Below are 144,179 nucleotides of genomic sequence, written 5' to 3'. Positions count from 1 at the left end.
ATGGTTCATATTTGAAGGTTCTTTTCTCTTATTAGAATTAGAAGATGAGTTATAAATTTCCATGTTTTGCTTTGTGGAAGAAATTGGATTTAAAGTATACAAATTGCCAACTAATGCACGAGCAGATAATCACTTTATTTCTTTTAATAACTACATCGTTACTAAAAGAAACTGAATATCCATCTAAAAGCAGTTTAGAAACTGAAATTAAATTCTTTCTAAAACTGGGTACATAAAGACAATTTCTTAAAACCAAATTCCTATTTCTACTAAAAGATAAGTAGACGTCTCCCAGTTGCCACCTTAGTAGCATTGCCCATGTAGACGGTAATTTCTCCTTCAGATAGTCGTCGGGTTTCTGGAACCCCTGCAAGGAATCAGACATGATCAGTGGCTCCCGTATCTACACACCAGGTCTTGTAGATAACACCGCTAAACATGTTTCAACAACTAGAGTATGAGACATACCTTTGTTTTGGTTCCTACGAGGACGATCCGCCTTCCAATGTCCTGCCTATTACAGATGAAGCACTTGCTCTTCATTCGACTTTAAATCACGTACTGGATTTATTCACTTTCTTCTTGAACCGACTTGTTTCTTCTTCTTCTTTCCTTCGGTTTAGAAGTAGAACCATTTTCGGCATAGTGAATTTGAGCATTGTGACGAAATAATCCTTCTGCTGTTATGTCAGTAGTTCCGCTAATGAATAAACCCTCTTATTCATATTATAGTTGAGGCGACCGCTCAAAACTTCTAGGTAGCGTTTGGAGGATCATATCGATCTGGGTTTCCCATCAATTTCTCCTCCAAGGATCTGTATCTCGTTCGGATAAGCCATCATCTTTAGGATATGATCCCTTACAGGAGTACCCTCTTGCATGGTGCGTCATTATCTTTCTCATGGCTTCTTGCCTAGAAGCCCTATCCTGATGACTAAAGAGTTCCTTGATCATTATATCATAAGCAGTTGGTAAATCTTGATGCCGATATTGCAATACATTTGACATTGAAGCCAAAATGTAACACCGCGCCATCTCATCCGCTTTTACCCATTTCCTATGATATTCAATCTCCTCTTGAGTAGATTCACCATGGGTGCATCAGGCACTGCTCAACAAGACATATTTATAGCTTTCAGCAGTAAGAACAATGTCCGGGTTTCTTTTCCAATCTATGTAGTTTGGTCCAGTAAGTCTATTCTTGAAGTATGATGGACAATGGGTTGAAAGACATCCTAAGAATCACAAATAACTTTTGGTCGAACTCTAAATTTAGAATAATATTGATTCCTCAAACAATACTATTTTAAATTAACACCCTCATAACACCGTGAATTTTGTATGCCACGTTAGTGTGGACGTATACAAATTCAACATTTGTAAAGGAGGTTTAACCCATTAATTTTATTATCTTGTCAACCTAACTTTTGACAAATAAAATAATAGTTGGTATCATTTGGTCACTGAGATAATAGCTGACTCCGTTGGGGATGATACTATTAGATGTGTCAAGTGTATACCATTACTTGACACTAAGTCCATTAATAAGATTATACCCCTTCGTTGGGAAGATCACACGCTCTTAATTAACTTCCTATAGTCATCCAAAATAGAAGTTTGTTCTAGTGATTCGCAAACAAGCTCATCCGATATGGAGGAAGGCACTCGAGCCAACGCGCAAGCTTGTTTGCATCACTTACAAACCAGTAATGGAGACCATGGGATTTATTTAAAATTCCTCTCCCACTTAGTTATTTATAAATGAGGAATTTTAACTATGCTAGCCTACTTAAACTTGTAACTAACATGCACACACAGACAATATAAAAGCAATAAATAGAAAATTTAATTTTCAACTATTATGGCTTTTATCTCTAATTGTCCTCCGTGTGTTGTCATCCCAAGCTGCTGCCATATTTGGCCACCGCCATCCATCTTGCTCCTAGTTCCGCTGCGCCTCTGGTCCTTAGAAGGTTCCACGCTTTGCAAGATTCGATCCATGACATAAATAAAATTTTACATTTTGATCATATATTCCATAAAAGGAATGTACGTATCTAGATCAAAATAAAATCCTAATAAAACTAAATCAACTCCTGCTGTATTTTAATACAATCATGCACACACATTAAATGCCCTTGACATGTCCAGGTCCAATCACACACATAATAACTAAAAGTCATAATAGTTGGATCCTGCGTCCAAGTTAGCACATCCTACTATTATCCCGCCTAAATTATGTATGACATGCATAATTAAACTAAATACTAAATACACAGAGGCAAACCTAGCTCCGATACCAATTGTTGGTTGCTACTCGGAAAACCTATAGGTTCCACTGTACAAAAATTTTGTACAAAGGTCTGAACCTTTTCCTAGCTACCATGTGTTCTTTTAAATTAAATTTTGGATCGCCTGCGGAACTTAACACGTTTGATCCAAAACTTAATCTATTTGTTCTTTTAGGTTTTGACTTGGATCTCCTGCGAAACTTAACACGTTCGACCCAAGTCTCCTTAAGTTATTAATTCCATTAAATATTAATTTCCATAAAAGGTTCCCAGTACTGACGTGGCGAGGCACATGGCCTTCTTGGATATGGGAGCAACCACCACCGACTAGACAAAACCTTTAATAGAAAGCTAATATTTAATTTCCTAAAATAACTTTAGGTTAACCAAAGAGAACAATCAAATCACAAGGAAAAGAAAAAACAAAAGAACACAACTTCGAAAAAACATATTCGAAATTCTAGAACGTAAGCCTCTTGTATTTGGTATTATTTCCATAAATAACTAGCATGATGCGGAAATAGAAATTACTAGTTATACCTTGTAGAAAAACCTCTTGATCTTCTACCGTATTCCTCTTCTAACCTCGGACGTTGTGTGGGCAACGATCTACCGAGATGAGAAATCACCAACCACCTTCTTCTCCCCCAAGCAAGGTTCGGCCACAAAAGAAAAGCTTCACCAAGGAGAAAAACCAAAATACTAACCAAGCTCCAAGAGATACTAGCTTTCTCTCCTTCTTCTTCTTCTTCTCCAAGTAGTATCCGGCCACCACAAGAGCTCCAAGGAAGGGAGAGAGGTTCGGCCACCACAAGAGGAAGAGAGGGAGAGGATGGCCGGCCACACCAAGGAACAAGAGAGGTAGAGGAATAATAGATGTTGTGTCTCTTGAAGGCACCCTCACCCCTTCTTTTATATTCCTTGGCCTAGGCAAATTAGGAAATTTAATTACAATAAAATTTCCTTAATTTTTCTTGACATGAATTAATTGAGAAAAATAAAACAAAATTTCCCAATTAACTTGAGATGGCCGGCCACATCATTGGAAAACAAAAGAGGACAAGTTTTAATCAACAATTAAAACTTCCTAATTTATTTTCGGAAATTTAAAAAAATAAAATTTCTCTTTAAAATCTCTTCATGGTTGATAAAAGGAAATTTATATAATTTTAATTTTATCAACATGTGAATAATTTTTAAAGAAAAAATAAAACATCTCTCCAATCTACAAATAAGGAAAGAGATCTAATCTCTTTCTTTAATCTTTGATCTTTTACAAGAGATATTTTAATTTTAATTATCTTTAAAATATATCTTCCACATAATAATAAAATTAAAATTAAATTTCTTTTTAATTTTATTTGGCGCCCTACTAGCTTGGGTTCAAGCTAGGGCGGCCACCCATGAGCTGGCCCTAGCTTGTTCCCAAGCTAGCTTGGCCAGCCCCATTAGTGGGTATAGAAGGTGGGTATAGGTGGGTATAGAACTCTATAAATAAGAGGCTACGATAGGGACCGAGAGGAGGAATTGGTTTTGGTCTAAAGCATCCCGTGTTCGCCCCGAACACACAACTTAATTTTATCAATGATAATTCATTCCACTAGAGAACTATCATTGAACTACCGCACCAATCCCAAATTACATTTTGGGCTCCTTCTTATTATGAGTGTGTTAGTCTCTGTGTTTAAGATATCGAATGTCCACTGATTAAGTGAGTTATCGACAACTCATTTAATTAATGTCTAAGTCCAAGAGTAGTACCACTCAACCTTATCGCCATGTAAGTCCACCTGCAGGGTTTAACATGACAATCCTTATGAGCTCCTCTTGGGGACATTATCAACCTAGTATCTCTAGGACACAGTTTCCTTCTATAATCAACAACACACACTATAAGTGATACCATTTCCCAACTTATCGGGTTTATTGATTCATCGAACTAAATCTCACCCATTGATAAATTAAAGAAATAAATATCAAACATATGTGCTTGTTATTATATTAGGATTAAGAGCACACACTTCCATAATAACTGAGGTCTTTGTTCCTTTATAAAGTCAGTATAAAAGAAACGACCTCAAATAGTCCTACTCAATACACTCTGAGTGTACTAGTGTAATTATATAGTCAAGATAAACTAATACCTAATTACACTACGACCTTCTAATGGTTTGTTCCTTTCCATTCTGGTCGTGAGCTACTGTTTATAATTTATAAGGTACTGATAACATCATCTTCTGTATGTGACACCACATACTATGTTATCTACAATATAAATTAAATGAACAACTACAAACAAATGTAGATAATTAGACCAAATGTGATTCTTTATTCATAATGAATGTTTACAAAGCTTAGGCTTTCAGTATACACTCCAACAACTGTAACACCCACGAAATATTTAAGCTATACATATGGGTAATCTCTTTTAGAAAAAAAAGGGGAAATGGAAATAGAACCAAAAAAAGAAATAAAAAGAAAGGGGAGTTAAGGCTTGAACCATGAACCCCTCACAATAGATAAAGCTAAATGGGTATGATAACCACTAGAGTCATGAATGATATATGATTAACAAAGAATGGAAATTATAGTTAAAGGTAAGAGTATGATTAAGTAAGGGAGCAAGAGAATGTCAAGTAGCTTTCCTCCTCTTCCTCTTGGTTAAGAGAAGAAGCAAGTAAAAGACAAAAGGCAAGTTGCATTTTTCTTCTTCTTCTTTCTATTTTCGTGGGAATGAAGAGGGTGAGAGAATAGAAGAGTTAAGAGGATGAATTGGAACATTCTTTCCTTTTTCCTCATTGAGAATAAATAGGAATGAGAAAAGAGAAGAGAAAGAAAGTTTGGCTACTTCTTCCTCCTTCTTCTTCCTCCTTCTTCCTTCTCCACCGAAACCTAGAGCTCTTTCCTCTCCCATTTTCGAATCCAAGCTAAGTTTTCTCCCTAAGTAAACTAATTCACAAGAAGGATCATCAAGATCTACTCCCTACAAGCAAGAGAAGCAAAAGGGAAAACTAGAAGGAGAAGCTTTCTTCTTCCTCTTCACAATGGTACCTTCTTTTAAGAAAAACCAAGCAAGCGGATGTAAGTATCCCCTCACCTGTGGTACAAGTAGTTCATATGTCCTTCCATGAGTTTAGATTGCTAAAAAAATATAGGGTTGCCTCTTGAAACTTTCGGCCACCAAAGTATAAAATCTTAAGGAAGCTTAAGATCTAAACCAAATATACTCACCATGTTCCTTATGATATGTACCCTATGATAGAAGATTAGTTTAATGTTCTTATGCTTGTATGTTGCTTAGAACTTATATTCATGTTCCTTAAACATTCAGCCATGATAAGATTAAAAGACCTAGGAAAGCTTAAGACCCAACTAAACATGCTCACAATATTCCTTATGATAGGTAGCTTAGGATATGAGCTTTGTTTAAAATTCTCATGTATTTATTTATGTTGCTTGTGGTCTAGACCTAGGCCTAGAAGGTTTCGGCCATGATGAGATTAAAGGCCTAAGAAAGCTTTTAAAAAAAAAAGAAACCAAATCTAATATGCTCATGGTTTTCCTTAATTATGAGATGATATGAAGTTAGCTTGATATTCTTATGCTTGTATGTTTCTTAAACTTAGTTTCATGTTCCTTGAACTTTCGGCCATAACAAGACCAAAGACCAAGGAAACTTAGAATCTAAACTAAACATGTTCATGATGTTCTTTATGGTATATGATATGAAATTGGTTTAGGGTTCATATGCTTTTATGTTACTTGTAACCTAGGGTTAGGCTTAGCAACTTTCGGCCATAACAAGACCAAAGACCTAGGAAGCTTAGAAACTAAACTAAACATGCTCATGATGTTCTTTATGGTATATGATATGAAATTGGTTTAGGATTCATATGCTTTTATGTTACTTGTAACCTAGGGTTAGGCTTGGCAACTTTCGGCCATAACAAGACTAAAGACCTAGGAAGCTTAGAAACTAAACTAAGCATGCTCATGATGTTCTTTATGGTAAATGTTACGAAGTTGGTTTAGGGTTCATATGCTTTTATGTTACTTGTAACTTAGATTCAATACCTTGAAAGTTTCGGCCACTTCATGGAATTAGGGTTAGAGATCCAATTATGATTTACTACGTGTCTCACATGCTATGATATGAATTAGGAGATGCTAGTTAATGATTTCCATGCATGATTATATTTCCCTATGATATGTCATATGCTCATTTATGTATGCTTATGAATCATGCATGATAATGACTCTTATGATGGGTTAGATGTTCAAGTATGCATGCTTTATGATATGACAAGTAAAGACCTAAGAGTTGCTTCCCTATTAGTTGGGACTAAGAGCACTCTTTATGATATGATAAGTAAAGGACTAAGAGTTGCTTCCCTTTTTTTGTGGACTAAGAGCACTCTTCATGATATGATAAGTAAATATGACATGCTACTTTACTTTTTTTATGTGGCTTGTACCGGACCTTAGTGTCCAAGGGATGGGCTCCTTAGTTCGCCCCTAGGTCGACGGACGTAGTACGGACCTAGTATCCCTAGTAGGTTCGGGATTAGCTACCCCGTCCTAGGGATTGCGCGCATTTATGTTATGTGGTACATAGCCGGGCCCTCATGTTGAGATTATATTTAAGTATTATATGATATTATTTTTAAAGACATCTTGCACATGACATGACGTATGTTTTTGAAAGACATCTTGCATATACCTTTATGATATGATAGGTTATGATATGATATGATATAACATGATGCTCTTTTATGATATGATATGATATGACATGATGTTCTTTTATGATATGATATGATATGACATGATGCTCTTTTGTGATACGATATGATATGACATGATGCTTTTATATAGAATGATATGCTAGGATATGTTGTGATACTCTTTTACATAATATGATGTTTTAGATGATTATGTCTCCATGTTATATGTTTATGTGATTATGCTATGATACAGGTTTTTGTGAATATGAAAGAATCTTACTAAGCCCGTGTGCTTATAGCTTACTTTCCTTGTACCGCAGATAAAGGTAAAGGATGGATAAACTAAGGGAGCAGCAGGAGGGGCAAGAGATGTGTGTGGTAGTGGCTCGGCTAAGGAAAAGACCTGCTTATGTTACTTTATGCTTGATATGAACGATGTCTATCTTATGTTAAGGTTTTGCATGATTACTTAATACTCATTCATGCTTATGTTGGGAATTGATATCATGACTATTTAAATATGAAATTATGATTAACATGCTCATATGATTATAAATGTTTAGATAATTAGTTATTGGTGTTTAAAAACAAAAGTAAATTAAAAACATAAAAGAATATAGAAATAAATACTTCCTCTGCTTAGAAATAGATTAATATGCATGTATGTTTCCAGTAACCCCGCCCTACCAGAGGGGCGGGCGTTACAGGTCCGAGCGGCCCGGGCTGGTCCGGGCGCCCCAGACAGTTCCGGGCGCCCCGGATGCTGAGTCAACTCTGGTTGACTTTCGGCCGGGTCCTCTGCTCCGGATCCGCTTGATTGGGTGATCTCTTCTATCCAGAATAGGGCTCACCCGGACCCAAGTTCCGGTCTTCTTGAGTGGGCTTCCCTCCGGCTTCTCGTCCCTCGGAATCGCTGCGTGTTTTCTACTCGTCCGCCGGCGTACTCATCCGCAGTCTTCGTCCCTCGGACGCACCGCGTGCCATCCTTCTCGTTAGCTGCGTCTCTTGCTCCCCGAGCAATCTTCCGCTCCGGCTTTCGTCCCTCGGAACCACCGCACGCATCCTTCTCGTCCGCCAGTGTACTCTTCCGCAGCACCTCGTCCCTCGGACTGCCGTCCTTCACGTTAGCTGCGTCTTCCACTCGACTACCTTTGCTCCTAAGCTCCTGCACACTTAGACACAAGGTTAGAAACACACAGGACCTAACTTAACTTGTTGATCACATCAAAATAACCTTAGGGTTCCAATAATCTCCCCCTTTTTGGTGTGATCAATCCAAGTTAAGCTAGGGTTAAAATAGACATTAAATAAAATTAAGTAAATTAACTTAATTTGTAATTTAAGTGCAAAAATAAAATAAGTTAATATTTTGGTCTACCTCCCCCTAGACTTACTAATCCTTCTCCCCTTTGATCACAAAAAAAATGGGGTTTAAAGAAAAAAAATCTAAGGATAGAAAAAAAATTTTTTTGAAGTACTTAAAGTTGAGATTTCTAGTTTCAAGAAAAAGTATTTAACTTAGGAAAAAATGATTTTTTGAAAAAAAATTTTCCAAGTTAACAAAAATTATTTTTGAGAAAAAAGATTTAAGTCTTTACAAAAATTATTTTAAAAAAATTCTAACTTAAGGTTTTATGAGTAAGAATTTCAGGTAAAAGTATTTTTCTAAGCATAAAAATATTTTGAAAAAAAATGTTTGAAAAATTTTGAAAGCATTAAGTAATTCTAATTTTAATGCTTTGACAGAAAGTTAATTAAACATTTATTTCAATATTTTGGCTTCCAGGTCGTGGCGAGGCACTAGGCCTTCTTCGTTATTGGAGCAACAACTACTTCCTGAGACAAAGCCTCATAGAGAAATTTATTGTTTAATTTTCTCACTTAAAGCGCTAATTTTAATTTTAAAATTAATTTAAGCATGACTTCAGAACGCAATATAGGTTCCAGCCTACTGGATTAACCAAAAAAATTTTAGGGACATATTTTCTTGAAATATTCTTAATTTATCCCAGGTGATATTTAAAGTACCAATTTAAATTATTAAATCTTCTAAAATTGGTTTTAGATGAACATGCATAGTTTTTCAAGTTATCTACTTGAATTTTCAAATCATCATTTTCAAGTTTCAATTTTTCATTTGCTAGTTTTAATTTATCTAATTCTTCTAAGGGACAAGACTTAGCTAGAATTACTTTTAAATTTTTTATTTCTTTTTCTAATTTACAGCAGTCTTTAGTTAATAACTTAACAAATTTAAAAAGTTTATCGGGAGCAAGAGAACGTACCTGACTTACCTTGTCGAGTTCGTTGTCCGTGTCTCCCCCTGAACTGCTGCCTTCTTCTAACGAAACTCCCCCTTCATTGATGCTCTCGATGCTCATCTCGGAAGAGCTTGACTCGCAGTCGTTGTCTTGATGACTCGCCATCAGTGCGAGTCCGGAGAATGCCTCGACTTCCGATTCGGACGACGTATCGTCCCACGTCGCCTTTAGGGTCTTTCACTTTTGGATAGGCTTCTTACCTTTCTGCTTGTCCTTGTTCTTCAGCTTGGGGCAATTGTCCTTGACGTGCCCTTCTTCGTCGCAATGGTAGCAGCGGATTGTCCTTTTCTTCTTCCCCTGCGGATGATTAGTAGATCTGAATTTACAAAGTTTCTTAAATCTTCTTACCATCATTACCATTTCCTCGTCGTCGAGAGAAGGTTCTGACTCAGGTTCATCTCTCGAGGCTTTGAGGGCAACGTTGTTCTTGGGCTCCTTCGTACCTGCACATCTTGATTCGTGCACTTCAAAAGTCGAGAAAAATTCTTCTAATAAAATTTTTTCTAAATCTTTTGAAATGTAAAAGGCATCTACTAGTGATGCCCATTTCGAATTTCTTGGAAACGAATTTAACGCGTACCTGAGCGAATCTCGGTTACTTACCTTTTCTCCGAGATTCGTGAGTCCGGTGATTATTTCTTTTATTCTGGAGTGTAGATGTGCGACTATCTCGTCTTCCCAAGTCGTAGGCTGGTGAGCTGATTGCGAAGCAGATCTCGTCTAGCGAGCTTGGCTTCGGACGTACCTTCGTGCAGCTCGAGGAACTTCTCCCAAAGTTCCTTTGCCGAGTCGTAGCGCCCGATCCTGTTGACTTCTTGAGGTGGAAGAACGCTTAGCAGATGGTATTCTGCTTTGCCGTTCACCACGAATTCAGCCTGCTCCTTTTTTGTCCATTGACATTTTTCCTTACCTTCTGGAGCTACATAGCCAGATTCCATTGTTAAGGTTAATTCAAAGTCTGTAGTAAAAAAATACCTGCATCAGATTCTTCCAGGAGGCGAAATCTCCTTCGTATTTAGGCGGGTGGATGCTTGGTCCGGCCATCTCGTTGCTTCGTTCGGCGGTTAGTCCTCCTAAAGCGCCTCGGCTCTGATACCACTTGTAGAACCGCTGGGCCGGCTAGAAGGAGGGGGGGGGTTGAGTAGCCTGTTAAAACAAAGACCCTTCCCGACTTTTCAAACTAACACTTGTAAAATAATTAAATTAGCAGTAAATAAAAAGCAGAAAGAAGAGGCTCACAACTTGACTTGGTTACAACCAAGGAGGTTGTTAATCCAAGGAATGAACGTGCACTAAAATATCTCCTTCAGGCGGAGAAGCCTCTTACAGCAGTGAAAGCACAAAAGATAGAAGCTAAACTAGAACAGAAGCGCACAAGTGTTTGGAATGTAAATTTCTGAAAGCTTCCGGACCAAGGCTATATTTATAGCCTTGGTCGGGCGCTGGAAGGGTTCGGCGCCACAGGATACATTTATCCTCAATGTTCGGAATCAGTCAGCTTGATCCGTCAGTCCGACTCCCGGCGCCGGAAGGGTTTCGGGCGCCGGAGGTCGACTGTTGACTTTCATCCCGGTCCTCTGCCCGGATCCTCTTGATTGGGTGATCTCGCTATCCGAAATAGGGCTCACCGAACCTAAGTTCCGGTCAGCGGGCTTCTTCCTCGGCTTCTCGTCCCTCGAAATCACCGCGTGTTTCCTTCTCGTCCGCCGGCGTACTCATCCGCAGTCTTCGTCCCTCGGATGCACCGCGTGCCGTCCTTCTCGCTAGCTGCATCTCTTGCTCCCCGAGCAATCTTCCGCTCCGGCTTTCGTCCCTCGGAACCACCACACGCATCCTTCTCGTCCGCCGGTGTACTCTTCCGCAGCACCTCGTCCCTCGGACTACCGTCCTTCATGCTAGCTGCGTCTTCCACTCGACTACCTGTGCTCATAAGCTCCTGCACACTTTAGGAGGACCTAACTTAACTTGTTGATCACACCAAAATAACCTTAGGGCTCCAACAATTTGTGTTCCCTTTGCCCTGCAAAATGTATTAGTCCAACATAAAATAATTTAACATGTAAAACAAGGTTAGCATAATAATGATATGATTAAATTATGACTTAGACCATGATCTAGCCAGGGTCTCAATTTAGATTTTTAAAATAGACCTAAATTAAATCGACGCTTACTGTCCCTTCAATCGGAACGCGACCTCACTGAGTCACTCTCCTCTAGTAACTTACCTCCACTAACCTGCCAAACATATAATCCTTTAGACCTATTTGGATTTTCTCTAGCCTTTCTTAGTATATGATCAAGTTGATCTATTAAAACTTACCTGCAATACTGAGTTAGCACAATAGATATAAAACGGTAAAGAAAAAACAGTATTAGCATTATTAATAATTCATTGGTTCGGTCGACCCCCGTCGATCACGCATGCTTGGAGTTTACTCCTCCGAGACTTCTCATTACCTAAGATTACCTCCCCCTATGGTTGCCCAGCTTTACTCACTAAGACTTCAATTGTCTCGCTTCACTCACCAAGACTTACACCACTTAGCTTCACTAGCTAGGACCCGGCTTCACTCATCAGGACTTTCACAACCTAGTTTTACTCACTAAGACCCAGTTTTACTCACTAGAACTTCCACTATCTAGCTTCACTCACTAAGGTCTGGCTTCACTCACCAGAACTTCCACTACCTAGCTTCACTCACTAGGGTCTGGCTTCACTCACCAGGACTTCCACTTGTCTAACTTCCAGTTAGCACTAGTCACTCAGTAGACTTCTCACATGTCTATCCTTCGGTTAGGACTTCCTCTTACTAGTTATCTAGTCCTGACTAGACTTCTCTCTTCCAAATATCAAGTCATGTTTGGATCAACCCTTGGTTAAACTGACCAGACTTAGGTACATTGTCAAACATCAAAACTCTAAAGGTCGATTACACCAATGCACGACCCCCTTGTGTTCTCTGCTAGACGGTTGACCGTGGTGTGAATGACCTTGGATGGAAAGGCACGGCTGTGCCAATTGGCACGACCGAACCCTGAATCGGCTCTAGAAGAGGGCACAGCCATGTGATTTAACACGGCCACCCTTGGAATAGCCTATGGTGAAAGCGCACAGTCGTGGTCTTCTTATTCTCGGGTGAGGGGACATGGTCGTGCCAAGGGGCATGGTCGGACTTTGTTCTTCTTGGATTACTCTGAAGCACACCTTAGCTCCATTTTCACTTTAATTTGCGTCCTGTCAATAAAAACATGCAAAGAGTAAATCTCCGTATAAAATAGAATCAAAGTATGACATAACAATGAAATAGGGTGCAATAAACATAAATTGTACTCATGAAATACGAATAGATGTGTGTCAAAGAATGCCTAAAAATATATATAAGCTACGCACATCAGTCATGCTCGGGGTTAGCATATCATCACTTTAATTGGTCTGATCAAGATTTAAATTAATCATATCATCACTTTGATTGATCCAATCAAGGTGTTCGTTGAATCGACCGAGATTTTGATTGATCTAATCCAGATTTGTATAAACTTATTAGTCTATATTAACTCAATCATAGTCTGGATTAAATATATTATTTAATTTAGGTTTTGATTAAATTGATTGTTATGAGTTATCTAATTATGTAAATTACTTAAATTATTATTATGATTTATAATAAAATTTAAATTAATTGATTTTTAGTAACAATATTATATTATTAATTAAATTATTACAGTTATCATTATCTGATTTGTCAAGAACATCTAAACTAGAATAATAATAATTAATTACTTTGTTTCTACTAGCATATACAAAAATAAAAATTTTAGCCTCGATGTAACTATACAGTGGTAGGACGTTTTTTAAATTTTTTAGATATCTAAGGATCAAGTCCAACTTCGATGAATTAACAGATAAATTTTTCTTAATTGATGATTGACCTAAAAATACTTGGTTGATATGTCGTCCGCCATGAGCACTTTCCGATTTACTCTGGTGACTGTTGAAAAATTTTTGTGGGACCGAACCAGTCACCCCTAGGATTAATCGACATAAGCTAAATACCTAGTACCAATTAAATTAAATTTTTATAAACTTTAAAATTACTTATCTTGAACACATCCCTGGATCCTTGGATCTCTTCTTCGGGAATCAATTTTTGTAGTGTCTGATTTGTTTCACTTGAAGCACCCCACATGTTCCTTTCTTTTTCGGATACCTGACATTGGTTCCTCCTTTCCTTCATTTAGGTCGATTCTTTAAAGTAGGGCACCTATTTTTATAGTATTCTCTTTCCCTTTAAAGTAGGACATCTATTTTTATAGTATTCTCTTTCCCTTTAAAGTAGGGCATCTATTTTTATAGTATTTTCTTTCCCTGTATTTAAAATATGTTAAGTGTAATTTAAACTTTAAATTAAAATACTTACCTTGTAAACCATGACTATGATTCTCCCCCTTAATCGTTGAGGACTTGGACTCGAGTTCAACTTGATCTTCTAGCTTTGACGGATCCTCATGAAATTCGATTAGCTAAGTCCAAAGCTCGTGGGCATTCTTATAATTTTCTAATATATAAACAATTTTATTAGGTAAAATACTTAAAATTAATTTTATTACATTGGTGTTTGTTTTCGAATCTTGAGAGGACTTATTCTATGTCACCCAACATGTCATCCATTAGCACGAAGCTTTTCATTTTCGACCTCTATAAATTGAATTCGCTTGTCTCCTATGGTGGAGGGTTTGTCTCATATGGTGGAGATTTGTAGATGTTTCAACTGAGCTTTTCTTTACGCTCCATTTTCTATATCTTAAAAAAAATAATGACAAAGAAAATAATAAAATTTTAAAATTACCTCTAGTTTGCTCCTAAATGATTAGTCCAGAGAAAAATCTGTTTGGCTCTGATATCAAATGTAGGACCAGAAAAATGTGATACCAATTATAGGACCAAAAAGATGCATTAGAGATGGGTGAATAACATTCACGCTTTCTTATTTGCTTTCATGTCATTTTCTTTCTTATCTATCAGTAGACAGCGGATAAAATAAAAACAAAGAAGACAAGAAAGAGATTTACTTAGTTCACACCCCAAGGTGCTACTCCAAGGCATGTGTACTCAGCTGAGTCCACTATTTTTTTCTCCTTTTCAGAAACATTACGAATGCGGAGAAACGTCTTACAAATTAAACGAATATTAAATAATACAAACAAAGTTTTGTCAATCTAGTCTGAAAGTCCTAAGTGCGACACTTCTCCTGATGCTTCCTAGATCACACAAGTAAAATGTTGAAAGTCTTTTTTGTTGACCCCCGGGTAGCTTCTGCAGTATGCAAACTGATCGTCGAGGCTAGTGTTCGACACTATCTCCGTAAACGATATTGCTCCGCTACGGTGCTTAACGGATTGTTGCAATTCGTTCCCAAGATACAACGACGAACGTCTCGGAATCGTAGCACTCCGACTTCCAAGACCAGCGAACCTTTTAGTAGACTTCTTGGACTCTTGTATGCACAAGATGAGATGAATGCTTGAGGAAGAGAAGAGAGGATTGAGTGAGTATTCCATCATCTGGAGGGTTCTATTTATACTATAAGAAGAGGTTGAGTGTCCTTTGGGTGAGTGGATGTGTTCCTTGGGCTGGATCGATCTAGATCATCTATTCTGAAGGGTTGTAACCCTTCACCAAGCCCACTTCAATCTCATCCATCAGATCTGAGGAGTTGTGACCCTCAGATCTCGTTGTCATCGGCCATCGGATCTTGATCCATTGATTCGATACTTCAGATCAAGTCTCATCCCAGGCCGTCAGATCGTTACTCTTTGCGATCCAACGCTCTAGATCGCATCACAAGCGATCCATCATACCTATTTGATCAACGGTAGCCATTCATTCCCTAAGTCAACTGTCCAGTCATCTCCCTTTGCCCACGAGGATGCCGTATAGGTACTGCCACGTGAGGTACGAGCCTACAAAGCACCCCTACAAAGCGCCCATTGCGCACGTGCGCACGTGGCGGGTGACGGGCTCACAGGTGCGAGCACCTGCTCACCCTGGGCTAAGGGGTCACCTGTCCTTTTATTTTTTTGTGTTAACTCCATTAACACATCTTCATTAATAAGTAGAGAATACACATCGAGAATTTCCGATGTGGGACTATTCTCCCATGCACTTTATTAATGAATAATAAATGTTATTTTGGGCTGACTTTAAACATTAATTTCTCATTCACCCTTAATCGGTTTTGAGCAAATTAATAGTCTAAATCTATCTACGCGAATCGTAGATTTCAATTTTGAAGTCAATTACGACTTTCAACAAATGATGGCTTCCTTCCTCTAAATCGTTTTGGTCCATTTAAGGCCCCAATATCCAACAATCCCCCACATGAATGGAAATTAATGCAATGCGTGTATGCATGCTGACATTTTACAAGAGTCCAATCGATAAGTCACTGCATCGGGAGAGGTAGCTTGTGGCTTTGAACCTTCCGTAGTGAAATGCTATCGAGTATACTAGGCTGCGCAGTGAACGTGATGTCTTGAACTGCTCAGCTGTTGGTGTATACTTAGACAATAACACCCACACAGAGATCTATCTCACCTACTTTAGGTTCTCATGGTTGGTTCCGTTTCGGCCATGGATACCATCTTAGATTCATGAGTATTTCATTGAAGCGGCCTGTCTTCACACTCACATAGGTGACACTTCTATCAAGAGTATCATACCATACTCCACCTTATCAGGTATAGAAGTCACTAAAAGCATAAGCTTAACCTCACTACATGAGGTAGGACAGCACAAATTCATCCTAGGATTGGGATAGAGATAAACTATCTAATGTGCTGGACCACAACTTCTGTAACTTCGTTGTCCCATTGAACCAAGATCTTGGGATCTCCAGTCAACAAGGTTGGGTTACCGCTACAGTCGTTTTAGTTGTAGATTTTTAATCTCATTCCTCTTGATGAGCAGTATACTTGATCTCGACTCAACCCCTTCGTTAGAGGATCTGCCAAATTATCTTTGGACTTAACATAGTTGATTGCAATCACTCCATTCGAGATCAACTGCCTAATGGTATAATGTCTACGACGTATATGTCGTGACTTCCCATTATACATATTACTCTGTGCCCTTCCAATCGCCGATTGACTATCACAGTGGATTAGTACGACAGACATAGGTTTCACCCAGCTAGGAATATCTTCCAAGAAATTCCGCAGCCATTCAGCTTCCTCAGCTGCTTTGTCTAGTGCTATAAACTCGGATTCCATAGTTGACCGAGCAATGCAAATCTGCTTAGTGGATTTCCAAGATACTGCTCCCCCACCGATCATGAATACATATCCACTAGTGGATTTGGAGTCTTTTGTATCTGATATCCAATTAGCATCACAATATCCTTCCAACACAGCGGGATATTTTCCATAATGTAATTCATAGTTCATAGTATATTTCAAATATCTGAGAACTCGCATCAATGCTTTCCAATGAGTGTCGTTTGGATTACTCGTAAAATGACTCAGTTTGTTGACCGTACAGGCAATATCCGGACGTGTGCAGTTTGTGAGATACATCAAACTGCCTATTATCCGAGAATATTCCAACTGCAATATGGTCTCACCATGGTTTTTCGCTAAGTGTTGACTTAGATCCATAGGTGTTTTCACTGAAGAGAGATCGTACGCATTGAATTTTTTCAATACAGATTCTCATAATGGGATTGTGTTAAAACTATCCCTTCTGATGTCCTGAGAATTTTAATTCCCAATATAACATCTGCTTGACCCATATCTTTCATATCAAAATTTCTGGTCAACATTTTCTTTGTAGTCATGATTACATCATGATTACTGCCCATTATTAGCATGTCGTCTACGTATAGACAGACAATTACATAGCCTTCAGGTGTGTTTTTGACATAAATGCATTTGTCACATTCATTTATTCTGAATTCGTTTGACAGCATTACTTTGTCAAATTTTTCGTGTCATTGTTTAGGCGCTTGCTTAAGTCCGTACAACGACTTAACAAGTCGACACACCTTTTTCTCATTTCCAGGAGCCATGAACCCTTCGGGTTGCTCCATATAAATTTCTTCTTCCAACTCACCATTTAAGAACGCAGTCTTAACATCCATTTGATGTATTTCAAGGTCATACAGTGCTGCAATGGCTATTAGCACTCGTATGGATGTAATCCTTGTCACCGGTGAGTATGTATCGAAGTAATTAAGGCCTTCCTCTTGCTTGTACCCCTTGGCTACAAGTTTGGCCTTATACTTGTCAATTGATCCATCAGCTTTATACTTACGTTTTAGTATCCACTTACAACCTAATGGTTTATTATCAGAAGGAAGGTCTACTAATTCCCAAGTATGATTATTCATGATAGACTCAATTTCACTATTGACAGCTTCTTTCCACATTGGAGCATCGGGTCTAGAGAGAGCTTCACTTAATGTTCTTGGTTCCATTTCTGACATGAAAGTCATGAAATCTGGCCCGAACGATTTCTCAACTCTAGCCCGTTTGCTACGACGTGGCTCTTCACTTTGATCGTCAATAGTCCTTTTATAATAGCTAAGTTCGGTAACGTCATTTTTGTTTGAACTTCCGTTGTTATCACTTTCAACGTTTCCCTTTTTATTTGGGAATACGTTTTCAAAGAATATCGCATTTCGAGATTCTATGGTTGTTCCCACATGTATATCAGGAATGTCTGATTTGTGAACTAGGAAACGATATGCACTACTATTATGGGCATATCCGACAAATATCGCATCGAACGTTTTAGGTCCGATCTTTACTTGCTTTGGTTTAGGTACTTCGACCTTTGCCAAGCACCCCCACACTTTCAGGTATTTGTACGATGGCTCGCGGCCTTTCCATAGTTCATATGGAGTTTTATCATTTTTCTTATGAGGGATTCTGTTGAGAATGTGATTTGCCGATAATATTGCTTCCCCCCACAAGTTTTGAGGTAAGCCTGAATTTATCAACAAGGCATTCATCATTCCTTTTAGTGTCCGATTTTTACGTTCGGCAACACCGTTTGATTGAGGTGAGTAAGGCGCCGTTGTTTGATGGATAATGCCAGATTCTGTACAAAATTCATCAAACGGTGCACCATATTCTCCACCTCTATCGCTTCGAATTATTTTAATTCGTTTGTCAAGTTGGTTTTCAACTTCTGTTTTATAGGTTCTGAACGCCTCTAGGGCTTCGCCTTTACTTCTTAAAAGAAAGACATAACAGAACTTTGTGCAGTCATCGATAAAAGTAATAAAATATTTTTTACCTCCTCTAGTTTGCACAAATTTCAAGTCACATAGATCACTATGTATCAAGTCTAGAGGAGTTGTTATCCTTTCCACCGAATGAAAAGGTAGTTTCGTCATTTTCGCTTCCACGCACACTTCACATTTGTGTGTTCCGTCAACATTGACGTTTGGTAATAAATTTAATTTGACGAGACGTTTGAGAGTATTATTATGCACATGTCCGAGTCGATCATGCCATAAATTAAAACACTCAACAACATAGCTGGAAGCATTTATTTTATTACCATCAAAATTTCGGAGTACAGGCATTACAACCATTTTGAATAGACCCTTTTCTAGGTACCCCTTTCCTACGAAGACACCATTCTTCGTAAGTACAAAGTTGTCTAACTGGAACACTAGCCTAAATCTGTCCTTAACCAATGCCGCTCCAGAAACTAGGTTCTTATTGATGTCGGGAACATGGAGTACATCAATGAGTGTTAGCTCCTTTCCGGACGTCATCTTCAGAACAACCTTTCCGAGTCCAACAATTGCCGACGTCGTGGAATTACCCATATAGAGCTTCCTGCCATTTATCGGAGTATACTTGGAGAACATCGCCTTATCGGAACAGATATGACGAGTTGCTCCAGTATCAATGAACCACTGCTTCGGGTTGGTATCCACCAAGTTGGCTTCAAATACAACCGCAGTGAGATCCAAGTCCTCAAGAGAGGTTGCGACATGATTCGCAGCATCCTTTGGCCCCTTGGTTGGCTTCTTTGGGCGTCTGCAGTCCTTGGATAGGTGTCCTGCCTTTCCACAGTTGTAGCAGGAGCCTTTGAACTTCTTTGCTTGAGCCTTCTTTTTGAACTGCTTCGGCTTTTTGGCGTTCGGCTCGACCAGGTTGGATATTTCCTCTGGAGTCGGATAACTTTCGATTATCCTCCTCTATTCGTAGCCTCAGGATCAGGTCTTGCAGCCCTATTTCCTTTTGCTTATGCTTTAGGTAATTCTTGAAATCCTTCCATGACGGAGGGAGCTTCTCAATTACCGCAGCAACTGCGAATGTCTCGTTCAGCTTCATGCCTTCGGCGTCCAGATCATGCAGTATTAATTGCATATCTTGGACTTGAGATGAGACGCTTTTTGAGTCCACCATCTTGAAATCCAGAAACCGACCGACGATGAATTTCTTCAATCCAGCATTTTCGGTCTTGTATTTCTTCTCAAGGGATTCCCACAAAGATTTTGCCGTCTCTAGAGAACAATATACGTTATATAACGTGTTGTCCAAGGCATTGAGTATATAATTGCGGCACAGAAAATCTCCATGAGACCACGCATCGCTAGCAGCCTTACTACCTTCCGTAGCGACTGGCGTGTCTTCGTGCAAAAATCGTACAAGGTTTAGCGTTGTTAGATAAAACAACATCTTCTGCTGCCATCTTTTGAAGTCGGTTCCGGTGAATTTCTCTGGCTTTTCTCCGTGCGGAATGGTTGTCGGAATGGCGGTCGGAACGATGGTCGGAACGGCCGTCGGAATGTCGTTGGTAGCCATATCAGTTTGCAGGAAATATCGTTTACGACTGTTGACCCCCGGGTAGCTTCTGGAGTATGCAAACTGATCGTCGATGCTAGTGTTCGACACTATCTCCATAAACGATATTGCTCCGCTACGGTGCTTAACGGATTGTTGCAATTCGTTCCCAAGATACAACGACGAACGTCTCGGAATCGTAGCACTCCGACTTCCGAGACCAGCGAACCTTTTAGTAGACTTCTTGGACTCTTGTATGCACAAGATGAGATGAATGCTTGAGGAAGAGAAGAGAGGATTGAGTGAGTATTTCATCATCTGGAGGGTTCTATTTATACTGTAAGAAGAGGTTGAGTGTCCTTTGGGTGAGTGGATGTGTTCCTTGGGGCGAAGTGCAAAGTGCGCCTACAAAGCGCCCATTGCGCACGTGCGCACGTGCGCACGTGGCGCGTGGCGGGCTCACAGGTGCGAGCACCTGCTCGCCCTGGGCTAAGGGGTCACCTGTCCTTTTATTTTTTTGTGTTAACTCCATTAACACATCTTCATTAATAAGTAGAGAATACACATCGAGAATTTCCGTTGTGGGACTATTCTCCCATGCACTTTATTAATGAATAATAAATGTTATTTTGGGCTGACTTTAAACATTAATTTCTCATTCACCCTTAATCGGTTTTGAGCAAATTAATAGTCTAAATCTATCTACGCGAATCGTAGATTTCAATTTTGAAGTCAATTACGACTTTCAACAATTGATGACTTCCTTCCTCTAAATCGTTTTGGTCCATTTAAGGCCCCAATATCCAACATTTTTCGAGCATAAAGCAAGAGGATTGAATGAGAATTTTTGTCCTCTGAGTCTTGAAGTTGATATGTTTTTAATAGGCTTTTTCCGATCGACCGAATAAGTCTATCTAGTCGACTGATCCACAACTTGTCCCTTCTCGTCGATCGATCAATTTTTCGATCGATCGATCTATAGTTTCGATCGACCAAACATCTTCTATGCCAGCTTCCCATCAAGATCCATTTGCTGACTAGATCCGTTCAACCTTTGCTAGATATGTTCTTACCTTATCTGGATCTAGTTATCTATTCATACCTTATATGGGTCCAATTTTATCCGGATATGTTCTTACCTTATGTAGATCCTGCATTATCTAGATCTATTCTTACCTTATCTTCTATAACACTAGCTTCCTGATGATTCTCCTTGGCCACATCAAATTTTTTAAAGCTTATCTAGCACAATCTTAGCATCTTTCTACCAACTTAGCTATTCAGTGACTGACCATACTGGTCCCATCGACCAAAAGATCCAGCCAACTAAAATCTTTTTTGGTCATTCGATCCTCTTCACTTAGAGTCTATTCTTCCAAGACTTCTCATTGCCAAATATCTTGTCACCCTTGACCTGTTTGAACTTTTCCTTAACCAAACATTTGATCAATCTTGACATGTCTGGTCTTTTCCCTTACTAAGCATTTGATCATTCTTGACTTTCTTGGCCTTTCACTACCAAACGTTCGGTTAACCTTGATCTATTTTGATTTTTCTTTTACCAATCATCCGATCAAACTTGACCTAGCTAGACTTTTTCCTTGCCTAGGTCAACCTTAACCCTTCAAGACTTCTCACTTGACTTGACTATCAAACATTCGATCAACATTAACCTATTTAAACTTATCACCAACTCACTTCCAAACATCAGATCAATCTTGACTTGCTGGAATTCTCTCACTAATTTGGTTAACCTTGACCAACTCCCTTTAAACAAATTGCTTAAACAAATATCAAAATCCTAGAAATTGATTATACCAACAGTTCACCTTCAGAGTTACCTCAAGAGAAGATTTGGAAAATAGACGAGTTAACTAAAAAGGCTAACAGCCTTGCCCACTAATCTGAGGAAGAAATTGTAGTCCAAAGATAGTTGGTAAGCCTAGATTGACATGCATCCGACTTGTGAAGCAACCAACGCCAAGTTGGGCAATTAGAGGGATGAGATACTCAGGCTTCTCGCAAACCAAGGACAAGCATTGTAAAATACCGAAAAAGGACAGATAATAATAAGGAGAATTTTTCATAATTTTTAGAAATTTTTCGAGAGCTCGCATGCACGAGTTTACGGGGATAAAAGTGGGTCCCGAAAAGATCTGTTTAGGCTACCCATTTAAGCGAGGAAATATTTATATTTATAATTCCTTTTCCGTTTCTTTTTATTTCTATTTCTCCGTTTCCCTTCCTCGCCGAACCCCGCGTGCCCGACACCCCACCCGCACCCGATCCTTGCCCTAACCGCACGCGCACGCGGCGGTTTTCTCCTCGCCGAGCATACAAATCCCTCGGCCACTTCATCTCCTTCCCTTTCTCTCTTTTTCGACGCTTCTGCCCTAGATTTGTCACCGCACGGAGCAGCGCCGAGACCCCCTTCTCTTCCTCCTCGCCGAGCGACGGCACCGATCGTCGGCCGCCCCTTATTGTGTCGTTCCCTAGATTTTGGGTTCACAGTCGCCGCCGGCCTATCTCCTACTAATTCCTCTTCTCTGTGAAGCCGAGCCACCGCCTAGCGTCGATCGCTCCTAAGCCCAAGCGCCGGCCGATTTCTCTTTTTGCCCTCGCCGACCACCACTATGTTTGGCTGACGCCACCGCTTCTTCCTCTTATTCTATGATCAGTAGTGTCGTCAATTTCCTCGTGCCCTAATCACTGCTGCCGCCCCCACCGTGCCTGCGACTTATGATCTGCATCCTTGTCAAGCACTGGCACAAGGATTTCCCACCGGCACCGACTGCCCAGGTCTAATTCGGCCGTCGTCCGTTCATTCTTGGCTGTGATCACTTGCCAGAAGCCAAGCACACGAATTTCCTAGTTTCGGTTGTGCCCTAGCTTCCGGCCAATTTCCCCACTCACTGGAGCAGGCCACGGTGCCCAATCAGGTGCTACACTGATCCTACTTTTCCCTTGATTTCCTTTGAGTTGGTTACCCTAGTGTCGTTGATCTTATCTGCCATGGCACACTACCATAGTGACACTCTTCATCCGAGAGTAACCTACCAATTTAGTTTAGGGGTATTCGAGTGGAGATTTTGACCCCACCTTGCTGCAATCACTGGATTCGGCAGCAACCTCCGCTAACAGTGGGTAAGAACAGGTTGAGGATTATGGTTTAGGGTTTTACCCTAATTTAACCTTAAGGATTTTTATTTTAGCTATTCGTTGTGTAGCTAAATAAAAATATGTTTCTATTTGTGACACAGGACTTTAACGCGAGACGAGTAATCTCGACGTCGTATTTGGACCAGATTTAGACTTTTCGATTGGAGGCAGATACTTTGACTTTATGTCATTTGATATGCATAGTAATGTTATTAACAAATAACAATGATTGTGTTTCTTATTTGCTTCGGTTGATCACTACCCGATCTGTTACATGCTTGTATGTTTATTTTTATGCACATCATGTTAGTATTTACCTGATCATACATGCTTATAGAGGTAGTGACACAACCATGTTATATATTATGTTCATGACCTAGGGTTTATTTGATACCCTATCTGATCTGTGTACCTTTGATTTGATTCATTGTCTTGTGGTAGACATTTTATATTTATATATATGGTTATAGCTATGCTGTTCAGGATATTGCCATATTTAGTGTCATGCATCATCTCGCATGATTGCATGCTGTGCGATAGTCTGCTCCATTATTGTCGAGCACATCGCCAGTTACATGTATCTGTACACATCACCACTCATGGGTTAGTGGTATATCAGACAGGTGTGTGGCGGTTCTGCTGTTTGGCTCCGTTGGTCTGGTGACTCAGCGTGGTAGCCGGCAGACAGTTCTGCTCTGTTTGGCTCCGCTGGTTTAGTATAGCAGCGTGGTAGCCGGCAGGCGGTTGGACTTGTTTGGCTCCGTTGGTCCGCCCATGGGTAGTGTGACGCAGCATGGTAGCCGGCAGAGATTCCTCCTCGTCATCGTGTACCGGGAGATGAGAGCATTGAGCTCCCCCATTTATGATTTGGGGTAGGAGGATAGGTGTACTCCGACAGCTTCCCGTCCACTCAGTCACTCATCAAGGGCAGTGACGGCAGAGTGCACGGTTGTCACAGCCCTACCCACTCGGTCTCACCATTGTGTGTGAGATGGCTAACTGGCGTCAGGGGTGACCATGACATTAGCATCATATGCATGATGCATTTATTGCTTGTGTTTGCTGCATTTATTTGCTGCATTTATATGAATGCATATGATTGACATGCATATAGGATTTTGATACTTCTTGGTCTGACGACTCTGTGATATTTATACCTTAGTCCTGGTTAGTACAGTTTTCTCCTGTTTTATTTAGTTGCATTTATCCTTCTTGTATCAGGAGACTGTACGCATGATTAGTATTCGTTGTTATTTTCTTTATTATGCATATCAGTTGATACCCGCTGAGTGTGGACTCACCCCCTCGTCCGTTGTTATTTTTCAGGTTGATACTGTCCGGAGAGTTCCAGTTGCTAGTCCCCTACAGTCCACGAGGACGTGTTGATCTTTTGGTTTTTATTGTTTGGACTATATTTAGACTTGTGCTGTTTTGATACATCTGGACTTGTATCAGTTTACTATATGAATATTGTTGATGACTTTCATTCGGGTTTGTTTTTACTGCATGCCTGCCTAGACGGCAGAAGAGGTGAGTGGATTTATTCCGTCGGATTTGTGCTTTATGGGTGTAGTGGAGTAGGAAATATATTTTGAGCTTTATGGGTGTAGTTGAGTAGGGTTATTTTTGAGTCTTCTTATTACTATTCTAGTTTGTCAACTATTATACTGCGTGGATGACTCTGTGTTATATTTTTATTACTGTTATTGTTCCGGTCGTGTTGGCCGAGGTATATGTGGCCCAGAGGGCATTGTAGAAAGTTTCAAATTGTCACCCGTACAGGGGAGGTGCTGCCAAAATTTCTTCGGACAGGGACTTCGCCGGGGGATGACAATTTATTTGGTATCATAGCACAGTTATACGATCCTTTGTTTTCGTATTTTGGGATATTTGGGATAACCTTATACTAATTTATTTGGTATCAGAGCGCCAGGTTTGGCGATACTTGTTTTGATTTTTCGTGTTATGGATTTTCGAGATTTATCTTATACCAATTTATTGGTATCAGAGAGGATTATGATACCTGCTTTTGGGTGTTCTGGATTTTTGGAGTTAGCCCGAGTTTACTAGTAAACTTGGGTATTTATTTCGGATTAGCACGGATTTCCATTATGTTATGTTTCGGACTTTCATTTCGGATTTATATGGATTTCCGGCGATTTTCTTGCACGGAATTCCGAGGTAATATGGGGATTGGACAGCGACGGAACATCTCCAGACGGCAAATAGGTATGATGTTTATTTTATGATTGTTATACTTGTAGTAATATCTGTTATATAACTTAACATATATAAGGAGATCTACACGTATTGCTGCGAGACGTGGTGCTGGACGGCCACGAGGACCTTGGGATCTCTGGACTTGCCAGAGATGCCTACTGGGGTTGAGCCTGTCAGTCAGGGATAGACTCAGGATACTTCGGGCGCGTCGGACTCTCAGATCCCGATGGCTCCTATAGAGGTACCTACCTCGGCTGTACCGAGTGTACCCATCCCTACTGTATTTACGGTACCACCAGGGGTACTACCGGCATACCCCACACCTGCTCCGGCCCAGCCTACGGTGTACCCGGCACCACCGCCACCTGGACCTATGGTGTACCCGACACCAGTGGCACCTGTGCCCCCAGTACCTGTTGGTGCAACATTACTCAGGTCAAGGTTGACCTGGTTGACCAAGCTGAGTCTTGGTTTGAGTTTAGATGTTTGACAATAAGAAATTGATTGAAGAAGAGTCAAGTAGGTCAAGGTTGACCGGATACTTGACTGGGAAGTCCTAACTAGGATGTTAGGTAGAATGGAAGTCCTGGTGAGTGAAGCCAGGCAGAAGAAAAGTCCTAGTGAGTGAAGCTAGGCAGATTGAAAACCCTAGTGAGTGAAGCTAGGTGAAAGACCTAGTGAGTGAAGCTAGGTGAAAGTCCTGGTGAGTGAAGCCAGGCAAGGAAAAATCCAGATGGATCAAGGATGATCGGACATCTAGTGTTGGGAAGTCCAAGTAGGTCAAAGGATTGACTGGATACTTGGCACGAGGAAATCTGATGGAAGTCCAAGTAGGTCAAGGGAGTGACCAGATACTTGGCATGAATAGAAAAGTCTAAGTGGGTCAAAGGGATTGACCAGACACTTGGTGGGAAGTCCTAGCAGGTCAAAGGAGTGACCAGATGCTAGGCATGATGTACCAACAGGTCAAGGTTGACCGGATGTTGGTTTGAGAGGCTTGGGACTTGGTTTTGGGCAAAAACCAAGTGCTGGATCGATCAGTGGATCGATCCAGGAGATGGATCGATCAGTGGATCGATCCAGGAGATGGATCGATCAGTGGATCGATCCAGGCCTTTCCTAAGCGAACAGAGAGCCTCTGGATCGATCCGTGGATCGATCCAGATGTCCCAATCGATCAGTGGATCGATTGGGACGCGGCTGCTTCGCGCGATAAGCGCTGGATCGATCCATGGATCGATCCAGGCGTTTTTCCCAGAGCACAGAGGCGCTTTGGATCGATCCGTGGATCGATCCAAAGCCTCCCCGATCGATTGGGAACATTTGAATCGATCGGGATCCGACCGTTGGCGTCGATAAAGGCCGCAGGCGCACGATTCCTTCGGCATCTCTTCACCGATTCACTCCAGATACTCTCCAGCACATCCATAGCTCTCTCCAAGCTCCAGATCGCCAGTTCTTGAAGATTCTTGGAGACTTTTCCAAGTCAAGAGGTGGATCTATTGCAAGAGGAAGAAGTTAGGGTTAGGGTTTTTATTGCACATCTTGTAAGCTTTTGCTTATCTTGTATTTCCCTTTCTTCTTCTTGTATTGAGAGTGTTGTAGGGCTTCTCCGCCTTTGGTAGTTACCATAAAGGAGTGTTATTCATAGTGGAGGGTGTGTGTGTGTTGGTGTGGATCCTTGGATTAGTCACCTCTTGTGAGGTGGATACCAAGTAAACCAACCGTGTTAGCGTTGTGTGATTGTTTTTTTGTATTTCCGCTGCACATCTTTGAAGGAACAAGCAACGCCGACCACCGAGCGAACGCGACGAGCTATTCACCCCCCCCCCCCCTCTAGCTACTTTTGGTCCTAACAAGTGGTATCAGAGCGAGGCCGCTCTTCACCGGAATCATCGCCGGAAGGGTCAAGCATAACAAGAAAAGCTAGAGGGTGAAGAAGTTGGAGCAAATTCTTCAAGTTCAAGACTTTATCAAGCTCAACTTCAAGATGCAATTCCAAGATGAACTTGGATTTGACACAAGGGTGGCTCCACCATATACTTCTACGAGTTTCGATTTTTGGAAATCAAGAATCGAAAATTTTCTTATGATGGAGATAGAGCAATGGTTTGCTCTAATGGAAGGCTTCAAGGCTCCAAGAAATTCAAAGGGCAAAGTTCTCAAGAGGAGCAAGTGGAGCCAAGAGCAAACCCAAAGGTGCGAGGCCAATGACAAAGTGACCAAGCTCTTGGTCAATTTATTGCCAAGCACCATCCTTTGCAAAATTGGAGATTTTGAAGATGCAAAGGAACTATGGAGCAAATTGGCCAAGCTTCATGAAGAGATCCCCTCCACTGTACAAGAGCAAGAAGAATCCAGAGAGGGTGACTCTTTGGAGCAAGACCAAGAGGAGGACTCCGAGGTTGAGAGATGCTCAACCTCCGAAGAAGAGGAAATCCAAGAAGCTTCATCCTCGAGGGAATGCACCGAAGGGAACAAGGAGGGAGCATACTCCTTGTTTCATATTCAAGATGATGAAGCCTCCACCTCTAGGATTGAGGGAGAGCACTCCTTGGTGATGCCGGATCAAGAAGAAGGAGAAGCTTCTACATCCGGGTCGAGAGAAGAAGAGGAGGAAGAAGCAACTACCTCCACAAGTCAAGAAAAATCAAATGGAGGAGAATCAAATTCATACCAAGAGGAAGCTTCTACCTCCGGATCAAAAGGGGAAGATGCCACCCCTACAAGCAAAGGTATAAATATTTCAATTGATAATAAAAATCATATTATATGCTTTGAATGTAGGGAAAAAGGGCATTACAAAAGTAAATGCCCTAAATTGGTCAAGAAGAAAGGCCAAGTGGCATTAAAGGACAAGGAGAAGTCCAAGGAGACCACCCCCGGGACAAAGAAGAGCAAAGAGCACATTGTGTGCTTCTTGTGTCAACAAAAAGGGCATTATCGAAGTCAATGCCTCAAGGGGAAGAAGATGGTCAAGGCTCAAGGAGGCATTAGTCAAGGGAGAGCCTCCAAGGTAAAGAAGAAGGTAACATTTATTGAGCCTACTCCTTTACATTATGGTAAAAAGCATGATAGTTCTAATTTTTATCATTTTAATGCGATTTACCATAAGAATAGGAAGCATGAGGGCTTTAAGGAAAAGCATGTGGCCCTACATGCCAAAACTACCCAACCTAAGGTTAGGAAGGTAGATGGACACTTGGGCAAGAACACTAAGGATAATAGATACAAGCCCAAAAACAAAAATGCTCATGGGTGTAATGAAAAATCAAAATCTAAGGATTTAATGATAGAAAATCAAGTCTTGAGATCAATACTTGATAAAATGGAAAAGACCCTAAAAAGGATGGAAAATATCCTAAAAGGGCAAAATGAGCATAACCTAGGTTTAGGGGTACAAAAGTCATCCAATGGCCATAGAGGTTTGGGATACAAACCCAAAGCTAAAAAGGATGTGCCTAGTTATCATAGGGTTCCATATAGCTATGGAACAAACCCTAAGTCTAGAGGTCAAGTCAAAGATACAAGGGAAGATATCCCTAGAAGTATCTTTGCAACCAAAGTGACTAAGACTTCTAAGAAGTCTAAGAAAGTCACTAACAAGGTCACAAGGGAGGCTATCCCTAGAGTTGACCTAGAAAATGTGACCAAGGCTTCTAAGAAGCCCAACAAAGTCACTAGAAAGGTATCTAGGGAAGTTATCCCTAGTGAGTACCTAGAGCATCCAAGGAGCACCAATAGGTGTTGGGTTCCTAGGAGCATTTTCTCTACCCCATAAATGGGTTAGAGAGTGTCAACTCCGATTAGAAGGGTAGTTAACCCAACTTTGAGGAAATTGACACTCAAGGAACATTTTCAAGGTTTTGCTAACCTTTGAAAATGAAATGGAATTATTATTTACTCCTTGAAAGAGTAAAATGTGCCTAATAGTGGAAGAATTGATTTTAATCTTAAATGGCACATATTGGGAAATTCATAAGAACTACCAAGTTGGGATTTTGGTATGTTCTTAGGAAATTTAAGGCGATCCGGGCCTTAATTTAAAGGTGCTACTCTTGTGGAAAAATGAAATATGCCAACATTTGAGGATATGCTTATTTTCAATTGGCATACATTAATCAAGGGAATTAGAAATGCCAATTTAGGCTTTGGCATTTTCTTGAAGCACTTTAGGGCAATCTAGGTTTAAGTTGTAAGTTTAGCTAAGATTTTAAGGATACTTAGATAGTTAATCTAGGTATATTTTATTTATGCTAAATCTTGCCATGATTGTTTGCCCATCATATGCCATGACATCATGTCTATTTTTTCATTCATGTTTTATTATGAAAAATCCAAAAATACCATGTCATGACATTCATACATCATGTAGTTATAGGAATCTTTCTTTTGAAAGTTATTTTATTTTGATGTATGCCATAACATTATCATGCATTAGTTTAATTCCTTGTAATTAAGGACAAATGACATTTAACAACACTTATTAACAAGTGACATCCTAGGTGGATGTCTAATATCTCTAAAATGCCTAGATAGATATGCATGATCCCTAGATTAGGGCAAAACCAAAATCTACATCTCACAAAGACTATAAGGTGACTTGTATGTGTTTTAGTGCACATTAGATACAAGTGAGATGTTAGGATGATGAACAAAGCTCAAGATGTTGATTTAGTCATTCTTTTGAGTTATTAGGTTCATCAAAACACATAGTTATGTGTTTTTCCATCATTGGAAAAGCTAATGTACAAGTCATGTGCATTATGCCCAAGGAACATGATGGGATATTGGTTTTGAAAATGTTTTTAAAAATACTTTTGGAAAACCATGGTGAAGGCTATCTTTTGATAGTAATCACCATTGAATAGTTAGACACAAACTTGAAGAAAACGCTAAAGTTTTAGCAAGTTTTCAAGCTTGTGTCAATCTTTGAAAATATGATGTATTTTCATAGAAAACTATTTTTCCATGATTAAGTATGCCCTAAATAATGTCTACACGAAATTTCATGATTTTTGAATTTTTGTAGAATTTTCTAGGGGTTTCTGAAGTTGACTGAAATGGAATTTCAGCAACTATCAGAGCTCCGATCGATCCATGGATCGATTGGAGTGCCTGAATCGATCCGTGGATCGATTCAGAAGGCAAGTCTCCCGCGAGTAGAAGCTCGCTAGATCGATCAGCCGATCGATCCAGGTAGTCTGAATCGATCAGTGGATCGATTCAGATAGGTTCAATCGATTGGAACCCAACTCCAATCGATTGAAGATGCTGATTTTGGCTGGGAAAGTTTATTTTCAGTATTTTGAACCTATTTTAGTCTAGGTAACCATTCCTAACCCCTCAAAATACATTTGTATACATAAAAAGGGTGTTTTCATGTGGAAAACAAGGATGGATTGGTTAAGGAAGGCTAAGTTGAAGTTTAGGTTGAGGTTTGTTTCAAATTTTGAGTATTTGAACCTCAAAACTTCTAAATTTGGGTTTCCTAAAGGTTTAGGGATTCCAAGTCATTGTTGGTGCAATGACAGAAGTCACCACCATGTCTTTAGGGGGAGGGACTCTTTAAAGACATGAAAAATTATTTTTCATGAACCTTGGAAGATGGTTAACCTTCTTTAAAGAAAATGCTCATGTATGAGCTTTTTGAACTTGAAATGGGGAGTGGATATCCTCATTATTTCAAGTGGGAACTCAAGTGGTTAGAAAATACTCAAGGTTGGGTATTTGTCTACATTGAAGGAGAAGTTAAGGATAAATGAAGGGTATGGGACCTTCATTATCGTGTTGATCACAACGAGTGATGTTGTGAACAACGAGGAGCAACTCTTCAGGGGGAGAGTCGTCAACAAATGGATTTGTTGATGTGTACCCAAAATTGGGGCAAGGGTTGATGTGTGCCCAAAGATGGGTTGATGTGTGCCAATAGGGGGAGAATGAAAGGACCTGTGAATGGGTGTAAGTTAGGCTTTCATTACCTAGAGTGAGTGTGCCCTCTTAGGGGGGGAATGAAGAGCTTAATTTATGTGTTCATTACCTAGTGGCATGAAGATTGAGGCTATAGGATTAGCCTAACTTACATGTGGTATTGTAAGTGTTATTGTGTTATTGTCAAACATCAAAAAGGGGGAGATTGTTGGTGCAACATTCCTCAGGTCAAGGTTGACCTGGTTGACCAAGCTGAGTCTTGGTTTGAGTTTAGATGTTTGACAATAAGAAATTGATTGAAGAAGAGTCAAGTAGGTCAAGGTTGACCGGATACTTGACTGGGAAGTCCTAACTGGGATGTTAGGTAGAATGGAAGTCCTGGTGAGTGAAGCCAGGCAGAAGAAAAGTCCTAGTGAGTGAAGCTAGGAAGATTGAAAACCCTAGTGAGTGAAGCTAGGTGAAAGACCTAGTGAGTGAAGCTAGGTGAAAGTCCTGGTGAGTGAAGCCAGGCAAGGGAAAATCCAGATGGATCAAGGATGATCGGACATCTAGTGTTGGGAAGTCCAAGTAGGTCAAAGGATTGACTGGATACTTGGCACGAAATCTGAGATGGGTCAAAGGGATTGACCAGACATCTGATGAAAGTCCAAGTAGGTCAAGGGAGTGACCGGATACTTGGCATGAATAGAAAAGTCCAAGTGGGTCAAAGGGATTGACCAGACACTCGGTGGGAAGTCCTAGCAGGTCAAAGGAGTGACCAGATGCTAGGCATGATGTACCAACGGGTCAAGGTTGACCGGATGTTGGTTTGAGAGGCTCGGGACTTAGTTTTGGGCAAAAACCAAGTGCTGGATCGATCAGTGGATCGATCCAGGAGATGGATCGATCAGTGGATCGATCTAGGCCTTTCCTAAGCGAACAGAGAGCCTCTGGATCGATCCGTGGATCGATCCAGATGTCCCAATCGATCAGTGGATCGATTGGGACGCGGCTGCTCCATGGATCGATCCAGGCGTTTTTCCCAGAGCACAGAGGCGCTTTGGATCGATCCGTGGATCGATCCAAAGCCCCCCCCATCGATTGGGAACATTCGAATCGATCGGCCCCCCCCCCCCCCCCCCCCCCCGACTAGCTACTTTTGGTCCTAACAGTACCTACAGTATACCCAGCAGCACTTGCACCAGCGGTATCGATTGCTCCACATCCGGTACCACTACCTACTGTACATCCAGCCACGATCACCTATGCTGACCCTGCAGTGCCACCGGCGGCATATGCTCCAGTTTATACAGCAGCACCAGGAGTACCTCCCCCGGTCTATTCAGCGGTATCACCTGTAGCATCAGCTCCAGTGTTTCCGCCAGTTCCTACAGCCGTCTCGATACATCTCACTGGCATTGTCGCGGCACGAGCTCGGATCCCAGCATTAGCAGAGTCGATGAAGAGTCGATTTACACTCTTCCGAGGAGACCTTGATCTGAGTGTGGCCCTGTCATGGATAGAAACTATGGAACGCACTTTCTTCTATATGGCTTGCTCCGAGTGGGAGAAAGCAGAGCTGGCTGCTTTTCACTTACGGGACGAGGCCGACACTTGATGGGTTACTCAGCGTTCCATCATCGATGAGCAGAACATCACTTGGGCCAGATTCAGAGAGGCTTTTGAGATACGTTTCTTTCCACAAGCATATCAGATGGCTCGCCGGCAGGATTTCCTGAGTCTGCGACTGAACAACCGGTCGGTGACAGAGTATAATGCAGAGTTTGACAGATTGGCCAGGTTTTGTCCAGAGCTAGTTGCTGAGGACAGTTCACGTATGCAGCAGTTTATTCAGGGGCTGGATGGACATTTGCAAGTAAGGGTTGCCGGTTTGGGTAGCGCATCTTATTTAGAAACGTTGGACAGAACCCTCATGATTGAGTCAGCTCAGCAGAGAGCGTATCCGGACAAGAAAAGGAAGCGGACTGAGCAGACATCAGAACAGCACAGTCAATCAGGGACTCATCGAGGAGGTCGAAGAGCCCAGCCTTCGCATGGCCAGCAGCGGATTGCTCCCCCTGTAGCAGCTGCATTTGGAATGCTCGGACAGGAGTACCCCCGTACTCCCATAGTACCCCAGAGTTCCGTTCCGAGACCTCATTATCTGACTCAGGGGCAGTATCAGCTGCAGCCACAGGCTCAGTATCATACGCAGTCCCAGCCATCGGTACGGTATCAGTCGTCGCCCTCTCAGACTTCTCTGGCACAGTATCCAGCACCGCCTCAGTGGCAGGCTCCTGCCCAGACACAACAGTCGCAGGCAGCGTTACCACCTCTTCCTTCGCCAGAGACTGGGCGTATTCATGCGGTCACTAGAGAGGATGCGCAGCGAGTCGACGGATCCATTTTTCGCGGTACGATTTCTATTTATACATTATCTGCTGATATGCTGATAGATACTGGTAGCTCGCATTCATTTATATCTCATACCTTTATGCGGGAGATTGGTAGATTACCCACTTTCAAATCCCAGCGATTGATCGTCTCCCTACCGTCCGATGATATATTGGACATCACTAGGAAATCAGAGTTGCCGTTAGATTTTGGCAACATGATACTTACGGTAGATTTGTTAGTATTGAAAATGGTCGACTTTGATATTATTCTTAGCATGGATTGTTTGTCCGCATATCATGCCACTGTTGATTGCTAGACGAGGGTAGTCACATTCCAGCCATTATGAGTTTTTGGTAATGTCATTTGGACTTACCAATGCTCTAGCGGTATTTAAGGATTGTTGTGGTGGAGCATTGCTCCCACATGTTATGGATTATTGTGGTGGAGTGTTGCTCCCACATATGTGGTATTTCCTGTGATGGAGCGTTGCTCTCACTCTGGAGGATCTACTCTTTGGTGATTTATATTGTTGGTGATTAGATTTCAGATTTATTGTCAGAGATCTTATGGTTAGGAATGTCTTTGGTACGGACATTATGAGTTCTAGGTTTTACTATTTAGGCTTACAAAGCCCTAGATGTTTTCATGGACTCGATGATTTCGGTATTCCTAGGTTGTTTGGATCGGTTTCCATTGTCTTTGTTGACAATGTTGTAATCTATTTTTGATCCGAGTTCGATACCCCCATCTTTTCACTTGAGGTATGTGATTTAATTTATCATTCAGCATTTATACTCTTTACCTGTTGTTAGTATTTGCTGATTGTAGATAATGAAATTTGGGGACCAAATTTCTATCAGTGGGGGAGAATGTAAAATACCGAAAAAGGGCAGATAATAATAAGGAGAATTTTCCAAAATTTTAAGAAATTTTTCAAGAATTTTTCGGAGCTCGTATGCACAAGTTTACGGGGATAAAAGTGGGTCCCGAAAAGGTCTGTTTAGGCTACCCATTTAAGCGAGGAAATGTTTATATTTATAATTCCTTTTCCGTTTCTTTTTATTTCCATTTCTCCGTTTCCCTTCCTCGCCGAACCCCGCGTGCCCGACACCCCACCCGCGCCCGATCTCTACCCTAACCGCACGCGCACGCGACGGTTTTCTCATCGCCGAGCATACAAATCCCTCGGCCACTTCATCTCCTTCCCTTTCTCTCTTTTGCGACGCTTCTGCCCTAGATTTGTCGCCGCACGGAGCAGCGCCGAGACCCCCTTCTCTTCCTCCTCGCCGAGCGACGGCGCCAATCGCCGGCCGCCCCTTACTGTGTCGTGCCCTAGATTTTGGGTTCACAGTCGCCACCGGCCTATCTCCTATTAATTCCTCTTCTCTATGAAGTCGAGCCACCGCCTAGCGCCGATCTCTCCTCAGCCCAAGCGCCAGCCGATTTCTCTTTTTGCCCTAGCCGACCACCACTGTGCTTGGTTGACGTCACCGCTTCTTCCTCTTATTCTATGATCAGCAGTGTCGTCGATTTCCTCGTGCCCTAATCACTGCTGCCGCCCCCACCGTGCTTGCAACTTATGATCTGCATCCTCGTCGAGCATTGGCGCAAGGATTTCCCACCGGCACCGACTGCCCAGGTCTGATTCGGCCGTCGTCTGTTCATTCTTGGCTGTGATCACTTGCCAGAAGCCAGGCATACTAATTTCCTAGTTTCGGCTGTGCCCTAGCTCCCGGCCGATTTCCCCACTCACTGGAGCAGGCCACGGTGCCCAATCAGGTGCTACACTGATCCTACTTTTCCCCTGATTTCCTTTGAGTTGGTTACCCTAGTGTCGTTGATCTTATCTGCCATGGCACACTACCATAGTGACACTCTTCATCCGAGAGTAACCTGCCAATTTAGTTTAGGGGTATTCGAGTGGAGATTTTGACCCCACCTTGCTGCAATCACTAGATTCGACAGCAACCTCCGCTAACAGTGGATAAGAACAGGTTGAGGATTATGGTTTAGGGTTTTACCCTAATTTAACCTTAAGGATTTTTATTTTAGCTATTCGTATTGTAGCTAAATAAAAATATGTTTCTATTTGTGACATAGGACTTTGACGCGAGACGAGTAATCTCGACGTCGTATTTGGACCAGATTTGGATTTTTCGATTGGAGACGGGTACTTTGACTTTATGTCATTTGATATGCATAGTAATGTTATTAACAAATAACAATGATTGTGTTTCTTATTTGCTTCGGTTGATCACTACCCGATCTGTTACATGCTTGTTTGTTTATTTTTATGCACATCATGTTAATATTTACCTCATCTTACATGCTTATAAGGGTAGTGACACAACCATGTTATATATTATGTTCAGGACCTAGGGTTTATTTGATACCCTATCTGATCTGTGTACCTTTGATTTGATTCATTGTCCTGTGGTACACATTTTATATTTATATATATGGTTATAGCTATGCTGTTCAGGATATTGCCATATTTAGTGTCATGCATCATCTCGCATGATTGCATGCTATGCGATAGTCTGCTCCATTATTGTTGAGCACATTGCCAGTTACATGTATCTGTACACACCACCACTCATGGGTTAGTGGTATATCAGACAGGTGTGTGGCGGTTCTGTTGTTTGGCTCCGTTGGTCTGGTGACTCAGCGTGTAGCCGGCAGACAGTTCTGCTCTGTTTGGCTCCATTGGTTTAGTATAGCAACGTGGTAGCCGGCAGGCGGTTGGACTTTGTTTGGCTCCGTTGGTCCGCTCATGAGCCGGCAGAGATTCCTCCCCATCATCGTGTACCGGGAGATGAGAGCATTAAGCTCCCCCATTTATGATTTGGGTTAGGAGGATAGGTGTACTCCGACAGCATCCCGTTCACTCGGTCACTCATCAGGGGCAGTGATGGCAGAGTGCACGGTTGTCACAACCCTACCCACTCGGTCTCACCATTGTGTGTGAGATGGCTGACTGGCGTCAGGGGTGACCATGACATTGGCATCATATGCATGATGCATTTATTGCTTGTGTTTGCTGCATTTACTTGCTGCATTTATATGGATGCATATGATTGACATGCATACAGGATTTTGATACTTCTTGGTCTGACGACTCTGTGATATTTATACCTTAGTCCTGGTTAGTACAGTTTTCTCCTATTTTATTCAGTTGCATTTATCCTTCTTGTATCAGGAGACTGTACGCATGATTAGTGCTGGTTGTTATTTTCTTTATTATGCATATCAGTTGATACCCGCTGAGTGTGAACTCACCCTCTCCTCCGTTGTTATTTTTCAGGTCGATGCTGTCCGGAGAATTCCAGACGCTAGTCCCCTGCAGTCCACGAGGACGTGTTGATCTTTTGGTTTTTATTGTTTGGACTATGTTTAGACTTGTGCTGTTTTGATACATCTGTACTTGTATCAGTTTACTATATGAATATTGTCGATGACTTTCATTCGGGTTTGTTTTTACTGCATGCCTGTCTAGACGGCAGAAGATGTGAGTGGATTTATTCCGTCGGATTTGTGCTTTATGGGTGTAGTGGAGTAGGAAATATGTTTTGAGCTTTATGGGTGTAGTTGAGTAGGGTTGTTTTTTATTCTTCTTATTACTATTCTAGTTTGTCAACTATTATACTGCATGGATGACTCTGTGTTATATTTTTATTACTGTTATTGTTCCGACCGTATTGGCCGAGGTATATGTGACCCAGAGGGCATTGTAGAAAGTTTCAGATTGTCACTCGTACAGGGGAGGTGCTGCCGAAATTTCTTCGGACAAGGACTTTCCCGGAGCGTGACAAACGTAAAGGCCAAGGAGAAGAGCGACATATTTTACTTTGGTTGGGGATGTCCTCAACAAAAGAGCCATCTCCCATCCGTTAATGCCGGGTTTATATAATAAGGAAGATCATTATGAAAGTCATGTAAGAAGGAGAACCTAGCTTAAAAAGTGCTGCTAACATGTACTTCTAGCCAACCCTAGAACAAGATGTAGCTTCAATGGTCACTGTCTACATCAGTTGCCAAAAAAATCACTCACTCCCATGACAACTTGCCGAATTCCTAAAAACCCGACGTACTCATACACCCCTTTGACAAGTGGAGACTTGACATAGTGGATCCCTTTTTAGTGGGACTCTCACAAAAGAAGTTCCTTCTCATGGCCATTGACAAAAATATCATTTGTAGATTCAAAGTGTCAAGATAGGTAGTGTCTAATAACTGCCGACAATTCAAAAGTAATTTATATCATTTCAATCAAATCATAGTTCACATGTATAAATTATATTGCTCCAAAGATAACCGAATAACCGTGCATTTTAACAAATCTGATAGTTCACTTGTATAAATTATATTGCTCCAAAGATAACCGAATAACCGTGCATTTTAACAAATCTCGGCTACGATGTGTTATAAAAGATTTTTTCCTCTAATGAATAATAAACCTGAGAATATTATTTATTATAATGGGTTTCCACACGTACTTCCCAATTTATCATATAACCGATGAAAAATTTATGTGAAACCGAACTAGTCACACCAAGATACGTACATTGCGCCAATTAAAAATAAATAAATAACTTGTATAAATTATATTATTAATTTTACTATTGGTATCATAGAAATGAGTAAATATAGATTACACAATAATATTCATGATATAGCAACACTGTATTTGAAAAAGATAATTTGATAGGATAACTTGGACCGCAGACACATTCTGCTCAGATCCAAGCTAGGAGCCACCTAAATGAACACATGCTTAATATACCACACTTTAGACTTGCATGTTGTTACTATCCAAGTCCCTCACAATTACCAACATACAATAAACAAATAAAAAAAAAACAGCATAATCGCGTAAGCACGTAGATTCAAATTTTTGGAAGACAATCAATTCAGAACATGTTTGTCATTTTCCTTTCCGTGGCATAGAAAGGAGAACTATCAATTCCGTTAAGCAAAATGCATGATAGTGAGTGCTGCAAAACCACAAAGCAACCCTGCTATGGTAGGCGCACATAAATATATGTAAAATTTAAGAATCCAAATCTTCTTTTTCACATGGGGGAGGAGAGTGGTTGACCTTTAGTACTTGTAAATTGCAAATCGGACATAATTGAACCAAATTCTTCCTAACATGACTTGCATGCACAAACCAATAACCAACCAATTTTATCACTTACAAATTCAAGAAATCTTCTCTTGCAGTTTTTTTTTTGTTTTTTCACTGTGTGGCTAAGTGAACAAAGTATGACCAGACTGATGTTCTAGACTACAACGGCCCATCAGTGTCATCCCCCATCATGGACAGGGAGAATGCGGCTATCACAACATTGAAGGTAGGCGAACCCAACTTATCAATGTGCTTCATTTCGTATTCACCCTCCTGAACCAACGTTAAATCTTAGAAGGGAGAAAAAAAATTCTGTGATATTATTTAGAGAAAATTCTTAAAATAAAAAACAAAAAAATCTGCAGTGATGACTAAAAAGAAAATAAGTAAAAAATTTAGAGTCACATATCAATATTTGTTAGTTGAACCAAAAGTCAGATTTGTATCCGATTGAAAAACATTTTCTAGATACATTGATCTTGTAGATTGTGAACAAAAGCATCATAAAAATATCAAGGTGTTATAGACATAGACTGGTCTTATCTCATTGCATCTTTTTTAGTGATTTATTTACTCCGATATATATTTATTTTTAAATGAATTGTAATAGCTTACCATTCTCCCAGTTGGGGTGCTTAGTGGACAAGCAGAGGAATACTCAAATCCAGTTCGAGGAAGTATGACAGGTTGCTCACCAATTACACCAACTCCCCTGAATAAAGAGACAAGGAATAATTCAAGTGATTCTAGAATGAAATAATAATAATAATAATAATAACTGTCAAAATTTAAAAATAGAAGAATTAAACTGACCAAAAATTCTCAGTTCGGCCGTTAGCATCAGTAATGATCCAATGCCTTCTTAGAAGTTGAACAGGGTACTGAGAATTATTGGTAATTCGTATTCTATAGGCAAAAAAGAATTGCCCTTTAGATGGATGGCTTCGGCTCTCAATATACAGACTCCTGACTTGTACTCGTATACCCTGTAAAAGTTATTTAATACAACATTTCTTAGACACATGTAAACAACCATAAAACACAGAAAAAAAATGTCACTATAGATACTCCATACTTTCAATTAAAAATATAATGCATTGAAATTATCTAAGGCCATTAATACATGAAGGATGATTGCTTCATAAACAGTCTCCACGGGTTGACGCAGTTGGTTCATCCAAGGGTGTTTCTACCAATAGAACTGGGTTGATTCTCAGCGGGTGTGGAATGTCCCGTTGGTTGCCTCAACACCTCCTTACATGCGATGTTGTTGCTGGACGAAGCCCCCTGATTTACCTCCTTTCCAGATAGTGGGGGCCGCCCTGGAGAGGCCGCCGAGGTGACAGTTTCACCTTTTGTTGAAAATGATTGCTTCATAAATAGCCCCCGTAGTTGGTACCTGCATAGGTGGTTGCTCCAACAGGTCTGAGGTCAATTTTCAACAGATAAAAAATGCCTCACTAGGTGCCGACCTACCTCATGCAAAGAGCCGCTATGATAGGACAAATGTGTAGGATCGTTGAACTAAAGGGAGGGTGAATAGCGCTCGTGATTTTCATGTTCGTTTGAAAACGTCCGAGTAAAACGCAGCGGAATAAGAAAGACAAGACAGAAAGAAAGCAATTGCGAACACCAAGAGTTACTTGGTTCGGAGCCTGTGGCAACTCCTACTCCAAGGTCCGCACGTGAGAGTGCTTTCGATGTGCAATCCACTAATCAATCGAAAGTTACAAAGAGATTTACAATTGTAGTACAAGTAACTTTTAAATAAAATAATACTAATGACTTGAAGAAATAAATCTTCAGTGTAGTCATCGTCGGAGTAGCTTTTGGGCGTCGAGAGGCTTTATCAGAGCAGCGCGCAAGTGCAGAAGTCGCTCTGAATGTTGTTGTTTAGCCCCTGGTCGAATGCTACTTATATAGGCTGTTCCGGGCGCCTAGACCACGTGTCTCGGCCAATCGACGCGCTCCACGTAGTCTTATGGATGATTTTTCGAGTCCGGGTGCTTGGACAAAGTTTGGGCACCCGGACCGCCTGCCCGCTCGCCCTGGGCGAGGCTTGTCCGAGTGCTCGGACCAACTTTTTCAACCTCCCTTTTTTATGCAAAACAAAGTTAGTACAGACAATAAACAATATATATAATATAAATTTGACAGCCTCTAACTATCCGGTTCTGACTTTGAGTTTCGTTGAAACTCTAAATCGAACCGACGCTTACTGTTCCCTCTTCAGGGGAACGCGTCCTCACCTACTCCTGTAGAGTTTACCTTTTGCCACATCGGTCCTCCACGACCGTCTGGACTTTTGCTCAGCATCCGAGACTTCAGGTCTTCATATTGAACGTCCACTCCATGGCCTATTCAGACTTCCACCTGGTCCGCGACCACCAGGATTTTCACCTAGAGTCCCCGACTCTAGGATTTTGCTCAAAGTGCTCGACTCGCCAAGACTTCTCCTTGCCTAACCGCAGCTAAGACTTTCCACCACCTAGGGTTACTTTCCCCTAGGATTTTTCACCTGCCTATAATTCACTAGGACTTTTACCTAAGAATACTTGGGACTTTCCTGCAAGCTCATTCAACCTTGTTAGACAACAAGTAACCTTAACTTTGCACCCTTTGCCATAATCAAAACTTAGGTTTGATCATCTGCTCCCTGCACCAATTATGACAATCTGGTTCAAAGTTAAGTATAATATAACAATAATGTAAAAAACTTAAGCATCAGCATAAATGAAACAATTAAAAGAACTTATGCATAAGTAAAATAATTTGACAAAAAAATCTCTCTTATGCTCCCTCTTAATCAAAAGTTATATGTTTAACTTAACAAAGTTATATGTTTAACTTAACTTTAACCTTTCTCTCCCCCTTTGACATACATCAAAAAGATACTAAGTGAGAGAGAAAAATTGATTTGTAAAGATAGTTAAAAAAATACTAACCCCTAAAACAAATTTTAATTTGAAACTACCTTTAAATTTATCACGGTAAACACTTAGCTTAAAAAGAATTTAAAATACTTAACTTTTGAAAGGTTTTCTTAAAAAAAAATTTAACTAAATACTTAGCTTTAGAAAGATTTTTTTAAAAAAAAAATTAGCTAAGCACTTAGGGTGCGTTTGGTTTGTTTACATTTTCATTTCATTTTTCAGAAAATCGTATTTTCTTGTTTTTCAGAAAATGACTTTTCTGTATTTTTGAATTTCTTAAAAAATGCTCTCTTTTTCTTGAAAATGAATGTGGAAATGCAAACCAAACGCGTTTTTAATTTTCTCAGAAAATGAAAATAGAGAACAATATGGGAAATGCAAACCAAACGCCTCCTTAGTTTTTTCTAAAAACATAGATAAATTTAAGTTTTGAAAATTCCTTAGCTTTTAAAAAAAATCCTTGTAAAAATACATAGCTAAGAAAATGATTTCAAATACTTAAAACTTAGTTAAAAACTTAGTTAAGTACATAAAAACTTAGTTAAAGGTACGTTTTAAAAACTTATTTTTTCAAATAAAAATATTTGAACTTCCTTTTTCAAATAAAATGTTCAGAGTTTGCTTTTAAAAAATAGTTAAACTCTTTTTTAAAAATAGTTAAACAACAAAAACTAAACCCTTTTTAAAGAACTTTACTTTGTAATTTTGAAAAAAAAAACTTTTAACTTAAAAGAGATTTAATTTAGATATTTTGAAAAGTAACACAAAAACATATTTAACTGAACTTAAGTCTTTCACTCCCCCTTGAATAATGCACCAAAAAAATAATTAAATGTTTTAATTTTTAGGATCCTAGAGTCCAAATATGAGAGTTCAAAGGAAAAAATCTTCAAAACAGATATTTACTTTCCTTAAACAAGTGTCTAACCTTTAGCTACTAGCTGTTTACCATGAGATAAAGTTTTTACTTGGTTAGTCAAGTTAAGTAAGCATTCAGTTAGATTGACTAAAATGGATAACTTAACTTGATCAATTTAACTTGATATTTATTGACCAAACTTATGTTGATGCACAAACATAAGCATTCTGAAGTCCAGGCAGTATCCTATACATCTCACTCCATTCTAAATATTTTTCATACACAAGAAAGGTATTCCTAGTGTGCTTATAAGATTCTCTGGCTAAAACCTATGGGTATATACTTTCTAAGGGATAAATACCTAGGCTAAGGAGCCAGGATCCTCTGGACCGCAATTTGCGGTCCAAAGGATGGACCACACAAGTTGATTGGTTGATGGGGATGGATCCCACCTATTTAATAGGTGGGATCTATCTCCATCAACCAATAGATGTAGTGGTCCATCCTCTAGACAGAGGATCTGTGCTCTAGGCTAAGTCCAATCTTTTGAAAATACTAGTTGAAATTGGGAATTTTGAATAAGGTAATTTTTCCTAGAATTTTAAAACCAAGATAATAAAAAGCATCATAACTTTTTGAAAAAGTAATACTATAAAGAAATAATTTTGACAGTTTAGTACCTATTCTACTAGGCACATACCTAATTGTTTTCTAAGTGCACTGAACTCAAGTTCAGATAAAGGTTTTGTGAAAATGTCAATTAGGTTCGACTTGGACTCAACATAGTCAAGTACAATGTCACCCTTAGCTATATGATCCCTTACAAAGTGATGCTTGACTTCTATGTGTTTAGTCCTTGAGTGGTGGATTGGATTTTTAGTTAAATTAATTGAGCTTTTGTTATCAATTGAAATTTTTGTATTTTTATATTCTAATTGATAATCTTTTAAAGTGTGCATCATCCATAATAATTGAAATACACATTCTCCCATGGGTATGTACTCTGCTTCAATAGTGGATAAGGCAACACAGTGTTGCTTTCTACTTGACCAGCTTACTAAGCATTGACCTAGAAATTGACAACTTCTACTTGTACTTTTTCTATCTAGTTTTCACCCAGCATAGTCTGAGTCAAAGTACCCAACTACCAAAGGCCTACAGTTAGGGTTCCCTTAATGTATCTAAGTATTCTTTTTAGATTAGATAAATGTGATTCTTTTGCACAAAATTGGTACCTAGCATACATACCTACTGCAAATAAAATATCAGGTCGACTTACAGTTAGGTATTGTAGACTTTCTATTGCACTTCTATAATATTTTAAGTCTACTAGTTTTCCTTCTAAGTCAAAGTCAATTTTAACATTAGTTGTTATTGGGTATTTATATTTTTAGAATTTTCTATTCTAAACTTCTTAATTAATTCCTTAGCATATTTGGTTTGAAAAATATAAATTCCTTCCTTTGTTTATTTTATTTGTAAGCCTAAGAAAAAATTAAGTTTTCCTACTAGGCTCATTTCAAATTCACTTTCCATTATTTTAGTAATTTCTTTTAAAAATTTAGTATTGGTTGAACTAAAAATTATGTCATCTACATAAATTTGAGCTATAAAAATATATTTTTCTAATGTGTTAACAAATAATGTTTGATCTATTTGACCTTACCCTTTGAATATTAGGTAGGTTGACAGTCGTTTATACCAGGCCCTAAGTTCTTGTTTTAGTCCATATAAAGCTTTATTTAACCTAAAGACATGGTTTAGATGGTCTAAATCCTCAAGCCTGGAGTTGATTTACATAAACTTCTTTTTTATTGAATCCATTTAAAAATGCGGATTGTACATCTATTTGGTAGTAAAAATAAACTTCTTTTATGTGCTACATAGGCTAGTAGCATCCTGATGGATTCAAGTCTAGCCACAGGTGCATATGTTTCATCATAATCTAACCCTTCTATTTGGCTGAACCCCTTTGCTACTAGTCTAGCCTTGTTTCTTACTATTTCGCCTTTATCATCTAGTTTGTTTCTAAACACCCACTTAGTGTCAATTATGGATTACTTGTGGGGGTTAGGTACAAGTTCCTAGACTTGGTTTCTTTCAAATTGAACTAGTTCCTCTTGCATTGTAATTATCCAGTCTGGGTCAAGTAGGGCTTCTTCTATAGTCTTGGAGTTCAATTTTGGAAATTAGAGCTATTTAACTTAGATTTCTATATGATGATCGAGTTCGAACTTCTAGGGTTGGATCATCCAAAATTTGATCAGATGGGTGATGGAACTTATTTTAGGTCTTAAGTTAGGGTCAACAATTAGTTCTTGTGATTCTTTTGGTTCAGGTCTAATTTCATCATCTTCTGTATTTCTTATAATTTGACTATTTTCTTTGATTAAGTCAGGTAGGTTGTTTTCTTCATCAAAAATTACGTTCATTGTTTCTTCAACTTGTAAAGTATTTTTGTTATAAACTCTATAAGCCTTACTAGTTGTAGAGTACCCTAAAAAGATTCCTATTGTTGATTTTGATATAAATTTACCTAAATAATCTTTAGTGTTTAGTATGTGGACTTTACACCCAAATACTTTTAGATAATTTAAGTTAGGAATTTTATTATAGTATATTTCATATGGAGTTTTATTTTGAAATTTATTGATTAATATTCTATTTTGAATATAACATGTCGTATTTATTGCTTCAGCCTAGAATTGGTTACTTAGGTTATATTCGTTTAACATGATTCTAGCGGCCTCTTGTAATGTTCTATTTTTTCATTCAACTAGACCATTTTGTTGGGGGTTCTAGGACATGAAAATTCATGATTCTATCCGTTAGTTTGACAAAATTCATTAAACCTATGATTTTCAAATTCCCTTCCATGATCATTTCTAATTCTTTTGATTTTGCTGTCTTTTTCATTTTCTATTAACTTGCAAAAGGTCTTAAAGATCTCAAGGGTTTCATCTGTTGGTGCGGGAAGCATCCGACGATCAAACCTTAGTTTTGATAATGGCAAAGGATTCAAAGTTAAGTTAGTGTGTGATCTAACATGTTTGAATGAGTGTTTCAGGAAAGTCCTAGCTGCGGTTAGGCAGGTGAAAAACCCTAAGGGGTGGTAACCTTAGGTCCTAGGGGGCGGTAACCCTAGGTGAGGGAAAAGCCTAAGGGGCGGCAACCTTAGGTCCTAGGGGGTGGTAACCCTAGGTGGAGAAAAATCCTAGGGGGCGGGAACCCTAGGTCCTAGAGGGTGGTAACCCTAGGCAGAAAGTCCAGTCGGTCTGGAGGACCGGACTGGCATCAGGTAATCTCTCCTGAGGGGAGTAGGTGAGGACGCGTTCCCCGTAGAGGGAACAGTAGGCGTCGGGTCGACCTAGGATTTCCGGTTGGAAATCCGAAGTCAGACTCGGACAGTCCGAAGACTGTCATCATATTCTATTATCATATCTATAATATTTTGCTGACTAACTTTGTTTTGGGGTGAGGAACCCGGAAAAAGGTGGTCCGGCGCGGACAAACTTTATCCTGCGACTTCGCGTGGGCATCTGGTTGGTTGGCGCGTCGCACTCGAGCGCCGGAAGGGATCGAGCGCCGGAATGTCATATAAAAAGAGGGTCGAGGGTGCAGCCAAAGGAGAACACATTCTAAGCTTTCTTTTGTGAAGTGCTGCCAACGAGACGACCTTGAAGTGCTACTACTCGACGTCGACAACCCGAAGCTCAGACTCTTCGATCTTTTGTTGTCGGTATTAGTTTACTTATTGCATTAATTGTAATTCAAATTGTAATCTTTCCGATATATAGTTGTTGCCCACCGAAAGCGGTCAAGGACCGCGGGCCTTCGAGTAGGAGTCGCCATAGGCTCCGAACGAAGTAAAACACCTGTGTCTCTGTGTGTTTGTGTTTACTTTCCGCTGCGTTTCTATTCTGTGTTTTAAATCGCTAAAATAGCCACAAGCGCTATTCACCCCCCCTCTAGCGCTTTCGATCCATCATCATCTTTGTTTTTTAAAAAATTTACCAAGTAAATCTTGAGTAATCATCAATTATGACTAAGTAGTATTGGTTTCTGCTTAGTGACTTGGCTCTATGTGAATCAAATAAGTCTAAGTGTAGGAGCTCAAGTATTGAGTTAGTTCGATTCAGGTTTGTTGATTTTTGGGTTGACTTAGTTTGTTTAGCTTGTTGACAAACATTACAGATTGTATTTTCTAAATTTTTTAATTTGGGTAGACCTCTAACTAAGCCATTTTGACTCATTTTTTAAATGAGTCTGATATGAGTGTGACCCAATCTTCTGTACCACAACTTACTTTCCTATTGTTGTGTCAAAAGACACTTGAGTGAGGAGATTGGTAGGTTAATTGTGTGGATATTTTTTTTCTTAATTCACTTAAGTGTGATTTCAGGATTTTCGGCATTCGTAATTAAGCATTCAGAGTTTGAAAACGTTACTAAGTATCTAAAGTCACACAGTTGACTTATGCTAAGTAAGTTAAAATTCAATTTATCAATAAAACTTTTCGAATAACAAAATCGGAATTCAGTTTGATATTACCTGTTCCGATTACCCTAAGTGTTCCATCGTTGCCGAACGCAACTGACCCTAGGTTTTTGAATTTTAGCTTGGTGAACTTCAATCGGTCTCCAATCATATGTCTGGAGCATCCACTATCCAACATCCATTGGTCCAAATCATTATGTTTCTACACATAAAGTATTTGATTTGGATCCAATTTAAAAAGATTGTAAGATGATTGATTGAGTTCAACCCCTTATTCTCCATCTCACCTAGTCTAGGTTATCAATCATGTTATACCGAGTGATAGTGAGATGGTTGATTGAGTTTCACTTAAGTTCGATTTAATTTTAATTTTAATTAATTTTGAGTTTGATTTAGTTTTATTGATTAATTTTACGTTAATTGATTAATTGATTAGGTTTGAATTAAGTTAATTGATTAAGTTAATTGATTAGGGTAGACTAATTTTTACCTATCTCACCTTTTTCTAGATTGATAATCAGGAACCTTATAGGTTTTTGTGAGATGATTAATTTTATCTTTTAATTTAGATTAACATCTAAGGATTGATTTACGAGTTAGACTAAGGTTTAACAGTCAGTCAATTAAATATTTATTTTAAGAATTGGCTTTCAGGCTGTGGCGAGGCACTAGGTATTCTTGGGTATTAGATCATCAACCACTTTTAGACAAAGTCTTTTAAAGAAATTGAAAATTTTCCTCTCTGAAAATCCTAGGTCTAGCTAGTCAAGTGTGAATCGAGTCTAAGTCCTTATCTACCCTAATCTAAGCATGTATAATAAAAGCAGTAAAGCAAGCATCAAGCAAGTCTATTTAATGATAAAAATGATCTTTCTATTGGCTCCTCCTGGATCATAGCCTCGATAGGATCAATCAAGGTAGTGGATTTGATCCTTGGGGATCTAATATTGACCAAGTCCATCTTGATTAATCAAGTTAGACTTGAGGACCCATGCTTGGACTATTCCTCTATTGGTACGATTAACAAGAGATAAATACGATTTAAATTTGTGTTTAGCCTTGTCCAAGTTCGGATCGATTGTGTACGGCTCTTTGTTTTCCAAGAATCAAATCAAGATTCTTGGAACCCAAGGTGAACCGTTCTAATATTTCTTTTAATTCCTTGACTTAACTTTTCATGATGGAATTTTCTTCCTCAAGTTGTTGGACTTGAGTTGAAGTTCCAGTCTAACCACGTTCAGTCAAGCAGTCAAGAGCTTGGATTAGTCACTTCCTTAAAGGCTATTACCTCCTTTTGGAGTGACTTGACCCGGACATTGGACTTGGCTAACTTGCGCATGAGATAATTTACTAAGTTATGTAGTTTATCTATTTGAGAAGAACTTACAGTGGGGCTAGGCCCATTTAGAAAAGGATACGAATCCGTGGTTTCTCTCGGACTCTGTTTCCGACTCGCTCTCGGTTTCAAATTCGTCGACTTGTTCTCGGGCCTTAAGTGCGAGGAAGCTCGTCTGTTAGACATCTTCATCAGAATCTTCTAAAAAGGATTCATCTCATGTTGCCTGCAGTGCTTTCTTCTTCCGTTGTTTCTTTATTTCCTTCTGATTTGGACAGTTGGCTTTAATGTGTCCCTTTTTATTACAGCCGTAATAGGTTACTTTGGACTTGACTTTGAACTCGGTTGCACTGCTTTTGACTGGATCGCCTTCTTGATCTCCTTTTTGGTGAATCCTTTCTTCTTCTTGTAGAGTTTTCGTACAAGGTTGACAAGCTCGGCAATGATCTCGTCGTCGTCATCTTCTGAGTCCGATTCATCATCAGACTCGGGTTCAGTCCGGTGCTTTGCTTTTGGTTCCCGTGTTTTAGTTGTACCTACGACCAAAGCAATACCTTTCTCGACCAGCAGTGCATTAGTCTGTTCGTGAAGTTCGAATTCGAAAAATAACTCGTCTAATTTAATTTGCGAAAGATCCTTAGACATTTTGTAAGCATCTACCATGGATGCCCACAAAATATTCCTCAAAAATGCATGGAGTGCATACCTGATGACGTCGCGATTTTCCACCTTTTGTCCAATTGCGTGGAGACCGTTGAGGAGGTCTTGGATGCGCGCGTGAAGTTGGCTTGCCAATTCACCTTCTTGCATTTTTATATTATAAAGTTTATTTAATATCAAATCACGTTTGCTTACCTTCATGTCGGAAGTTCCTTCATGCAGCTCGATCAACTTTTCCCACAATTCCTTTGCGCTTGAGAACGGGTTGACTCGGTTCAGCTCTTCTTTTATTAGGTCGCATTGTAGAGTCTGAGTAGCTTTAGCATCAGCCTCGATCTTCTTTCTAGTTGGTGCATCTCATTTGTCGCACGGGACGAGGACTCCATCTTCGGTGGGATATGCGAATCCCGTCTGGATGATTATCCATATTTCGACTTGTGTCTTGAGGTGGTACTTCATTCGACTCTTCGAGTAGCCGAAATCTTCGTCCGAAAAAAGGGGAGGGCGTGCAGTGATATACCCTTCTTGATGGGCCATTTGAAAAGAAATCCTTGCACAAAAGAAAAAAAATAGAACTTGTCCCAAGACTAGATCTTGGCTTAGTAGTGCGAAAAAAAAAATATTAATCAAATAAACGAACTCGAGTGGTGTATCTTTATAATCAAGAGTCACATCAGGGTTTGTCGTCTAAGTGTCTTATAGATATTCATATGATATTGATATAGATTTATGCCCCATCTAAGAACAGGGATTTCCGAAAAAACACTAAAATGTGTTAGCAATGGAGAACAGCTAGTCGCCTGATGTAATATTAGAAAACCATTGAGCCAAAGAAGAAATGGTTGTAAAACGAGTATAATGGAGTAAAATAAATTAAGAAAAACAAACTGCTCATAGTATGTTACCAAAGTTGTTGTGTCACTTGAACATGTAAGGAGGGAGTGTGGAGATAAACTCTTTAACTCGTCCCTGTATTTTGCTGCATCCTGGAAACATCACATAACGTCATTAGGGTAGAGAGAGAGAGACAGAGAGAGAGAGAGAGAGACTATAGAATGACATAAGACAGACAGTTGCTTATTCAGATGAGCACTTCTATGTGAATGTGTAAACCTCAAGCAGAAAAAAAAGAGAAGAACAAGTACACAAGCATATCATGTATTACAAAAACCCTGGCTTCTTGCACAAATCATGATCTGCAAAAGTGTATATCTGAAAAACCACCATATATATAGAGAGAGAAAGCATCTCAAAAAGCGAAAGCTCACCTTTTCCAAGAAAAAAAGGGCAAAAAGAATTTTGAGAAAAATAATACAGCCACCACAATTCATAACGTAAACTAAATAGGGCATCATCATACTCCACCTATATGAATCTCCATAGGTCTTCATAGAAAAAGTTATAATTATTTTGTATAGGACTATTTGCTTTCAGATCAATTATTTAAAACCACACAGTGAAGGATAATCAACAACCAATTTTTCAGTTTTTACTGATTAGAAAGGGGAAAATTCCCTTGCAATTCATTTCAAATGTTCGGCCTGGGTTCTTACAGCTCTTAGGATCATACCCCACCTTTGTTACTTGGGTTTACACCATTCTTGTATTCAAAAGAATTAGTTTACAAATTTCTGAACTAATGACAAGCAAAAGAGGAAGAAAAGTAGGAAAAGAAAGAATTTGATTCCACAATTATCACATTATGCATTCACCAAGGAGAAAATCATGTCAGTCATAGATAAATTGTCAGTGTTGTTTGATTAGAGAAATTCAGTTAGATGATTAAAAATCACCCAACAGCAAGCTTAAAGATTTTTCCTTGACAAGAAAACAGCAGATTTACCATGTAATAATCAGTTGCTTAAGAACTTGGTCATACTCAGATGCCCACAAAATCTTTCACTAGAGAAGCATTTCATATTCCTTTGACACTCTATAGGCATATATGCATAATTACTTCAGACTAATTTTTTAGAAATCATTTTAGCAAACAAAATGTGTTGATTATATGAAGACTTTTGGTTTTCTTGAAAGACCATAGTGGTTTGTCCCACTAGTTATTAGTGCAATTTTTGTGGATAATTCACTGGAGTTGATCATGAAGTAGGAGTGAAGATCTCCCAACCATATTTAACCAAGTGTGCTAGCACTGTTTTTATGTGTGTTTATTCTTATTTCCCTCACATATATTTTTAACAAGAACAAACACAAGCACCTTATGCAATAGTTTGAAATCTCATATCATCCTGGTGCTATGGCCTAAACATATCATTTTAATAAATTATGACTTTATACTAGTCAACAATCAGCACACGTAAAGTTTCTTGTGTCATTGTGTCAACCATGTCAATGAAGTGTTATGTCATGCCAACACTCAATACCCCTTGACATTCTACAACACAAGACAAAATCAATAGATGTTATTATTTATTTCTTTTTGTAGTTTGTATCCATACAAATAATGTCAAAAAGTATATCATTACAAATGAAAGGCAAAGTTAAAACTTAAGTAGTATAATTGTTTTATCTTCTCCTTTTCTTCATCTCCTTCCTCCTTTTACCTCCAATTCGCCTCTCATGACAAACTCCAAAATGACTCAATATTTAGAACCTTGCCTTGCGGTATTAACATTTTAATTGTTTGTCTTGCAAGAGAGAAATTTTGTATTTAGAGGGATTGACTCTTCACCCCGCCCCTCTATCCAAGCTAACTCATATCTGGACTACTAACATTTATTCTTAACAAGTGTATTATAGCACATCGCTTATTAAACAAAATTAGCATCTCGGATGATAGTGAGAACTATTTTTGCAATTCCGAAGTATGATAGGGAAAATCTTGAGACTTGGGAAATAAAGATAGAATGCTACTTGAGAACCCATTTTAGAGTAGCATTGCAATGGAGGAAGGATTTGAAGATCCAAAAGACAAAAATAGGAAAATTATCAAGAGAAGCAAATGGACTAGGAGCAAGTTGAATTGCTCAAGCTGAATGAAAAAACCATGAACCATACAATAATATAATGGATGTATTGCCCAACTATATTTTAGAGTAAGGTAATATAGAAGAACAAGAAGCACAAGAAAAGAGTTCATCATCATAGAGATGCTCATCATAATCATCTTCATGAGAGAGCAATGAAGAATCACAATGGCTTACATGGTGAGAAGAGTCCTTAAGAAAGTTGAAGACTAGGGAAATCATAAAGATAAGTAGCGGGAAGAAGAAACAAAGTGTTGAAGATCAAATTCATGATACCAAGGATCCACAACTTGAAGAAAGCAATGCAAATCATGAGTCTATGGATTGGAGGGTAAATACTAAAGATGAAAGACATCTTCATCAGAAGCCTTTGAGAATAAAGAGTAAAAATTAACAAGAGATGGATCTAAACCAAAGCAAATTGAGGAAGATGTGACTGGCACTCCTTCAAATCCTTCAAGTTGCAAAAAAAAAAAAAGGGATCACATGGCATGTTATGAATGCAATTAGGATCACTAAAAAACAAGTCATTATAATTATAAGGAAAGGAGAAAGGAAAAGTAATTGTGTAGGGATCTTTTGCGAAAAATAATATTTAAACGCAGTGAAAAAACTAATCCCCCCAGAAATTCATCTGAATACAGTATACAAAGTTTGATCAAGTTGTTACCTTTGTCGCAAGAACGGTACAATCCTGACAACTTCGATTCGGTAGATCTCAACACGATCAGATTGGTCGTGCCTCTACGGTATCCACACGAACACGTTCCACGTTCGTCGCACGAACTTATATTCGGAGAAGAGCAACATTCGTTGTGCTAGCAACTACACAAGGTTGGTTTTTACGAGAGAAGAAGAGGAAGAAGAGCAAAAAACTAAAAGATGACAATTACCTAAAAGGTTACTTCACTAAAGGTTACTTCGATTTTTGGAATTTATCCATGAAATACCAAAGAGAAGCCTTTTTGGTCTTCTTCTACCAATGCTTATTAATCTCCATCACTATTAATCTTCTTTAATGAGTTGGATGTTAATATATTGAATTAATCATTAACCCAATAAGTCATTAACCCAATAAGCTAATAAATCTAATCCATTAATCCAATTAGTCTAATCCAAATTCATTTGGATTAACCCACTTATCTTAAGGTACATAGTATTTTAGTCAAATTAAAATAAACCTATCTCCAAATCAACATACTCTCTATGTGTGTGACCCAATAGGTTCTCGTAATGTTGGCAATGCCTCTAAAGCAACATTTTAGATACATAAGCAATGAGTGGTATCTAGCAATGCATCATTGTTATCCAACTAACGAGAATGTCAAGATCCGACCTAACCTTTCTATGTCTATTATCTGTATAACATAGTCCTTCTATCTTCAATATCTAGATTAATCCATGAGGCATAAACCGTATTATCCTTTTATCAATCTTTATGTTTCTTGATCTCCAAGTAGACTCACTTAACCAAATGAGCTTAATATCTCATATTGACTTATTTGATAATGGTCATGTATTTTAGTAGTCTTACTTAATCAAGGGACCTACAGATATCACTTCCGTCATATGGAAGGAATAAATCTCATCTACATCACTCATATCCCTCCGCATAACTTATTGCATACCCAGTAATTGACTTTATAGTCCATCTTATTACAGGTGACGTTTGTCGATACAAATCCTTATGTAGGGAACCGCAGTGACTTAAGGTCTAAGAACTATTCATACCAATAGTCACTATGAGAATATTTATGACACTCATATAATGATCCATGAAACATTCTCATGACGGGTCAATTCAATACATATTCTCTAATATATATCCATATATCAACTTGATATTTTATATCCATGACTTGTGAGATTAAATCATCAATTAACCTACATGCTAGTCTCAATGCATGAATATTGTCGTTGTATATTAATGTTTGACTAGGAATAGTTAAGAGTAGTGTTCTATATATATTTACAGCCTCTCACTATCAACTCAACCAATTGATATGTTGTAGATTAGAACCTACTACCCTATGACATTATTATACTTATTCATCTAGCACATATCTGAAATAAATATAATAACCATAAACTTTGCCTTTATTAATAAATATGATACATAAGTCAATCAACTCATGATTGACTCTTAGGGCTTATTCTAACAATCTCTCATTAGCACTAGTGTCAATCACTGAAATATATCTAATATCCAGTAACCTAGTATGACCATCATGCTTCCTCTGTACTAAAGCCTAGGTCAAAGGATCTGCAATGTTATCGATCGGTACTCTGTATATCCTCACATCTCCTCTATCGATGATCTTTTGAATGAGATAGAATTGTCGTAGTGGGTTTGGGTCGCTGATGAGAGAGGATCCTTAGCCTGTGCAATAGCCCCATTGTTATAACAATAGAGGTCTATTGGGTTCGCTATGTTAAGAACTACACCAAGCTCTGTAATAAATTTTGTGATCCAAACAGCCTCTTTTGCTACATCAGAAGCAGTAATATACTCTGTCTCTGTAGTAGAATAAGCAACTGTGTCTTGCTTTAAACTCTTTCAGCTCATAGCACCATCATTTAAGCAACATACATACTCAGACTGTGATCTGGAATCATCCTTGTCCGTTTGGAAGCTTGCATCACTGCAACCTTTTACAGCGAGCTCGTCATCACTTCCAAATATCAAGAAATATTTTTTCGTTCTTCTCAAATATTTAAGAATATTCTTGACAGTTGCCAAGTGATCTTCACCTGGATCAGACTAGTATCTGCTCGTCATGCTTAACGCATATGAGACATCAAGACGAGTACAAAGCATAACGTACATAATAGACCCTATAACAGATGCATAAGGAATCTGATCCATGCGATCCCTTTCTTCTTTAGAAGAGGGGCTTTGAGTGTTTGAAAGGCTCACACCGTGTGACATCGACAGGAATCCCTTTTTGAAATTCTGCATGGCAAAACAATTAAGCACCTTGTTAATATATGTATTCTGACTTAGGCTAAGCAATCTCTTAGATCTATCTCTATAGATCTTGATGCCTAAAATACAAGTTGCTTCATCTGTGTCTTTCATTGAGAAACAATTTCCAAACCAAGTCTTCACATATTGTACTATAGCCATATCATTTCTAATGAGAAGTATGTCATCTACATATAAGATGAGAAACATGACTATGCTCACTAACTCTTTTGTAGACACGAGGTTCATCTTCGTTCTTTATGAAACCAAATGTTTTGATCGTATCATCGAATCGAAGGTTCCAGATTCTAGAAGCTTGTTTTAAACCATAAATAGACCTTTACAACTTACATACCTTTCCAGCATCCTTTGAATTTACAAACCCTCACGTTGTGTCATATACACATCCTCGAGTAGATTTCTATTCAGAAATACAGTTTTGACATCCATCTGTCAGATCTCATAATTATAGTAAACTGCAATAGCAAGCATAATCCGAATACACTTAAACATCGCAACTGGTGAAAAGATTTTATCATAGTATATATCATGAATCTACTCGAATACTTTAGCTACCAATTATGATCCCTATAGGATGCGGTCAGCGAGAATTAATTATTGGGGACAGACAAACCGGCAAAACAGCAGTAGCCACAGATACAATTCTCAATCAAAAAGGCCAAAATGTAATATGTGTTTATGTAGCTATTGGTCAAAAAGCATCTTCTGTGGCTCAGGTAGCACCCTTTATAGGTATGCATATGACCATTCATGTTAGTCTTTCTCTTAAAGACTCACTTACACTCAATGAGTTTGATCCCTGTAGGTGGATCAACCAAAGTTCATACTTGGTTAGTGTACATAGATTCCATTTCGGACCTCATGGCTCTAGCCATTTCTCATAATCTAGGCTCATTAAGCTTCTTGGTAGGATGTAGGCTCGTTGAAATCCACAAACATTATATCATCATGGTCAGACAAGAGAAAAGAACATCTCTCAGGTTGACGATGTGTCCTATCAGATCTGCATAGAACTTGTTCTACTCAAACAAGTTGTTGTTCCATAATTTCTTGTGGTGTAACAAATTCATAATCCACAACACTATGTGGTGTCTGCTCAATTTCCATCAACGCCTCAATGCTAAGTTGTGTATCTCGAATTTCTTCAAAATTGATTTTATTCCCACTAGCTCTTCTAAAAATAAATTCCCATAAAAACATCATTTCTAGCAACAAACACTTTGATGTGAGATTATAAAAGTAATATCCTTTCGTTTCTTTGAGACATCCTACAAAATAGCACTTATCTGATTTGGGTCCTAGTTTCTCCGAGACTTAACATCAAACGTAAACCTCACAACCCCAAATCTTTATGAAAAACATCTTGGGATTCTTCTAAGTTCATATCGTATATAGTGTCTTTATGACTACCTTAGACGAAACACGGCAGCCATCTTTAGAGCATGTCCCCAGAAAAAAAAAAAAAGGAAGATCTGTTTGACTCATCATTGATCATACCATATCTAATAAAGTATGATTTCTCCCCTCTGATACATCAATCGTGGTGTTTTAAGTGGAGTGAGTTGAGATAGGATCCCAAACTCAATGAAATGATCACGAAACTCTTGGCTAAGGTATTCCCTACCTCTATCTGATCGAAGCATCTTAATACGCTTTCCAAGTTGATTTTGAATTTCATTCTTATATTCTTTGAACTTTTCAAATGATTCAGACTTATGTTTCATAAGATACACATAGCTATATATACTGAAATCATCAGTAGAAGTAATGAAGTATTGATAGCTTCCCATAACTGCTATATGAAAGGGACACAAATATTAGTATGTATGAGTCCTAACAAATCATTAGGCTCTTTCGCAGTGTCCATTAAAATGAGTCTTTATAATCTTACCTAGTAGACAAGATTCGCATACCTCATATGATTCAAAATTAAATGAGTCCAAAAGTCCATCTTTATAGAGTTGTGATATGCAATTCTCATTTATATGACCCAAACGACAATATATGTTTCGTTTAAATCATTAGATTTAAACTGTTTTGTATTTATGTTATAGATTGTGTTTTCAAAATCTAGAGCATAGAGTTCATTCAAAAGATGTGCACTACGATAGAACATTTCATTTAAATAAACAGAACAACATTTGTATTTTATTGTAAATGAAAAAATCTTTCTTGTCCAAACAAAAAATAGAGATAATGTTCTTAGTTAAAGCAGACACATAATAGCACTCTTCAAGTTCTAAAATAAGCCGGCAAAGATAAGGAATATGTTCCTACAACTATAGCAGCAACTCTTGCACCATTACCTATTCGTAGGTCTACTTCTCCCTTTGTCAATGATCTAATCTTTCTTAAGGCCTATACATTCGTATAAATGTGAGATGCACATCCGGTATCTAATACCCATGAAGAAGAAATAGATAGATTAACTTCTATAATATATATACTTGAGGCAGAAGTCTCACTTCTCTTCCTTATTACTTCCTCTAGGCACAACTTATAGTTTCTCTTCCGGTGTCCGGTCTCGCCACAGTAGAAGTAGGTTCCTTCCTTAGCCACCCTACCTTGAGGTTTCAATGCATGAGACTTAGTCTTGCCTTTAGCTGGGGTCTTACCCTTACCTTTGTGTTGTCGTTTGCCTTTGCCTTGTTGCACCATCAAATGGTACTAGACTTTGTCTCTTGAGAATGAGTTCAGCAGTTCTCAACATGTTTAACATCTCAGACAACGGCTTGTCAATTTCATTCATATTATAGTTCATGACAAATTGACTATATCCTTCAGGCAACGATTGCAGAACAAGGTTAGTGGTCAACTGGCCCAATGGAAATCCCAATCTTTCAAGGTTTTCAACGTACTCAATCATTTTAAGTACATAAGTTCCTACGGAACTTAGTTAAGTCACACCCAAAGTTCAATAGTCGGACATCACAATTATCCTATCACACTCTATCAAGATAAATCGAGTCACTTTGCTTTGGTAAACATGTCTACAATTGATCAAGGTAGTAGTAAGTATCAAAATTTGGTATGTATATGAAAAATTACCTAATTATCATACTACTAATTAAACATGCATCATATACAAGCATGACATACATCAACATATATACATAATAAGAAGTGTGACATGGTTATAGCTCGTATACTACGATCTTCTCAAGCTAATGAGAAGATCGAAAGGTCAACTTAGGGAATTGCATCTTCTCTTCGTGTGTCGTTGGCCTTCTCCTTTTCCATCGTCATCCAGTAGACTAGTATTATTCTTAATTGTACATTACAATGAAAAGAAACCTTGAGTTACATTCGGGGGTAGTCTAATTTTATAACTAGAAGTATAAAGGTGAAAGGCACGACTCATAGGCCATATTATGAATTACAACATGCACACACACAATCATCCAATCATATTAGGGTAAGGGGTCATAACCATGCACCATGGCATACATCATTGATAATAGATCTATGACATCATTTTATTATGATTGTAAACAAAGATTTACGAGCTGTAACCTTACGACGGTCCCGCTAACAAATTGATGCATACTTGGACAAATACTATACAATTTGTTCACAACAGTTCATCAGTTATTTCACAATGGTTCTCAACAGCTTGACGCAACCGTATCAACCATTATGAAAGTCATAAGTTATGTAACATTTGTCAAATGAAATTGAACTATAGCACGCATTCATATTATGTATGAAGATGCTACAATCCTTTAGTTTGATCAACATACACTGTTTCATGCACGACAAAAACACTCATACAATCATGCATATCATAGTAAACACATGTTCTTCATCTATATCACATATAAAATAGACTTAAAACGATATATATGCATTCGCAAGTATTTAAATGCAGCAGAAAAATTGATCCCTCTAGAGATCCATGCAAATACAGTATACAAAGTTTGATCAAGTTGCTACCGTTATTATGTGAACGATACAATCCTGACAGGAACTTCGATTTGGCAGATCTATCAAATTGGTCACGCCTCTACGGTATCCACACAAGCACATTCCACATTCGTCGAATGAACTCAGATTCGGAGAAGAACAACCTTCGTCCTGCTAGCAACTACACAAGGTTGCTTTTTTCCGAGAAAAGAGGAAGAAGAGCAAAAAACCAAAGGATGACAATCACCTAAAAGGTTATTTCACCATAGGTTACTTTAATTTTTGGTATTCATCCATGAAATACCAAAGAGAAGCCTTTTTGGTCTTCTTCCACCAATGTTCATTAATCTCCATTGATCACCAGTAATCTTCTTTAATGGGTTGGATGTTAATATATTTGATTAGTCATTAACTCAATAAGTCAATGAATCTAACCCATTAATCCAATAAGTCCAATCTAAATTCATTTGGATTAACCCACTTATCTTAAGGTCCGTACTATTTTAGTCAAACTAAAATAAACTTATCTCCAAATCAACATGATTTTTATGTGTGTGACCCAATAGGTTCTCGTAACATTGGCAATGCCTCTAAAGCAACATTTTAAATACAAAGCAATGAGTGGCATCTAGCAATGCATCATTGCTACCCAAGTGACAAAATGTCAAGATTCGACCTTTTTGTGTTTATTATCCTGTATATTTTAGTCCTTTTATCTTCGATATCTAGATTGATCCATAAGGCATAGACCATGTCATCTTCTTATTAATCTTTATGTTTCTTGATTTCTAAGTAGATTCACTTAACCAAATGAGCTCAATATCTCATATTAACTTATTTGAGCATGGTCATGTATTTTAGTAGTCCTATTTAATTATATTACTTCCGTCATTTGGAAGGGATATATTTCATCTACATCGCTCACATCCCTCCGTATAACTTATTGCATACTTAGTGATTGACGGTATAGTCCACCTTGTTACAAGTGAAGTTTGTCGATACCAAAGTACACAACTTCTTATCTAGGGAACCATAGGAACTTAGGGTCTAAGAACTATTCATACCAATAGTCACTATAAGAATGTTTATGACAATCATATAACGATCTATGAAACATTCTCATAGCGGGTCACTTCAATACATATTTTCTAATATATACTCATGTGTCAAATTGATATCTTATACCTATGACTTGTAAGATTAAATCATCAATTGACTTACGTACTAGTCTCAACGCATTAATATTGTCGTTGTATATTAATGTTTGATTAAGAATAATTAAGAGTAGTGTTCTATATATATTTATAGCCTCCCATTATCAACTCAACCAATTAATATACTGTAGACTAAAACCTACTATCCTAGGACATTATTATGCTTATTCATTTGACACAGATATGAAATAAATATAATAATCATAAACTTTGCCTTTATTAGTAAATATGATACAATATGTCCTAAGTCAATCAACTCATGATTGACTCTTAGGACTTACATTAACAAAATGATACAGAAACAAAAATCGAAGGTGAAAGAAAAAGGAACAAAGAAGAAGCTCAATTGCTATAAGGGCAATAAGGCTAAGCACTTCAAGGTTGATTGACAAGCAAGGGTTGATTGACAAGCAAGAAAACAATCTAAGTGTTTTGGGTGCAATCAAGGATCAAAATCTCAAGTCATGTCAAAATTTCAAACTTTGACCTAAATGTTATTGTTGGTATCATGTCAATGTTCCAATATATGGTGAAGAATTGGAAGTTGAAGGAAGGAGATTAAATAAAAAAAAAGATAATAAAACTATATAGTTAAATTCAATTTTTTTCACCTAGAATGGTATGATTTTGACATTATATTGTATGAAAACAATTTACAAAAAAAATAAAATCATGATTGCAATTTATCTTGACTTGCATTGTAGCATATCAAGAGTTGTCAAGTGTTGGCATAAGTCAATACTAATAATATAATAAACACTGACACATGAGACGTTGCCTATCAAAATGATACATTTTAACCTTTTATCGAACATGGTATGAGATTTTAAATCATGGATGCAATAAAAAATTGTCCAAAGATCAAGAAAAAAAAAAGTGAAAAACAAGAAGTCAAGAAGGTAACTAAGGAAACAATCATAGTGTTTTGGTTTTCAAGTGTAATGAAAAAGGGCCTTACAAGAGATGATGAGTCTAAAAATGAAAAAGAGGAAGGGAAATCCAAGACAAGGAATTGCATTACAAATACAAAGAGGAAATTTCCAATATAGGGGAATTAAAAAGATCAACAATGGGGTAACGAATTCCTCACTTATCATCAATTGTATAATTTAATCTATAATATTACTTTACAATTAGATGAGTCTAGGAGAATGACTAAGTTCTCAAAGCCATAACTTTAAGACCATGGATAACTTATGCCACATACTAGGTAGGCATAAAACCCTCAAGATTAGACTAAAGATTAGATATGTTGGGTTAGGGTTTAGGGTTGATAAGTTTTAAAATAAAACTTGATAAGCTTGATGACATGAGAAAAAATTAGAAAGATTCACTAATGGCTCTAGGAACTTAAACATGATTATACTGAGGCAGAGGCCTAATCAGGACAACAATGGTTTGAATTATAAGCTAATGTCTAAGAAGAAGCTTGATGCACCATTTTACCATATGGTTTCATTTAATGATAATGCTAGAGCATTTCAACTCATTAGGCTAGTCTATGGATGTTTGCAAGACAAATGGACCTAGGAAGATGCCTAGGGAAATTAACCTTAGTGAATACCAAGTTAACCCAATCAAGACCAATAGATTTTGGATCCTAAAGGATGTAACTTTATCATTTAAGAGTTAGAGTATGGCAATATATTAGGGAAAAATGGTGAGTTCACCTAGTAAATTGGCACATCCACTAGAACTCATTTATGCCAAGTGTTATTCTTTACTAATTATGTTTGTAATTGTATGAAATGAGAAATTAGGATAGTTTAATACAAAATTATTTGTAATTGATTTATCTATCATGTTGAATGCAATATAATTGATTGATTTTAAATGCATATATATATATATGAAATTGGCATGATTAGGGAAAATTTGACACTTAACTATGATTAGGATGATTGAATCATTAAAATTGCATATTATGAGTGTTGAAAGATATGATAGTATATACAGAATATTTCACAATATTTTGTATGATTGTATGTATCTTTTTTAATTGTTTTTTGATTGATTTAGTTTTCTAGAATCACACCATTGATTTAGTTTCCTAGAATAGCTCCAGTGATTTAGTTTCCTAGAATCGCACCATTAATTTAGTTTCCTAGAATAGTTCCACTGCATTGGTATATAATTGTACATTGTATTCTTTCTTCAATAAGTTGAGAATAAAATTTTCTCACATGGTATCAGAGCCGCAATAAAAAAACATAGTTGTGCTGCACTAATTTTCAGCAGCGTCGCCCTAAGTTACTGCTCTTACAACCGCACAAAATCAGCATCTTTCCACCATGTCTGAAACAGTTTCTGAGAAATCCAATGATACCAAGAAATTGGTAAACGTTGCTATAGCCCTGCTACCTACTTCAGAATCTCACTCCATTCAAATTACCACCATAAAATTGAATGGAGAAAACTTTTTGCGCTGATCTCAAACTGTGCGAATGTATATTCGTGGAAGAGGTAAAATTGGCTACTTGACAGGGAAAAAAGGGAGCCTGAGATCGAGGATCCAACCTACCTAACGTGGGATGCTGAAAATTATATGGTGATGACTTGGTTGGTGAATTCAATGGAGGAAGATATGAGCTCTAACTACATGTGCTATGACACGACTAAGGAGCTTTGGGATAACGTTAATCAAATGTATTCTGACATGGGTAATCAATCTCAGGTATATGAATTAACGTTGAAACTTGGAGAAATCCTCCAAGGTGAGGATAGTGTTACCAAGTATTTTAACTTATTGAAATATCTTTGGCAAGATTGGATTTATTCAATGATTATGAGTGGAAATCACCAGATGATTGCAAACATTATAAAAAGGTGATGGAAGATAATAGAATTTTTAAATTCCTTATTGGTCAAGTTAAAGGCAGGATAATAGGCAGGCAACCCCTTCCTTCCATTGGGGAAGTTTTTTCTGAAGTTTGTCGTGAGGAAAGTCGCCGCCTTGTTATGCTTGGCAAGAAAAATTCCAACTACATGATTGAAAATTTTGCTTTTGTTGCTCAAAGCAAAACTGTTAGGAACTCTTCAAAAAGGATTGAGGGAAAGACACGTGTGTGGTGTGAACATTGTAATAAGCCGCGACATACAATGGAGACCTGCTGGAAAATTCATGTTAAACCAGAAAACTAGAAGGGATCACATGAGGGCAGATTCAATCGTTCACGCGCTGCCCATGAAGCTAAACATGTTCCCTTTAACAAGGAGCAGATGAATCACCTTCTAAAGCTGTTGAAATCCAACTCTGGATTTGTAGGTACTCCTAATGCTTCCATTGCGCAAACAGGTAGTAATTCAATAGCTCTCACATGTAACTTTTCAACCCCTTGGATTATCGATTCAGGCGCTTTCGATCATATAACCAGTTTGTCTCATTTATTTCAAACTTACACTCCTTGTTCTAGTCATGAAAAAAATCCGTATAGCAGATGACTCATATTCTCCTATAGCTGGTAAAGGTTTGGTTAATTTTTCTAAAACCATCTCTCTCAAATCTATTCTTCATGTCCCTAAACTTGCATGTAACCTTCTATCAGTTAGTAAATTATCCAAAGATTCTAATTGCAGTGTTGTCTTCTTTGAATCCCACAGTATTTTCCAGGAACAGAGCTCGAGGAAGAAGATTGGAAGTGCTAAACTAATAGATGGCCTCTACTATTTTGAAGATTCAACTCCAAAAAGTAAAGACACTCAAGGTCACACTAGTACTAATTCGATCTCTATTAAGGATCAAATTATGCTTTGGCATTATAGACTAGAACATCCTAGTTTTCCTTATCTTAAAAAGTTATTTCCTAGTTTGTTTCATGGTTTGGATGATTATAAATTTTATTGTGAAAACCGCATTTTATCAAAAAGTCATAAAGTTGTTTATCCTTCAAGACCTTATCACCCTTCAAGACCGTTTTATTTAATCCATAGTGATGTTTGGAGTCCATCAAAAATCAATACTTTGTCTGAAAAAAGGTGATTTGTGACTTTTATAGATGAGCATACTCGTCTATGTTGGATCTATTTGATGAGCAAAAAATTTAAAGTTGAAAATTTATTTAAAAATTTTACTACATGATTGAAATTCAATTTCAAAGTAAAATTGGAATACTTCATATTGAAAATAGAACAGAATATTTTAATCAAATCCTTGGAAATTTCTTGAAAGAAAATACCATTCATCATTCATCTACTTGTGTTAATACACCTCAACAAAATGGCATTGCTGAGCGAAAAAATAAGCACTTACTGGAAGTAACACGTACAATTATGTTTTCTATGAATGTTCCCACATATCTTTAGGGAGAAGCTATTTTAACTACATCATACTTGATAAATAGAATGCCTACTCGTGTTTTAAACCATACTACACTCCTAAATTGCCTTAAGCAATTTTTCCCAGAAACACATCTTATATCTACTCTCCCTCCTAAAGTATTTGGATGCGCAGTTTATGTCTACTTATCTAGTAAAGGACTGTCCAAATTAGATCCAAGGGCTGAAAAATGTGTTTTGATTGGTTATGCTCCAAACATGAAAGGGTTATAAGTGCTTTAATCCAAACACTAGGAAGACTAAAGTAACTATGGATGTTACTTTTATTGAACATCAACCTTATTTCCACAAAATTTCTCGTTTGGGGGAGAACCAACGAGAAGAAAATTTTTGGGATATTATTCCCGCTACTTTACCTCTACCAAAACCTATACATTGTGAGAATAGATATGAGACTACTATCCCTAGCTCCATTATGCCTAGCATTTATGATTCTACCACAGGGGGAGAAGTACTATATAAGGTTCCAAAGGAACATAATACAGAGTTCCATGTCCATACGAGGAGAAAGAAACATCAAAAGAGTAGAGAGGCTACTACTCCTTTAGCACAGGATCAATCTAACACCTTGGGCGATGAACCTAGAGAATATTCAGGTACTCTAAACACTTCCTCTTTAACAAATATTCCTAGTCAAGATAAATTATCTATTTCTGATAATGTTTCTAGTCCTAATAACTTGTCTATCGATCTTGATATTCCCATAGCTAATCGGAAAGGAAAACACTTGTGTACTAACTATCTAATTTCTAAATATTTATCCTATGGTTGTTAGTTAGATCCCTAGAGCCAATCATTTGATGATTGTATGGACTCATTGTATCATATTCTTGTATATTAATAAAGGCATTTAGATTTTGGTTATTATACTTATTTGTATTAGTGCCAAATAGACTAAGTATAATAGCGTCCTTGAGTAGAAGGTTCATACCTATATCAATCGATTAGTTGAATCGATAGTGAAATGATATAAGGAACACTACTCTAAATCATTCCTAGTCGAGTATTAACATTCAGGGACAATGTTAATGCAATAAGACTAGCATGTAGGTCAGCTCGATGACTTGATCTCACAAGTCATGGATATAGAGATATCAAGTTGACACATGGGTATGCATTGGAGAATGTATACTGAATGACCCGCCATGAGAAAGTATCATGGATCGTTATATGAGTGTCATATACTTTCTCATGTGGCTATTAGTATGACTATTAGTCCTTAGACCTGAAGTCACCATGGGATCCCTACATAAGGAGTTATGTACTTTGGTTTCGTCAAACGTCACCCGTAACTGGGTGGACTATAAAGGCGATTACTGGGTATGTAATGAATTATGCAGAGGGATGTGAGTGATGTAGATGGGATTTATCCCTCCCATATGACGGGAGCGACATCGGTATTCTTGATAGAGAGACCACGAAGTGCATGGCCATGCCCAAATGAGTCAATATGGGATATTGAGCTCATTTGATTTAGTGTGTCTACTTGGAGTTCAAGATTTAGATTGATTAGAGGATGACACGGTCTATGCCTCATATTGATCAATCTAGATGTCTAGGATAGAAGGACATTGTCACATATTATGAGGAGTCACAATTAGTAGTCACAAGGTGATGTTGGATCTCGACATTTCTTGTAACTTGGGTAGTAATGATGTGTTGCTAGATACCGCTCATTACTTATGCTACTAAATGGGTTTAGGGCATTGCCAACGTTACAAGAACCTATAGGATCACACACTTAGGACATTTAGATGGAGATTTGGTTCATATGATGAACCAAGAGGATTAGATTCATTTGATGAATCAAATTGGATTAAGAGTAATCCAAATTGGGCTAATTGAGTTAGACTCAAGTTGATTCATGTATTTAATGAGTCTAATTTAGATTATGACTCATTAGATCAATTTAATTTAATGAATTAGATTCATTATATTAAGTTGGCTTGAATCAAATGGTTAGATTAGATCAACCATGAGAGAGATTGAGTCAAGTTTGACTTGACTAGAGAGGAAGAGGTAGAATCAAGTTTGACTTGACTCTTTGCCACATCATGAGTGAGGTGGCGAGATGTGGACCAATGGTGTTGCTCCACATCATCATGGTTTGCCACCTCATGGAGGTTACAAGCCTCCATTGCATTTAATGTGACCGGCCACATTAAATGAGTGTAGGTTACTCATTTGCGACATCATTAGTGAGGTGGCAAGAGGTGGACCAATGGTAATGGTCCACATCTTCATGGTGTGGCACCTCATGGGAGTTACAAGACACCTTTTAATGGCCTCCACTTAATTGTAATTAAGTGGAAATGGGGGTTACACAACCAAATGTGGCCGGCCACTTTAGTGAGGGGAAGAAAATGAATTTTTGATTTTTAACTCCTCATTTACTCCTTTCTTCTTCCTCAAGCTCTCCCTCTCCCTCTTCTTTTTGCTTGGCCGAATCTCACCAAGGTGCTAGCACACCTTTTGTGTGAGGTTTCTCCACCTACGTGTCCGTGTGGATACTTCTAGAGGACCGACGCTTGACGGTCTTGAGATCCGGCAACTCCTTGGAAGAGCGGGAACGCGAAAGGGCACGCAACAAGGGTAAAGTTCTCAACACATAGATCTAGGAGTAGATCTAAAGATTTTGAAACTCGTACTCGTATTTTTCGTTCGGTTTTCCTTGCACGGATCTACGGCTTTGGGTGATTCGGGGTTTCCGCGACGCGAAAAACGATGGTATCAAAGCCACGTGCAAGGCGAGTACGGGTTTGTTTTTTTGGTTTTATGAAAACTAAAGTTTCTGTAATTTTCTGTAAAATTATGATTTTTGGGATTTTATGAGTATTTTTCTCGAGTAATCGAAGCACAAGTGTTTAGTCTCTTGTAGGCTTCGGCTACCGGAAAGATTTTTCGCCCCAAAATTTTTTGGGACAGCGGGCTTGGGTGTCATTAGATCACTTAGGAGCAACTCGCGATGGTTAGATCGCGTGCAGGGGTACTGCCCCTAACCCCGCAAGGGGATTTGCTCCGCGATTGCACCCGAAATCGCTAAAAACGAACCCGCCAGGAAGGCTAGGGCGCTGTTGGATCGCAAAGGAACCCTCGCGATGGTTAGATCGCGGGTAGGGGCGCTGCCCCTGGCCCCGCAAGGGGATCCGTTCCGCGATTGCGCCCGAAACCGTTAAACGGGTCCGCCGGGAAATTTTACTCGTAAAATTGTAAAAATTAATTTTGAAATTACAAAAAATTATGAAAATATAGAATTTTGAATTATATATTAATTTTGTGATAGTCATGGCCCAAAAACCCAATGTGATTGGATTATGTTGTAATTCATAATACGACCTGCGTGCCGTTATGTGTTTGCAAGTGTTGTATTATATTCGAGATCTGCGCGTCGTGCCTTCTCTTATATTCTTGTTGTAAATTAGATTTAGACTCGAATGTAACTCGAGTTTCAAATTGTAATGTACAAATTGGAGCGGTGGAGGGTCCACACGAGACGGAGTTCCGAGGCGGGCACGAGCAACACAAGGTGGTCAAAGGGAGGAGCTTGGAGAAGCTGTTGACCATTCGATCTTCTCATTGGCTTGAGAAGATCGTAGTAGGACCATGACTAAATCACAAATAGATTAATTAATTAATTGTTATGTATCGATGCATGTTTAATAATTAATTAATTAATTAGTTTAACGATTAGATTAGATCTAAGTCGTGCACACCTTGCGATTAGATTAGATCTAAGTGGTGCACAAGATGCATCCTTCTCGATTAGATTAGATCTAGATCGAACCAACTCTAAATGCCTAAGCCATGATACCTATCACTACCTCGATCACGTGTATTGTTGAATCTGCCGCGAACAATACATATTATCTTGGTAGATGCGGAGGGACAATCTTGGTCCCGCCTATCAACGCGTGGGTGAATACGAACTCAATTAGATTGAGTATTCCTAGTTACTCGGTTGGATCGAGTCAACTATAGACATTATTCCAACGGTTGGAAAAGATAGGTCAAAATCACATCTATATTAGCCAAAGCTAACTCGAGTTTTAATATAAATGCGGATATTGATTCTATAAACAAGAGTTGCGTAGAGATGTAATTAGTAATCGTTACCTACCGATCATGCTTAGCCTTGGGCGTATTAGCCAAGGATTAGTATGATGTGGATCTTGTCCCACAAGAATTATAGAATTCAGTGGGAGAATCATTTAATTAAAGGCCTAATTAAATGATTTTAAGAATATGATATTTATTTCTGTAAATTTTTCTGTTGTAGATAACCATGATGTCGAATACGAACTCTTTCTCCCTGCGTTCTGTCCTTAAGAAGACAAGCTCAACGAGCAAATTTCCTGGATGGTAAAGGAACTTGAGAATAGTTCTCACTCAAAGAACGTAAGCATTCGGAGCGGCCCATTCAGGCTCCTCCTACCATCGCCACGGTGGCCGGATGCTTCAAGAAGCATCGAGATGGCGTTAGATGTGTCTGTCTAATGCTCATGACCATGAACTCGAGCTTGAGCAACATGAGTTGATGTGTGCTACGATATGGTTGAACATCTTCGTCAACTATATCAAGGACAAGCAGGGAACTGGAAGTCCACAGATGGAATGGTGTATCGAAAGGAGGAATCGTACTTATTAGATATGGTACGATCTATGATGAGTCACGCAGATCTTCCTATATCCTTCTGGGCAGCTTTCATTCTCAACCGAGTTCCATCCAAGGCAGGTTACGACGTCGAGTCTCGACAAATTAGGACCCAATCCGACAAGTGTTATTTCATTGGATATCCCAAGAAAACTAAGGGATATTATTTCTACATTCCCATAGTTGTGGTAAGATAGGGTCTTTCTAGAAAGGGACTTTGTTTCTAGAAAGACTAGTGGGGCTTCGATCTTGAAGAAGTTCAAGATGCGAACAATATGATGCCTCGATGGAAATTGAGCTGGAACCACAAAGTGTTGTGGATGATCTTTGTTCCACAAGGAGTTGAGGAACAACAACCGGTTCAGTAGACATACCTCTTCGCAGTCGATAGGGTGCGTCGTCGGCCGAGAGATACTCATTCTCTTGTCGACCGTGATGACGTTATGCTCATAGAGGATGAGCCTACCACCCATCAGGAAGATTCCGAGAAATGGCTAGAGGCCGTGAGATCCGAAATGGAATCCATGTACACCGACCAAGTATGGACTTTGGTTGATCCACCAAGGGTAAAACCCATTGGGTGTAAGTGGGTCTTTAAGAGAAAGGCGTGGATGGACTTATTTATAAGGGTCGCTTGGTAGCTAAAGGTTTCAAACAGTTCAAGGTATTGACTATGATGAAACCTTTTCTCCGATGGCGATGTTTAAGTCCATTCGGATCATGCTTGCTATTGCAGCCTACCATTACTATGAGATATGGCGGATGGATGTCAAAACCGCGTTTACGAATGGAAACCTCGAGGATGTGTACATGACACAACCCGAGGGTTTTGTAGATCCACAAGATACTAGCAGAGTATGCTGCATAGGTCCATTTATGGACTAAAGCAAGCTTCTCGGTGGAATCTTGATTCGATGATGCAATCAAACAGTTTGGTTTCATCAAGAGCGAAGATGAGCCTTGTGTCTGAAGGTTGTAGGGGATATAGTTGTCTTCCTCATATTGTATGTGGATGACGTACTACTCGTTGGGAAGGACATCCCTATGCTTGACTGTCAAGACCTGGCTGTGGAGTTGCTTCTCGATGAAGGACTTAGGTGAGGCATCCCGCGTTCTAGGGATACGGATCTATAGAGATAGATCTAAAAGATTGCTTGGCGTACGTATATTGACAAGGTACTCCTTGGTTTGCCATGCAGAACTCGGGATTTCTGCCGATGTCACGTGGCGTGAGTCTTTCGAAGACTCGAGGTCCCTCTTCTAGAGAGAGAGACCGCGTGGATCGGATCTCTTATGCCTCGGCCATAGGATCGATCGTATGCGGCGTCTTATGTACTCGACACGATGTCTCGTATGCTTTGGCGTGACGAGATACGATCGATCGGTGAAAGTCATGGATAGCGGTCGAAGAATATTCTTAAGTACTTAAGAAGGACTAAAGAATATTTCTTAATATATGGAAGCGATGATGAGCTAGCGTAAAGGGTTACGGTGATGCTAGCTTCCACCGACCGGGATGACTATAGATCGCAATCGGGTTCGTTTTGCATTAATGGTGGTCTTGTCAGCTGGAAGAGTACAATCTACGATGGTGATTCTACAATGAAATCATTCTTTGCGTCGAAGCGTAGGAGGCGATTTGGATCCATGAGTTCATCATCGAACTTGGGGTGGTTCCCATTATTGCTGACCTGAGCTCTATTGTGACAACAATGGAGCTATAAACGAAGGAACCTCGCTCACACCAGGGTATACTACGCTTCCATCTCATTCGAGATTATCGATAGAGGAGATGTGAAGATTTCGAGTACTACAGAGGCTAACATCGCAGATCCCTTGACGAAGGCTTGGCACAGAGGAAGCGTGATGGTCACACTAGGTCATTGGGCCTATACTGATTGGCACTAGTGCTAGTAGGAGATTGTTAGTTAGAGCCCTGAGCAATCGTTTGATGATTGTATGGACTCGTTGTATCGTATTCTTGTATATTAATAAAGGCGTTTAGATTTTGGTTATTATACTTATTTGTATTAGTGCGAATAGACTAAGTATAATAGCGTCCTTGAGTAGAAGGTTATACCTATATCGATCGATTAGTTGAATCGATAGTGAAATGATATAAGGAACACTACTCTAAATCATTCCTAGTCGAGTATTAACATTCGGGGACAATGTTAATGCGATAAGACTAGCATGTAGGTCGACTCGATGACTTGATCTCACATGTCGTGGATATGAGATATCGAGTTGACACGTGGGTACGCGTTGGAGAATGTATCTTGACCCGCCATGAGAAAGTATCGTGGATCGTTATATGAGTGTCATATACTTTCTCATGGGCTATTAGTATGACTATTAGTCCTTGGACCTGAAGTCACCTGGGATCCCTACATATGGAGTTATGTACTTTGGTTTCGTCAAACGTCACCCGTAACTGGGTGGACTATAAAGGCGATTCTTGGGTATGTAATGAATTATGCAGAGGGATGTGAGTGATGTAGATGGGATTTATCCCTCCCATATGACGGGAGCGACATCGGTATTCTTGATAGAGTGAGACCACGAAGTGCATGACCATGCCCAAATGAGTCAATATGGGATATTGAGCTCATTTGATTTAGTGTGTCTACTTGGAGTTCAAGATTTAGATTGATTAGAGGATGACACGGTCTATGCCTCATATTGATCAATCTAGATGTCTAGGATAGAAGGACACTTGTCACGTATTATGAGGAGTCACAATTAGTAGTCACAAGGTGATGTTGGATCTCGACATTTCTTGTAACTTGGGTAGTAATGATGTGTTGCTAGATACCGCTCATTACTTATGCTCCTAAATGGGTTTAGGGCATTGCCAACGTTACAAGAACCTATAGGGTCACACACTAAGGACAATTAGATGGAGATTTGGTTCATACGATGAACCAAGAGGATTAGATTCATTTGATGAATCAAATTGGATTAAGAGTAATCCAAATTGGGCTAATTGAGTTAGACTCAAATTGATTCATGTATTTAATGAGTCTAATTTAGATTATGACTCATTAGATCAATTTAATTTAATGAATTAGATTCATTATATTAAGTTGGCTTGAATCAAATGGTTAGATTAGATCAACCATGAGAGAGATTGAGTCAAGTTTGACTTGACTAGAGAGGAAGAGGTAGAATCAAGTTTGACTTGACTCTTTGCCACATCATGAGTGAGGTGGCGAGATGTGGACCAATGGTGTTGCTCCACATCATCATGGTTTGCCACCTCATGGAGGTTACAAGCCTCCATTGCATTTAATGTGACCGGCCACATTAAATGAGTGTAGGTTACTCATTTGCGACATCATTAGTGAGGTGGCAAGAGGTGGACCAATGGTAATGGTCCACATCTTCATGGTGTGGCACCTCATGGGAGTTACAAGACACCTTTTAATGGCCTCCACTTAATTGTAATTAAGTGGAAATGGGGGTTACACAACCAAATGTGGCCGGCCACTTTAGTGAGGGGAAGAAAATGAATTTTTGATTTTTAACTCCTCATTTACTCCTTTCTTCTTCCTCAAGCTCTCCCTCTCCCTCGATCTCACCAAGGTGCTAGCACACCTTTTGTGTGAGGTTTCTCCACCTACGTGTCCGTGTGGATACTTCTAGAGGACCGACGCTTGACGGTCTTGAGATCCGGCAACTCCTTGGAAGAGCGGGAACGCGAAAGGGCACGCAACAAGGGTAAAGTTCTCAACACATAGATCTAGGAGTAGATCTAAAGATTTTGAAACTCGTACTCGTATTTTTCGTTCGGTTTTCCTTGCACGGATCTACGGCTTTGGGTGATTCGGGGTTTCCGCGACGCGAAAAGCGATTTTCGCGGCCCGAAAAACCCAACAATGGTAAGCTATCAAAAAGACACACGACCTTAATATCCAAAATTACTGACTTGTTTGTACCAAGGAACATTCAGAAAGCACTCAATCATCCAGACTGGAAATCAGCAGTAATGGAAGAGATGAATGCTCTAAAGAAAACTGGAACATGGGAAATTGTAGATCCACCTAGTGATCATAAAATGGTCGGATGTAAGTGGGTGTTAACGGTATAATTAAGAGCAGATGGAGAAGTAGAAAGATACAAAGTAAGACTTGTTATCAAAGGGTTTACACAAACATATGGATTGGACTACTAAGAGACCTTCGCTCCAGTTGCAAAAATAAACTCCATTCGTGTATTATTATCTGTAGCTGCAAATTGTAACTGACCCATCCTTATTGTCTATGTGGATGACATTATCTTAACAGGAGATGATATTGAAGAATTGTTACATTTGAAGAGAAAGATGGCACAAGATTTTGAGATCAAAGATCTAGGACCACTCAAGTATTTTCTAGGTATGGAATTTGCAAGGTCTCGAGAAGGAATCTTTGTGAACCAAAGAAAATACATTTTAGATCTACTCAAAGAGACGGGGTTTCTGGGATGCAAAGTTGCTGAAACTCCAATTGAAGCAAATCTAAAACTTAATCCTGCTAAACCTGAAGATGTGATTGAAAGAAAATTTTCAAAGGTTGGTAGGGAAATTAATCTACCTATCACATACTCGTCCTGACATAACATTTACAGTAGGCATGGTAAGCCAATATATGCACTCACCAGGACAGGAACACTTTGATGCTATATACAGAATATTAAGATATCTCAAAGGAACCCTGGGAAAGTTTGATGTTTAGAAAGCACAACAACCTACAAATAGAAGTCTATACTAATGCGGATTGGGATGGTAGTACAATTGACAGATGATCAACTTCAAGCTATTGTACATTCTTTGGGGGGAACTTTGTACATAGCGAAGTAAAAAACAAAGTGTTGTTGCTCGAAGTAGTGCGGAGGCAGAATTTAGATCTCTTGCACATGGAATTTGTAAGGCAATTTGGATAAAGAGATTACTAGATGACTTGAAGATATCGTTTGCGTTACCAATGAAAGTTTATTATGATAACAAAGCAGGAATTTCAATTGCCCATAATCCGGTTTTACATGACAGAACGAAGCATGTTGAAGTTGACAAACACTTCATCAAGGAGAAAATTGAGTGTGGCCTAATCTGTATTTCATATGTACCAACCACTCAACAAGTAACTGATATACTCACCAAAGGGTTGCACAAAAAATAGTTAGAGGCTTTAATAAACAAGCTAGCTATGGAAGACATCTACAAGCCAACTTGAGGGAGAGTGTTGAAAGATATGATAGTATATACAGAATATTTCACAATATTCTGTATGATTGTATGTGTCATTTTTAATTGTTTTTTGATTGATTTAGTTTCCTAGAATAGCTCCATTGATTTAGTTTCCTAGAATCGCACCATTAATTTAGTTTCCTAGAATAGCTCCACTGTATTGGTATATAATTGTACATTGTATTCTTTCTCCAATAAGTCGAGAATAAAATTTTCTCACAATGAGACTAATACATGTAAATGTAAATGGATAATATTGATAGAGTTGGACAATTCATGCTTGAATAATCATATGATACCAAGATTATAAAACACTAAACATGTTAAACTATTATAGAATTGTGTCAAAAATAAAATTTTTAAAATTTTTGCAATGTAAAAGTATTTTTCCTAAGGTTGGGATGCTAAGTTAGATATGCATACAATTTTTGATAAATTTTTCCAAATGTTTAAATTTTGTAGAATTCATCATTAATTTTTAAAATTATTGATGAACATGTCAACATTTAGTCTACTGCAATAGGATTCAATCAGTTAGCACATGTTCTTGTCAATTGGAATGGTAAGTTCAATTGACTAGAATAGTAGAACCGGAATTTTGATATTTTTGAAATCCTTCTTAATGAATAAATCATTGTGTCATATAAAGTAATGTTACAAGATATGAAGATACTTAAAACTATTTCCATTATGCATAGCATGGTCACATTAAATTTACAAACAAAAAAAGCATCTAAGAATAAAATTATAAAACCTAGCATTGTCATAAATATAACTAGATTGTTTGATCTTCTATTCTAAGATGCATATCATGCATAAACAAATGCATTTCCATGTTTATGTTTTGATTGACTATGAATTCTATGCTCAATTTTAAAAAATGAGAATTTATGTTATGATTACTAAAAATACAAACACATGCTTATGTGCTTAGCTGATACATGTTTTATCCATGGTATAAAATGCATGTTGTGTCGGTAAGCTCAAATAGAATTTTCTCTTCCTCCAGTTAATCAACACTAACATGACCTCATGAGAAACTGCAGCCTCATGGTGTCCTCCGCGAGGACACAGAGATAGTCACGGACTCATAGCGCCCCCACGACGTTATGAAGGCGGCGGTGGCCTCACGACATCCTTTGCTAAGTCATGGAGGTAGTTGCGGCCTCACGACATCAAGGACACTGCAAGCTCGTGACTTCCTACATTTTTATTTTGATTTTATTTTTTTTTATTTTTTTATTTTTATTCACTTTTTTAAAAAAAATTTAGTTTGTTATTTGTAAGACATTTAATTCAAATTCTAATCTCTCTTTTTCTTTTTTTTTCTCCTTGATCCGTTAATTATTTTTCCTCCATCGATTTTTTCCATTCTTCATCTATCCATGAGGATAAACAAAGATGAAAAAAACTTTTTTACCAATTTAACATGATTAATTTTTTTTACCAATTTAACGTGATTAATTTTTTCCCTTCATCTGTTCACGAGATAAATTGAGAAAAAAATATCTCTTAAAGGATGATTGATTTTTTTCCTCCATTTGTCTACGAAGTAAACAATTAAAATAAACCTTTTTAAGATAGAGGCAATAAATTGTTAGAAAAAATAAATAATTTAATATAATATAATATTTAACCTTATAAAATATACTAATATAATTAAATTATTATATATATATATATATATATATATATATATATAATTTAATTTTAAACTAATCAAAATAAATTCAATTTAAACCTAGTTGATCATGTCATGTCTACTTGGTGACTTTGACTAACCCTAAATTGACTTTTACTCAAATATTTCACGAGATAATATCAAAACTTGACCTCAACATATAACATCTCAAATATAACTTATAACATCTCAAATATAACTTAATACTAAGCATCTATAATAATCAAATATTAGTAAAAAATATTTTAATTAATATATTATATTTTTAAAAGTACAATAACCATATCAGCATCAACATGAAACTATACAATATGAAATCGAATTCTTTCGATCATAAATCGAAACTTTAGCACTTTAACTCAATTTTAAACTTGGGTTTGATCACCATGTTTAGCTTATTATTCTTGTGGTCAATTGTTATGTAGCTTTTGTTGGATTATTGGTGAGGCTAAAGGGAGAGGGGATGGTAAATAGTTGATCAGATGTTTGTTTACTTACATCTGCAACTAAAGTTAGAGTCTAACGAAAATATAAAATCAACTAAAGAATGCAATACAAACAAGATAACACAATTGTTTTACGGGGTTCGGAATCCAAAATTCCTACTCCACAACATATAACTCCTTGGTTGGTCAATCACAATCCATTATCCTTTCTTCTCCTTGGAACTATTCCGAAAGTTGAGAAACAACTTACACCCTTATAGTGAACATGAAATCAGAACAAGAAGATACTAGAGAAAGTAAGAACAAAGGAAAACAAGATCACTAAGCTTCTACTACTCCCCTTGGACACACATATAAACAAAGTCTTCAGCTTTTTTTCAATAGTGAATCGTACTTATCTAACTGATGTCAAATCAATGACTCCCTTAGCCCTTAGGTTTACTATTACTAATCAATTGATTGAACAAAACCACCCGTTGACAAACTATGATTTAGTTGACTAACTAATCAAATGATCATCAAATAGAAATCTTTTGTGTAATTCCATACAAAATTAAGTCAATTGCCAAATTGACTCATATTTTAGTCAACATAATGTCCGATTTCAACCACTTCTAAGGTTGAGTCTATTCCTAAGCTAGTCTCACTCGTACATTATAATATAAGTGCATTTGATTCTTCCTAACAGGAATGACCTTCTTGCCATGAGGTTCCACCTCTGAAACCTCATTGTCACAAGAAGCCTCGTTCCCAATTTTTCATGCTAAGAGGTCTTGCCTTGGGGACTTCATCATCTTAAATCCTAAAGATGTGGTACTTCTTGACCTATTGGAACATCAATTCGTCAAGTATCTAGTTCTCAGCCTACTCAAACTTTGTCAATTCATTGGTTCTCAATCGACTTGAGCTTCCACTTGCCAAGTACCTAGTTCTCAACCTACATGGACTTTCACTATTCCACCTACATTTACTTTCACTATAGCACCTACATGGACTAATCCTGAACCTACACAATTGACACACATATAAGTAATTACGATATAATCCCAACTTAGCCTTTTGCCTAAATATCAAACCACATACTTAAAAGCAAGATTGCACTAACATTTTCTAAACATTATTAATTGGTCATTTTTTATGTGTAAAAAAGATTCTCGATTTACTTGGACTTCCACTATTGCACCTATAATAAATGTCAAACAATCTCACCCCTACAGACTTGACACACATATAAGTAATCACAATATAATCCTAACTTAAACCTTGGTTAAACATTAAAACCACATGCTTAAAGGCATGTTTGCAACATTTTTTATACATCATTAATTGGTTATTTTTTGTGTGTAAAAAGGAGAGAATTGTAAAGGTATTCTCTCTCCCAATAAGAAACAAAAGGGTGTTGCTCAACATAGCTCACTCCAAGATGGAATCCCTTATGTTGAGAGGGAGCTTTAAGTCACTAGTTGTTTACCTTCTTTTTCATTTATTTTATGTTTTAACTTAAATAAATTTAAATATAAATGATGATATAGCAGGAGATAAAGCTCATTAGCATAGAAGAATCCATATAGCCTACCTCATCTAGTAGGATAAGACTTGGTTGTTGTTCTTGTTATTTAACTTAAATAAATTGCTTAGGGCAATGACACTTCTAAGCAACCAATCCATGATATATTTAGCAAAGAGTTTAAGTTAGGTTTATATTGTGTTCTTGATGTGTGCATCAAATATGAACTTGGTAGAATGTACATGGAAAATATGGAGCTCATGTCTAAACATGGTCAAGGTGTTATTGTTGAACAAAGTCAAGTACGATGGATTATACTCGATGGCTCAAACTCTTATAATGAAGAGCATAGTGATTGTTGGTTTGATGGCTTAATGTGGCAAAAAGGCGAAATCGCTCGCCCCCAGCGCCCCCGCCGCACCCGACCCAAGGTCATCATGAGGGAGGTAAATCACAGCATCCTGAGCGAGCATGTGGCAGGTGGGGTGAGTTGCACAGGGACCGGGGATTTACGCCTCGACTACCCTGAGTTTCGACCCCGCGACCTCATGTGGCAAGCATCCCACCACATACCAACTCGGATGACCTGTGGGGTCTGGTTTGATGGCTTAATGACCTATAACGATGTGGACCTAAAGATATGGTCCTTCTTGAATTTTTGGGATTTCAACTCGTCAAGTATCCAATTCTCAACCTACTTGGACTTTCATTTGCAAGTATTCTATTCTCAACTGACTTGCCAAGTATTTGGTTGCCAACATACTTAGACTTCCACTATTACACCTAAAATAAATGTTAAACAATTTGTACGTACCTTGAGAGAAAACTCTGAAAGACACATTTAAGATGGTATGGGTATATACTTAGACAACTAATAAATACTCTAGTTAGGTGATGTGAAACTGTGACAAATACGTACATCAAACGAGGATGAGGAAGACAAAAAAAACGTGGTTAGCAATAATAAAATATGATAAAATTTATTTAAGTATAAATGATGATATAGTAGGGAATAGAGACCAATGGTATAAAAAGATCCATATAGTCGACCCCACCTAGTGGGATAAGACTTAGTTGTTGTTATAATTTGTACGTACTTGCAAACTTGACACACATATAAGTAATTATAATATAATTATAACTTAAACATTTACTCAAAAATACCAAAATCACATACTTAAAGGAATCATTGTACTAATATTTTTTATACATCATTAATTGGTCATTTAAGTGTGTAAAAAGGGGAGAATTGTAGAGATTTAAGTTAGTAAATCTCTCTCCCTAATTGACCCCAATCATAAACAAAAGGGTCCCTCAATGTAGTTTACTAGGGGATGAAATCCCTGAGGTTGAGAAAGAGCTTTATGTCATCGATTGTTTATTTGTTTATTTTATGCTCTAACTTAAATAAATTGATGAACATCAAAAATAGAAAATTATTAGTGCAACCTAAACCCTTAAGTAATCAATTCATGATATATTAAGCAAAGAGTGTTAGTTAGGTTTATCTAGTTGTATGCATCAAGTGTCAAGAACTTGGTGCAATGTATATAGAACTTATGGAGCTTATTGTTAGTATAAGCCCTAAAAGTCAATCAAGAGTTGATTGACTTAGGACATATTGTATCATATTTTATTATTAAAAGGCAATGGTTATTATATTTACTTTAAATTTATGTCAAATGAATAAGTATAATAATGTAGGTAATAGGTTCCAGTCTACAGTATATCAATTGATTGAATTAATAGTAGGAAGATATATATATATATATATATATAAATATAACAATATTCTTAACTATTCCTAGTCAAACATTAATATACAAGGGCAATATTAATGCGTTGAGACAAGCATGTATGTTAATTGACGACTTAATCTTACAAGTCATGGATATAAGATATCAAGTTGACACATAGATATATATTAAAGAATATATACTAAATTGATCCGCCATGAGAATGATCATTATATGAGTGTCATAAACATTCTCATAGTGATTATTGGTATGAATAGTCTTTAGACTTGAAGGCACTATGGTTCCCTACATAAGGAGTTGTGTACTTTGGTATCGACAAACGTCATCTATAACAAGGTGGACTATTAAGTCGATCACTGGATATACACTAAGTTATGCGGAGGAATGTGAATAATGTAGATGAGATCTATCCCTTCTATATAATGGAAGTGATATCTGTGGGTCCCTTGATTAAGTAGGACTACTAAAATGCATGGTCATGCTCAAATAAATCAATATGAGATATTGAACCCATTTGGTTAAGTGAGTCGTGAGTCTACTTAGAGATCAAGAAACACAAATATTGATAAGAGGATGACACGGTCTATGCCTCATTGATCAATCTAGATATCGAGGATAGAAAGACCAAGTTATAATATAATAGACACAGAAAGGTTAGGTCGGATCTCGAGATTCTCATCACTTGGGTAGTAATGATGCATTGCTAGATGTCACTCATTGCTTATGTATCTACAATGTTGTTTTAGAGATATTGCCAACATTATGAGAATCTATTGGGTCACACACAAAGAACATGTTGGTTTAGAGATGGGTATATTTTAGTTTGACTAAAAGATGATGGACTCTAAGATTATAGGATTAAGTCTAATCCGAATTAGACTCGTTGAGTTAGACTCATATGAATCCAATCATTGGATTATTGGATTGAGTCTAATCCGAATTAGATTCATTGGATTAGACTCAACCACTAAAGAGGATTAGATTCATTAGGATTAATGTCCATTAAAGATATTAATGGAGCATTAATGAGAGTAAAACTAAAGGGTAAAAACCTTTCATTGGATGAATATAAAAGGCTTGCATTGCATTTTCAGTAATGAATTGGATCTTCTTCTTCCTCTTCTTCTTCTCTTGGCTGAATTATCTAAGTGGCTAGCACCACGAAGATGGTTCTTCTTCGAAGGCTGAGTTCATAAGACGAACGAAGGACGTGTTTGTGTGGATACTGAAGAGGTGCAAACATTCTGATGGTGTTGAGATCCGATGAATCAAAGTTGTTGTCGGGATTATACCGTTCACGCAACAAAGGTAACTATTTTATCTTGATAGAGTAGAATAACAATGTATCCAGTATTCTCTTAGATCTTTGGAGAGATTGTTTTTTCGCCGCGTAATTTATTGCTTTATGCAAAAGATCCCTACACTTATGACTTGACATGATCGAATTGTTATGATTGCATTGATGCAGTCCAGTCAGATGGATTTTACTTGATGGCTTAAAATTATATAAGGTGGATCTGAAGGTGATTGTCGAAAGATGGCTTGGATCATCTAAGAAAATAGAAATTCTTGGCGAGTTAGGCACTAGGACGAAGAGCATAGAGTGATTGTTAGTTGAATGGCTTAACGACGTATAATGAGGCAAACTTGAAGGTTGTTAGTGAAGGATGCCTTCGAGCATTCGAGACACTAGAATTCCTAACCGTTTAATTCTAGAAAAGTAAGATAGGAGGGGACTCCATAGGTGAACGGAAAGGATGACATGTGAAGCAAGCTTGGAGGGTTTGGTGCATCCTATTGGATCTTGTGCGGCCACTAGAGAGGGAGAGGGAGAGGGAGGGGGGGGGGGGGGGGGGGGGAATAATGGAATATAAAAATTTAAATTAATTGAATTGAAATATCAAGTATAAAACTTTGCATAATTGTGATATAAGTTGATGGAGAAATAAGGCAACAAATAAGTATAAAGATAAGGGAATATAAGCATAATGGGATACATGTAGCAATATTAGTGTAAATTGTGACAAAAGTAAGAAACAAATAGTAAAGAAAACACACTACATGGTCGACAATCCCCTAGACTTCTACTCTACAACCTATGGACCTGTTAGGTGAGTCACCCCTTGCAAATCAACTAATCTTCATGAAAATCTTTTAGAGGCAAAGAAACCTTTACAAAAACAATGTTTACAATAAAAATAGGTTGTAGGAAAAGAAAAATTTTAATCGTAAAACCAAACATAGAAGCAAGCAAATAAAATAGAACAATAAACAATAAAAACTAATAATAAAATGTAGCAATAGATAGCACAGAAGATTGTTATAAAAAAACACTTGTAGTTGTGTGGGATGTTTTGTTAAAGTGTTGTTACTTGATATTTTATAGGCTCGAAATAGTTGTTATCAGTTGACTGGTCAACTCTTACCAGTCGGCTGATGCACTATTCTTGGGTGTTATCAATGACGTTTGTTGCCTTCTCTAGTCGACTGATCTTCAAATATGAATCAACTATTTTGCAATTAGTTGACTCCAAGCCTTTGTCAATAAACTCACCTATAACACGTAATCCGATTCGCCTAAATCTAGACTTATTTTGTAGCTTACTGTGTCTATCAAACAATTGCTATAAATAAAGTCATTACCAAATCATTAGAATCTCAAGCACATCATTGGTTGATTAGGTCATTAGTTGACAACTCTTGACCAAATCTGTTGATGTTTGTTCTATTAGTTAACTGTTATATCTAAAATATTCTTGTTTCTTAACCAAATTTGTTGACGACTATTCCATCAATCGATTGTTATATCTTTATCAAATGATTATTGATGATAAACTTTGACTCCTTCAAACCATGTCCTATTTTAACGATTACAATGAAAATTCAAATTATCAACGGGCAATTTCCATTAGTCAACTAGCACATTAATTTTAACCTTGAAACACTTGTTTCTTAATCAAACTATCGTCTAAGTAAGAAAGATACCCTCACCTAAAGTACAAGTCTCTATCACATCTCACTTGTCAAGAGTTCACCTCTTGGACTTTTATATCTTGTCGTTCTTGATCTACTAGAACTTCTTATTTGTGTTTCTGACCTACTGAGAGTTCCTCTTTGGCCTACCTAGACTTCTTATCTGCATAGTATTTGGTCCTCCTTAACCCACCAAGATTTCTTGTCTACATGGTCCTCCTTAACCTATAAGGACTTCTCGTCTATATCTAATCCACTTTGGTCTACTAGGACTTCTTGTCTGCATGGTATCTAGTCCTCCTTAATCTATTAAGACTTCTCATTTGTGAGACCTATCAAGATTTCTAGTCTACCGAGTATTTGGTCCTCAACCTACTAGAACTTCTCGTCCACCTTATGTAGTCCTCTTTAGCCTACTAAAATTCATTTGCTAAAATATTTTGGATTTGCAATTAATCCTGCAATAATTGCGTTGAGACAACACTCTATCACATACGTGACATAGCACTATAATCAAGCTTGATTACTAGGTGCCTAATTGCACACACACATCTTACAGTTTGAGGGTCTAACACAATATGAACTCGAGGGCAACGTGAAGCATCAACAAGTTTAAAAACCAAAGACAAGAGAGCTATAAGAGATTATGTGTAAAATGTAATATTGTCTTACTCTTTAGGTAGGTAGGGGCAAGGGATAATATGTTTAGAGTGAAGTCTTAGACTAAAGGGCAACCTATCCAATGTTGTAGTTGGTGGTTAAGCTTGATCTAATTGAATCGGGCAAGAGTTAAAAGAATAGAATATCTATATTCTAGCTTCGGTCAATTGGAAATGGATCCAGTTGACTGAAATTGAATAAAACGAATATAGCCTCTGGAACTTAATCTAGTCAATTAGAACTAAATTCAGTCACATAGAAGTTTAAGAAATTGAATGGACTTTTGCTAGCCATTGACTATGTAATGATTATGTTTGCTTGATTAGAGGACTGAAGGCTGATTCAATTGACTATAAAAGCTTTTGGAGATCTTTGAGTTGGTGTGATTCTGTAAAACTGATCTTCAAACTCCTTCCAAGTGGATACATTACATTGCAAAGGGATTAACAAGGTTGAAGACAACAACTCAAGCTCTTAATAATATTTTTATTTAGTCAACATATCATCTTTTATATTTGAGAGGAGAGATCAATTGTAAACATCTTGGGCAAATATTGTAAGAGGTTTATTGCATTACTCCTTGTAAAGTGATAGTCATTGGTGGAACCTTTGTAGAATGACTCATCGAGTAAGTCATAGGTCGTGAAGTAAGAGAAGAATCTCTAAACCATGTTAAACAAAGTCTATTAGCACTGTTTTGCTTGTGTTTATTTTTATTTTCATTGTGTGCATATTTAACATGAACAACAACACACGAATTTGCTAGAGAAAAAAAATGTCCCCCACCTTCTAGTTGGCCTAACTCATATACTCATATTGAGACTAACTCGTATATGGACCGCTATAATCCATTCCTAGCCATCTAGAAAATAAATTATGTTTCAGAAAATCAAGAAGTTAACACATAGATCTCCAATGCATTATAGCACTATATTTGTATGAAAATGTCAGAAACAACAAAGCATGGTGAAGAAAATACAATCCTAAATTACCTCAAATCTCTCTTCCTGAATAGCCTTCCTCAGCATTTTTCGAAGGTGCAATAGCGGCTCTTCCTCCTCAAATGATTTCAAGGAATCCCTGATTCTAGCTGCTTCCTCATAGTCCTAAAATCCCAAAAAAGCCTTATGCAAAGGAAGACCGATACCAGGGAAAATTTAGGCTCCAATCAATGAATATCATCCTCACGAATTTACTAGACAAAATGTTACAATTGATAGTAGAAAATCGCTTGAAAATTAACGAGCAAGAAGCGTGCAACAAGACGATCGTGATTCTTCTGAAATATCTCAGAATTGAATCAGGTAATGATCCCACCAAGGCACCAAGAAGAGTTGGAAAAGAGTAGTATGGTGATTAGAAATTGCATGGTACAATAAAAAGATTATTGGAGATGGAATCATACAAAAAAAAAAAGATGGTGACCAGACTAGCAGGTTAAAGTTCAAACCTATTTCTGTTTGGAAGTAAAAGGGTGTGAAGATAGCACACCTCGGATTTGGCGGCGACAGCCAACTGTTGTTTTAGCAGGGCATACGTCTGACTCCTCGACGGGAACCACGAGTCAGCTGAGGACGAAGAGGATGCTTTCTCCTCGATACGATCCCCATCACAATTGCCCCTATCCCGATTATCCCTATCTGGGGTAGGAAATGATGATGAGGTTGCCTTGGCCTTGTGAAGCCTAGCAGTTGACCTTCTCCCTGTTCCAGGCAAAACGGCAGCAGTCCTTGGCGTCGGCGTCTGGGAGTTGAAGAGAGTGGCGTGAAGGGGGAGCAGCTTTAGGCTCATCGGAGATTGGATGATGGTTGATGGTCGGCGATAAGGATGGTGGATAATGGTGGTATCCGAAAATGTTGATTTCTGAAAGCGCAAATTGGAAAATAGGGAGACAACCATATACAAATCCTCGTATTTGTCGTTTGATTAATATATTCATCTAAGAAAATAGGAAATAGGGAGGCAATATAAACAGCACACACATTTATGAACCGTCGGAGATGGCTGGATATGGAGATGGCGGAGGTAACTACACGTGCCATGTCGGTAACCATATACTTTGGGGGAGGGTCAGGCTATGATTTACAGATACGACTTGAAATGGTCACATACTACGTATGCTCTGAATTTTCAGACTTCAGCGCCGAGACTATCCTGATTAGGCCACGTCATCGTATCGTATTTGTGTTAGTACATCGTATTTAAAGCGTAAGGCATCGTAACATATTTAAAAGGATACGATTTTACGTGGAGTTAATTTTCAAAAATATCAGATTCATGTTTATAAAAACATATTTTGGGGCGTGTAATTTTTTTGATTATTATCCTATTACACTTACATATTTATAGATCCCTTTAGTAGTATGTATTTTATTATACATATAAGTTAGTTAGGATTGTGAGGACAATTATTTTTAGTTATGCCATATGTGGGATTGTACATTTTGGTAGTACCATATATAGAGAAAGTGCATTTTGAGTTGATAAAGAACATGTATATAGATAGGCCTTGGCAAATCTATTGACGATTTTGGAAGCTTACATCCTACATATGCATAGAGTTTTGTAATATCTTAGTGATCTACTAGGCCTTGATAACCTACTCAACTAGATCACTTGGATTAGCATGAGCAGTTAACCTATGTTGTAGTAGTAACACAATGGAGGGTTGGTTCCCGAATGCTTGAGAGAGATTGAGAAGAGAGAGAGAGAGAATGAAAGAGAGAATAGAGAGAGAGAGAGCGTAAGTGAGTGATTTCACTTTATAGAATTTCGATTTCACTTTGTAGGTGAGGTTGGATTTGGGGGTGAGAGATTCTAGGAGTTTAATTTCATTATGATACTAATTAATGTCCTTATGCATTGTTCATCTCCCTACCTCTATGCTAACATTTTGTAAAATTTCTAACTAAAGGTCGGCTCAACGTCCTGAATATCGTACCTGAAAGTTTGTCCAAGTTCTAACGCTATTAAATAAAGAAGTAACTCTAGAAAGTCTGGTTAAAAGGTTACACTAAGGCTCCCGGGTCATACAATCCTAGAATTATCCAATTTACTTCCTAACAGTAGATTAATGCAACTAAGTAAAAAAGGTAACTTAGAAAATCTGGTTAAAGGGTTACATTATATCACAGGCCCCCTAGGCATACAATTCTAGATTACACAAGTCACTTTCTGATATTAATTTGGGAGAAACCCTTTAAACTCTAATTAGCTTCCCTTGTAGGAAATTACCCTCCTTTTCAAGGATGATACCCTAAAGAGTAAGGGATACCCTTTGTCATAGAATCCCTAATTAAACAAACCAAAGTATCTCCTCTACACAGTGACCAAAAATCTACATTTAAATGTATTGACCTAACACGCATTTCCTCAAAGACAAACAATACACAAAAAAATATACATAGTTCATACATCAACACCGCATCACAAATATTTCCTACATCCTAAGAATCGAAAGATCTACTCCATTGTGAAGGATTTATAATTAAAAGATAAGAAATTAAGCATTCTACAATCTAAAACACAAGATAGAGAAGAGAGGAATATTTATCTATATGCCACATGTCTTCTTGCTTACAATCCTTACTCCGGAGGTGGATGGGTGATGCAGAATGATGGAGATAGAAGCTCTAAGGGGCGAAGCCCAAACCAAAGATCAGTGAAAAGGGGAGGAAAAAAATCTCCTTTTATAGTATGGGGGCACAACCCCCTCGTGTTCTTCACCACACGGTCATGCCTGGAGACATGATCATGACATGACCAGCCTCTAGAGGAGAGGTATGACTGTGCCAATTGGCACGGCCAAATTCTGAATCATCTCGGGAAACTTGGCACAATCAGACCCTGATTCAGCTCTGGAAGGGGGGCATTGTTAGGACTGATTGAGCTAGAGGAGGTGGGAAGGGGGGTGAATAACTCGCTTCGATTTCTTTATCTTCTTAATTTACATAGCGAAAACTTTAAAGCAACGCTAACTCCTTGGATTTACTTGGTATCCACCTCCTTGAGGAGATGACTAGTCCAAGGATCCATACTATAGTCACCCTTCAACTATGGAACCTCTCCTTCTCGAAACTACGCCAAAGATGGAAAAATCTTACAAGATTTATAGCTCTCTCTTTCAAAATAAATATCTTATAACAAGGAAGAAGAAGAGAAGATTACAAACTTTGAAATAGCTTCTTCTTCTTTGAGTAGCTTGAAAATCTAGCAAGGAGGAAAGCTTAAGTTGATCTTGAGCACGTGAGAGCAATAGAACAGTATCTCTTCTTGATGTCCAAATCACCCTTTTGAATGCTTTGAAATCTAGTCGTTTCTCAACTTTTGTTGCTTCTAATTGATTAGAAGGAAATCTTAATCGATTATGGATTTTTTGACTTTTTCGTTGAACGACCACTGACTTTGGATCAATAGTAGAAATTATTCCATTTTGAATCTTAATCGATTGGTGGAAGTCTTCAGTCAATTGGTATCCTTAATCAATTGAGTAATCTATTTGGCACAGTTCTTTTCTCACGAAAAAAGTCCTCTAATCGATTGAACTAATCGTTTGGTCATGCCTAATCAATTAGGTAATCGATTTGGCAGCTTTTTGTGAGTTTAAAGATAGCTTATAATCGACTGCACCTAATCGATTGTTTAATCGATTAGAGAAGTCTTCTGTGCATCATAGAAAGCCCCCTAATCGATTGCACTAATCAATTAGGATGGTTTTAATCGATTGGGCAATCGATTTGACTCCTATTATGTAAGTCATAGAAAGTCCCTGATTAATTGTACCAATCGATCAGAAACTCTTTGTGCATAACAACATTCTAATCGATTTCACAAGAATCTGGTCCTCGAGCTTCTTGGACTTCTCTTGTCTTGCATCTTGTCTTCCAACCTGCAAGGACTTAATCTTGTCAAGAATCCAGTCCTTGACCTTCTTGAACTTCTTTTGCCTTGCATATGGTTTTCTAACATGCACGGACTTCATCTTACCAAGAATCTAGCCCTTGACCTTCTTGAACTTCTCTTATCCTACAAACTTGTAACTCAAGTTAGATCCAATGTATTAATATAAACTTAAATAATTATCAATCATTGAAACTTCTCATATAGGGCATGATTACACCAACAATCTCCCCTTTTTTGATGTTTAAGAATATATTTAAGTTTAGGCTAATTTTTAATATATAATATTATCAAGATGTATGATTAGGCATAAGAATTACAATCAACATGAATTAATCAACAATCATCATGTCATAAGAACTAAGAATCATGAACTTAAATACACTAAGTCTCCCGCTTTGTTAAATATTAAAATTAAGTTAAAACAAAGGAAAACAATAATGATAAGGAACTCCTCCTCGATATATGCACCCAAAGAAAATTAGCACACCTTAAAACGACACTTCCCCAAACTAATAAACAATAGGATAGACCCCTACGTATCATGTAAGCAAAATACTCAGTAATGGAATAACAAAATAAAGTATACCTTCGTCACATCATAAATACATAAACATAACATATATGATATATATCATATATAAGGAGTAGCTATAATGTAACAAAAACATCCAAACATAAAATAAACATCCATACAAGGAACATGGACTACATATGTCAAATTGAGACATAAAAATCAATAATATCATCATGAGCAAGGTCTGTATCCACTAGGGGGTCAGCAACACTCAGAGAAGCGTCAACCACAGGAGGGATAACACTTGCAGGAGGAGGTGGCTGAGGAGGAGGAAGGTCCGACATCCACTAGCGTACTAAATCAATAAAGGAATCAATGCTCGTCTTCAGATCAATCTATCGGTTCCCTATGGTCGCAAGATCAGTGCACACCTCAGCCATCTCAAGAGGGCGATCCATGCGCATCTCCTCCAAGCGGGTGTTCATAGTCTCCTAGAGCTCTAGAACATGAGATTGAAGATCACCATCATCACTATACACATCGTCGTCACCATCGTCATACTGAGTTGCTGCCGTTGGAGCCCCAACTAGCGCCTGCCCTGTTTCTCGTAGTCATGGCCCCTCACCCAAGTGACGACTATCAATCCGTCTCACGTACCCCCCCCCCCCCTGACCTCAATGGCAACTAATGAGAAGGATCGAGCTGAAACCCTCGAATACTTATTCGTCATAAGTTGTACCCTGCCACGTGAGATATCGATACCCAAAGTTGCTAACCACTCTATGTTGATATATCCAAAGGGCATATGAATACTACCATGGACAAACGTGGCAAAGTGAGTGATGCAGTGGAAAATGTTCAATGCAATGTTGATGTCAAGGGAATGATGGAGAGCGTATAGCATGAAAAGATGAGAGAGTCAAATAACAGCTAGGGCACAAGTCATAATAGGTAACAGATAATTGATAATAACTTTGAACAAAGCATTATCTGGTGCAGATATCTCTAGTGTCGAGAAGTTGGTGATAGCAGCACTAGGCCCATTTAGACGAGGCTGCCGTTAGAAATTGTTGGAACCCCAAGGTTATTTTGGTGTGATCAATAAGTTAAGTTAGGTCCTGTGTATTTTTTACCTTGTGTCTAAATGTTCAGGAGTTTAGGAGCACAGGTACTCGAGCGGAAGACGCAGCTAGTGAGAAGGACGGCACGCGGTGCGTCCGAGGGACGAGGCGCTACGGAAGAGTACACCGGCGGATGAGAAGGAAGCGTGCAGTGGTTCCGAGGGACGAAAGCCGAAGCGGAAGATTGCTCGGGGAGAAAGAGACACAGCTAGCGAGAAGGTCGGCACGGGGTGCGACCGAGGGACGAAGATTACGGATAAGTACGCTAGCGGACGAGAAGGAAGCACACAGCGATTCAGAGGGACGAGAAGCTGGAGCGGAAGCCTGCTCGAGAAGACCGGATCTTGGGTTCGGGTGAGCCCTTTTCTGGATGGCAAAGATCACCCAAGCGAACAGAGCCGGAGCAGAAGACCTGGGGCTAGAAAAAGTCAACGGGGTTAACTTTTCCCTCCGGGGCGCCCGGAACGTACCGGGGCGCCTGGAAGTCGATATTTGACCAGATCAAGATTTGACTCGATCTGAACATTGGGGATAAAGTTTTCTCCCCCCAGGACACCCGGAACCCTTCGGGGTGCCCCGACCAAGGCTATAAATACAGCCTTGGTCCAGAAGTTTTTCAACGAACTCACGAATTATAATTCCAACACTTGTGTACTTTAGTTTAGAGTTAAGCTTCTGTTTCTGTACTTCATTGATGTACGAGACTTCTCCGCCTGAAGGAGTATTTAGTACTACATTTGCATTGGATTAACAACCTCCATGGTTGTAACCAAGTAAATATCGTGTGCCTCGTTTTTATGATTTACTTTATGCTTACTTTATTTTATAAGTGTTAGTTTAAGAGTTCGAGAAGGGTTGATTCTATTTTTGTGTTTGCAAGTTATCCAACCCCCCTTTTAGCCAGCCCAACGATCCTACAAGTGGTATCAGAGCCGAGATGCCTCAAAAAGACTAACCGCCGTCTGAAGCAACAAAATGATGGTCGGAGATAACATTTATCCACCAACATTCGAGGGGGAGTTTTCTTTATGGAAGAAACAAATGGAGGTATATCTAAACACTGATTTTGGTATTTGTTTAATAATGAAATATGGTTTTGAAGCACCAAAGACAACGAATAGAGAAGAACTCGATAAACACCTCTGGAACGAGAAGCAACGTAACGAGTATATGGCAAACACCTAGGCAGAATTTCACATTCTAAGCGTAATACCAAATGAAGATCTCGATAGAGTTGGCGAATATAAAATCGCAAAAGAACTTTGGGAAAAGTTCTTAAAGCTCTACGAAGAACAAGTCAAAGTTGAATCTAACACCGATCCATCGTCAGAAGAGTCCGAAACTGAGGTAAGTGTCGCGACAACCCTAACAGCCAAATTTCATCCCAAGGACATAGAAAGCTCTTCTTCAATGAGTATCAATGAAGGGGGAGAATCTTCGGAAGAAAGCAATTCAACAAGGGGAGAATCAACGGCCAAGAAGATAAATCAGGTATGGACTTCAACTTTTGATCAATTGAGTGATTCAATCAAAATATCATCGAAAGAGTTTTTTGAATTAGAAAATCTACTATCAACAGATTTTTGCAAATTAGAATTTATGATAAAATATTTCTACGAATTACAAATATTTTTTCGAACGAATTTTGCAAAGTAGAAACATTGCCGAAAGATGTTTTACAAATTATATTGTTGAAAATTTTTATCAAGTAAAATTTATATTATCAAAATATTTTTATGAATTAAAAATTCAAATATAACAAAAAATATTAAGTTAAAAGAAATAGCTTGTCGATTAAAGTATCTCGACAAACTAATAATAGAAATTAACATGATATAATTTTTTGCATGTTTAATATTGGTCACTTTAAATATAAAAAACTGTGATTTGAGAAGTTATAATAAATTAAAATGGGAATTTAAAACTTTCTGATAATAGCATTAGAATTAATATATATATATATATATAATAATAATAATAATAAATGTTTAAAAAGTTTTTGATTCTCTTCTAAATGTTCTTAAAAATATTTTTCTTACATAAAGTTTTCTGCTTAGAAAGTTCTTAAATCTGATGACGAAAACTTAGCAATTGTTAAAATAAAAAAAAAGGTAATTTTGATTGCAAAAACTTAGAAATTTTTCAAAAGTTATTTTTAACTTACAAATTTTCCTTGTCTTAAAAATGTTTTCCAGAAAATCATTGAAATAGATTTTTTTTCTATGTGTCAACCTTTAGATTTTTCTTGCAACCCCATTTTTTTATGTGATCAAAGGGGTAGAAGAAAAAGTATAACTCTAGGGGGAGGTAAAAAAGGTAGAAAATTGAAAATTGAATTTTTTTTTTTAAAAATTAATTTTTCTATCTTGTTGCACGTTATTGCAATATAAATTGTTTAATTTTTATGTCTATTTTTACCCTACCTTAACTTGGGTTGATCACATCAAAAAGGGGGAGATTGTTAGAACCCCAAGGTTATTTTGGTGTGAGCAACAAGTTAAGTTAGGTCCTGTGTATTTTTTATCTTGTGTCTAAGTGTGCATGAGCTTAGGAGCACAGGTACTCGAGCGGAAGACGCAGCTAGCGAGAAGGACGGCACGCGGTGCGTCCGAGGGACGAGGCGCTGTAGAAGAGTACACCGGCGGACGAGAAGGAAGCGTGCGGTGGTTCCGAGGGATGAAAGCCGTAGCGGAAGATTGCTCGGGGAGCAAGAGACGCAGCTAGCGAGAAGGTCGGCACGGGGTGCGACTGATGGACGAAGACTGCGAATGAGTACGCTAGCGGACGAGAAGGAAGCACACAGCGATTCTGAGGGACGAGAAGCCGGAGCGAAAGCCTGCTCAAGAAGACCGGAACTTGGGTTCAGGTGAGCCCTTTTCTGGATGACAGAGATCACCCAAGCGAACGAAACCGGAGCAGAAGACCCGGGGCTGGAAAAAGTCAACGGGGTTGACTTTTCCCTTTGGGGCGCCTGGAGCTGACGAGGGCGCCCGGAACGTACCGAGGCGCCCGGAAGTCGATATTTGACCAGATCGAGATTTGACTCGATCTGAACGTTGGGGATAAATTTTTATCCCCCCCGGGGTGCCCGGAACCCTTCGGGACGCCCCGACCAAGGCTATAAATACAGCCTTGGTCCAGAAGCTTTTCAACGAACTCACGAATTGTAATTCCAACACTTGTGTGCTTTAGTTTAGAGTTAAGCTTCTGTTTCTGCGCTTCATTGCTGTACAAGGCTTCTCCGTCTGAAGGAGTATTTAGTACTACATTTGCCTTGGATTAACAACCTTCCCGGTTGTAACCAAGTAAATATCGTGTGCCTCGTTTTTATGATTTACTTTATGCTTACTTTATTTTATAAATGTTAGTTTAAGAGTTCGAGAAGGGTTGTTTTGTTTTTGTGTTTACAGGCTATCCAACCCCCCATTCTAGCCGGCCCAACGGTCCTACAGAAATGCTCATACATAGAAGACAAGGAGATATGGTCAAAAGGTGGAGGTAGGAGATTTAGTAAGGTGGGATAAAAAATAAGAGCATCCATGGATGGGCGATAATGTAGAAACTCCTAAAGAATGGCTGGAAAAAAGTCAATATTTCATTTTACAACGCGAGTACGATATGTCGAGTCCACACTAAGATGTAAATTATTGTAGAATTTGCTAACTAATGATTCAGTGATAGGATGCTCACAATAGACAAGCTTTTGCAACTGATAGTGAGTAATGATCCGAACTACATCATCACAGTAATGACGGAAGAAGGTCGGGTCAATTGACTGAGCCGGAATATGTTTAAACTTTTTTTAATTGAAAGCATGCTAAAGAAAAGCATTTGGAAAGCGAAAGTCAGTAGGTGGTTTATAGTGGCGGGATGAACCCTCACCCGACTCTACTTGCTTTTGTTTCTTCCTAATGTTAAGGAAGGGATACACCAAAAATGCATGAGAAATGATAGCAATGAGATGATGCATGAATGAGATGCCAAACAAACTGATTAGCAAAGTAGCAAAGTGGACACGAAGACCAAACAACAAGGGTTTTAGGGTGTTACCTTGGTGGCGACATTGTTTTCTCATCAAAGTGAATGGCGAAGAGAGAAGGACTTAGCCGGCACCACATCGGTGAAAGTAATCGTCGGAACCACACCGGCACCAAAAACCTAGGTTTGAGTATCGAGAGAGGCTATAACCGGTAGGTTTAAAGAGAAAACAAGAACACAAGAGAAGCTTGTACCTATTGGAGTGACCTAAAATAGTATAGACACCGCTGGAGAGACGTCAAAGATGAGAGATGACACAGTCGAAAGTTTCAGGATTTTAGGGCTCCAGAGAAAAAGAGAAAATAAAATGACCGAATGAATAGAGCAGTTAGGGCATCGGGTTTAAGTTGAGATTTTGAATCAATTACATCAATTGATTACTCGTGCTTTAATTGATTGTCTAATTGAGTTAGAAAGATTTTGTGCATGGAAAAATAAATCCCAATCGATTGATTCAATCGATTCGTATAATTGTAATTGATTAGGTGATTGATTCAACGAGTTTCTATTTATATGACAAAATGACTCCTAATCAATTGGTCATCACTAATCGATTCAATCAATTTATGTGCGATAATCGATTGATTCAATCGATTAGTCTTTAATAATCGATTGATTGAATCGATCACAGTTTCTGAATAATTGATTTCAATTTTCATCTGGAATTTAGAAAATTATAGATAATTCTACAAGTGTTGAAAAATTATGAAATTTTATGTAGACATTACTTGTGTCATATACTATTAGGGAAAAATAATTTCCTATGAAAATACATCTCATTCTCAAAGATAGATACAAAATTAAAAACCATTAAAAATTTCAATGTTCCACTCTACTATGTATCTAACTAATCAATGGTGACTCCTATCAAAAAAATTGACTTCACCATGATTTTCAAAAAACATTTTGAAATATTTTTCAAAATATAATTTCAAACCATAATCTTTGGGCTAAATGCGTATGATTTGTGCACTTACTTTCCCTATGATTGGACAAATAAATGAACCATAAAAAAAAATCAATCTTCTTGACCAAAGTAATACATCATAACAAGCATTATGTCTAGGAGAATTGTCCCTAACCTCCCACTCTCGTCTAAACATATCAAGAGAACAAACAAGGAAATCCTATGTTTTTATGAGAGGCAAAACAAAGGTTAAGGAAACTTCAAGAATTTTATCTTTGAAATGATCATGGAGGATTATGGTCTAGTCAATACAACACATTCTCAATTCCATTTGAAGAAAACTAAATTCAACTTTGGGAAGAGGTTTAGTGAAAATATCAACTAAGTTTGATTTTGACTCAATATAATTGAGGACAATATCACCTTAAGTCACATGATTACGAATAAAATGATGTTTGACCTCTATGTATTTTGTTCTTGAATGGTAAATGGGATTTTTTTGTCAAATTTATTATACTCACATTATCATAAAAAAACTTTGACATTTTTATAAGTGAGTTTATATTTTTCTAGAATATGGGGCATCCATAATAATTGTGATACACACTCTCCCATAACAATATTCAACTTCGGTTGTAGAGAGAGCAACACAATGTTGTTTCCTACTTGATAGTTACTAGAGAGGACCCGGGAAATTGACATCTACCACTACTAATTTTACGATCTAATTTGCATCCAACATAATTAGAATCGATATATTCTACTAGATCAAAAGTTTCAGTTTAAGGTGTTAGTATTAGCCCTAGTATCAATTATGAAATAATTATAAAGGGTTCATTTTATATTGTATTTCATTATTAATAAAAGGTAAAGTTGGTTATTATATTTATTTCAATTCAGTGTTGATTGAATAAGTATAATAATGTCCTTGGGTAGTAGGTTCTTATCTACAACATATCAATTGGTTGAATTGATAGTGAGATATTGTAGATATACATGGAACACTACTCTTAACTATTCCTAGTCAAGCATTAATATACAAGGGCAATATTAATGCGTTGAGACTAACATGTAGGTCAACGGATGACTTAATCTCATAAGTCATGGATATAAGATATCAGGTTGACACATGGGTATATATTAGAGAATATATACTGAATGACCCGCCATGAGAATATTTCATGGATCGTTATTTGAGTGACATAAGCATTCTCATGTGACTATTGGTATGAATAGTCCTTAGACCTGAAGTTACTATGGTTCCCTACATAAGGAGTTGTGTACTTTGGTATCGGCAAGCGTCACCTGTAACGAGGTAGACAATAAAACCGATCACTGGGTATGCAATAAATTATGCAGAAGGATATGAGTGATATAAATGGGATCTATTCCTTCCATATGATGAAAGTGATATCTGTGGGCCCCTTGATTAGTATAACACAAGAAAGCATGACCAGTGCAAATGAGTCAATATGAGATATTGAGCTTATTTGATTGAGTGTGTCTACTTAGATATCAAGAAACACAAAGGTTGATAAAAGGATGACATAGTCTATGCCTCATTGATTAATCTAGATATCAAGGATAGAGGGACCAAATCATACAAGATAATAGTCACGGATAGGTTAGGTCGGATCTCGACTTTCTCGTCACTTGGGTAGCAATGATGCCTTATTAGATGTCACTCATTGCTTATGCATCTAAATGTTGATTTGAATATATTGCCAACATTACGAGAACCTATTGGGTCACACACAAAGAATAAGTAGATATGGAGATGGGTTCATATAATGAATCATTGAATTAAGTCTAATCCGAATTAGAATTATTGAGTAAGACTTAATTAGATCTAATTATTGCATTAAGTCCAATTTAAAATAGACTCATTGAATTCGAAATTACATGAGAATCAATGAGTTAGACTCATTGGGTGAACTTGAGTTCACCAAGGAAGTTGAATGGTTTGGTATTCATGACATAGATATATATATCATTTTGGATGATATTTTGATGTGTAAGAAAAACCTTTAGTCTTCTTCTTCTTCCTCCTTCCCTCTCTTGGCCGAAACCCCTTCTTGTGGTTGCTAGCATAACTTTAGGTGGTTTCCATCCTTGTCTTGTGAGTTTGTGAGACAAACGAAGGCAATGCTTGTTCGTGTGGATACCGTAGAGGCGCAGACGTGTGATCGTATTGAGATCCAATCTGTCTGGAGTTCGTGAGCCCGCATCAAAGGTATAACCACTATCATGCAACTTAGTATAAGTTATTTTCTTTCCCCTTCGCATGAATCTCCTGGAGGAATTAGATGTTTTCCGCTGCACTTTCGTATGTTTAGCGCCCTAGTTCCTTACATGAGGATATTAAAGACCTACATTTTGAGTTCCTTTGAGATATCAAAGAATTCATTTAACGACACTCAAATATTACTCCTTGGTATACGATTAATACCTTGCACACATACTAGCCATAAGATAAAGGAGACTCTCTATAGTACTATGATACACCTTAGAGTCAACTTCTTTTTCTTCAAGATCACTATATAATTTAGTGCTAGTGGCCATGGGAATAGATATATCTTTAGCATTTTCCATTCCAAATTTCTTAAATAACTCTTTTACATATTTAGATTGATGAATGTAGATTTCCTCTTTTGTTTATTTAATTTGTCAACCTAGAAAAAATGTCAACTCACCAACCAAACTCATTTCAAACTCACTCTCCATGTGATTGATGAACTCATTTAAAAAATCTTTATTTGTGGAACCATAAATAATATCATCTACATATACTTAGGCCACAAACATATCATTACTACTATTTTTAAAAATAAGGTGGGATCAATTTGCCCTCTATGAAACCCTTTTGATACTAGAAACATTGACAATCATTCATACCAAGCCTAGGAAGCATGTTTTAGCCAAAGGCCTTTTTAAGTTTATATACATGGTTTGGACACTCCAAATTTTCAAACTCTGGTGGTTGCTCAGTATATACCTCTTCCTTTATAATACCATTTAAAAATACTAATTTTACATCGATTTGGTATAATTTAAATCCCTTATGAGCGGCAAAAGCCAACATCATCCTAATAGACTCCAATCTAGCTACAGGTGCATAAGTTTCATCATAATCCAACCCTTCTACTTGATTGAAACTTCTAACAACTAATCTAGCTTTGTTTCTTACAATCACCCTCTTATCATCGAGTTTGTTTCTAAAAACTCATTTTGTATCAATAATTGATTTTTCTTTAGGCCTAGGAACTAAATCCCAAACTTGACCTCTCTCAAATTGAGATAATTCATCTTGCATTGTTAAAATCCAATCCGGATCAAGTAGGCGTTATCAGTGGTTTTTTGTTTAATTTGAGAAATTAAGGCTACTTGACTTCCTTCATTTCTAAAATAAGATCTAGTTCTCACTCCTTATGTAATATCTTCTACTACTTAATCTAAGGGATGATCAACTTGAATCCTAGTAGGTCTTGATTTTTGATTTGTTGTAATTTTGGGTTCACATGGTAAAATTCCAATTTTCTCACTATCACTTTCTTGATTTTCTTTCCCTTGATCATTTTCTTCAATTAATGTTAATTTATCTAACTCAAATTGTAACTCTTCATCATTTGTTCTAGTAGGATTTGAGGAAAAATTTTCTTCAAACACAATATTTAATGATTCTTCAACTAATTTAGATCTTTTATTGTAATTTAATATATTTTGCTATGACTTGAGTAACCTATAAGAATACCTTCATCCTCCTTAGGGGAGAATTTTCTAATTGATCTTTGGTGTTTAGAATGTACACCTTATATCCAAACACTCTAAGATATTTAGTTATAGGTGGTTTACCAAACCACAACTCATGAGGTGTTTTTCTTATAAATCTATGTATTAATATTCGATTTTGTACATAACAAGCCGTATTAATTACTTCGGCCCATAAGTAGCTATGAAGTGAATATTCATTTAATATGCTCCTAGTGACCTCTTGCAAAACCATATTTTTCCTCTCAATAACTCTATTTTGTTAAGGAGTCCTAGGGGTGGAAAATTCATGTTTATAACTTTTTTCTATGTAAAAACTTGTGAACCTATCATTTTCAAATTCACCTCCATTGTCACTTCTTATTTTGTTTATCTTATGATTCTTTTCAATTTCTATCCTTTTACAAAAAACAATCAAGGTATCTAAAGTTTGATCCTTATGTTTCAAGAAAAATATCGATGTATATTTAGTATAATTATCTATAATCACAAAATAATACCTACTACCATTTAAAGAAGCATATCTATTACTATCAAACAAATCCATGTGAATGAGTTCCAATGTATTTGAAGTACTTACAACATTTTTACCTTTATGTGTAGCTTTGGTTTGCTTACCCATTTCACATGCATAACACATTTTGTCCTTTTGAAACTATAAATTTGGAAATCCTTGTACCAACTCTTTCTTTGAAAGCCTTTTGATATTCCTCATGTTGGTGTGAGTAAGTCTCCGGTGCCAAAGCCAAGTCTCCTCTTCCTTAGACATGAGACACTTAGCAAACACATTAGTAGCACCAACTAATTCAACTTGATAAATATTTTCTTTTTTATAGCCTATGAGCATAATGGTGTTTAGTTCACTATGCCTGATTAGGCATTGAGATGAGTTAAACTCAACTCTATAACCTGAATCACATAGTTGACTAATACTTAGAAGATTAGAAGTCATATTTTTCATTAATAAAATATTTTTTATCACAAATTTTTTAGAAATTCTAATATCTCCTATTTCTATAACTTTTAATTCACCACTATTACCAAAAGAAATAGTACATTTACTTTTGTGTCTAAATGATGAGAATTTTGATAAATCTCCTATCATGTGCTTAAAGCATTCACTATCTATAAACCATGTTGTTGGATGCTCTCCCTCAGCGTATGCATGTTCAAACACGATAAACCAAATATTTTGGTACCCAAATTTTGGGTATGGTGGCATCAACAACAAATTGCATGGGTGCACAAGCTTGCATAATCTTAACCCTTGAAGCATGGTTTCTACTAACTAAATACATGAATTTGATTTCTTTATGTTGTGCACCTCCCTAAGTTACTCATTCATTATGGCTAGACCACTTCGATGCACCTCGAGTGATACTTGACCTACAAACTTGACTTTCTTTACCTTAGATACCTTGTTTTTGGTTAATTTCTTCTTGTCCTTAACCTTAGACACATCATCCTTATCATAATTATATGCAACCCTAGTATATTTCTTCTTATTGGCTTTGAATGACACTCCCTTGTACTTAGTCACTCCTCCTTACCAATGTCATGTGTCACCTTAGCACTTGACCTCTTTTTGGTGTTGGAGGGACCTAATTTGTCACTTTTAGGTCTTTGACCACCTAAACATATATCAAGTCCTCCAGGTCCAATAATGAACCTATGTAGGACTTTTTCAACTCCTCAAGCCTTGACTTCAGGGCTTGATTTTCTAATTTTAGGGTTCTAACCCTAGAATCACCATGCCCACCTTGGACATTCCTAGACCTACCCACTTTTCTAGGCATACATCTCCCCTTCTTGGGATTAATGCCTTGATCATTTACTACCTTCCTCCCCTTAGGCATGGTAGTTTGAGTTTTGTTAGGTTTAACCTTAAATTTTGATATACTAGAGTTATCTACCATGTTAACCCTATTCCTATCATTATACCTAAATCCATAATTATGCATGGGTACATAATTTCCATTATTCCTGACAAGCATGAAGTAATTTGAACTTGAATTAAACTTTAAATTAGGAATTACCTTTCCTTTTACCTTTGGAGCTCCCCTTTAACTTGAGCTCCCCTTCTTCTCCCATTTCTTCATGTGTGTCAATTTCTTTAGCTATTCTCTTCTTGGGCACTTTGTGTGGTAGTGACCCCACTCACTAAATGTGAAGCATTGAATGTGCCTCTTCTCCTTGGCACCATCCCGACAACCCATGTTAGTCTTTAAAAGAACTTTACTGGGTTTAGGGTTTACCTCCTTTACCTTCTTGAGTGAAGGACACTTACTCTTGTAGTGTCTCATCTCCCCACACTCAAAGCACTTGATGTGGGTTTTAGTTCTCTTCTCAGTGGGTGCAGTTAAAGGTTGAGCTTCCAAGATCTCCTCTTCCTTGGATTGCTCTTCTTCTTCTTCTTTTGAAGATGTGGACAATTTCATATCCTCCTCCCTTGAAGATGTTGATGACACTTCCTCATCTTCCTTCTCCTCCTCAGATGTTGAGCTTGTTTTAACTTTTGGTTGATCCTTCTCATTCTCTTAGACCAATGAGCCCTTCTCCTTGGCTTATCCATTCCTTGTGTTTGTGTAGGGTTCTCATGAAGTGCGATTACTTTGCTCCATAACTCATGAGCACACTTGTACTCACCTACATACGACACAATATTATGAGGTAATAAATTTAATACAATTCTAGTTACTTCCTTATCCATCTCCGCTTGCTCCATTTGCTCCTTGGTCCAATACCGAGGTTAGATACGCTTTCCCTTCTTGTCCGTGGGAGCTTTGAACAGAACTTGCAATGCAGTCCAATAGTCAAATCCACTTGGAACCAAGTCTCCAATTGCTTCCTCCAGTACTCGAAATTATCTTGATCGTATATAGGTGGGATTCGGATATCCTATCCTAGAGGTTCTTCGGACTCCATCTTCCTCTAGTGCTTTGCTCCCTCAACGATTAATTCATAGAAGAGCGACCCACTCTGATACCATTTGTTGGGACCTTGATGCCCAACGAGAGGGGGTGAATAGCTAATCACCCAAATCATCACTTCCTATGCTTGTTAGTGTATAGCAAAAATGCAAAATAAAATTAACAAATAGGAAGTTAAACCTAGAGGTGATAACCAAGACAATCAAACCTCTAACATGTTTATGTAACATGGTTCGGAGATCACTTACTCCTACTCCACGACTATTCGTAAGGTGGGCGATCCCAATCCGTAAGTGGATGATTCCACGAAGAACTTCCGACTAGCTCGCATAGCTCTTTGTGGGTGGAGAAACCTCACCACAACTCGTACAAAACCATACTAGATCACTTGAGCACTTGGAGACTTTAATTAGGGTTAACCATCACTAATTTCGTCAATCATACCCAAGCACCCTGAGCTCTATTAAATAGAGCTTGGGAGGAAAACACCAAGGCATTTTCCCGCCACCAGTTGACTGGTAAAGACACTAGTTGACTGATCCTAAGTGGAATTTGACTGTTACAAGTCAACGGCTCAATATCAGTTGACTGCTACAGTGTATCAGTCGATTACTACAGTATACCAGTCGACTGCTATAATAACTACTACAGTAATTATTAACTGCTACAGTAACTGCTAACTGCTATAGTAATAATTGATTGCTACAGTACTAAATGACTGTTTTCATAACTATCAGGCATAAAAACATTCTGTGCCCTACCCCAGTTAACTGATCAAACTCTATCCCTAAATTTGATCCTCGAGTACATTCACTTAGCACTCGTCCTCGCCCGACCAACCTAGACCTTACTTTCTAGCCTCCTCCATCAACCTCATGTCCCTTAGATGCCTCCCCATCCTTCATGCTTTGCCTTCTGGAGCTTCTTTCAGCCTTGTCCTTATTGTTGGGTCTTCCTTTGCTAAGAGGCTCCTCACCTCCAGGACTTCAACCATTATCAAGTCACACTTGGACTTACGTTGCTAAAACTACATACTTGGACTTACACCGCCAAGACTCCTCTTGAACTTTTCTCCTTCGCCAAGATAACACTTGGACTTTCCTTGTTGTACCTGTATCCTGCATACTCATAATGCATATTAAATATAATAATAAATCTAACTTAAACCTTTGGCCAAATATCAAAACCTAGGGCACCTAGATTTCTCTAACAAGCTCTTCATCACTATCATTATTACTATCACTATCTTGCTCAGATTTTGAAGATGACTCCTTTTTCTTTTTCTTTTCTTTGTGCTTATTCTTGCTCTTTTCACCTACACCCAATACTATACCTTTCTCTTTATGATTTATGTTTGCTTGCTCATGCAATTTAAGTTCACAAAATAATTCATCTAACTTTGCTATTGATAAGTCTCTTGAAACCTTTTAGGCATCCACCATGGATGACCATAATGAGTTTTTTGGAAAGAATTTTAGTGCATACCTTATGAGTTCTCAGTTCTGCACACTTTCGCCAATCGAATAGAGACTGTTAGCAGTTCTTTGAATCTCCCATAAAGTGAACTTACCGTTTCTCCATCTTTCATTATGAAAATTTGAAGTTGATTTATTAGGAGATCTCTTTTTGTAATTCTTGAATCCTTGGTGCCTTCATTTAGATCAATGAGCTTATCCCACAAATCCTTATCACTCTTGAAGGGTCCAACCTTGTTGAGTTGCTCAGAGCTCAACCCACATTAAAGAGTCACGATTGCCTTAGCATTTGCTTAAGCCTTCATCTTTTGTTCAACACTCCACTTTGATGATTCAAGCACTTTTCCATCCTCAATTAGCATCATGAATCCCTCTATGATTGAGAACCATAAGTCAATATCAGTCATAAGATAGTTCTCCATGTGTCTCTTTTAGTAAGTAAAGTTGTTGCCTTCATAGAATGGCGGTCGTGAAATGCTATGTTCCTCTTTCAATGACATCTTGTAGATCTAAACTTGTGCTTCGTTGGAGGTGAATCCTCAAAATCCACTAAGATCTGATACCACTTGTTAGGACTGATTGAGCTAGGGGGGGTGAATAGCTCACTTCGATTTCTTAATTTTTTTAGTTTGCACAGTGAAAACTTTAAAGCAATGCTAACTCCTTGAATTTACTTAGTATCCACCTCCTTGAGGAGGTGATTAGTCCAAGGATCTACACCACAGTCATTCTTCCACTATGAAACCTCTCCTTTTCGAAACTATACTCAAAGTGGAGAAACCTTATAAGATTTACAGCTCTCTCTCTCTCTCTCTCTCTCTCTCTCTCTCTCTCGCTCAAAAGAAATAGCTCACAACAAGGAAGAAGAAGAAGAAGAAGAAGAGAAGATTACAAACTTTGAAATAGCTTCTTCTTCTTTGAGTAGCTTGAAAACCTAGCAAGGAGGAAAGCTTGAGTTGATCTTGAGCACATAAGAGCAATATAATAGTATCTCTTCTTGATGTCCGAATTGCCCTTTTTGAATGCTTCCAAATCTAGTCATTTCTCAGCTTTTGTCACCTTTAATCGATTAGAAGGAAATTTTAACCGATTGCGGATTTTTTGACTTTTCATTGAACGATCACTGACTTCAGATCAACTGCTGAGATTACTCCATTTTGAATCTTAATCAATTGGTGGGAGTCTTCAGTCGATTGGTATCCTTAATCGATTGAGCAATCGATTTGGCACGATTCTTTTCTCATGAAGAAAGTCCTCTAATGGACTGAATTAATCGATTGGTCATGCCTAATCAATTAGCCAATCGATTTGTAGTTTTCTGCGAGTTCACAGATAGTCTCTAATCGATTGCACCAATCAATTGTTTAATCGATTAGAGAAGCCTTCTGTGTGTCATAGAAAGCCCCTAATCATTACACCAATCGATTATGATGGTCCTAATTGATTGGGCAATCGATTTAGCCCCTATTTTATGAGTCACAGAAAGTCCCTGATCGATTGCACTAATCGATCAAAAACTCTTTGTGCATCATAGCATTCTAATCGATTTCATCAATTGATTAGGCTTATGCCTAATCGATTGGTATGATTTGGGACCATTGAGTGCTTGTGATAATTAGTTACCAATCGATTGATCCCTGGACTTTATGCCTGGAGTTTCCTCACCTCCAGAGTCTTCGTCTACCCTAGCATCCAATCTTCTCGGGTTCCAATCATTTTCCAAGAATCTAGTCCTCGACCTTCTTGGACTTTTCTTTCCTTGCATATAGTCTTCCAACCTGCAAGGACTTAATCATGCTAAGAATTTGATCCTTGACTTTCTTGAACTTCTTTTGCCTTGCATCCGATTTTCCAACCTGCACAAATTTCATCTTGCCAAGAATCTGACCCTTGACCTTCTTGAACTTCTTTTATCCTGTAAACTTATAACGTAAGTTAGATCTAACATATTAACCTAAACTTAAATAATTGTTAATCATTGAAACTGTTGGTGCGGGAAGCATCCGACGATCGAACCTAAGTTTTGATAATGGAAAAGGATTCAAAGTTAAGGTGTGTGGTGATCTAATAGTCTGAATGAGATTTCAGGAAAAGTCCTAGCTGTGGTTAGACAAGGTGAAAACTCTAGGGGGTGGTAACCCTAGGTCATAGGGGGTGGTAACCCTATGCAGAAAGTCTTGGTGGGTGGAGTGCTTCAGGCAAAAGTCCTAGGGGATAACCCTAGGTGGAAAATCCTGGTGTCGCGAACCAGGTGAAAGACTGGACTAGCCGGGAAGCGGAAGTCCAGCAGAAAGTCCGGAAGCATCGAGCACCGAGCAAAAGTCCAGTCGATCTGGAGGATCGCACTGGCAACAGGTAAATCTCTTGAGTGGAGTAGGTGAGGACGCGTTCCCCGTAGAGGGAACAGTAGGCGTCGGGTTGACCTACGGTTTCCGGTTGGAAATTCGAAGTTAGACCCAGACAATCCGATGACTGTCAAACTTCATATTTATGATATTATATGTTCTAACTTTTATTTTGCAGGATATGTTTGTGTTTTGGATCTAACATGTCTTGCAGGTACGAAAGAACAAGGTTAAGCCTCGGATAAACAATGTCCGAGGTGCCTCCATGGAGCTTGGAGGCGCCTCGGGTGCAAAAGATGAGCTGGCTGCGAAACAGGCTTAGAGGTGCCTTGAAGGAAGCTCAAGGAGCCTTAGACGGGTGGATGAAGGCACCATGGAGAGCAAAGAAGGCGCCTTGAACCTGATAAGGTTCGACCAGTTCAGCCCTTATCTCAGCGTGTGACTCGGCCAGCATGGAGGCGCCTTGAATGGCTTTCAAGGTGCCTTGAACACCCATTATAAGAGGGTCTCTACCAGCAGCTCAAGACATCTTCGCAAAAGCAATCATTCTGCAACCTGCTGCTAACGAGACGTTCCGACAAAGCCTCAACTAGACGCCAACAACCCGGAGCTTCAGATTTAGTCTTTTGTTGTCGGTATAACTGTTATTTTTACTGCTTTAAATTCTACTTAATTTGTAATAATTTTTACAAACTATAGTTGTTGCCCATCGAAAGCGGTCAACGACCGCGGGCCTTCGAGTAGGAGTCGAGATAGGCTCCGAACGAAGTAACCTCTCGTGTATACTGTGTGTTTGTGTGTTTTACTATTTCCGCTGCATTATTACTCATGTTTTACGATTCCGAAAAGAGTGAAAGCCGCGAGCGCTATTCACCCCCCTAGTGCTTTCGATCCAACAATTGGTATCAGAGCGGGGTCATTTTGAATCGGCGCAACCACCTTTCAAAACAAATTTTCGTGGTATTTTCAGATTTTTCGGAGTCAATTAGAATTTAGCTTTATAGCTATATTCTAATTCTTTTCTCGAATCGATTTTTGCTCGAAGTTGGTACAACACCACTCGAGTACGTCTTATTTTCTTATTCCCGCACTACTAATCCAAGACCAAGTCTTGGAATCGATTTTTTTGTTTTTGTCGTGCAAAGTATCAATGGCCCAATAAGAGGGTTATAGCACTATCCGTCCCCCGCTCTTCACCGGAGAGGACTTTGGTTACTGGAAGGGCAGAATGGAGAACTTCCTGAAGATCCAGTTCGAGACGTGGATGATCGTCAAGACTGGTTTGGATCTGCCAACGGATAAAGATGACAATCCTACACCTTGCGAGGACTAGGAACCTGCATTAATCATGAAGGTGGAGGTAAATGCCAGAGCAACTTGTACCCTCCAGTGCGGACTAACAAAGGAGGAGCTAAACCGCGTCGGTCCATTCTCAAGCGCCAAGGAGCTATGGGAGAAGCTGATCGAGCTTCACGAAGGGACCTCCGATACCAAAGTAAGTAAGCGAGATTTATTATTCAATAAATTGTATAACTTAAAAATGCAGGAAAATGAGACGGCAAGCCAGCTTCACGCAAGAATTCAAGACATTCTCAACTCCCTCCATGGAATCGGGCAGAAGGTAGAAAATAGGGATATCATAAGGTACGCTCTTAACTCGTTTCCAAGGAGTACATTGTGGGCATCAATGGTAGATGCTTACAAAGTCTCTAAGGATCTATCTTGTATTAAATTAGATGAATTATTTTCGAAATTCGAACTTCACGAGCAGACTAATGCACAGCTAACCGAGAAGGGGGTTGCTTTGGTTGCAGGTACCAGTCGAACACGCGAACCGAGATCACGACGAAGAACTGAACCGGAGTAGGAAGAACCCGACTCAAACGATGAAGACGATGAATTAACATCCGAGCTCGTGAACCTCATAAAGAAGCTCTACAAGAAGAAGAAGGGCTTCAACAAGAGAGATCTAAAGAAGGCAGTACAATCCAAAGAGGTTCAACCGAGTTCGAAGGGTAAGTTCGAAGTTATCTGCTACGGGTGCAACCAGAAGGGGCACATCAAGTCCAACTGCCCAAGTCTGAAGGATGCAAAGAAGCTAAAGAAGAAGGCCCTGAAGGCGACATGGGACGAATCCTCAGAAGAAGATTCTGACAACGAACTCGATCAGACGAGTCTCCTCGCACTGATGGCTCGGGACCAGATCGACGTGTCCGAGAGCGAGAGCGAGTCAGAGGCCGAGTCCGAGCGAAGCCACGGATCCGTATCCGTTTCCGTAGGGCCAGACCCCGCTGTGAGTATTTCTAGACTTAATAATCTAGTTAATTATTTATTGCGAAAGTTAGCTAAATCAAACCTTAGAGTTAAGTCACTTCTAAAGGAAGTAGAAGTCCTTAAAGAAGTGACTAACTCCGAATCTTTGACTGAACTAGTTCAGATTGGAAACTCGACTCAAGTCCAAAAACTTGAAGAAGAGAATTCCAGCCTGGAAACTCAAGTCAAGGATCTGGAGAAAACACTAGAACGGTTTTCTTTAGGTTCCAAGAATCTTAACCTAATTCTTGGGACACAAAAAGCCGTTTACAATAGAACTGGTCTAGGATTTAAACCAAAGAAAAAATATAAATCTTATTTATCTCTTGTACAAAGAACAAATAGAAAAGCAGTCAAAGCATGGGTTCCCAAGTCCAAATTGATTAATCAAGTTGGACTTGGTCAATATTGGATCCCGAAGGATCAAATACACTACCTCGATAGACCATATCAAGGCTATGATCCAGGGAGAGAAAAAACAAAAACGATATTAATAAAACAAACATAATTAAAAATTCAAAATTCAAAATTCAAATAAAAATTTGAAATTAAATTAAAAAATTCAAAATTCAAAATTTAAAATTAAATTTAAAATTCAAAATTAAATTAAAAAAATTCAAAATTCAAAATTAAATTAAAAAATTTGAAATTCAAAATTCAATTAAAAATTTAAAATTAAATTAAAAATTAAAATTTCAAAATTCAATTAAAAAATTCGAAATTAAATTAAAAATTTTAAATTAAAATTCAACTTAAATCAAATAAAGATAGAAGGAGGATCCAGAATAGCTGGCACCTCCGAAATTAATCCACCCGATAAGGGTAAACAAGAGTAGACTACCCGGCAGGGTAATTAAGGATAGATTAAAAAGGGGCTAGGTTTAACTTAACCCACGGTACTGGTGAAGTATTGGATGATAGTACGTTGGGGAAACTTAGTCATCGCATGTCTAGGAAGATATGGCTTCGACCTGGTGCATTTAGCTAAGTGGAACTGACTGAAGCTACCCTTTATGGATCCTAACCAGTTAGACCAAGGTTTTGTATTAAGTTCAATGGGTAGTACTATTTAGAAAATCTCGAAGACATGGTTACTTTAATGATGTCTTTGTGACTCATCATAACCCAGAAGTTTATCCAAAGAACGTTTACTTGTTGAACTCAAAGTTAAACCTGAATCTAACACAAAGTTAAACTAAACCCTAAAATTGAACCTCAATTCATCTCACAAAATTATAAGATTCCCTGATTTGAAATTTAGATCGGGTGAGATGACTAAGGATCAAATCAAATTGATCAAATCAAATTAATCAAATCAAATTAATAATTAATAATTCAAATCAAATAAATCAAATCAAATTAATCAAATAAAATTACTAATTAAAAATCAAATTGAATCATTTTCAAAAACCTTTTAAAAATTCTTTAAAATTCATTTTCAAAAATCTTTTAAAAATCCTTTTAAAAATTCTTTCAAAAATCTTTTAAAAATCCTTTTAAAAATTCTTTAAAATTCATTTTCAAAAATCTTTTAAAAATCCTTTTAAAATTTTCTTTAAAAAATTATTTTAAAAATCCGTTTAAAAATTCTTCAAAATTCATTTTCAAAAATCTTTTAAAAATCCTTTTAAAAATTCTTTAAAATTCATTTTCAAAAATCTTTTAAAAATCCTTATAAAAAATTCTTTTAAAAATCCTTTTAAAAATTCTTTAAAATTCATTTTCAAAAATATTTTACAAATCCTTTTAAAAATTCTTTTAAAAATTCTTTTAAAAATCTTTTAAAACTTAATTTCAAAATTATTTGAAAAATCTTTTAAAAATCATTTTAAAAATATTTTAAAACTTAATTTCAAAATTATTTGAAAAATCTTTTAAAAATCATTTAAAAAATCTTTTAAAACTTAATTTCAAAATCATTTGAAAAATCTTTTAAAACTTAATTTCAAAATTATTTGAAAAATATTTTTAAAATCATTTTAAAAATCTTTTAAAACTTAATTTCAAAATTATTTGAAAAATATTTTAAAAATCATTTTAAAAATCTTTTAAAACTTAATTTCAAAATTATTTGAAAAATTTTTTAAAAATAATTTTAAAAATCATTTAAAACTTAATTTAAAATTATTTAAAAAATCTTTTTAAAATCATTTTAAAAATATTTTAAAACTTAATTTCAAAATTATTTGAAAAATATTTTAAAAATCATTTTAAAAATGTTTTAAAACTTAATTTCAAAATTATTTGAAAAATCTTTTAAAGCTTAATTTCAAAATTATTTAAAAAATCTTTTAAAAATTATTTTAAAAATCTTTTAAAACTTAATTTCAAAATTATTTGAAAAATCTTTTAAAAATCATTTTAAAAATCTTTTAAAAATTATCTTAAAAATCTTTTAAAACTTAATTTCAAAATTATTTGAAAAATCTTTTAAAAATATTTTAAAACTTAATTTTAAAATTATTTGAAAAATCTTTTAAAAATCATTTTAAAAACCTTTTAAAACTCAATTTCAAAATTATTTGAAAAATATTTTAAAAATCATCTTAAAAATCTTTTAAAACTTAATTTCAAAATCATTTGGAAAATCTTTTAAAACTTAATTTCAAAATTATTTGAAAAATCTTTTAAAAATCATTTTAAAAAATATTTTAAAACTTAATTTCAAAATTATTTGAAAAATCTTTAATTCTCAAATCATATTATAAAATTATGATTACAAATGTTAACTCCAGTTAATTTCTACTATAGTCTCAAAGTTTAATATTTACTCATTTGAAATTCAAACGTATATCTTCAATAGTTTAATTGACAAAGTTAACTTTATCTTACACTCACTCATAAGCTAAACATGCATGAAAATCTAGAATGGGTAAGATGGAAAATTAGGCAAAATATAAAAGACCTATTATATTTTATACATGCTTGGACTCTAGGACCCTAGGGATTCATGTTTGCATTAATTAAGGGGGAGTGAGCGGAGTCAAGCTAATTATCAAGTAACTTTTGAAGAGCTTTTCAAATTTAATTAAATATCTTTCGAAAAACTTTTCAAATTAACTCAGTATTAAATGGTCTTTCAAAACTATCTCTAATTTGGCTATATTTTTTATTATCCCCTATCAAACTCCCGAATTTTCAAACTCATTGTCTTACTTAATCATCCTGTTCTTTTCAAAAATTCTAGGAAAAATAATGATTTTAAAATCCCATTTTCTTAGAATTTTCAAAAGTTGGACTTAGTTTAGGCACCCCCTAGAAATCCTGTTCCCCTAGATTTAAGCTAGAGTATCTCACAAACACCTAGGTATACCTTGCTTGTGTTTGAAAAATATAGAATGGTGTGAGATGCATAGGGTACAGCCTGGACTCAAGAATGCTTATTTCTGTGCATCATTATGAGTCTGGGCGTTAAATACTTTATTAACAGTAATCAGGTTAAAGTCATCCAGCACTAGTCAAATCTAACTGGATCTATTGACTTAACTTGACTAACCAAGTGAAAGATGCTATCCTCTAAGTAATCAGCAAGTAGCTAAAGGTTAGACAGTTGGTGAAGGAAATGGAAATACTAAGATTAAGCATGCTTGTACTTTAGGGCTCTGATACCTTATCAAAACAAATTGGATAACTTGAAATCTAATTTAACTTGACTCATGCTTGGACTTAAGGACCAACTGAATAAACAACCTAAATTAAATATTAAGTTACTCCCTCTTCGTCCTAAAATTCATAAGTTCTTCCTCCTATTTTTTTCAAAATTAAGTTTTACACTGACACTACATTTCAAAATTCAATATTTGCAAAAGGCTTAGCTAAGTGATTCATATAGCAACTTTCAAACTTTCTCAAACTTAGCCACCTTTATAAATTTTTTTTTACTAAAATACTTTTCTAAGTTACCTCTTAGATTCATTCTATACTTAGCTAAAAGTATTAAAAAGCATATTTCTTTACTTGCAAAATTTAACTCATGACTTTCAAAAAAAATTTGCTAAGACTTCAAATTTTTTTTCAAAATAATTTGGCTCCAAAAAAAAATTTGTTAAAATCTAGCAAGTTTTTCAAAATTTTAGGCAAAAACTAAAATAAGCCTAAAATAATTTTCACCTAAAATAATTTGGCACCACTTAGTAAAGTCTTGGTGGGTCGAGTGCTTCAGGCAAAAGTCATAGGGGGCTAACCCTAGGTGGAAAGTCCTGGTGTCGCGAACCAGGTGAAAGACTGGACCAGCCGGGAAGCGGAAGTCCAGCAGAAAGTCTGGAAGCATCGAGCACCGAGCACCGAGCACCGAGCAAAAGTCCAGTCGATTTGGAGGATCGCACTGGCAACAGGTAAATCTCCTGAGTGGAGCAGGTGAGGACGCGTTCCCCGTAGAGGGAACAGTAGGCGTCGGGTCGACCTAGGGTTTCCGGTTCGAAATCCGAAGTCAGACCCGGACAGTCTGATGACTGTCAAACTTCATATTTATGATATTATATGTGCTAACTTTTATTTTGCAGGATATGTTTGTGTTTTGGATCTAACATGTCTTGCAGGTACGAAAGAACAAGGTTAAGCCTCGGATAAATAGTGTCCGAGGCGCCTCCATGGAGCTTAGAGGCGCCTCGGGTGCAAAAGATGAGCTGGCTGCGAAGCAGGCTTAGAGGCGCCTTGAAGGAAGCTCAAGGCGCCTTGGACTAGTGGATGAAGGCACCTTGGAGAGCAAAGAAGGTGCCTTGAACCTGATAAGGTTCGACCAGTTCAGCCCTTATCTCAGCGTGTGACTCGGCCAGCATGGAGGCGCCTTGGATGGCTTTCAAGGCGCCTTGAACACCCATTATAAGAGGGTCTCGACCAGCAGCTCAAGACATCTTCGCACAAGCAATCATTCTGCAACCTGCTGCTAACGAGACGTTCCGACAAAGCCTCAACTAGACGCCGACAACCTGGAGCTTCAGATTTAGTCTTTTGTTGTCGGTATAACTGTTATTTTTACTGCTTTAAATTCTACTTAATTTGTAATAGTTTTTACGAACTATAGTTGTTGCCCATCGAAAGCGATCAGCGACCGCGGGCCTTCGAGTAGGAGTCAAGATAGGCTCCGAACGAAGTAACCTCTCGTGTCTACTGTGTGTTTGTGCGTTTTACTATTTCCGCTGCACTATTACTCGTGTTTTACGATTCTGAAAAGAGTGAAAGCCGCGAGAGCTATTCACCCCCCCTCTAGCGCTTTCGATCCAACAGAAACTTCTCATTTAGAGCATGATTGTACCACCAGGCACGACTGTGTGATTTCACGCAGTCGCCCCTCGGATGGCTGCGGGTGGGAGGCACGGTCATGCCTCAAGGCACAACCTACTTTATCTTTACTTTGGAAGAGGACACACGGTCATGCCAGGCGCACGACCAAGTTGATGAATCTTTACAAGTTACTTCAATGTGTGTCTTTTCTCTATTTTTGTTCTAAATGGCGTCTTGTCAATCAAAATATGCAAAGAGCAGATCTCCGAATAAAAATAAGATAAAAGTATGTGTAGGTCCCGATAGGCCAACTAGAGGGAGGTGAATAGCCTGCAATTAAAATTAATAATCTCGAGGTAACGTACTTTAGTAGGGACACAATATTAGTTAAACAAAACAACTATTTAAAAACATAAAGTAAGAGACCTAGAAATTACTTGGTTACAATTTAGGTGATTATTAATCTAAGGCAAATGCAAAGCTCTAAAGATCTCCTTTGTTGAAGGTAGAGAAACCTTTTATATTATTTAATAGCTCAAAAGTTAATAGAAATTGAATACAGAATTTGTTGTCTAATTCCTACCTCCATAGGAATTTTTATAGCCTCTTGGAATATGTTATCGTTAGTTGGAGATGCCTCCAAGAAGGTCTAGGGCGTCTCTAATTAGGATAGAACTTTATCCAACCTCTAACGGTCAGCCAACAGTTGTTTCTTGCATTGGAGGCACGAGGACACCTCTATACTGCTCCAAGGTGCCTCCCAGGGAGGATCCAGGCCACCTCCAACATTGTTGGAGGCACCTCCACCAAGTAGGCGCGAGGGTGCCTCCAACCATATTAGAGGCGCCTTCCACTAGACAGATCAGCTTTGAAGCTGACTTTCTTTGCGTTGGGTGATGCTCCAGTTATTCGGAATTGAGCTCACTAGAACCTAACTCCGACCTTCTCCTCGAGCAAGCTTCTTCCGCAACTTCTTGTCCCTCAGATGCACCGAACCTATCGACTCATTTCCTGTACCATCATTCTCGTCTACTGCGTCTTTTGATCAACTTCTTGTATTCTTAGGTTTCTGCACACTTAAATAGAAGGATCAAATACAACAGGACCCAACTTGACTCAGTTGATCACATTAAAATCAATTCGGGGTACTTACAATCTCTCCTTTTTTAATATGCATCAACCTGAGTTAAGTTAGAGATAAACAAACAAGTAACAACTAATTATGATAATTTAAAATTGCAATGAAATAGATATGTCATTTAATTGCAAGTATTAAATGTAATAAAACATCCCCTTAAACTTAACATCTAGTTATTTTTCCTCTTTTATTACATCAAAAAAATAATAATAATATGTGAAAAATAAGAAAAATAAGAAAAAAAATCTAAAATAATTTCTAGGCGTCCAAAATAAAATTATCAGTAATTCTCTGTTTTTTGAAATTCATTTTCAAAAATATTCTAATTTTACCAAGTAATTCTATATTTTCAAAAAAATAAAATAAAATTTTAATTTTAAGTTTCAAATCATCTTAAAATTTTTTGTCAAAGTGAAATATAAATAATTAAATTAGGAGAAAAATTTGCAAGTAAAAAAATATTTATTTTAACCATAATAAATCTTTTTGAACATATAGAGTTATTTTTCAAAATATATTTTTTAAAATAGTGTTTAAGGTCTAAAAATCTGGCTAAATTTTCTGAAGTCTTAATATGTAATGGTAAACTCGAGAAAAATTAGTTTTGTCAAAATTAATCTATGTAAGAATTTTAAATTTTTAATTACATATTTTAATAAGAAATTCATAAAAAATCAGATAATTTTTGAAAAAAAAAACGAAAATATGTATTCTAATAGAACATCTAACTTATTATCACAAAAAAATTAGGATTTTGAAAAATAAATTTTCAAAGCATTTTTAATCATTGAAATTCATTTTTGAAGAATTTATAAAATTTGTACAGAGGTCAAAAATTTTTGTAAAAAATTTCTATAATTTGATAAAATCATCATATAGCCGAATTTAAAAAAGTTCAGCTCAAAATAAGAACAATAGATATGTGAAATAATTAATTTTATAAATAATGTAAAAGATAAAATAAATTAAATTTAAAGCATACATAAAAATTAATTAAAATTATACTAAGCATGATTTAAGAATCCAAAATAAATTACTACATATTGAATTTATCAAATATGTTCTACGAATATATTTTCTATCTAATTTTATAATTTGACCATTGTGGTTTTGTAAATTCAAATTAAGCCCTCCATTGAATCTAACATGTGAAACATTCCTTTTTGGTACTTCTAAAACATTTGAGCACGCATGATCTTTTTCTAAAATTTCTATTTGTTCTTTTAATTTTTCATTTTCACCCTTCAATTTATTAAATTATTCTAACATTTTAATGCATTCACACAATTGATCAGGAGGAAGCTAACTTACCGTGTAGGATTCGTCGGTTGATGCTCCCCCTTCATCGGTGATTTCTTCTGAAGTAGCTTCATCTTTAGGTAGATATTCAGCTATTAATGTTGTGCTAGCAACCTCCTCAGTCTCAGATTCTTCTGAAAATGAAATGATGTCTATCGAAAAGTCGGATGACGAAATAATTTCCATTGAAGAGTTAGAGTCTGCCTCCTTTGGTTCTTCATGGATTTTTAAGAATTTATTCCAAAGTTCTTTGGCAGATTCGTAAGCGCCAATTCTTTCAAGTTCTTGAACAAGTAGCACACTTAGAAGATGGAGCTCATCTTTACCATTCACCATAAACTCATTGCGTTGTTTTTCAGTCTAATGGTGTTCTTTGATTTCATCTCCGTTCTTGTCCTTCGGTGCTTCATGTAACGACCACCCTTCTCCCTACTATACTACTCTCTAAGGATGACCGTTACTTAACTACTAACTCTACTTAACCGGTAAGGTCGAAACCACGAGGAGTCTTTACCAAAAAATTTCGACAGCATCTCCCCTGTACCGGTGACCATAAACTAAAATACATACATAGTATACATCAACCACAGGCGGCTGAAACATATATTAAACATTCACGCAGTTAAATAAGTGTCAAACACCAAAAATGCATACTTACTGTACTGAATTCATCTTAGCATACTATCTAAAACAATCTCAAATGACATGGAACTCAAAATACAATCTCAATATTTATTAATCACTAAAATGCGGAAAACTTAACAACATCCCAAGTCTCTCCCATAGTCCTAGCATCACACACCATCCGCACCTCCTCGTCATCTTCCTTTATCTGCAGTAAGAGGAAATGCAAACTATAAGCGAATGTTTAGTAAGCGCTATCTAACTCATAAAAACTCGATATGCATGTACATATATCTATAACATGAACTAACTGAATGCTTACTGAAGACTACTCATGTTCATCCAATAGTAAAGGAATCAAACAGACTAAAATGCTAAACATGTAAAACTACTCATGCTCTTCTAATAGCAAAGAAAAGTAAGCTAATCTAAATAACATGCTAGTATAAAAGAAAACTAAACTTGCTGATTTAAAACAAAATGAAACTTATTTCATTTGCTCTAAACTTATTCTTTTATTCCACTTGTTTAAAACTTTTACTTTAATACTTTTATACTTATGTGAAACTTATTTTACATGTTCAAAACTTATACTTTAATACTTCAAAATAATAATCAACTTTCTTCTTGGGCCCGACAACTGTACTTGCTATGCGCGCATCCCTAACTAGACCCGAGATAGCTGGTCCCGAATCTAGTAGGGTTTACTAGGTTATCTAAACCTAAGGACGACTATGAGAGCCCAACCCAAGGACAACCGAGAGTCCAGCATAGTAGGTTATCTAAACCTAGGGACGCTATGGGAGCCCAACCCAAGGACAACTGAGAGTCCAGTACAGTGTCACTAATAAAAGTAAAATACTTGTTATCTTTTAATACTTCTAATATATAATGCCTCGGCATTTTCTTTAGCACCTTGTGTGCCAAAATCCCTAAAGTCTTGACTTTGGGATCTACTTAAGGTCTTGGCCTTTTTCTTTCTTTTCTTTATCTTTCTTATACTTGTTAATACTTCTAATAAAAGAATGCTTCTTAAAAGAAACTGAAATGTTTAAAACAATTTCTAACATTGAAGTACTAAACTGCACAACCAAGAGATCTAAACTGCACTAAAGTTCTGCATACTACGCTATAAAATTCTGCATACTATAAGCTTTAACAAAACCTGCCTTGAAGCTTAAATAGAAATCTGCATATATAACTAACAAAAATCTTCATGCTACAAAACAAAAATCTGCTCTACTACGAATTGAAAAATCTGCACTGCTACATGAATATGATACAAGCCTACTGCTAGTACAAAGCTTAACTAAGAATCTACATAACATGCTACTCGAAATTCTGCATTCTTAGCTAATAAATTTCTGCACTATAATCTCTAAAGCAAATCAAAATTCACAGAACCAGATTGTTCATTCCTATAAGTACTTTAGACAAAAGACTAATAGACACAAACTACCTTACTGCATTATTCATAAAAAAAACTCATTCTTATACATGGCAGTGAGATAAAATACTACAAAGTTAACAACATGAAATTCACGGAATCAGCAACATAAATTGAAATCCTGCTGGAATTCCAGTCAAAACAGATCATTCTCAGTGGCAACAAATTGAATTCAAGCAAGTTCTCCAACAACCTAGCAAACCCGAGCATTAAACACTAAGTTCGACTGAATCATTCCTTCGGAAATCATCACAAAGCTTAGTTGACACTAGCATAAAGCACAGAGGAAAGAAAACTATCATTCCATTCAAGAAACCCCGTCCAGAAAACTTGCCACCAGAAGCCGAACAGTGCAACAATTTGATCAAACACAAATGCCCAAATCTAAACATGTCTGAATCTGATGTACTTGATCATAGAGGCGAAAAGAATTCAAACTACATGCTCAAGCTTATACAAATCATCCCCTTTCTCCCCTTGGAACACACGGCAGCAAGCACAAAACCTAGCTCCCTTAAAAATGTGCTTCGAAATCAAAACGAGAAGCCAACACGAATCCGAAGCTACTCTCCCGCAGGTGAGGAAGCACTTACCTTTGTTTCCTTGACTCACAGCCAAAGGAGAAGCCTTCTAGGGTTCGAAGAAGTGAAGATCTCGACCACTTCCTCACCTCTATGTGCTCTCCTCGACAAGATGATCTCGATGGTGTGAATGGCTCTCGGAAAACTCCCTCGATCGGCCGCCGAAGCGAAGCCCTAAGTCCTCTTTTGTGTTTTCGTTCGAGCAGAGAATGACGTCGGGAGAGAAAAGGAGAGGTAGGGTTTTTGGTCACGGGTAATCAAGCCCTAAGTTCTCCTCTTATAACTCAATATTCTGTTAACTTCTTTAAATAAATTTGCTACCCTTTTCTAAACAGAACCGGCCATGTGAACACTTGGTCAGCTGCGCATGGGTTAAAGCTTGGCTCGTGGGTTCGAATCTCGGCTGCAACCATTTTCTTCCTATTATTTCCCCTTATTAACTTCTACTTCTTAAATAAAATTCTTCCTTTACATGATCAAGTAACAACTACTTGCCCACTTGGTCAGCCAGATCCGCTTAAAGCTTGGTTCGGCCGGAGGTCTCGGGTTCGAATTTCTGCTTGGACATTTTTTTGTCGAAACTTCTTTCGTTTAGTAAAAATACCAAACGACCTCCAAAAATTACATAAAAATACTCTAAAAATTCCTAAAAATCTCTAGAATATTTCTAAAGTATTTCTAAATATTTTTAAGAACTTTTAGAACTCCTAATGAGGAAAATTGGGTCGTTACACTTTAAAACCATATTTAATTGTTAATAAAATATTAAAATTGATTTTGAAGAATGCCTCTATTCGTTGTTTTCAAAACGCGAACTCCTCCTCAAACTCTAGTGGCTAGATCTAGCTATCATCTTCTTGCTTTAGGCGACGATTTGTCCTTCTGAAGCGTCCTTGCTCTGATACCACTTATAGGTCCCGATAGACAAGCAAGAGGGGAGGTGAATAGCCTGCAATTAAAATTAATAATCTTGAGCTAACTTACTTTAGCTAGGACATAATATTAGTTAAACAAAATAACTATTTAAAAATATAAAGTAAGAGACTCAGAAATTACTTGGTTATAACATAGGTAGTTGTTAATCCAAGACGGATAAAAAGCTATAAAGATCTCCTTTGTTGAAGGTGGAGAAGTCTTTTATGTAAGTACCCCATGGTAGTTTTGATGTGATCAACCAAGTCAAGTTAGGTCCTGTTGTGGTTTGATCCTTGTGTCTAAGTGTGCAAGAATATAGGAGCATAAGAGGTCGAGCAAAAGATGCAGCTACTGAGAAAGACAACACAGGAGAGAGCCGACAGGCTCGTTGCATTCGAGGGGCGAGGTGCTGTGGAAGAGTACGCTGATAGACGAGAAGGAAACGTATAATAATTCTGAGGGACGAGAAGCTGGAGTGGAAGGTTGCTCGAGAAAGTTGAAAATAGATTTGGGTGAGCCCTATTCTGGATGGTCGAAATCACCCGGTAAACGGAGTAGGAGTGGAAGACCTGGATAAAAAGGCAACTCAAAGTTGACTATAGTCCGGGAGCCCAGACCCTCGGGGGCAGCCAAGACGCCCTGAGCTTGTACCCTGGCCGAGGGCTGGTTTAGCCTGGTCTGTGCACCCGGACTATAACGACCACCCTTCTTACTACTACTCTCTAAGGGTGACCGTTACTTAACTACTTGTAACGACCCGACCCTCTTGGCCCATTTGGCGGCCCATTTGGCAACCCTCGGGTCGTCGACCGTCGACCCTTATGTCGTCGGCCCATTTGGCGACCTCTCATGTCGTCGACCGACGACCCTTGGCCGTGCCGCTACTCACTAGGACTTTCCACCCCTGGTAAGTGGATTTTTGCCTCCCCCAGGATTCAAACTCTAAACCTCCAGGCTTAAGTATTAGAGTTTATGAATCTTGGTAACCAAGTGAGATGATCTAAATTGTCACGCCCCGGAGGAGTCCCTGTCCGAAGAAATTTCGGCAGCATCTCTCCTGTACGGCGGACAATATGAAACTTTCTACAAACACTATATACCTCAGCCACATGCGGCTGGAATAATAACAAAAATAAAATACAACACACAGACAACCACGCAGTTTATATAAATTTCAGCCTCTGGTTGACACAACCACGCAGTTTAATAATAATCAAACTGAAACAGAAATAGGACTAAAAAAAACAACCCTACTCAACTACACTCATAAAGCTCAAATCCGACAATAAGATCAACTTACCTCTTCTGCCGTCCAGGCAGGCATGTAGTAAAACATATCCAAACACCAAAACCATTAAGACTTACATTCATACTAGATCCATAGTATCAAAAATCCATAGTATCAAAACCAGAATAAGTCGGACATAGTCAAAACAATAAAACTAAAAGATCATCCAGCATTTTCATGGTCTGCAGGGGACTAGCAACTGGAACTCTCTCCTGACAGCATCAACCTGAAAAAAAATATCAACAATGGAGGCGGGGTGAGTCCAACGCTCAGCAGGTACAACTGATATACATAGTAAGGAATTAACATCTAACACTAATCATGCGTACAGTCTCCTGATATAAGAAGGATAAAATGCAACTGAAGTAAACAGGAGAAAACCGTACTAACCAGGACCTGGGTATAAGGACAAACAGTCCGAGAGGTATAGAAATCCTGTATGCATGTCAATCATAGGCACCCAAACAATATGCAACATATAAATGCAGCAAACACAAACACAAGCAATAAATGCATCATGCATATGATGCTAATGTCATGGTCACCCCTGACGCCAGTCAGCCAACTCACAACAGAAGTGGGACCGAGTGGGTAGGGCTGTGACAACCGTGCACTCTACATCACTACTCCTGATGAGTGACTGAGAGGACGGGATGCTGTCGGAGTACACACATACTCCTACCCCAAATCATAAATGGGGGAGCGCAATGCTCTCATCTCCCAGTACACGATGACGGGGAGGGGTCCCTAACGTGCTACACGCTGCGTCACACTACCCATAAGCGGAACAACGGAGCACCGGAAGAGCAAACTGACGTGCTACCACGTTGCGTCTCGCTACCCATGAGCATCACAATGGAGCACCGAACAGTGATGAAACTGGCAATGTGCTCGACAATAATGGAGCAATCTATCACACAACATGCAATCATGCAAATGGTGCATGACACTAAGCATGGTAATATACTAAACCAATCTATGGACATATAATGATGTGCACCATAGTAAATAAATCATATCAAAGTACACTGATCAAATAAGGTATCAAACCTAGGTCCTGAACATGGTGAAACATGGTTATATCACTACCCCTATGAGCATGTGTAATCAGGTACATAACGACATGAAATGCAAAACAAACAATCAATCAAGTAGGTAACAGGTAATCGGGTAGTGATTAACTGAAACAAATGAGGAACATAATTAATGCAACTTGTTAATTTCACTACTATGCATATCAAAGACAATAAGTCAAAAGTACCCGCCTCCAATCAAATAGTCTAATCTGGTCCAAATACGACGTCGAGATGCTCGTCTCACGTCAAAGTCCTGTGGCATCAAACATAATGTCTAGTTTAGCTAATTTATCATACAACCATTAGCCAAACTAAATTCCAATCCATCGACCAACTAGGGTTAGCTTCATTAACCCTAATTACACCTTTAGATTTATTTCTAAACTTAAGTTAACAACTTTTGCTAACACAACTAGCTATCATCTACAACGAAGACCAAAAACCAAGTATTTTACCTTGATTTCTTAGCAACTGTTGGATGGATTTGCTGCCGGATCAGGCTGCCGGCTACTGCAAACCAATGGAAGTTGCTACCAGTTCACGTCGAAGCAACCGAATACCCTCTGAAATCACAAATCATAACCTAGGGCACGGTTGGGATGCACACACTGTGCCGGCGGTAGTGCTAGGGCACAAGGGAAGAAAATCAACGACACTTGGGCAGGGAAGTTGTCAATTGATCGGCACTGTTCAGGGCTTTGGCCGGCGGTGGAAGAGATCCGGCTAGGGCACTCGAGATGGAGGTCGGCGATCGGAGATAGGGCTCGGCGGCGGGCCAACGCTAGGGCACAGAGGCAGTCGCTGGAGCTCTTGTGGCCGATGCTCGGCGTCGGCTGTGGTGGCGGCTCAGGAAAGAAAAAGGAAGGAGAAGAGAAGTGCTCGGTGACGAAGAAAGAGAAGAGGAAAGGATTGGTGAGGCTTTAATCGCGAGGGAGAGGGCGGCGGTTAGGGCAAGGAGAGAAAAGGGCGGCGTCGGGAAGAAGAAGGGAGCGGCTCGGGTGCGCGAGGGAGAGAAGCGGAGGAATTAAGGAAAAGAGAAAATAAAATAAAAAGAAAAAGGAATTTAAGAAATAAACATTTCCTCGCTTAAATGGGTAGCCCAAACAGGCTTTTCCCGGACCCTATTTTTATCCCCGTTAACTCGTCCATACGAGCTCCGAAAAATTTCCAAAAATTCCGAAAAATTTTCTTATTAATATTCGCCTATTTTCGGTATTTTACACTACTATAAATTCTTACTTAACTAGTATGACAAACTATACTTAACTTTTTTTTTTTTGAAAACTTAAAATTTCGGCAGAGTGTATGCAGTACAGCAGGACTAAAATGCAATACAATACTGACATGCATATATAACGCATAATAACAGAAACTATACACACTATATCTCAATGCAAACACAACAGTATCTACTTATTAATCAGAACTCATCTCAGCATGCAATCTAAAACAAGAATGAACTCAAATGACATGGAGTATAAAATACAATCTCAAATGACATGGAATATAAAATGCATCTCAAATGTTTCTTATCCACTAAAACACGAAAACTCAATAACATCCCAAGTCTCTCCCATAGTCCTGGCATCACACACCATCCGCACCTTCTCGTCACCTTCCTTTGTTATAGCTTTTCCTTTCCTTTATCTGCAGTAAGAGGAAATGCAATCTATAAGCAAAATTGCTTAGTAAGCGCTATCTAACTCACAAAATCTCGATATGCATGTACATATATCTATAACATAAACTAACTGAATGCTTACTGAAAACTACTCATGCTCATCTAATAGTAAGGAATTAAACATGCTGAAATGCTAAACATGTAAAGCTACTCATGCTCATCTACTAGCAAATAACAGTAAGCTAATCTAAATAACATGCTAGCATAAAAGAAAATTAAAACTTGCTGATTTTAAAATAAAGTAAAACTTATTTCATTTGTTCTAAACTTATTCTTTTATTTCACTTGTTTGAAAACTTATACTTTAATACTTCAAAATAATAATCAACTTCTCTTGGGCCCAGGCTTAGTACCAAAGCGCGCTCCATAATAGAAATTGGGGTAGCGAGCCACCAGTCCTACGAGGGTAAAGACCTCGGTCTTACCAGGGCCAAGACCTGGATTTATTTAACAACAACCTCAGAAGTCGGATACTAGCATCTTAAAAATAAAATACTTATTATCTTTTATTACTTCTTCTTTAAATGTCTTGACATTTTAACAAGCACCTTGTGTGCCAAAATCCCTAAAGTCTTGACTTTGGGATCTACTTAAGGCCTTGGCCTTTTTCTTTCTTTTCTTTATCTTGCTTAAACTTGTTAATACTTCTAATAAAAGAATGCTTCCTTAAAAACTAAAATGTTTAAACAACTTCTAACATCGGAATGCTTAAACCAAAAATCTGCATACTATGCTAATAAAATTCTGCAATGCTAAATAAATCAAACATTGCAATGCTAAACTATCAAAGACTGTAATGTTAGACAAATTTTAAAATCTGCACTATAAACTTTAAAGAAATCTGCTCTAAAGGAATCTGTATTTTAAACTCTAAGAAATCTGCATTATAAGCTTAATCAAAATTCTGCACTATAAGCTTAATCAAATCTGCCTACAAACTTAATCAAAATTCTGCACTATAAGCTTAATCAAAATTCTGCACTATAAGCTTAATCAAAATCTGCCTACAAACTTAATCAAAATTCTGCAAGCAATACTTATAAAAATCTGCATACCATACAAGCTTAAACTAAATCTAAAACTTGTTGGAATTAAAACCTATACTGCATGCTTCAAATTAAAAGGCTTAAATCTGTAATGCTGAACAATCAAAAATCTGCAAATCTAATTAAACTACTAGAGATCTAATTGGATCTTCCAATGCTAAACCATCAAAACTGCACTTGTAAACTTAATAAAATCTGCACTTGAAACTCTAAAGGGAATTGCCCGTAACCCTTTCATAATACCAACCGAAACTGCACAGCAGCTCTAAACCAAATCAAACTTCACAAGACTGAATTAATCATGCTCATAAGTTCTAAATAGGAAAGGTCTAATAGGCACAAAACAACCTTACTACATACCCATTTAGACGCATATTTCTACCCATGGCAGCAAGAAGGAAAAACAAATACTAAGGTGTTACATGCATATAGATCAACACTGTTAGCAGCAGTGATCCACGAAAACAGCACACATGCTCAAAATCCAACTCAACTCTTGCTTCATTGTTAGCAACAATCCAAAACCGAAAGGCCAATCTATGAACCAAATCCGTAGCACATCCAAATCTGATACACTACTTATAAAGGTGGAAGGACTTAAAATTCATGCCTAACTTAGACAAATTTTCCTTTCTCTGTTCCCTTGAAACTCACGGCAGAACTTCAAATTTTCATGTTCTCTATTTAAAACTCACGGCAGCAAATCCAAATCAATCACTTTCATGGCATGATTCGGAAACAAGAATTAACAAGAGGAAACAAGGTCCGAAGCAAACAATCACAAGCTAAACAACAAACCCTATTTCCTTTCTTTGAGGTACACGGCAGAAAGCTAAAGACTAAAAGAAAATCTTACAACATACTTTGAATTCAAGGAAAACAAGATCCGAAACTACTCCTACCGCAGGTGAGAAGCAACTTACCGAGGTGTTCTTGGACTTACAACCGAAGGGAAACTTCTAGGGTTTGCGAAAATTGCAAGCTTCGACCCTTCCTCGTGCTCACGGTTTCCTCTTGACGAGAGGATCACGAAGGTGTGAAGACCCCACGGAGAAAGGTGCTCGCCGCTCGCCGGAGGTGAAGCCCTAGCGTCGGCTTTGTCTTCCACCCGATCTGCCGCCGTCGCACGAGAGAGGTGAGGAGAGGTTTTAGAAATTAGGTCACGGGAGAAATCAAGCCCTAAGTTCCTCTCTTTATAACTTAGGTATTTCTGTTATCTACTACCATATAAATATTTTTCGCTTCCCTTCTTATCAGCACCGCCTGCTTGGGCACTTAGTCAACCGGATTCGCTTAAGGTTTGGATCGGGCTGGAGCTCGTGGGTTCAAATATCGGCTTGGACATTATTTTTTGTCGAAACTTCTTTCGTTTAGTAAAAATACCAAATGACCTCCAAAAATTACATAAAAATACTCTAAAAATCTCTAGAATATTTCTATAGCATTTTTAAATATTTTTAAATTACTTTTGGGACTCGAAATGAGAAAATTTGGGTTGTTACACGGACCTGGTCCAAGTATTCAAACCAGAAAATTCTATTTGTGCCATATTGTCATGATTCATTGCGTCATGGATAAAATTTTATCTACACCCAAGCACCCGGAACTCTTCCAGGCACCTGAATCAAGGCTATAAATGCAGCCCTGATTTTAGTAGTTAAACAACAACACTTGTAAATGAGTTCTTTGTCTATTCTACTATTGTATGAGCTGTCAACGTTGTAAGACGCTACTTTACCCAAAGGCGATTGTCATAGTGAGCTTTACTTGGCTTGGATTAGCAATCCTATGATTGCAAATCAAGTACATTTCTATGCCTTTATTTTTTAATTAATTTTCTTCTTATTTCTTTTTGTATAAATGGTTGTATTAATCAAGCTATAAGATTGAGAAAGATTTATATTTTTTTTCAGGCAATTCACCCCTCTTGCCGGCCGTAAGGGACCTACAAGTGGTATTAGAGCCCAACAACTTCAGAAGGACTAACCACTGATCGAAGCACAAAAGACGATGGCCGAAAAAAGCACCCACCCGTCGAAGTTTGAAGGAGACTTCGCACACTGGAAGAAGAAGATAGAGGTATATTTTAAACCCGAATTCGATGTATTTCTAATCTTGAAAAATAGTTTTATAGTACCTACCGATAGCAACGACGAGCTAAAGAAAGAAAACCATCGGATGAAAAGGAACAAGCCAAATTTGTGGTGAATAGAAAAGCAGAGTTCCATCTGCTAAGCACTCTACCACCACAAGAGGTAAACCGAATTAGAGTCTATAAGTCCACAAAAGATCTCTGGGAAAAATTTTTGGAGCTTCATGAAGGAACTTTCGAAACCAGGCTCATAAGAAGAGATCTTCTTTGGAACCAACTGATGAATTTGTGACTCAAGGAAGGTAAAACAGTTCCTCAATTGCACGCCAAGCTTAAAGAATTAGTCACCAAACTCACGAATCTTGAAGAAAAGATAACCAATTGAGATTTACTAAGATATATGATTAACGCTTTCCCTAGAACTCCTGAATGGTCAACTTTAGTAGATGCATATTACATCTCTAGAGATTTAGAGCTAAGTAATTTAGAAGAGTTATTTTCCACTTTTAAAATTCATGAGTCTTGATGCGCAGATCTAAAGAAGGAGTCAAAGCACAACATTATCTTGAAAGCAAAAATGGATGAACCAGAATTCAAAATGCCTCTCGATGATAATGAAATGACTTTTATGGTAAGAAAGTTTAAAAAGTTTGTTAAAACTAATAAATTCAATCAAATGCAGGCCAAGAAAAGGAAAATAAAAGTAAGATGTTATCAATGCAATGGAGAAGAGCGCGCTAAAGACAACTGTCAAAAAATTAAAGAACAAGGAGAAGAACAAGATGTCGAGCAAATAAGGTATAGAAACTTAAAGGCGACGTGGGACGAAACATCGTCAGAATTGGAGATCGAAGCCCATGCCGAACTTGCGCCAATGGCAAGTCACCAAGAAGAAGAAGATGAAGCGAGCTCATTTAAGATGAGCATTGAAAGTATCGAAGAAGGGGGAGCAACATCAAAAGGAAGCAACACTATAGAGGGAGCTTCAGATAAAGGGATTGACGAGGTAAGTCATGTACCATCTCTGCCTCCTGATAAATTGTACAAGTTTATAAAAATCTTGTCTAAAACTTTTTGTCAATTAGAAAATGGAAATAAAAACTTATTAAAAGAAAATAATGAGTTACAAGGAACCTTAATTAGCAATATCTTGTCAATTGGAAGATTTCGATAAACTAAAAATTGAAAATAAAAAATTAAAAGTAGAAATATAAAATCTAAAGAATTCTACATGTTTGAATGTTGCTATTTCAAATTTCAAAAAGTATCAAGGACTAAATTGATAATTTAGATATCACAAGGGCTAAATAAGAAAATTATCATGTAAATATGTTCCTATAAAATATTTGATCAATCAGGTAGAAAGAAATCTATTTTGGGTTCCAAAAGCATGCTTAGATTAAATTTTTATGCATATATCACTTTTAAATTGATTTAATTTTGCTTACATTGGCTAACATTCTAAATAAATTATTTTGATTAAATTCTATTCAAAATTAAGTAGACAATAATTTTTCTAAGAAAGATGATTTCATCTCTTATTTGTAGAAAAATTTTCAAAATTTTCTATTCATTATATTATTTTTTATAAATTTTCTAACAAAAATTATATTTTTTTATTTTAAAAATATTTCACAGGATTATCTTTGCAAACTTTATTTTTTCTATGAAACTTTATCATTTTCTATATCTAAGAAAATATTTTTAAAATTTGTTAACTGTTGGTAAATTTTCAATCAATTATTTATCCAAATATAAATTTTTAATATTAAAAATTATCAAAAAGTTTTTTTGAAAATTTATTTATTTTTCAAAGCAACTTACTATAATAGATATTCAGAAATTTTTTCAAGATTTTTAAATATGTCTTTATGTAGAAAAGAATTTATTATTTCTTTAATTAATCACAACTTTTTTGTGAAAATTTTTATTTCTTGTTTGGATATGGCTGTTTAAGCATGATAAAATTTTCATAATTTTCCCATGATTAAAAATATTTTTTTTCCAAAAATAATTTATTAATTATAAAAATCTAAATTTTCATAATTTAAAGTTAATTATTTTTCTGTATGATTATCATTACAATTTTATCCCTTAAGACTCTGTTTTGAATTTATTTCAAGTTATTTTTCATAGCATACCCCTACTTTTAATGTGATTAAAGGGAGAGAATTAGAGGTTAAGTCCAGGGAGGATACATTTTGATTTTTACACATTTTTTAATTACAAATTATATACTTATTATTTTTACTATTATTTATTTTTAGTTTACCCTAACTTAACTTTGTTTGCTCATGTCAAAAAGGGAGAGATTGTAAGTACTCCATAGTAGTTTTGCTGTGATAAGCCAAGTCAAGTTAGGTCCTGTTGTGGTTTGATCCTTATGTTTAAGTGTGCAAGAACTTAGAAGCACAGGATGCCGAGTGAAAGATGCAGCTAGTTAGAAGGACGACACGGGAGAGAGCTGACAGGCTGGGTGCGTCCAAGGGATGAGGTGCTGCGGTGAGTACACTGGCGAATGAGAAGGAAATACGCGGTGGTTCCTAAGGATGAGAAGTTGGAGTAGAAGATTGCTCGAGAAGGTCGAAAAATGGGTTCAGGTGGCCCTATTCCGGATGGCCGAAATCACCCACGTGAGTGTAGCTGGAGAAGAAGACTTTGATAAAAAGTCAACTTGAAGTTGACTGGGGTCCGGGCGCCCGGACCCCAGGGGCAGCCACGGTGCCCCAGGCTCTCGCCCTTGTCGAGGGCTGGTTTAGCTCGATCCGGGCGCTCGAACCAGGTCCAGGCGCCTGGACCATAAAACTCTATCTGCACCATCTTGTCACGATCCGTTGCATTATGGATAAAATTTTATCCATACCCAGTCACCCAGAACCCTTTTAGGCACTCGAACTAGGGCTATAAATACAACCCTGATTTCAGTAGTTAAATAATAACACTTGTAAATGAGTTCTTTGTCTATTCTACTTGTAACACCCGAAAATTCTCAAAATAATTATTAGAAATATCCTAGTATTTTTCTGGAATTTTAGAATATTTTTATGGAATTTTTAGAGTAGCGGGAGTATCAAAAATAAATAGGGAACGAAAATAGCCTACGCGGAAATTGAACCCGAGACCTATTGGGTCCTACGACTTATAGTGGACTCTAGTAACCAAGTGAATCCAGCAGTGCCGTGCTGAAAGAAAAGGGAGACAATTAAATTTATATTAGAGTTGGGCGAAATTACCCACTTAATATAAATAGAGAATTAATAAGGGAAGAGTTATTTTTAACGTAACTTTTCACCTCTTCACCCTAACCTCACGCCGCCCCTCCCTCTTCTCCTTCTTCTCTCAGCGCCAACCACAAGCACACCTAGGGTTCCGTCCCTAGGGCCATAGGAGTACTTTCCGGCGACGACTCCGACACGAGGACACTCCCCTCCGCGAGAGGAACGAGTAGATGAGAGAGGATCGTCGAAAGGATCGTCTCCACCGGAAATCTAGCGATTAGAATCGTAAGAAAATCCGAACAGGAGGTAAGAAACCCCTCACCTGCGGTATAAATAGCTATTCGTGTGATTTTATGCATTAGTTTAGTCGTATGCAAATTTCAGCACATAAGGTGTGCACTAGCGTACACCAAGTGCTCGATAGAATGTTTAGCGCAGTCAAATGCAAATTAGGCATTTTATTAGCTTGGACAAATGCACTAGAAGCATTTACATAGTCTATTTAGTCTTGCTCCAGCTTTTACAGGACCAGAAGTCCAATGGGTGGGCTCCCACAGTCGCCTCTAGGTTCAGATAACCTAGTTCTGGGTTTAGACAACCTAGTAGAAGCAAGACAATAGTTATTAGCTTATGTTCAGTATTTTACTTTCTCAGTGGCACTGTACTGGATTAGATATCCATTGGGTTGGACTCCCATAGTCGTCCCTAGGTTCAGCTAACCTAGCAAACCCTACTAGATTCAGAATTTGCAACCCCGGGTTTAGTTAGGGATACGCGCACAGCAAGTACAGTCGTCGGGCCCAAACAGCAACATGATTATTATTTTAATCTATTATGTTATTAGCTTTTCAAAACTCACAAAGATTAGTTATATTAGTTGAGTTTGAATTCAGCTTCAGTCTAGCTCAGTTCATGTTTCAGCTCAGTTCTTTCTTATTGATACACATGATAGTTTATGATTAGCTTTGTATGTCATGCTTTAGTGTTCATATTCAGTGATTTCAGTATGCCATGTTTAGTTTAAACAGTACATATTTCAAATAGCATGTTTTAAAGGCATATTGCATCGAATGCATGTTTTTGTGAGGTAGATGGTTTCTTACTAAGTGAAAGCTTACAGATACTTTCTTTTCCTTATACTGCAGATAAAGGTAAAGGAAAGATGGACTAGCGGAGGCTGGAGGGCAATGCTATGAAGATGTGTGTGGATGGAACTGTGAATAAAGATCATAGGGATCTAGCAAGTTTTGTTAAATCATTGGAACTTTTTAGCATTTTACCATGTTTCGCACTTTAGTATGTTTAAGTGCCATGAACTAGTAAATTATGCACACTACCATGCTTAGAACATTAGTTATGTGATGTTAGAATGTTTTCCAGTCATTTTAGAACTTGTATGTGTGATTGAGGCACGTAATAGTGCTGAAATCAGACTTCTGGTACGAAATCAGAAACCCCAATCGATCGGCTGATCGATCGATTGAGAAATTCGTACCGCGAACAGTAGGCCTCTGGATCGATCAGCCGATCAATCCAGCAAATTCTGTCGCGAACAGAAAGCTCTGGGATCGATCACTGGATCGATTGGCCAGTCTGGATCGATCAGCCGATTGATCCAGAATATTGCCCGAGTACAGTAGCGTGCTGGATCGATCACTGGATCGATCCAACCTAAGCCTCACATACAGTAGCCACCTGGATCGATCAATGGATCGATCCGGCCATTCCAATCGATCCGTGGATCGATTGGGAGGCCTGATATCAGCAAGAATCTCTTAGTTAAGTTCCTTGACCATTGGAGGATGTAATATATGTCATGAATATTTTAGATTACACCCCTTAGCACATGTAGAACCAAGAAATGATAATAGTTTAGCAAAATTTTAATTAGTACAGCTTCCGCACTTAGATTTAATGATGGTCATAGAATAGTTAGCACAACATAATGTAACGATCGGCCTCACGGCCTAGTTAGTAGGAGGCGGGTCGTTACAGAGTGGTATCAGAGCAGTTCACATACTTCCTACACACACATCAGCATTGAACCTGCAGCTTCCAAGTAAGAACATCTCTCACTTTCTTTATGTTTCTTGTTTCATGTTTAGATATAACTAAAGCATGCTTGTTCATGATAGTAGTTGACATGATAACAATAGTTACTCCCTTATGATTGTGTTAGTCATGTATGCCCTCCATGTCTCTAGAGATGGCACGAGGACGCCCAACTAGGAGGGCACCAGCCACTGAGCCCCAACATGAGGCAGGCAGTTCAGTGCCTCCCCCAGACCTGACAGCATTGGTGGCTCAGTTACAGGAGCAGTTAGCTGAATAGCAGCAGGAGATAGCCACCTTAAAGGTTAATCAGCAGAATACTCCCACAGTCACCCCGGAACCAAACGTAGCAAGGCCAGTAGTCTTAGAGGTTCCACCAGTTCAGCCTACAGCACCAGTAGCCTCAGTAGCAGTAGAGACAAAGAGAGAAGCCTATCTGATCCAGTGGCAAAGAGTCAAGCCCGAGAACTTCTCAGGCACCAGTGAACCATGAGATGCACAAGCCTGGTTCAAAATACTAGAGAGTACGATGGAGCTTCTAGACTGGCCAGAACATGAGAAGGTGAAGTGTGCCTCCTTCTGCTTGACAGGAGATGCACGCATGTGGTGGGAGAGAATTAGAGCACGCATGTGTATGGAGCTCAGTGCAGAATGTATACAGATCATCAGAGTCTGAAGTACTTCTTCACTCAGAAGGATTTGAATATGCGACAGCGCAGATGGCTAGAGCTGGTCAAGGACTACGATATAGACATCCTCTACCACCCAGGAAAGGCAAATAGGGTAGCAGATGCACTTAGCAGAAAGTCCAGTGCTGCCCTATTATCTTTGGCAGCCATGTCACCGCCCCTACAGAAAGAGATCACAGACTTCGGTCTTGAACTCATAGTTGGACAGCTCTCTACTATGACATTAGAGTCTACCTTGCTTGGTGACATTCAGACAGCTCAGGAACAGGATCCTGAGATTTAGAAAATCAAGCAAGGGATAGCAGAATCAGAAGGTGGAGAGTTCAGAATATCAGATAGCGGGGTATTATACTTTGGTGACAGATTAGGTGTTCCAGATCAGGAGGAACTACGCAGGAAGATTCTAGATGAGGCTCACAAGACTCCTTATGCGATGCATCCAGGCTCCACCAAAATGTACCAGGACTTGAAGAAGCATTTTTGGTGGCCTGGGATGAAAAGAGACATCGCTCGATATGTCAGCACCTGCCTAACCTGTCAGAGGGCTAAGGCAGAACATCAGAGACCAGGAGGAGTTTTGCAGCCCATTCAGATACCCGAATGGAAGTGGGAAGACATTTCCATGGATTTCATAGTGGGACTACCCAGAACCACGAATGGTTTTGATACCATCTGGGTAATAGTTGACAGGTTGACTAAATCAGCCCACTTCTTAGCTATCAGAATATCCTACTCCATGGAACAACTAGCACAATTGTATCTCAAGGAGATCGTTAGACTACATGGAGTCCCACGAACCATTATATCAGACAGAGACAGTAGGTTCACATCACACTTTTGGGAGTGTGTACAGTCAGCTTTGGGCACGAAGTTAAAGTTCAGCACAGCTTTCCATCCTCAGACAGATGGACAGACGGAGCGGGTAAATCAGGTGCTTGAAGATATGCTCCGAGCATGTGCCCTAGATTTCAAAGGAAGTTGGTGCAAATATCTGAGTTTAGCAGAATTTGCATACAACAATAGCTATCAGGCCACTATTAGTATGGCACCTTACGAGGCTCTCTACGGGCGGAGGTGTAGATCTCCAATCTGCTGGTATGAGAGTGGTGAACAGAAAGAACTAGAACTTCAGACAGATCTAGTAGCAGACACCACAGCAGCTATACACCAGATCCGCCAGAGGATAGAGACGGCTCAAAGCCGCTAGAAAAGCTATGCTGATACACGGTGCAGACCCTTAGAGTTTTCAGTTGGGGATTCAGTGTTCCTCAGAGTAGCTCCCATGAAGGGAGTAATGCATTTTGGGAAGAAGGGAAAACTAAGTCCCAGATATGTGGGACCGTACCTTATCACTAGAAGAGTGGGCAGAGTAGCATATGAGCTAGAGCTACCTCAGGAAATGTCAGCTGTCCACAATGTATTTCATGTCTCTATGCTGAAGAAGCATATCCCAGATGCCACCCAGGTGATTGAGCCCCAGCAGGTACAAGTCCGCGAAGACCTCAGCTATGACAGTCGGCCTACTCAGATAGTAGATCGAGCAGTTAAGAAATTGCGGAACAAGGAGGTACCATTAGTAAAAGTCATTTGGCAAAATCACACAGCAGAAGAGGCAACTTGGGAGACGGAAGCTAGTATGAGACAGAAGTATCCAGAGTTATTCTAAGTTCGAGGACGAACTTTTTATAAGGTATGGGGGATTGTAAAGCCCGAAAATTCTCAAAATAATTATTAGAAATATCCTAGTATTTTTCTGGAATTTTAGAATATTTTTATGGAATTTTTAGAGTAGCGGGAGTAGCAAAAATAAATAGGGAACGAAAATAGCCTACACGGGAATTGAACCCGAGACCTATTGGGTCCTACGACTTAGAGTGGACTCTAGTAACCAAGTGAACCCAGCAGGGCCGTGCTGAAAGAAAAGGGAGGCAATTAAATTTATATTAGAGTTGGGCGAAATTACCCACTTAATATAAATAGAGAATTAATAAGTGAAGAGTTATTTTTAACGTAACTTTTCACCTCTTCACCCTAACCTCACGCCGCCCCTCCCTCTTCTCCTTCTTCTCTCGGCGCCAACCACAAGCACACCTAGGGTTCCGTCCCTAGGACCATAGGAGTACTTTCCGGCGACGACTCCGACACGAGGACGCTCCTCTCCGCGAGAGGAACGCGTAGACGAGAGAGGATCGTCGAAAGGATCGTCTCCATCGGAAATCTAGTGATTAAAATCATAAGAAAATCCAAACAGGAGGTAAGAAACCCCTCACCTGCGGTATAAGTAGCTATTCGTGTGATTTTATGCATTAGTTTAGTCGTATGCAAATTTCAGCACATAAGGTGTGCACTAGCGTACACCAAGTGCTCGATAGAATGTTTAGCGCAGTCAAATGCAAATTAGGCATTTTATTAGCTTGGGCAAATGCACTAGAAGCATTTACATAGTCTATTTAGTCTTGCTCCAGCTTTTACAGGACCAGATGTCCAATGGGTAGGCTCCCACAGTCGCCTCTAGGTTCAGATAACCTAGTTCTGGGTTTAGACAACCTAGTAGAAGCAAGACAATAGTTATTAGCTTATGTTCAGTATTTTACTTTCTTAGTGGCACTGTACTGGATTAGATATCCATTGGGTTGGACTCCCATAGTCGTCCCTAGGTTCAGCTAACCTAGCAAACCCTACTAGATTCGAAATTTACAACCCCGGGTTTAGTTAGGGATGCGCGCACAGCAAGTACAGTCGCCGGGCCCAAACAGCAACATGATTATTATTTTAATCTATTATGTTATTAGCTTTTCAAAACTCACAAAGATTAGTTATATTAGTTGAGTTTGAATTCAGCTTCAGTCTAGCTCAGTTCATGTTTCAGCTCAGTTCTTTCTTATTGATACACATGATAGTTTATGATTAGCTTTGTATGTCATGCTTTAGTGTTCATGTTCAGTGATTTCAGTATGCCATGTTTAGTTTAAACAGTACATATTTCAAATAGCATGTTTTAAAGGCATATTGCATCGAATGCATGTTTTTGTGAGGTAGATGATTTCTTACTAAGCGAAAGCTTACAGATACTTTCTTTTCCTTATACTGCAGATAAAGGTAAAGGAAAGATGGACTAGCGGAGGCTGGAGGGCAATGCTACGAAGATGTGTGTGGATGGAACTTGGAATAAAGATCTTAGGGATCTAGCAAGTTTTGTTAAATCATTGGAACTTTTTAGCATTTTACCATGTTTCGCACTTTAGTATGTTTAAGTGACATGAACTAGTAAATTATGCACACTACCATGCTTAGAACATTAGTTATGTGATGTTAGAATGTTTTCCAGTCATTTTAGAACTTGTATGTGTGATTGAGGCACGTAATAGTGCTGAAATCAGACTTCTGGTACGAAATCAGAAACCCCAATCGATCGGCTGATCGATTGGAGGCTTCTCAATCGATCAGCCAATCGATTGAGAAGTTCGTACCGCGAACAGTAGGCCTCTGGATCGATCAGCCGATCGATCCAGCAAATTCTGTCGCGAACAGAAGGCTCTGGGATCGATCACTGGATCGATTGGCCAGTCTGGATCGATCAGCCGATCGATCCAGAATATTGCCCGAGTACAGTAGCGTGCTGGATCGATCACTGGATCGATCCAACCTAAGCCCCACATATAGTAGCCACCTGGATCGATCAATGGATCGATCCAGCCATTCCAATCGATCCGTGGATCGATTGGGAGGCCTGATATCAGCAAGAATCTCTTAGTTAAGTTCCTTGACCATTGGGGGATGTAATATATGTCATGAATAGTTTAGATTACACCCCTTAGCACATGTAGAACCAAGAAATGATAATAGTTTAGCAAAATTTTAATTAGTACAGCTTCCGCACTTAGATTTAATGATGGTCATGGAATAGTTAGCACAGCATAATGTAACGATCGGCCTCATAGCATAGTTAGTAGGAGGCGGGTCGTTACACTACTACTGTGTGAGCTATCAACATTGTAAAAGACTACTCCTCCCAAAGGATATCGTCATAGTGAGCTTTACTTTTCTTGGATTAACAATCCTCTGATTGCAAACCAAGTAAATTTCTATGCCTCTATTTTTTTTAATTAATTTGCTTCTTATTTCTTTTTGTATAAGTGGTTGTGTTAATTAAGATATAAGATCGAGAAATGTTTGTATTTTATTTTCAAGCAATTCACCCCTCTTGCCGGTTGAAAGTGGCCTACATCTTACACTCTTTAATAGTTCAGAAAGTTAATAGGAATTGAATACAGAAGTTGTTATCTAATTCCTAGCTTCATAGGGCTTTTTATAGCCTCTTAGAATATGTTGTTGTTAGTTAGACATGCCTCCAAGAGAGTCCAGGATGCCTCCAATGAGGATAAAACTTTATCCAACCTCTAACAGTCAACTAACAGTTGTTTCTTGCGATGGAGGCATGAGGGCACCTCTAACCATGTTGGAGGCCCCTTCCACCAGGCAGATCAACTTTGAAGTTGACTTTCTTCACGTTGGGTGATGCTCCAGTTATCCGAAATTGAGTTTACCCGAATCCAACTTCGACCCTCTCCTCAAGTAGACATCCTCACTGGCTTCTCGTCCCTCGAATATGTCGTGCGTGTCTTTTTCATCCACCAGTATACTCTTCCATAACTTCTCGCCCCTTAAATACACTAAGCCCGTTGGCTCCCTTCCCATGCTATTCTTCTCGTCTATCGCATCTTCAGCTCGACTTCATGTGTTTCTAAGTTCCTACACACTTAGGCATAAAGATCAAACGCAATATGACCTAACTTGACTTGGTTGATCACATCAAAACCAACCAAGGGTACTTGTAGTATGACATAATAATGAAATAGGGTACAACAAACATAGATTATATTCATAAAATACAAGTATATGTGGGTTAAAGATTATGTGTAGAATCTGCAAGTACATAGTTGTCGTTAAGTAATAAAATATTGATCCCACAAGGACTGTTGATTAAACACTAGAGATATTGCAAAGTAAATTATCTAGATAGTCGAAAGATGGCTTTGGTGCTTGCAAACTAATGAAAGAGATTGAAGAGAGGGAGAGAAGGTTGAGAGAAAGAAGAAGGTTGAGAGAAAGAGAGAGAGAGAGAGAGAGAGAGGGAGAATTGATCTTGAGTGGGGTTGAGTTTGAGAGGATGTGAGAAATGGTTCGGGAGGTGATTCTAGGATTTCGGTTTCATTATAAACTAGGTGATGTTACAAGGATTGCCTAGTTCCTTTCCTCAATATTCATACTCTTGTAGAGAATCTAACTAAATACCGACACAACCTAGTGATAGCTGCATCAGAGTTTCTATCCCATTGACATTCAATGCTACTAAGCAGAATAGGTAAAAATTAAAAATGAAAAATTGAAAGAATAAATAGAAAATTTAAAGAATTCTGCATGTTTGAGTTTTGTTACTTTAAATTTTAAAAATTATTAACTAGATTAGCATTTTAGATATCATAAGGGTGAAATTAAAAAATTATTATGAAAATGTATTCCTAAAAAGTATCTGGTTAATCAAGTAGAAAGGAACCTATATTAGATTCTAAAATCATGCTTAAATTAAAATCTTTATGCATATTTTATTTTTAATCTGATTTAATTATTTTTTAACTTAAATTGTATAACGTTTTTAAATAAAGTGTTTCGTATAATTTATGTCCAAAATTAATCATCTCTTAATTTTTCTAAGAAAAAGGACTTCATTACTTATCTATAGAAAAATTTTTAAAAAATTTTTACAACTGTATTATGTTTTATAAACTTTTTAACAAAAATTATATCGTTAAATTTAGAATTACTTCACAGAGTTATTTTTAAAAAATTTACTTTTCTATGATCAAATTTCATGCTCTCTATCAAAGAAAATATTTTTAAAATTTTTTTACTATTATTCAATTTTTTTATGAATGACGGCGGCGGCCGGTAGGCGGTCGGCAGTGCGACGGCCGGTAGGCGGTCGGCGACGCGACGACCAATCGGCGGCGCGGCGACCGGCGAGCGGTCGGCGATGAGCGGTCAACGACGACGGGCGGGCGACCAGCAGGTGGCGACAGCGGCCGGTGAACAGCAGTGGCGGCTGACAGCGGTCGGCAGACAGCAATGGCGGTTGCAACAGTTGGCAGACAGCAGTGGCGGCTGCAGCAGTCGGCAGACAGCAATGGCGGCACTACTATCTGCCGACCGCAGCGGTCGGCTGCGCGACGACCGGCTACTGGCGGGCGACGGCGATGGCGAATGGTGGCCGATTACGACGGTCGGCGGTGGCCGGCGGCGGTCGATTGCGGCGGCCGGTGACGGTCGGTTGCGGTAGTCGGCGACAGTCGACGACGACTGGCGGCGGCTAGCGACGACAGCGGTGGTTGGCAGTCAACAAGTGGCGGTGGCTGCCGGCGGGTGGTGGCGGTGGCTGGCGACGACGGCGGCGGTTGGCGGTCAACGGGCGGCGGTGGCGGCCGGCGGGCGGTGGCGGTCGACGGCGGTCGGCGGGCAATGGCGGCTGGCGGGCGGTGGTGGCCGGCAGCGGGCGGCAGCGGCTGGCAGGCGGCGACGGTGGCGGACGGCGGGCGGCAGCGGTGGCGGCCGACGGGTGGCGACGGTGGCGGCCGGTGGGCAACGGCGGTGGCAGCCAAAGAACGACGGCTGGGGCCGGTGGCAGTGGCGGCTGGCGGGCGATAGCGACGGGCTGCCGACGATGGATTAGGGGTATATTCGAGATTCAAATTTTGGTTAAATGATATCCTCGTAATGTAATCAGATTATATAGTATTTGTTTTGTAATACAGATTACAAAACTTCACTATTTTTTGTAATCGAGATTACATTACATTATAAATTTAAAAGTAAATCAAACAAAATAATCAGCCTTATAATATAATCCTGATTACATTACAAGACACATTGCACCCTACCAAACGCCACCTAAATAGTATCAATCAGATAAACTAGAAGCTGATCTACTAACAAGATGAGGAAGATGCGTCAAAACCCAAGGATCGTATCAGGTCCAACAACTCAATAGGACGAGTTGCTCCTCTCGAAGACTGGAGACATCCTTTCGAAGGCTGGAGACCTCCCGTCCAAGACTCGTCATGGATCCCTCAAGTCTGGTAACTCTGTCATCCAACGTATGAGGGACTGGAAGTACGAGTAACCCAAAAAGATCAGCGATGTACTCATCCAGCTTTGCCTCCTCTCCTAGAGCTGGAGTAGGCTGATCTTGGGTCACAGGATCAGGCAGGGGCTGGGTTATCGGATTAGGTGGAGGTTGGGTGGCTAGGTCAGGCTGGTGTTGGGCCTCTCTCCTCTAGGATAGGACACACTCATCATCTATATGTACACCGGCTAAGGAAAAGTTCCTAGCATCTACCATATTAAACTCATTTAAGGCTCTGATATCACCCATGGTGACATCAATGTCTAATGAGGCTATATAGGTGGTCAAGAAGTGGCAATATGACATATGAACCCATCGACTAGTGGTAATACTTGAAGAGTAGATGATGGTATGAAATATGTCCAAAGTAATGTCTATGTCTAATCTATATCATAATGCGTAAAGGAGAAATGAATGAAAAGGATGCATCATCGTGACATCGCATAGTCCTTAACTCTAAGGGTGACTGATTGAAACAGGATCACAATCGGTACATGTTAACCCCCCAAAAAATATGAATAGATCATAACGAGCGTGATATGCGAGTAGGGATCACCAAATGGTGGATCCCAAGGGGGATAGCACTAGAAGGAACATGCGGAAGGTCGTAATCCTAAAAAATCACGAATAATAGTAGGGGATAATGTAACATCCGTATTGACGACCCTTGTGATATAGCTAAGATCATTAACTCTAACTAAGTTGTTATGGAGTTGTGCACACGGACCTATATTAACCGCACTAGAATAATAAACTAAACGTTGCAAGCTATAATAATTGATAACCTCGACAGCGGGAATGCATGAACGCATGAAAAAAATGTCTATCCAGAAATCTAAACAATAAAGGCACATAGATAGTAGAGGAAAATCTATCCTAAGTTTTGTTGGTTGGTCCTAGGAAAATCGTACCGACTCCGCTGTACAAAAATTTTGTACAAGTGTCGAACCTTTCCTAAACAACCTATTATGTTCTTTAAAATAAATTAGGAATCACAAATAGAACTTAACATTATTGATTCCAAATTTAACTTATCTATTCTTAATGGTTTAGATTTGGATCGCAAACGATGCTTAACATTATTGATCCAAATCCACCTATGTTATAAATTCAATTAAATATTAATTTCCAAAATTGGCTTCTAGGACTGCATGGCGAGACACTAGTCCTTCTTGGGTATGAGATCATCCACCACCGCCTAGACAAAGCCTTTTAAGGAAAGCTAATATTTAATTTCCTTATATAACTCTAAGTTTAACAAAAAAGAACAATCGAATCACAAATTCAAAAAACAAAAAAAACACAAACTCGAATTACAAATTTGAAAAACTAGAATCTAATACCTCTTGTGTTTGGAATTCATACAAAGAAAAATAACTAGCATGATGCGGAAAACAATTACTAGTTATACCTTTTCTTTGTATGCTAATAACCTCGAGATCTTCTGCCGTATTCCTCGCCTCACCTTGGACGTTATGTGGGCGACGATCCTCCAAGATGAACACCACCCAAAAGCTCTTCCTCCTTCTAGTATTCGCCCACCACCATCACCACGGAGTAAAAGAGAGCAAGGGGAAAGAGAAGAGGAGAGGGCCGACCACAAGAGGGAGCTTCAACAAGAGAATAAGAATTGATTTCTCATGACGTCTCCCCTCCCCTTCTTTTATATTACTTGCCCAAGGCAAATAAGAAAAGATTTTTACAAAAAATTAAAATCTTCCTCTTATTTTTTCCTTTTCCCCTTTTATTTTTCCTTTTTTTTCTCTTGATTGATTCAATCATTGATTGAATGATTTGGCCGACCCCTTCCTTGGGCACCAAGCAAGGGTGGCCAGCCCTTAAAAGAAGGAAAAATAGTTTTGTAAAAATTTTATAAGCAAAGAAGGAAAGCTCTTATAAAATTTTACAAGCCCTCTTTTAATTTCCTAATGTGGATGTTAAAAAAGGAAAGTTTTAAAAAATTAAAACCAAGTTTTAAAATTTAAAACTTCTCTTCTAAAATTTCCTTTTTTAACATGGTTACAAAAATAGAAAGTTTCAAATTTAAAACTCCCTTCCTTTTTTTTCAACAACCATGAGGATCGTTAAAAAGGAAAGTTTTAAAACTTTTAAGCTTTCTTTTAAACCATGTGGCCTAATTTAAATAAGGAAAGTTTTATAATTTAAAATCTCTCTTTTAAAACTTGTAGATATCTACAAAGAGAAGATTTTAAAAATTCAAAACACCCCTCCTAATTTAAATTATGGTGGTCGGCCCCTCAAAATTAATTGTGGTCGGCCCCCTTAGGAAGAATAGTGGCCGACCCTTGGCTTGGTCACCAAGCCTTGGGGCGGCCCCCTCTTGGACACCAAGATGGGCTTTACATGGGTGGATATGAGGCATTAATGAGGCTACAACAGGGACCTAGAGGAGAAATTGGTTTTGACCTTCCGACAAGCTCGAGTATCCCGTGTTCGTCCCAAACACACAACTCAAGTTAATCAATAATAACTCATTTCACTAGAGAGTTATTATTGCACTATCGCACCAATCCCAAATTACATTATGGATTCCTTCTTATCATGAGTGTGTTAGTCTCCTTGTGTTTAAGATATCGAATGCCCATTAATTTAATTGAGTTATTGACAACTCACTTTAACTAATGTCTTAGTCCAAGAGTAGTACCACTCAACCTCATTGTCATGTCGGACTAAGTCCACCTGCAGGGTTTAACATGACAATCCTTATGAGCTCTTCTTGGGGACATTCTCAACCTAAATGACTAGGACACATTTTCCTTCTACACTACAAAAAAATACCTGTATAGGAGCGGTTTATTAGGAGCGATTTTAACACCGCTCTTGAAAATCAAACAATAGAAACAGTTTGAACTAAATCATTTCTAATACCTTACCTTTTTAGAATGGTTTTGCAACCGCTCTTGTTGAATAGTTCTAGCACCAATTTGAATAAACCGCCACTGAAACCACTCTTAATGATTCAACTATTAAAAGTAATCTTGAAACTACAGATATTGGGTACATTTAGCAGCGGTTCTATGTTAAATGCTACTAACTATTTCTATTGATCTAATCTCTAATAACAGTTATCAAACAGTACACTTTTAGCAGTCATTCTATAAACCACTCTTATCAAAGTAAAAATTGATCAATATTTTTTTAAAAAAATAACAATTAAAGTGTATAATTTACTTAATGTAATTTTATTTTGTACATCTCAAATTTAAATTTATTTATTTAATATAAATATTTATTAGTCAAACAAATTATTCTTTAAATAACTTATAAAATCTTCATTTCATATATATCGATTTTCATTCTTTTCTTATTTTTATTTTTGTTAAAAGAAAATTCTTAATTTTATATATATCAATTTTCTTTCTTTTAAATGTATTTTCCTTAAATTTTTTTCCTTAATATTTTTTCCCTAAATACATAAATTTCATTCCCGGCATCGTACGGAACCTCCACACCTTCATCTTCCTTTATCTATCTCCAAAATTCTAAATCTCATGTCAAAAATCTTTCCTCTTTTTCTATTCAACTCTGGACCTAAATCTCACGTCAAAAACTTTTCTTCTTCCTCTATTCAACTCCAAAATCCTAAATCTCACTTTGAAAAATCTTTCTCTTTCTTTATTCGATTCTATCATCCTCCAATTCACACTACTAGAATATAACTTTGATATTTTTTTATAAATATTTTATAAAGACATTTATTAAAAATTATTTATTTTAAAATTAAAAAATAATATTAGATTATTTATGATCAGAATATTATTAAATATTATTATTATTTATATAGAACCATTCTTTTTAAAATATATTAACCTTATTATTTTTTTCTCTTAAATTTTTGCTTTTATAGGCTCTAATAGCAAGTAAAGCTAATCTAAATTTTTTCCTTTCCACTTTTCAGCATCAACTAGAACCAAAGTCCTTTCCATAATCATCTTAGTCTCATATTTCGTAATCAAAAATACTAAACCCGACATTGTTGGACTTATTAAGAATAAATATATAGTAAAATAAAATTATTAATTAATTATTTAATAATTAACTAGCATATAAAATTATCTAAGCGATTATAAATTAATAAATAAATGAATAAATATGTCTCTTAATCTTCTCCTAATTACTAAGAATAACAATATAACAAAAGAAACTATTGACTAGTTATTAAATAATTAACTAACACATAAAAATATAAATAGCTATAGTCTAGTTGGTTAGGAGATTAGGTTCTAATTTAGGAGACCTAGGTTCGAATCCCAATAACAACTAATTTCTTTTCCAACTTTAAAAGAAAATAAAAATAGGGTCAATGGGCACTTAACCCATTGACTCGGTTAAGAGCTCGAGGTCGGCGAGTCTACCTATAGGATTAGTGCTCCTATAATTATGATATTTAGGCATTTTAAAGTCGCTCCTATATCCATGGTGTGTAAGAGTGCTCCTATAATTATGATATTTAGGCATTTTAAAGTCGCTCCTATATCCATGGTGTGTAAGAGCGGTTTAAAACCATTCTAACACTTAAAGAGTTTAGAGTGGTTTAAAACCATTCTAACACTTAAAGAGTTTTAGAGTGGTTTAAATCGCTCTTGTTTAAGTGTTAGAGTGGTTTAAATCGCTCTTGAATATATAGCTATAGAAGTGGTTTGAAATCGTTATTATATGTATAACGTGTAAGTTCAGTTTCAAACCGTACCTCACTATGTGAAAAATGACTTTTTACTTCGTCACAATTTACTTCGT

The 144,179-nt window shown here is 37.8% G+C and overlaps 2 protein-coding genes across 3 annotated transcripts in view; both read right to left on the bottom strand.

Annotated features, from left to right (window-relative positions):
• Positions 1-38,852: 38,852 nt before the first annotated feature.
• On the bottom strand, positions 38,853-85,501 carry LOC121975025. 2 transcript variants are annotated; one of them, XM_042526376.1, is made up of 6 exons: positions 85,051-85,499; positions 84,552-84,665; positions 50,141-50,221; positions 39,764-39,936; positions 39,566-39,662; positions 38,853-39,223 (listed from the first exon to the last, which is right to left on the bottom strand). In XM_042526376.1, the coding sequence occupies exons 1-6, from the start codon at positions 85,456-85,458 to the stop codon at positions 39,110-39,112; spliced, it is 987 nt and encodes a 328-aa protein (XP_042382310.1). In that variant the 5' UTR covers positions 85,459-85,499; the 3' UTR covers positions 38,853-39,109. The 2 variants fall into 2 exon arrangements, 1 of the variants encoding a protein (XP_042382310.1); XR_006110192.1 differs by lacking the exons at positions 38,853-39,223; positions 39,566-39,662 and adding an exon at positions 49,431-49,785 and having other exon boundaries at positions 39,802-39,936; positions 85,051-85,501.
• Positions 85,502-138,168: 52,667 nt separating this feature from the next.
• LOC121978241 (proline-rich receptor-like protein kinase PERK9) overlaps positions 138,169-144,179 on the bottom strand; it is a 6,564-nt gene continuing 553 nt past the window's right edge. The window contains exons 2-3 of the mRNA XM_042530612.1: positions 138,518-138,950; positions 138,169-138,403 (exon numbers count right to left, since the gene is read on the bottom strand). Coding sequence (XP_042386546.1) covers positions 138,169-138,403; positions 138,518-138,950 — 668 coding nt within the window. The remainder of the gene's footprint in view (positions 138,404-138,517; positions 138,951-144,179) is intronic.

Source organism: Zingiber officinale, chromosome 4B (assembly GCF_018446385.1).
Source record: "Zingiber officinale cultivar Zhangliang chromosome 4B, Zo_v1.1, whole genome shotgun sequence".
NCBI lineage: Eukaryota > Viridiplantae > Streptophyta > Magnoliopsida > Zingiberales > Zingiberaceae > Zingiber > Zingiber officinale.
Note: the sequence above shows the minus strand (reverse complement) of the source record. Positions and strands in the feature narration are given on the sequence as shown.

Excerpts from the sequence above, each read along its gene's own strand:
- LOC121975025 (XM_042526376.1), bottom strand. The coding sequence starts at position 85,458 with ATGGTTGTCTCCCTATTTTCCAATTTGCGCTTTCAGAAATCAACATTT. Across the intron at positions 39,937-50,140 it reads CAAGTGACACAACAACTTTG|GGTATACGAGTACAAGTCAG; the intron begins GTAACATACTAT and ends TAACTTTTACAG. Across the intron at positions 39,663-39,763 it reads GGCCGAACTGAGAATTTTTG|GGGAGTTGGTGTAATTGGTG; the intron begins GTCAGTTTAATT and ends CTCTTTATTCAG.